Here is a 144,179-nt window from a genome sequence, read left to right as displayed (position 1 = left end):
ATAGAGTAGACACGGAGACAAGGTCCTAAGGAAAGTTTTTGAAATTTCCAATTTAGTTATGCCTGAAATCAAGCCTGCAAGTTGTTATTTTCAGGAATGTGGGTTAATATATTCCACTCTCTCCACTTAAACCTTTATTTTACTCCAGCTCTTGGGAGAGAGGGCTTCTGTCCCAAGCAATAGAAAAATTTTTACCTGTTTCTTTAAAGTACTATGAAGAGATTACAAGAAAAATGAGATGTAGGAAGAAATGAAAGAACAATGTAATGTAAATATGACAATTAAATTGCAATAAAGGCAAAAGGTTAGGAGCTAAAATTATAGGTGGTTTAAAAATAAGGATATAAACAATCAACGATTAAAAATATATCAGTAACTCCCTCTAAGAAAAAAGGGTGGCTCAGTTGGATAAGTTTCCAACTCTTGATTTCTGCTTAAGTCAAGATCTCAGGGTCATGAGATTGAGCTCCATCTTGGGATCTGGGCTTAGGGGGGAGTTTGCTTGAGATTCTCTCTCTCCTTCTTCCTTTGCTCCTTCCCCCCTCAGGCTCACGAGTGCTTTCTCTAATTAAAAAAAAATAATAAAAGAGAGAAAAGATGGACATAAAGACTAAAACCTATGATATAAAAGTTTAGAATATAAAAGTAGAGGAGAGAAAAGATTAAGAAATGAAAATTAATAAAGAAATAAAAAACAATAAAACCAAAAATCTTAAAGGTTCGCCAGGAAGAAAAAAACTGATGGGATTTCTTCCATGGGGCAAAGAGCCAAGAAAGCAGAAAGCTCTTAGCTTGAGCAGTTACCTGTAAATACATAAGGATGTCTTCTAATTACTGACACAGAGCAAAACAGTGGGGGGAAAAACCTAGCCTTCTCATCTTCGGGAAACTTGAAAAGTGTTACTCATTTCCCTCCACCAGCACACACACAATAGGTACTTGTCCAATTCTTTATTGTCTGAAATTTTGGCATATTATGCATACAGCCCATAGAGTCTAGTTATAGTCAATTAGACAATTGGCAGGAAAGGCAGGGAGTCACTGGATTCCTTTTTTCAAACAATTTCTTTTAAAGAAGAAATATATGGAGAATATGACAACAATAAAATAGCTGTAATCACTAAATAGCAATAAAACTATGATCCCATTTGAGTTTACATGAGATGGCGGATTTTAGCTTTGTGTTCAACAGTCTTTCAGTTCTTAAAATACTAGAGCAAGAAAGCAATTCTATATCCAATTTAATAAAAAATCTTTATAGTATTTTTACTTAACCAACATTTTTCAGTTGAGATTCAAATAAAAATGAATTTAGTTCAAATTGAAAAAATTTGTTGGGAAAAATATTGGTATGAATGACCTTGTTCACCTCTTAGCAAAATTAGAAATAGTGAAAAGTCAATTCTCATATCCCTGAAAACAGGAGACAAAAACCCAACTTGATGTTGAGACTGTAGAACAATATGAAATATGGAATTTCATCAGTTTCTCCCTTTTTGTATGTAATCTAGAACGTTGACAAACCATGTTCATTCATAAAAGCTATTTTTCTTTACTTGCCTATACTACCAAATTTACCATTATATTCAGTGTCAGTATTTTTTTCTTGCTTAAAGTGTTTCCTGAAATATCTTAACTATTGCTTCATTAATTTTATGAAATTTACTTGGAACACCTGTGATAGTTAACTTTTTGTATGTCAATTTGGCTAGATCATGGTACTCAGGTATTTGGCCAAACATCTATGGATGTTGCTATAAAGGTATTTTTTAGACAAGATAAATGTTTAAATTAGTAGACTTTGAGTAAAGCGGATGGCTCTCCATGATGATGGTAGGCTCATCCAATGAGTTGGAAGGTCTTAGGAAAAAAGACCGACCTCTATGAAGAAGATGTAATTTTGCCAGCAGACAGCCTTTGAACCCAAACTACAACATTAATTCTTCCCTGAGTATTCAGCCTGCCTGCCTGTCTACTCTAGAGATTTTGGACTTGCCAGCCTTACATGAACCAATTCCTTAAAATAAATCTCTCCATATAGGCACACATTCTACTTGTTCTGTTCCTCTGGAGAACCCTGGCTAATACAATATCCAAATTCTGTGAACGGCAGAGAATTGAAGAAATTTATTTTTTTTGCAATATAAAATGTACTTGGCTCAGAAAAAATATCAGTTCTGATCAATAGAGTACAATTCAAACTGTTGTCTACAGCAATGTAAATATCTTACCTCTTTCCTCCATTAAAAATTTCTTAATTGAAACACACTGGATTGACAATTTTAATTATTATGAGATCTTCATAGGTTGCTAATCTTTGGGATTCACAAAAGTGAAGTCACATCTAGTCTTCCTACCCAGCAGTCCCCCATGCTCTCTACCAAGAACTTCATATAGAAAAAATGCATAATGTTTTTCTGATAACTGCAGGCATTTCTTTAATAACATAATTATTTAAAGATTTTTTGCCATGCATTAATTTTCAGTATACTCTGTAATACTAATTCTGAAAAAATAATTATATAAAAGAGTATTTTGTTTGTTCTCTAAATATTAAAAATTCTTCCTTAAAGGAAATCTGAAAGTCAATCCTAAACTTTAAAGAGTAATAGGACAGGAATAGCTGAAACAATTTAAGAATATAAACTTGGGAGTATCTTTAGCATATATAAAGATTTTTTTACAAAGCTGCAGTAATTAATGTGGTATGGTAATTGACATGGGAATAAACCAACAGACAATATAACAGAATGGAAAGCCAGAAATATTGTCATGTGTATATATATAGATGTATGGTAAATGAAAGAGCTCAGATTATAAAGCAGAGGGGTAGATCCACAAAGCTCAAATCATAAAGGAAAATATTTTTGCCTGATAAATTGCAAAAGATTTCATAAGCAAGGTGAAAAGAAAAACAACTGACCAAGAGAAATTATTTTCAAAGCATGTAACTGAAGAATTAATACTTAGAATATGCAGAAAATTTCTGTAAATCAGTAAGGAAAAAAGAAAGCTTAGTTGGAAATGGACAGGAGATGTAAGCAAGAGATTAACAGAATTAGAAGCTCAGCAGCTAACAAGCATATGAAAAAATGCTCAAACTCACATAATCAGGAAACTGAAAATTTAAAAACGAGATTACTCAGAACGAACATTTCATACTCATTAAAAGTCTGAAAATATTCTGTCAGAAAGGATGAATACCTACGATTTCTACCGACATGGACAGAACTGGAGGGTATTATGCTAAGTGAAATAAGTCAAGCAGAGAAAGACAATTATCCTATGGTTTGACTAATATGTGGAACATAAGGGATAGTGCAGATGACCATAGTGGAAGGGAGGGAAACCTGGATGGGAAGAAATCAGAGAGGGAGACAAACCATGAGACACTCTGGACTCTGGGAAACAAAATGAGGGCTGCAGAAGTGAGGAGGATGGGGTGGGGTAACTGGGTGATGGGCATTAAGGAGGGCATGTGTGGTGATAAGCACTCGGTGTTATATGCAACTAATCAATCAATGAACAGTACATCAAAAACCAATGATGTACTATATGTTGACTAATTGAACTTAATAAAAAACATCTAAAAATATTAAGTATTATTGAGGATGAGGGGAAACAGAAACCCATACCCTGCTGATTTAGTAACAGTGACAGCTACTTGACTACATCTAGTAGAGCTGAAGATTCCTATACTCTTATATATATATGCCCTAGAGAATGCTTACAATATGCATAATGAGACATGTAAAAATGTTTTTTGGAGTATTACTTCTAATAGTCAAAATGTATATACAACATATTAGTAGAGGAGTGGATAAAAATTGTGGTATATTAAATATATAATAGCAGTTAACATGAACAAACTGTTGTGTCAATTTGAATAAATACAGAAAACATGGTACTAAATGAAAAAACAAGTTGTAGAAGGATTCATAGGCTAAAGTAATATTGAAGTAAATCTTTTAAAACATCCCACACTCATATATTACTTTGGAACAAATACACCCATAGGACAAGTATAAAAAAATGGACAGAAACAACAGAGACCATATTCGGAGCCCATGAATAAGGAAGGATGAAGAATCTGGGGAGAACGCGAGGGAGTTTTAAATAAGGCTCTAGTGTCCTTTTACTTAAAACACATCGTGGTGAAGATGAGCTAGAAGCGGCAGAGGAGGAAGGAGCGCTTGTTGGAAGCCTCACGGTCTTGGAAGAGTGGTTGCCCCATTGTCTGTCTGGCAGTGCCTTTCTCATTCTGAGCCAGGGCAGACAGTGGGGAGTGGCAAAGCACCTTTGCACCTTCTTTTCAGCCATCAGGTTTTCTGCAACCCAGTGCCAACACATTCATGGATCACCAATTACATTTCTCGATCCAATTCTAAGGATTTTACAAATAGAGGCCATTTCTCCAGATTTTGGCAATTAAGAGCCAGGTCTAGTTTTCACTGCTGTGAGTTCTCAGCACTTATTGGGGGGCTTTTTAAGCACCTGTATTAGTCAGAGTAGACTAGAATATACTGTGATAATAAATAAAAATGCAAAGCACAGTGGCTTAAACTAGCCCATGTTTCATTCTAGCTCCTGCAGTATCCAATGCAGATATTCCTGGTCAGTGGGCTTTTCTGACTGGTTCTCCAAGCAATGTACTCATGGACCTAGGCTTCTTAAGAGATGGAGAGAAAGATGGTCACAGATTGTGAAGTACGGTCAGCAGCCAGTTTTGAATGTGATTTACTTCACTGCTGGCTAACACCACCAGCCAGAACTCAATCACATAGTCCCACCTAGCCACAAGGGGTCCAGGGAATGTAGCCTTTTTCTGAGCCTCAGAGGAAAAATAAGAGTTTGGTGAATTTATAGTATTGTCCAGCCACCACATTTTGCTGAGGATGGAAGACCCTGTGACAGAATTTAAAACCATTATGTTTTGTTTATTTAACTTTTACTTTTAATTATTTACTTAGTTATCATTAATTAGGTGATAAGCCCCTGCAAACTCACTACCTTAAATATGAGCAAGGACCTTGACAAAATCCTGCAACTAACTAAATGCTCTTCCCCACCTCGATCCTGACTCCCTACACAAGATTATCACCATTCTGAAACGGTATTGATTGTTCCATTGTTTTTCTTTCTTTAAAAAAATCAACCATTCTCTTGAGGTAATTTGAGATTCACACACAGGTGGAAGTAATAACAGAGAGAGATCCTTTGTGCCATTTACCCAGATTCCCCCAATGGTTACATCCTAAAAAATTATACCACAGCATTATAACCAGGATCTTAACATTGCTACTACACTCAAGATATAAAATATTTCCATCACGGACAGGATCAGTTATGTTGCACTTCGGTAGTCACACCATTTCCCCTCTGGTCCTCAGTCCCTCCTTAGCCCTGGTATTTCCTAGATTGTTCCCCACATTTATAATTCTGTCATTTCAAGAATGTTATACAAAGAGAACCACTTCATTTTGGGCTTGGGATTTTCTTTTTTTTTTTTTTTTTTTTTTTAAAGATTTTATTTATTTATTTTACAGAGAGAAATCACAAGTAGATGGAGAGGTAGGCAGAGAGAGAGAGAGAGGGAAGCAGGCTCCCTGCTGAGCAGAGAGCCTGATGCGGGGCTCGATCCCAGGACCCTGAGATCATGACCTGAGCCGAAGGCAGCGGCTTAACCCACTGAGCCACCCAGGCGCCCCTGGGCTTGGGATTTTCTTCTCTCAGTGTAATTCTCTGAAAACTCATCCAGATTGCTGTGGATATTAATAGTTCATTCCCTTTATTTGCTCAGTGTATTTCATGGTACAGAGGTACTGCAGTTGTTTAGCCATTTCCCACCAAACGGCAACTGAATTGTTTTCAGTTTTGAGGTATACAAATAAAGTTCCTATGAATATTTGTGTATAGGTTTTTCTTCTTCTTCTTCTTCTTTTTTTTTTTTGGAACATAAATCTTCATTTCTCTAGGATAAGTGCCCAGGAGTGCAGTTGGTGAAGTTCATGTTTTAACTTTGATAGTCCTCTTGTCCTTCCACACAAACTCTAGAATAACTTTGTCTACATCTACAAAACACCTTGTTAGGATTTTGGTAGAAATTGTGTTAAACTTGTATATCAATTTGGGGGGAACTGACAGCTTTACTGTGTTGAATCTACTAATCCATGAACATGGTGTGACTCTCCTTTTATTTAAATCTTTTATTTAAATTGTGCTTTGTAGTTTATAGTACAAGTCCCGTACCTGTGTTATTAGATTTATACCTGTTTTGTACAATTTTTAATGACATATTTTTAATTTCAGTGTCCACATGTATTTATTGCTAGTGTATAGAAATTTAATTGATATTTCTGTTTATCTTATATCCTGCAACCTTCTTGAACTCACTTATTAGTCCTAGGAGGTTTTTTGTTTTTTTTGAAATTCCTTGGGATATTCTATATAGAAAATCATGTCTCTGCAATAGGGACACTTTTATATCTTCTTTTCTGATCTTTATGCTTTTATTTCATTTTCTCACATTATTGCACTGGATAGACCTTCTAGTACTATGTGGAATAAGAGTGTGAGAGTGGATACCTTTGTCTTGTTCTGAATTTAAGGTGAAAGCATCAGCCTTTCACCCTAAATATAATATTAGCTTTGGAAGGTTTTTTTTTTTTTTTAAATGCTCTTTATCAGGTTGAGGGAATTTCGTCTCTATTTTTTTTCTGAGAGGTTTTGTAATGAATGAGTATTGAATTGTCAAATGTCTTTTCTGGATCTATTGATATAATCCTGGGATTTTTCTTCTGGGAATTTGTAAGGCTCCATTTGGCGATGGCATAAAATCCTTTTTATATACTGTTGAATTCTGTTTGTTAATATTTTATTAGGGATTTTTGCATTTATGTTCATCAGGGATGTTGACCTATAGATTTCTCTTTTAATACTGTCTGTGGTTTTGGTATCAGGCTAATTCTGGCTTCATAATTGAATTGGAAAGTATCCTTTTCCTTTCTATTCCATGCCTTCTTATTAGAAGAGATTTTGTAGAACTGGTATCTAAAGTTCTGTTAATTTTGTTTTTGGGGGGGCCTACCTTTTCCCTGTTGTTTAGTTTGGTTAATTTCTGCTTATTTTATTCTACTTTTTATTTGTCATCCATTTTGCTTCCATCCACTGAGGTTTTTATTTTGTTAAAAAATTTTTTTTGAGTTCTAAAATTTCCATTAGTTCCTCTTTTTACCTTCTTTGTTGATACTATTTATTTTTTCATTGACACTGTTTCTTTTTTTTTTTTTGTGCTCATAATTGTGCACATGCATTTTATATTATGGCTATTTTAAAATGTTTATTAGATAATATTAACATTACTTTCATCTCTGTCTTTCCAACTATCTTTTAACTCAGTTTTAGATCTTCAGTGTTTTTAGTCTGACAAGTGATTTTTCAAATAAAACCTGGACATTTCGTGTATTACATTATGAGATTCTGGATTTTCTTTTAAACCTTCTGTTCTGGTATCTCTCTGGAGAATAAGGGAGGGCCCTGCCTCACTACTATCAGGTAGGTATAGAAGTCCAGGTTCCCTACCTGGTCTTTGTTGGTACCTGAGGATGTGGTTCCTCATTACTGATGGGCAGGTTTGGGAGTTCTGCCTCCTTAGTAGGCCTCCAGTGATACTTCCCTGGCAGAGAGGGTTATGAATACCACATTATTGCTCCTCATGTGTGGTCTCCACTGTAACTAGTGTCAGCCTCACTACGCTGGGTAGTGACGAAGGTACTGAATTTCCCCAGGCCTTCCTCTCATACCACCACAGTGGAGAGGAAAGACGAGCACCCTGTTACTCTCAGGTTGGAGTGAAAAAATCCAGGTTCCCCATCTTGTCTTCCCTAAACCCACAAGGGACGTTATTCTTGCATGGTGCAGATGGAAGTCCTGATTCCCTATTGGACTCTTTGACACTACCGCAATTGGTGGTTTGGAATTCTTTGTTACCGCTTGATGGGATGTGGGTGAGTGGTGGGATTGTGGTGGAAGTGTAGGTAGTTTACTCAGTCGTTGCTGGCATGGGTTGGGCCACAGTTTTCTGTGGTGTTTTGATGGAATAGAGCAGTTTTTGCCTACAGGTTTTTTTGTCTTGCTAGGCTGTCCCTTTCCTGGTTCTTTGGCCCGGAGAATAGGCTTTGTTGGGGCCTTTTGTTCTCTGCGTCCATTGGTATTTCTATGTTGCTGGATTCTTCACCTATATGTGTTGTATATATAAAGGCAAAAATAAAACCCAGAAAACTCCCCAGACTTCCGTGGGTCACAACACATCCCTAGCTTGTCTACTTTTTTCCCTCCGCTTTTCAGATCTTCTAATGATTGTCTTTTTTTTGTTGTTCTTGTTTGTTTGTTTATTAATTAAATAGAGGTATAGTTGACATATAACATTTTTCAGTTTCAGGCATACAACATAATGATTCTATATATGTATAAATGATCACAATTGTCTAGTTAATATCTGTCATCATAATAGTTGCAACACTTTTTTCTTGTGAAGACTTTTAAGATCTACTCACTTGGCAACTTTAAAATATGCAATACTGTATTAACTATCGTCACCATGTTGTACACCATGCTAAATAAGCCGACCTCAGCAACATGCACTTGAACCGCCATGGTGAGAGGCTTTTTTTTTTTTTTAAATTTCAATCTATGAACAACTATCTATCTATCTACTTATCTAATATATTTTTAAAATTTTAATTCCAGGGTGGCTAACATACCAGTTTCTTAGACCACAACATAAAAATAAACTCAAAACAGATTAAGGATCTAAATATGAAACCTGAAACCCTAAAAATCTTAGAAGAGAGCAGTAATTTCTCAGACATTGGCTGCAGCAATGTCTTTCTAGATATGTCTCCCGAGGCAAGGGAAACAAAAGCAAAATTAAACTACTGGGACTACGTTCTGCACAGCCAAGTAAACAACCAGCAAAACTAAAAGACAACCTACTCAATGGGAGAAGATATTTGCAAATGACATATCTGATAAAATATATAAAGAACTTATACAACTCAAACCCAGAAAATATAATCCAGTAAAAAGATGGGCAGAAGACACAGACATTGCACATAGGAATGACCAACTGACACAGGAAAGGATGCTCAATGTCATTCATCATCAGGAAATGAAAATGAGAACCACAATGAGATATCACTTCACACCTGCTGGAATAGGAACATTTTTGAGATGAGGCTCAGCTGCTCTGGGACTCCCACATCTTCCAGGAGAGGAAAGTAGAGGCCTTCCCGCACAGGCAGTGAAGTGGAGGTGGCTGGAAATCTTTACGTCTCTCGACTCCAGGAGGAAGAAACCATGCAAGGCTACGCTGTTTGTGCTCCTGAAAAGCACTCTCCACAGCGGAGGCGGCCGGCCCCACGGCAGACGCCCTGCTTTTTAATCCTTAAGGGCGATCCACACAGGTCCTGTGACTGGAACAAGCCGCAGCATAGAAACTGCACCGGAAGAGCTTGCCAAGTGCCGGTCCAGCAGTGAGGTGCATGAGGTGCGTGACGTGTGTGACGTGCGTGACGTGCGCACGCACTGGCCCCTAGAGTGTGTGGAGCGCGACTGCCTGTGGAAGAAGTTAGAGAGCTGCTTGTTTGCGTCCGTCGTGGCAGACCCGGCTGGGCTGGGAAAAGTGTGGTGGGATCCAGTCCAGGACTTGGGACGTGGAGACTCTCGTGGCCCCTGCCACCCCTGGCCACCGCTGCCGTGGGATTCGTGGGGCAACTGCGTGCAAAGTCCTGGCCCCATCCATCCTGCGGAGGTGAAGAAGTGCCTTTCTGCCCTGCAACCCCCCCAAAACGGGGAAAGACTTGCAAACCATTTGGATGAGTTCTGTGGCTGATTGTGCTTGAAATTCCAGCGAAAGGAGCCCTGCTCTGTACGGGGCAGTTGCTTTATCTTTACACCTCCTGGCAGCCTCTGCTGAGTTGTTACCACATTGGTCCACCGTCTTCCATCAGAAATGTTTCTGAGGTGTCTCCGGGACAGCTCTTGCAGTAGACCCTGACCTCTGTTGATCATATCTCCATTCTGAAGGGGTCAGTTGCCAGGAATACCATGACATGGCACTTTGTTTACAGAGCTACAGACTTCAAAAAACCTCCATAGCCTAGAAGTTGAGAGAGAGGCACCATGACTGCCAATGTAGTGATGAACGACAGCATCAGTCCTTTCAGTTGTCTTGTCAATCCTTAAGCTCTTCACAGCCAGCAGGAGATCGTGTCGTGCCTGCTGACAAGCCTGAGGGAGACCTCGACTCTGATCTTCATTCTTAACTTCTGTGTTGTCTCTGCAGTGGGTTACCATGGTGGCTTCTGTGTTAATTTAGCGACTGGGTGAGCGGAAGAAACTGTACGAGCAAAACTCTCTTTTGGTCTCTGGAAGAAGACACGTCTTCTTTTGCTAACTCGTTCTGTAAGTACACATGATTGAGTCTGCGAAGGGAATATTCTGATAACCCTCTGAGAACCAGCAGACGGGGAGACTACTGAGTACTGCTTTGTTGGCTGGGGTCACCAATACTCCAGGCGTATCTGGGTTGTGTGAAGTAGGTGAAGGGGGTCAAAATTACAAACTAACAGTTATAAATAAGTCATGAGAATGTAATGTTCAGCATAATGTTTGTCTTATATATTATATACGGGGTTTTTAGTTATACTTAGTGGGAGGAGTAGGGAAAAATACATCTAAGCCCCTGGAAGTGGGAGCTGCTTTCCTTTTTTGTATGGATAAATTGTATTTTTACTTTTTTTTTTTTTTAAGATGTATTTATTTGTTTTAGAGAGAGGTGCACACCTTCTTGTGTGCTCCCACCCATGGGGGGAGGGGCAGAGAGAGACTCTTCAAGCGGATTTCCTTGAGCAAGGAGCCAACTGGGACTCCATCTCACATGAGATGAGAAACTAAGAATTGGAAGCTTAAACCAGTGAGCCACCCAGGCACCCCTCTTTTTACATATTCTAATGTAGCCTTTGTTAATTTTTTTTTTCTTAGCCCAAACTCATTTATTTGGATACAAAAGTAACATTTCCCTGTAGGCTTAAGTCACACATCTCATAATCACTTATATATCCTATCATTTACTCAGCCCATAAATATGAAACTTAAGCTATACACAAGATAAACAAAGTCTCCAATTTAGCCTTTGTTAATTTTTAACTTTACAAAAAGAGTATCAGGTTCAACCTTTCTGTTTTGTCTCTTTTTTCCCTGTTATCTTATCATGCTGCATCATATATCATTGATATCATATTAATGATATTAATATCATGTTGAATTAATGTTATATTGAAAAAAGTTCTCCTTATGGCAACAAGTCCCTGTGTAGTTAATTACTTTTGCCTGCTATGTATATATAGCATGGTTCATTCATCCAAGTTACTGTGGATAGATATTTGTGATGTTTTCATGTTTTCACTATAGTGAACAATTCTAGTATGAACAGTGTTTTACGAGTGTCCTATCCTACAGAAGCTAGAGTTTCTTTTTATAAATACCTAGGAGTGGAATGCATTGCTAGACTACAGGTTATGTAAATCTTCCAACTATAGAATATAATGCTAAATTCTTTAGCAAAGTGGTTTTACTAATTTACATTCCCCCTAGCAGTGTTTTACAGATACAAGAGATGTTTACTGAGCTGAAGTTTGAAAACTCTCCCCGGCAGTAAGCTTCTGGGTGACTGTGGGGCTCTCTTCAAATTTTCTCTCTCTTTAGCATCACTTAACTGTCAATCGTTGTGTAATGACCAATATCTAAAAACTACTTTTTCGAATAGTTTGGCTTTTTTTTTTTTTTTTTTTAAGTTTCTGGCAGATGAGTTAATCTGGTCCCTAAGTCTGTCTTCCTTGAAAGTAGAAGTCTTTTAAAATCATTTAAACTCCTATTTTTCCTGTAATAATTGCCTTTTTTTAATTTATAAAATTATTTGTGTTTATTCTCTACTTTCCTTGATTAAGTTTGGCAAAGTTTAGTCAGTTTTTCCAGATAGCCATATTTTAGCATTTTATCTTTGTTGGTCTTCTCTATTCTATGTTTTCATTCATCTCTTATCTTGTATTTTCTTTAGTTTTATCCTGTTGCTCCTTTTCTGATCTCTTAAGATGGACAATTAATTCATTAATTTTGAGGCTTTCAGTTTTTTTCTGTCAATAGTCCTAAAGAGGCTATATAACTTTCCCTCTGATCACTGTTTTTCTCACATCACATGAATTTTGATATGTAACTTAAAAATTTTTTAAATCAGTTCTATCATTGAGCGCTACATCAAAAACTAATGGTATACTATATATTGGCTGATTAAAAAAAATGAGTATACTTATCATGGAGTTAGAGAGTATTATGCTAAGTGAAATAAGTCAGTCAGAGAAAGACAAATACCATATTCCACTCTCTGTGGATTTAAGAAACAAAGTGATGAACATAATAGGAAAAAAGAGACAACAGAAAACAGATTTTTAGAGAACAAACTGATGATTATCAGAAGGAGGTGGGTGGGGAGATGGGTTAAATAGGTGATGGAGATTAAGGAGAACGCTTGTGATGAGCACTGGGTATTGTATATAAGTGATGAATCACTAAATCCTGCACTATAGACCAATATTACAGTGTATGTTACCTAAATAGAATTTAATAAAAACTTGGAAGAAAAAAATAAAAAAAAAGAACTCCAATCAATAAAAATGTGTTTGAGATTATTCTGCTAAAAAAAAAATTAATAAAATAAAATTGAAAAAGTAAAAAAAAATTAATTAATCTGTTCTAGATATTTTAAAATTTCCATTAAGATCTTATTTTAACCCATGAGTCATTTATCAGGGCTTTGAAAAATAAATTTTGAATGAGTGGGAATAAAAAATTTATATTTGCATTATTAATGGCAAATTGCATACTTTTTTGGGTAAAATTGTTGAGGCCTTATGGCCTAATTCATGATAAATTTTTATAGTCATCTGTACTTAAGAATATTTTTATTCAAAGTATCAGATGTTTATTAGGTTATGTTTTTTAGTTATGTCATCCAGATCTTGTATATCTTTGTTGTTTTTTCCTCTTTGTCTTCTCAATAATTGAGAAAGCTGTGCTGAAATCCCTCACTATGATGGTAGATTTATTATGCTGTCCTTGTGATGAAGTTTTAGAATATAAGTGAGGTCCAGAGCCGAGGACCAAGAAAAAGTTCTTGAGACCTCTGTGGTGCAAAATGGTGGTTTATTAGAGCACGGGGACAGAACCCGTGGGCAGAAAGAGCCTCACCAGGGTCAGGAGGAGTGGCTCATTCTCTACCTAGAAGTTGGAAGGAGGAGGTAAAGGAAGCGGGAGGTTTCAAAGGAACTTTCATATGCTAAAGAGGACCAGCAGGATACCTGAGGCCTTGCCTTTGTCAAGTTAGGTGGTTTTCCCCTCTAGCAAGGCATTAATGGTGAGATAGTTGGGAGATTCAAGGAGGAATGTCACACTTGGCCCCCCATTGAGTGTGGGGTGGGTTTACAGGGTGTCAGCTTCTGCTTTGTCTTCAGCCATATTTCTGTTCCCTCATCACTTGCAGTTCTTATAAAATTTACTTTATATATTTTTAGGCATTTTATTAGTAACCACATCTTTAAAACTACTTTATCTTCTTGGATAATTGCATTAAGTAGTGAATTGAATTCTCTCTTTAATAATACGTTTTACTTTGATATTTATTTAATATATTGTTAGTAATAGCTGTAGCAACTTTGTTTTGGTTGTATTTGCTTTGTATTTAATTTTCTATTATTTTACTTTTAGTTTTTGTGTCTTCTTATGCTTTAGGAATATCTTTTATAAACAGCATATTTTAGATTTTATAAAATCTAAACTGACTTTATCTTTTTAAAATCCAGTTAATATTTATGCTAATTATTAATATATTTGGACCAGTCCAAAATATCTCAACTTACTTGTTTTTTTTTTCCCCCTGTAAGGGCCTATTCAGCCAGAGCGGCCCCACCTCGGTTGAACAGCCATTTTGTTGTTTATGCAGTAAAACTTAAATTGATCCTGCTCTCCCTGCTCCAGGGGAACTTACTTAAAAGCAAGTCGGAGAAACCAGTCCCAGGTAACAAAGCCCAAATACAAGGGTGGGTCAGGTCAGGTGGAAATAACAGCCTGAATGCAGGGATGAGTTGGGTCAGGTGGAGACATCCAATCAGTAGAGCGCATATACTGTCTCCCTAGCTACCAAGGAGTGTGGGCCCCCCACCTTTTGGGCGCCAATTCTGACCAAGGTGATAGGCTAGTTCAAACGTCTACTATAGGGTAAATTGTAATTCAATTGGTCACTTATGTGTGACCTAGCATGACTGTGTAGCTTTCTCTGTGTGTTACAATCTCATGGACTTTGCCCTTAAAAGCTAGTCTGTGCAGAAGAGAGGGGTCACCCTCTCTGTAAGAGGCGGGGCCACGAGCTTTCAGTTTGATTCTTGATGCTTGGCACAAAACAAAGCTTTGCTTGACCTTCAATTTGTATCAGTCTTGCTCCTTTAATCATGGACCCGTTATTGGGGGACCTTTCACCCCCCTCTATTTCTATTTCTTTTCACCCACTTCATCTCCTTCTCTCCTTTAAATTAATAGCTTTGTCTACTCAAAATACTCATCTGGGAATTGTTACTGATTCATGAGATAAAGACCTCCTGCTAGAATTTAAAATAAGCACCACTCCCTTCATTGAGAAAGTCTTTATATGTAAAAATAACATTACCTGAGCTAAGTGATTTTAGTGATGTGATTGATGCACATTTTGGTGCAAGAAAGTTGTTAAGAACTGACAAACAGTTCACAAACTGGCTAGCTTGGTGGACTAGAGGTTGCGTTCTTACACCCTTAGTGAGAACCTAACTAACTCTCGACATACTGATAACATCTAATTATTATATTATTATATTTCTTCTTTTATGTTGATAATAGATTTCTTTCCTTCCCTCTCATTAAGGTAGGAGCCAACTTTAGCATAGCAACCAAGATACTTAATCTCTTTTATTCACATAGCACTTGCAGCATTTCTTGTTTGCCCTTTTATTTAAGCATCTCCCACCCTGTTGTCATCATTTGCATCTTTGCATGGCATACCTTCTGAGGCCTTATATTCCTGAGAATGAATGTGTTTATTAAGGCTTGATTTGATTTATATTTGGGCTGGATATACAGTTCTAAATACTAAGTTCTTTTTCTTCAGTACTTTGGGAATTCTACTTCCATAGTCTTTTTTTTTTTTTTTAATGATTTTATTTATTTGACAGAAAGAGATCTCAAGTAGGCAGAGGGGCAGGCAGAGAGAGAGGGGGAAGCAGGCTCCCTGCTGAGCAGAGAGCCCGATGCGGGACTCGATCCCAGGACCCTGAGATCATGACCTGAGCCGAAGGCAGTGGCTTAACCCACTGAGCCACCCAGGTGCCCCTACTTCCACAGTCTTTACGGCCGTGTTGTTTCTGAATAATTTGATTCTAACTTCCTTAATGTAATATTTTTTTTCTTTTTGTTAACTTTAGGATTTTTTTCTTTATCTTTCTTATTCTTAATTTTTAATATAATGTGGTGTGGATTTTTCTTTCTTTCTTGCCACTGTACAGACTCTTTCCATTTTCGTCCTATTATCTTTTAAAAAATCAAGTATTTATCTGCATTGCTTCTTCAGATATTTACTCCTCTTCAATTTTTTTCTCTTTCTGTGATTTGCATTTTAGCACTTCTCTTTCTATTCCTTATGTCTATTGATTTTTTTTTATTTCTTTGCCCTTCCTTTCTGAGCAGTGTTCTTTTTGAAATGTATCATTTTTGTGTTATTTATTTCAACTATTATAATCTTGTCTTTAAAATATTTGCTTCACTCTTTAATAAATTTTTAATCCTATTGATGAATTCTTTCCTTTAAAAAGAATATTTCAGGTGCCTGGGTGGCCCAGTTGGTTGGTTAAGCTACTGCCTTTGGCTCAGGTCATGATCCTGGAGTCCCAGGATCAGTCTACTCCCCAGCTCCACGGGGAGTCTGCTTCTCACTATGACCTTCTCCCCTCTCATGTTCTTTCTCTCTCTCTCAAATGGGTAAATAAAATCTTAAGAAGAAATAAAAAAACATTTCATCAAGCTGATTTAAAGTTACTCGTGTGTGTATTTTTGCTTTACATAGAATCCGAAAAGCCAGATAGTTATAATCCTTAAATATCTTATGCTTTTGATTTATGTGCTTTGTTTTTCTTGGGGTTATTCTGTCAGCAGAGCATATAGGGGAAGGTCAGACCCCTTCCTTTGTCACCTCAGTTAGCTCAAGGAGCAGGAGTGAGGTATATGTATGAGCCCTGGCGTCCAGAGACTCAGGCAGTGAAAAACTCAGTCCATCTCTCCTTATCCTAAAAAAGGAAGGTAATGTAGGGCTTTGCCCTTGGCCCCTCAGGAAAGAGTAGCTTTAGGTGGGTGGGGATCTTCCTTAAACATAGCAACTTAACCGGAGTTGATACTTTACTTTTTGCATGGTCACAGTAGCTCCTGCCATTGATTTTCCTTTGTTTTTGAGATCACTCAGAACACATTTGAATTGCTGTAGGTGTAGAGTAGATACTCTTTATCCCAACGGAGTCTTTTCTATTTTATTCTATTTTCTATCCTCTACACTACTGAGCTGCCTCTTGTTCTCCCTGAAGCCAGTCTCTTCCTCTCACATCAGTTCAAGAAAGCCCTCTGTTTTCATCTCAGGGATTTCTCATACCTTTCTTGGTATCTTTGGTTGGTCTTGGGAGTGAGAGTTAAGAACAATTGCCTCTTCACCTTCCTAACCTAGTAGGATCTAGAAATGGATCCACCTACTCTTTGCTACTATTTTTAGGGACCATCATTCCCCCCCCTTCCCCCCACCCCCCCCCACCCCAGCACAAAGTAACCTATAGTTTTTCTTACTGTTTTATTTTTACAAAAGGTGTTTAGAATATAAGTAAAAATGTAAAATGAAAAATTTTATACTCAAACTCTTTGTGTTGTTTCTAAACTTTTGCCACATGTGCAATCACTTTTTTTTATGCTGCAGGGTTTTTTTTTTTTTTAACCATACATTACTTTGAGTGTACTTATTTTTGTTTTTCTTGTTGATTTTTATGGTTCTACAGTGTTATTTTGACATACTGCATAATATTCTTAAAAATGATATAACAAAGTTTACCAAGGCTCTCTTAGGTTTAGGTTATTTTTACTTTCCACTGTTAGAGATGAATATAACAGCTTTATAAATGCATCTTTTGTCTTTTGATTTATTGGTTTAGATTTGTTTTAAGAATGAGATTACAGGATCCATGGATATAAAAACTTTATGACTCTTGATAAGAATTACCAAATTGCCCTTCAAAGAATGATACTATTCTTTGAATGGTTTTCTATATACTTATTCTGATGTATACTTAATTGCATATGCACAAACTTGTTGTATATCACTTAAGACAAATCCTCTTCTGTCTTTTTACACTACTCTGATTACATTTTTTAAGGATACATTAAATTAAAATGGTGATAGACCATCTCCTTTTTTTTTTTAAAACCACTATTACTTCCAAATAGCCCTTTAAAGTCCTCTTAATTCTAATTCTAATTCTAATTTAAGTAATTAGGAATATAAATATAAATTAAGACAATGGGTGACATTTACTCCCTTAGATTCTAGCAATGTAGAGAACATGTATTACTTACATAGTTTGAGGTCTTAGGTGTAAAGGTACAAAATGTTTTTTGAACTCTATTTACTTCTACAAGTTGTCTGAAAGTCTGGCCTTCCCCCTCTGTTTGGAACCATCTAAGTCCTGGGAGTTTTGTGTCATGCAAGAAAGGGCTAAGGGGAGGCACCTGGGTGGCTCAGTGGGTTAAGCCGCTGCCTTCGGCTCGGGTCATGATCTCAGGGTCCTGGGATCGAGTCCCGCGTCGGGCTCTCTGCTCAGCGGGGAGCCTGCTTCCTCCTCTCTCTCTCTCTGCCTGCCTCTGCCTACTTGTGATCTCTCTGTCAAATAAATAAATAAAATCTTTAAAAAAAAAAAAGAGGGCTGAGGGGTGTAAAAAGGATAGCTGTTAGACTTGTTGCCAACCCTGATGTCTAGTGCTCAAACTAGATATAATTTGATATAGAAAATGTAAAAATGTAACATTATTTACATTTTGAAGCCTTGGTATTCATACCTGCTATTATCTTTAAACAAAAACTCTGAACACTTTGCTTAAATATATTGCTTACATCATGCTCATAATTTCAAGATTCCTGAAATGGTTATGGTTAATATGTACCAAACACTGTTTTAGATGTATATTTAATCCTTGCAGTAATTCTTGTTGCATAATAAGCAATGCCAAAATCTTGGGGGTTTACAATAATAAACATTCATTTTCTCCCTCATAGGTCTGTGGCTCAGCTGGGCTCCAAGATTACCTGGCCTTGCCTCTAGGCTGTGGGTTGAGTTCCTGTCTGCTTCTCCAGTGCCATTGGCTGTCTGGGGCATGGTCTTCTTATTACAGACAACTGAAGTGTAAGTAGGCAGGCTAAACCACACAAACACATTTAAAACTTCTGCTTGACTTACGTCTACTAAAATTCCATTGTCTCATGCAACTCACATGCCAAGTGCAGCTGCAGTAGGTTGAGATATGTATACTTTGCCCACAGTGGGAGACACTGCAAAGTCAGTGGGAAAGAGTGTAGATGTGTATGTAATCTTATTAAGGAGTGAGTGAAGAACCGAGAACAATTGTACAGATTGTCTCTTGTTAACTCATGGTCATCGCCATCCCCTATATGATATTAAAGGTGCTGATTGCATTTCATTTTAGGAGAGAAGCCTAGTGTATTAATTAGCTTGGGCTGCCATAACAAAATCTCATCGACTGGGTGGCTTAAACAACAGAAATTTCTTTCTCACAGTTGTGGAGCCTCACATTAGGGTACCAGCATGATTGGGTTCCGGTGAGTGCTCTCTGTCTGGCTTGTCACCTTCTCACTGTGCTCTCAAGTGGTGGGCAGAGGGAAGGATCCAGCTCTCCAGTGACTTCTTGTAAGAGCACATTCTGTCATGGGAGTCCACTCTGTGAGCAGGTGGGCAGGTAAAGGGCAATGGCAGACAAAGGTTTACTTTTAAGTTCTGGGCATTCTTCTATAGAATTATTTGGTACCAGCAGCTGAGATTGCCATCATCAGAGGTTTTCTGTGATTCCTTAAACCTTCTGACCTCTGAAAGCCATTGGTGGTTTTCCCTTACCTTGGATCCCCCAGAGCTTCCCTTAATTTTGTAAGCATTTGTCATATTTTATTGAATTTAAGATGCCATCACTTGTGTTGCTAAGAAAGGAAAAAGAGCTACTAATTAGATAAATTTTTTTTTATCCCTAAGCTTTTTGTTCCATATTTTTAGAAAAGGCTCTTTTAGACTTAATTAGATAGGTTTTAAAATACCCGTACATACAATTGTACATACATAAAAATGTAAATATGAGCACAATAAATCTATTCCTGAAATAACTTTATATCAAGAATTTTGCTCTTCTGAATCATTTTTTCCACTTACAGTCCTCGATGTGAGTTTTTCCCCTCATCAGGAGGCATTGGGAGAAATGGTAATGGATCATTTCTTAAGAGTACTCCATCATTACCTACTGTCTTTTCTTTCAAGCTGCTAACAAACATTCTGCTAGTTTGGCTGGAGTTGTCTTAATTTTATGTCAAATCCTGTTCCATTCACAAAGAGTACTTAAATAGTTTGTGGATTTAGTGTGTAAGGATTTTACAGTGGTTGAGTCATGCCATTGGGAATGACCCTGAGCTTCTACACTTCTCTGTGAGCTTATTCTTTATTATTCTTGATAGATATTTTTGTGATGCATCAAGAATTGATCAGTGGGTTGTATAGGATTGCTAGGGACCTGTTCCAAAGACTTTTAGCTAGCTCAGTTGGGTATCTGTCTGTTTTCTGAGCTGTGACAACTTGAGTGAAGATCTCATTTTTGTATACCATTTTGCAATTTAAAATTAAATCTAAACCTTTAGAATGTAGAACAGCAAGAGTGAAAGCTAATGTATATATGGACTTTGAGTGATAAGGATGTGTCAGTGTTGATTCATTGATTGTAATAAATATGCCACCATGGTGTGAGATATTGGTGAGGGAGGCTATGCATGTGTGTGGCAGGGAGTATATGGGAACTCTATTTTATGGGACTCTACTTTCTGCTTAGTTTTGCTGTGAACCTAAAATCATTCTAAAAAATTGAAAAAAGTCTATTAAAATATTAAATATAAAAATAATCTTGTTACTGGTAATTATTTATACCTTTACAGAGTTAGGCTACTTTTTATAACCTGTGTCATGGTGTTGTTATCTTTAGCATCTTTAGTAGTGACAATATCAGCACTGGAGTTTCTTTAGCGTTTTCTGTTTGACCAAACAAATGGTTTTATTAATTTACTCAACTGAACTGTAGGTTACTGGCAATTAAGTAGCTGCTATTCATAGTCAGCAAAAAGTTTCTGACAAATTGTTACTTAGGGACTTAAGGATAATCTTGGATGGTACATAAATTATTCACAGAAACCCCTTTTTCAGCTCTTCTGGATGACTATGCAATTTCTTCTGTGCAATTTCTTCTGTCTTGATTTTCCTCTTAGTTTGGGTTTTCCTAAAAGCAGAGCCTGAGATAAGGATGTGGGTACATAGAGAGCCTATTTAGAAAGTGTTCTCTGAGGGTGCCTGGATGACTCAGTGGGTTAAGCATCCAATTCTTAATTTTGATTCAGGTCATGATCTCAGGATTGTGAGATGAAGTCCCACTTCCAGCTCTGAGCTCAGTGGAGAATTTGCAGGAGGTTCTTTCTCCCTCTTCATCTGCCCATCCCGCTGCTTGCTCTCTCTCTAAAATAAATAAATAAATCTTTAAAAAAAGAGGCGCCTGGGTGGCTCAGTCTGTTAAGATCTGATTCTTGGTTTCAGCTCAGACTGTGATCTCAGGGTCAAGATATGGGAGCCCTGTGCTTGGGCTCACTGCTCAGCATGGAGTCTGCTTGAGCTTCTTTCTCCGTCTTCATCTCCCTCTGTCCCTCCCCTCACATGTCTATTCTCTCTCACATGTGTATTCTCTCTCTTTCTCTCAGATAAGATAAGTAAATATTAAAACAAACAAACAAACAGGGAAGTGCTCTCTGAAAGCAAGTTATCCTCTACAGCCATTAACTTCCCCTGAGAGCCATTTACTGCCTCCACACCCCAGCTGCCAGGCTTCTCCGAGGTACAAGAGCAGAGATACCTTATCGTTTTGAGTAAAGGGAAAGAACAGTGATGAAAAGTGAAAGTTGGCCACTGGGAAGCATATGCTAGTTTTGTTTTCTCCATATTACTTGCTAGTTCAAAATGCATGAAGTTGAGACATAGCATGATCTTATGACATTTATTCTCCCATCCTATTTGCATTTCTGCCTCTTTAACAACTGCTTGGGATGGATGCTATCTGTGTACCCCAAGTGTATCTACTCTGCTTTCTCTGTTTCCTTCCAAACCCCTTTCAGCTCGTAGTTGATGAATAGGTTAGCAATCTTATGTGGAAATCAGACCATAGGGAATCTGTTGACATGTGTTCATTTAACAGAGCTCGTTTATGCCTCATCACATTTTTGCACATCAGATTCTGTACTGTGGTTGCTCTGCCTAGGTGTTGCCATCCCAGGAGGCTCTGCTGAAGCAACCTGTCAGGACTGGTTTTATCCTTTACTATGTCATGGATGTGGAGAATAAACAAGAAGTCCATGCAATAGTGGCTGATTTGGGGCAGTATAGATGCATGCTTAGGAATAGCCCTCCACAGAGGCGAGTTTACCTCATACTTGAAGCAGTTGAGACAGAGGAGAGCCTTCATGGACTGGAGACTTTTGGAAAGGCCCCATGAGGGGACTGGGTCTGATTAATAAATTTGAATTGGGAGAGCAATTTTGAAAAGGGCTTTTAGGACACATTCTTTTTGGAGGCTGGACACCCCAAGCAAATGTCATTTTAAAATGTGATCTTACTCTTCTTTGATCACCAAATGTCTGAGAAGTTAGTTGAAATCTATAAACCTTAAAAGCAGGCAACTTGATTGTGGGATTGAGGTTGAGTGTGGGTTCAAATGCTGTGTTTGCCAAAAAGGTGGATGACTGACATTTAGCAGTGTCCTTGAAGAGGCTTGGTGACTTACTTGTGTATGGAAATGTCAGTTTCTGGAATGCCTGGCACTTCTGGATAAGAGCCACACATGCAGTGGAACCCATAAAGAGGAGAACCTCGTGGTTTGCTCTTTGGGGCAGCCAGACATATTTAGTTAGGTCCATACACTTGGGTTCAAGCCATTGTATCATCTGTGCTGGGGAATAGCCGGTGGGAATTGTTGCCCCTGGCTTGCTGGATGATACTGACCAACTCCTAGGTGGACTTGCACTTTGAAGAGCCATTGCACACCTCCCCAACACCTTTCATCACTAGGGAAGAGTTGTGCCATTTACTTTGGTTACATTTTACCATGGGCTATGGTGGCTTGGAGGTGGGGGCCTAAGGTGGCTGGGTGGAATATCAAACCTTCCTTTTGTTTTTTTGTTCCTTGTGAGTCTATGCTATCCCTAAACTGTCACTTGTTAGATAGGGAAGAGTTTACTTTCAGCTCTAGAGGCCTTGAATGATGTACCACAAGGACTTACAGTCACCTTTGGAAGGCATTGTACTTGGTCTCAGAGCTGGGTTCAAATCCTGATGCAGCTCCTCTGAGGAAAACCATGGGTGATTCTCTTTGAGTCTTGCTTCCTCCTTTATATGGTGGTTAATTATACTTGTTTCATAGCATCATTGGGAGATTAAATAAAATAATGATTAAAGTCCCTGGCACAGAGCTTTAGAAATGCAGTTTCCTTCTACTGTAGCCTGAATGTCAGTTGTGATTCCTGAAGCTAAAGCCTTCAAAGATTCCATTTAAATTTAAAGAAAAAATAATATATTTATGCATTATTTAAAAAAAAGAGTGAGAAAAATCTTTAGATTTAAACAGGGATTTTGAAGATAGAATTATGGTCTTATTTTCTGAATGCATTTGTTTCTAGTGACTATTTTATTCACTTTATAGAGAAAAAGTAATGTTATATAGAAGAGATAGTCTTGATATAAAGGCATGTGATGAAATGCAACTAATTAAACACATAATTTGGTATAGACTGTGTACCCAACATATTTTGGCACATAAAATATTTACTCTGATAGACTGAAGCTGTTATTTTGAACTGGGTCTCAGTTGTTATTGAGACTGAGTGTTTTTAATCTAGCAAACGATAATGACTTTATCACTTCTGACTTTGTGTGTCTGGTTTAGTCGGGAATGAGATTTTATTGCTGTGCTTTCAGCTTTCGCTAAGAGTGCTTGATAGACTATCACTGCTAAATTCTGTTTTTGAGAAGAACATTAAATACTTGTTAATTTATATTTATATTCAAAACTTTAAATCTGTGCTAAACATAAGTAAGTCTCCTAATTATGAATTTCCCTCCTATTTTCAGTTTTATGTGAAAGCTAGGAACTTAAACAGCACAAAAAGTAGATCAGCTCAAAGTTTCTTTCAAAATTCTTTGCTATTTTGGTCTCTGTCTTTCCTGCTTTGTGATTCATTTGTATTAGAAAAAAGGGATAGTCTTGGTCATGTTCTAAATAGGTATATTTTGAGGACCCCCCCCAAACCTGTGCTATAAGAAAGCATTGTGAGTTTCAGTTTTAAGTTTTTACTTAGTATGTTTAAATTTACTTCTAGAGATGCAAGTTCTACTGTAGTCTAACTTTAGTTTCCTTCGCTAAGTCTCAGGTGATGCTGAGGCCGCTGGTCTGAGGAGCCCACTGAGTAGAAAGAGCTCAGTGTGCACATTTGAAAATCTGACTGTTTGGGTTCGAGCACTTGCTGTACTCTTTATTATCCCTATGACCTTGTGTAGGGTGTTTAGCTGCTCTGTGTCTCTATTTTTGGCATCTGTCAACATGGGAGTGATTAAAATGGCATTTGGCTCTAAGAGTTCATTTTAAGAATAACTGATAGAGCCCACATAAAGTATTTAACATCTAATAGCAAAGTGATAACTACTAATAAATTTTAATATATTTTATCTGGTGAAAATACCTTTCAGAAAATTGGAAGGGGAGAGGGGGAGTCCTAATATTTATTTATTTTTGCTTGAGAAATATTTCATTGCAACTCAGTGACCAGTTGTCCCATTTTTCCCAGAACCAGTTTTTCAGTGGTTTTAATCCTGAAAGTCTCTTGTCCTGGGAAACCCTTCATTTCTGAGCAATTAGTAGAGTTGGTCACCCTTATATTTATGGGTTTAGGGTGAAGTCTCTATTCAAATCTGCCTTTGAGTAACTTCATAGTCCTTTGATGCTTCATTACATCTGTTGTACAATCAAATGTTGTTGCTGTATTCTTATGTAGTCTTTCAAAATGTCTATCAGAAGCCTATTTGGTTTAGAATAAGATAAAAGAATACAAGATATTCAACCTTCACAAAGTTCATAAAAAGCAGGTAAGAAGGGATATACTGGACATGCAAGAATCATGAGGCTGCCTGCCCTGATCTAAGGTCTGAGGAAAGATGACTCATCTCAAGGACTTTTTCATCTTAAAGTCTGCGTTTTGTAGACTAAATAAAATGGACAGTTGGATTAAGATGGGGGCTCAGTGGCAGACTATATAATTCTAGTAAACGATAAGAGTTTGTGGAAGGAAGAGGATAGGAGTTTGTGGAAGGAGTTCTAGGGAAAATCTGATTTTATTACTTTTTTCTTTTTGACCCTTTTCTTTCTAGTCTTCTGCCAAAACGACCAGACAGGTATTCCTTACCTATCTTCATTTCTCTGCCTTTGTAAAAAATTAATTGAAGTGGACACAAGTGAACTTTGTCAAGTGGCAACATCAAGGGATTCCCGAACATAAGAAAGTCGTCATATTATCCCGTTACCCTGTCTAAGCTTTTTATGTGACAGTCAGAGAACTGTATCAGCTGGAATCCTTGCTTTAGTCTTCATGAAACAAATGTTCTTAGCTCCAAAAATACTTCTACAAATACTTCTCACAGAATTTGCTCAATTTTACTATTAAGAAAGCTACTGCTCATTGCCAAAGGAATTCTTACAATAGTTTCCAAACAAGAGTTTCCTTAGTTGGATATAACCCTAGTGAACCTGGCCCTCAGGGGAAGTCACATTTTTTTGTTCTAAAAATGGACTTGGATATGACATTTAACATAAAAACCAAAAACTCTAAAAATTCAAGGCATTGATATAAAATAAAGATATAAATAATACAAAATAAGTTAATGCTAGTTATCTTAAAATATATAGAATCAACAAAATTTTAAAGTAGGGACCCTTTGTTATACTTTTTATTTATGTATATTTGTAAACTGTTTTAATGTGTAATGGATTTGAAATGTGTATGTTCAAATGCTTGGTTTTGCTATTTACAAACATTTTTATAGAAGGTAAGAATTTAAATGGAACTATCCCAGTTTCATCTATTTGATCTGCCTACAATTTTAATTGAAGATAAAACCTGTGAGTAGGTTACTTTTGCAAATAAACTGCACATTTCAATAAAGATCACTAAAGTTATTGAAAAAAACCTCAATCATTGAAAAATAGAAAGAAAATTTAGAACTATTCTTTATCAGTGGTTCTCAAAGTGTGGCTTCTGGACCAGCAATATCAGCATTACTTGAGAACTTGTTAAAAATGAAAATTGTTGTGTTCCACTGGAGACCTACTGTTTCAGAAACTGGTGGAGGGCCCACCTGTCTGTACTCTAATCTTCCTTAGGTGATTCCCGTACATGTTCAGGTGTGAGAATCTCTGGTCTAAACCCTCCAGAAGAGTGTCTAATGGGTCATTATACCTTTAGCAAGATTTGAGTACTAGAATGTAAATTGATGACTCAGAAATTAGATAACCTCTTTTTCTCTTTGCCTTTGAGAAAAGTGATGACTGTTGGACAGTGTGGTGTAGTGAAGTGAATTTGAATTTTGAAGTGTGAAGATTTGGTTTCAGTTTGCAACTTTATATATGCAAATCACTGAAGAAGTTTCTAATATATAAAATGGTGATAATGATAGCCTCCCCACAACTCAGTCTCATAGAGTTGCTATGATCAAATGCAGACATGCATGTGAGGGCAATTTTTAAATTATCCAATGCTGTGCAAATGTTACTTTTCATATGATCATTACTGCCAGTATGATTACAGTTCTCAAAACTTACCCTTCTCACCTTCCCTGTCTTTGCCCCATTAAAATTTAATTACCTCTTGAAACTTAAGTTTTACAAAGCAGAGATTAAAAAAAAAAAAGAAGAAGAAATTGGAGACTTTTTAAACAAGAGAAAACCCAGAGTTCTTACAATTTCTTTTATATATGAAATGATGCTTGCAGATTTTTTTCTTTGTTTCATGAATAGTCTTTTAAGCATTTAATCCACAATGTAAAATGAATCAGTGGCACACTTCAGTGATACCATAGCAATAATAATGCATTTGGAACATTAAGTGTCAGATTTCCCTCACATATTTTAAAAATTGTTTCACATTTTTTTTCTGGTTTAACCTCTCTTGACACCAGTGAACTTAAGGCTTGTAATTGAAGGATAAGTGAACAAAAAAGCAGTTCAAGTGATAATATATCCATTTCAATTCCTGTTTTCTGGACGGAGACCTTTTATGCTAAGTTCATCTGAGAATAAATTTTTATGACAAAATTATAACCCTTAGATCGATGTTACTCACGCAGGCTGAGATCTGTCCTGATATAATGGATTTTGTGACAGTGAAATGCAAGAGAGTCTCCCAAAAGCTTTGCCTAAGAAATTTCTGACAGTAGCCTGTATGCTACCAAAATTTTCAAGATGCTATTATGACTCATTTCTACTCATTACAGAAAAATGGCTTGGTATTTTAATCATGAACATACAGTTGTGTCAAAGAGGAAAAAGAAGTGTAAAGACATAATCTTTGAAATATTGCAATGTATTCATATTAGCTGCACCATTAGTAGATGTTGTTGCTTTTACTGTTTCTTAAAAATATTTTTTAAAAAATATTTATTTATTTGAGAGAGAGAGGGAATTAACAAGGGTGGGGGCAGAAGGAGAGGGAGAGTGTTTTAAGCATACTTCGTGGAGAGTGTGGAGTCCAACGCAGGGCTCAATCTCATGACCCTGAGATCATGACCTGAGTCATAACCTAAAGTGGGGTGCTTGAACCGACTGGACCACCAGCCTGCCCTTATTGTGGTTTTTAATTTGGAAGCTTGCATATATTTGTTACTCCTAATTTGACTTCCAGTCATAATTTTCTGCATGTCACTAGTTGAATGAATAGAGGTGTCTTCTGTAATTAGAGGTAATCTGAATTTAAGTTATTTCCTGTAAGTTCTTTCTTCCCTAAGTGATACTGCTTCTTCTTCCATTTCAGTAGGTTCACTTTTTTCAGGGATAATATGTAAAGATGCCTCAAAATATTATAACACATGCAGTTGAAAATTTCACAGCAGCTGTAAGGGCTGCATAGTTTTTTCTTTTCTTCTCCTCAGTTTTATTCAGTTATAATAATATAAACATTGTGTAAGTTTAAGGTGTACACCCTGCCTGTTTGATACATGTATATATTGTGAAATGATGACCACAATAGGGTTAACACCTCTGTCACCTCACCTAACTACCATTTGTGTGTGTGTGTGTGTGTATGTGTGTGTGTGTGGTGAGAACATTTAAAATTTATTCTCTTAGTAACTTCCATGTATATGATACAGTGTTGTTAACTGTTGTCATCATGCTCTATATCAGAGCCCCAGAATTTATTCATCTTTCAGCTGGAAGTTTGTACCTTTTGATGAACATTTCCCTGTTTCCCCATCCTCAGCCTGGTAGCCACTATTCTGCTGTTTCTGAGAGTTTGACTTTTTTAGATTCCACATATAAGTATTATCATACAGTATTTGTCTTTTACTGTCTGTCTTATTTCACTTAGCATAATGCCCTCAAGGATCATCTGGGTTTTCATAATAGTGATTGCCTTCTTTCTCAAGGCTGAGTGATAGCCTAGTGTATATGTATGTATGTATGTGAATACCATTACAATGACATTCATGTTACATATAAACATGCAGGTTTCACACACATATTTTTATTATACACATACCCACATTATATGTATCTCACATCTTCTTTATCTTTTCCTCCATAGATGGATACTTAGGTTGTTTCCATGTCTTAGCTATTGTGAATAATGCTGCAGTGAACATGGGACTACAGATACCTCTTTGAGATCTTGATTTCATTTTGCTTAGATATATACCAAGAAGTGGGATTACTGGATCATATGGCAGCTCTATTTTTATTTTTTTGAGGACTCTGTATTATTACAGTGGCTGTACCAATTTCTATGAGTAGTGCCCAAGGATTCCCTTTTTTCCAAATCTTCGCCAACCCTTGTTATCTCTTGTTCTTTTGACAGGTGTGAAGTGATAGGTCACTGTGGCTTCAGTTTGCATTTCCCTGATAATTGGTGGTACTGAGCATCTTTTCATGTACTAATTAGCCATTTGTATGTCTTTGGAAAATGTTCAGGTTCTCAGTCTAATTGGATTGCCTTTTTTTTTTTTTTTTTGCTATTGATTATGAGTTCCTTATATATTTGGTTGTTAACCCCTTACCAAAGAGGTGGTTTGTAAATGTTTTCTCCCATTCCATCGGTTGTCTTTTCATTTTGTTGATTATTCCTTTGCCTCTACCTACGGGATTTCTAGTTTGATGTAGTTCTACTTATTTATTTTGCTTTTGTTGCTGTGCTTTTGGTGTCATATCCAAAAAATCATTGCTAAGACCAATGTCAGGGAGACTTTACCCTATGTTTTCTTCCAGGAGTTTTATGGTTGCAGGTCTTACATTTAAGTCTTTAAGCCATTTTGAATTAAATGGTTTCCATTTGCATGGAATAACTTTTTCCATTCCTTCACTCTGAACCTCTGTGTGTCCTTAAACCTGAGATGAGTCTCTTATTAGCAGCATATGATTAATTTTTTTTCTGTTCTTTGTCTTTTGATTGGAGACTTTATTTACACTTAGAGTAATTTTTGATAGGTAAGTATTTACTGATGCCATCTTACTGGTTTTTTGGCTTTATTATGGTTCCCTTGTTCCTTTCTTCCTCTCTTGCTGTTTTCCTTTGCAAATTCATGATTTTCCAGAGTGGTATGCCTTGGTTCTTTCTCTTTATCTTTCATGTATACGGAAAGATTTTTGCTTTGTGGTTACTGGGAAGATTACATAAAATATCTTATAGATGTAACAGTCTCTTTTACAGTGATAACAATGTATATTCAATAGCACATAAAAACTCTACTCCCTTTCTCCCCATCTTATATGATTTTGATGTCATAATTTGCCTCTTTTTATATTGTATATTCATTAACAAATTACTATAGCTGTAGTTATTTTTAATACTTTTGTCTTTAACCTTTTTAAAAAAAAACTCGAGTTAAGTGGTTAATATAACACCATTTCAGAGTATTATGAATTTGATTATATACTTACTTTTACCAGTGTGTTGTATATTTTTACATGTTTTCATGTTACTGATAGAGTCCTTTCATTTCAACTTCAAGGACTCCTTTAGCATTTCTTATAAGGCAGATCTAGTGGTGATGAACTCTCTCAGCTTTTGTTTTTCTGGGGAAATTTTGATCTCTTCTTCATTTTTGAGGGAAAACTTAATGGGACAAAGTCGGTTGGCGTTGTTTTCTTTCAGCACTCTGAATATATCATCCTATTTGCTCCTGGTCTATAAGTTTTCTCTGGATAAATCTTCTGATAGACTTATGGGGATTTCCTTATAAATGATAAACTTCTTTCTTTTTGCTATTTTTTTTGGTTCTGTGTTTGTCTTTGATTTTTGCCAGTTTTATTATAATGTGTTTTGGGGAATATCTTTAGAATTTAATTTATTTGGGGACCTATGAGCTTCATGAACTTGAATGGGCAAATCTCTCCCCATATTTGGGATGTTCTCAGATTGTTTCTTTAAATAAGCTTTCTGCCTCTTTCTCCCTTTCCTTTTCTGCTACTCCAGTAATTTGCAAGTTGCTTCTCTTGATGGTATCCCACAATTCACATTGGCTTTCTTCACTCTTTTCATTCATTAAAAAAATCTTTTTCCTCTGGATAGATGATTTCAAAGTTCCTGTCTTTATTTCATGGATTTTTTTCTTCTGCTTGGTCTGTTCTATTGATGCTCTCTATTGCATTTTTCGTTTGCTTTGTTGTTTTCTCCCACTCCAGAATTTCTTTTAGGTTTTGTTTTTATGATATCTATTTCTTCGTTAAACTTCTCATTTTGTTCATGTAGTGTTTTCCTGTTTTTTCTTTCTTTTTTTTTTAAGGGGATTATCTTTCTGCATTTTATTGTAGCTCATTGAGCTTCCTTAAAATAGCTATTTTGAATTATCTGGTAAATTGCAGGTCTCCATGTCTTTGGGGTCAGTTATTGGAAAATATAGTTACTAATAACTTTGGTGCTGTTCTGTTTGATTTTTTCATGTTCCTTGAAATCTTATGTTGCTGTCTTCACATTTGAAGTAGCAATTACTTCCTCTAGTCTCTGTTGACCTTGGAGAAGAAATACCTTCTTTCTGTCTTGCTAGGGATTCTGAGGTTTTTTTCAGACCTCCTATGGATTTGCCTGTTCCGCACTTCTTGCTCCCTCTAGTGGCAGAATTCTTAAGCTTGTACGCGTTGTCTTGATTTTGTGGGTTGAGCTGTGCCACCCTGCAGGAGAGGTGATGTGGGTAAAGGTAAAACTGTTCCTCTTACCCTCTCCAATGTGTCCTGACTGAAATGTGTTTGCTCCACTTATATGCTGGAACTTCTCCACTAGGTCCCTGGACTTCCAAATAACAAGTAACTTGGCAGGCTTTAATAATTTTGTTAAATTTTAGGATATTTAATTTTCTTGATTCTGGTAATTGGAAATGTAATAGGTATTTTATATATTTCTTTGAATATTGCTAAACAAACAAAAATTCATAGTAACAAACAACACAAAAGAAGCAAATTACTACACAAACTGACTTTCCTCAGTTGAAGTTAATACTTACTTTGATGTATGCAAATATTTTTTCAAATTATGTTGGATTTTGTTTTCTATTGTTCTTAATATTTGCATTTGAGGATCAGTGACGTTTAGACTGTAAAAATTTGTTGAAATCTATTTGCATACAGGAAAATGTACATACGCACATACGCATGTCACTTTGCTTCCCATGGTAGCAGGGCCTTGGGGAAGAACCACATTTGAGAGCAGCAGTTGTGCCATTGTTTTTGTGCCACCCAAACACCTATCTCAAATAGAAACCACCTAACCCAGGTCTCTTTAAGATAAGTGTGCTTTGTCCCAAATACAAACAAAATGGAAATTAGTGGCTTACCTTGGTGAGCATTTATTATTTCAAATACTAACAAATATCTAGAAGATAAGCAAGGCAGGCAAAGGGTGATTGTGTCTTACTGGGTATCAGAATTCTCATCCGAACTTTCTGATTTCTAGTCCCATAATTTTATATAACATAGCATTACTCTCCAAGGATTTCCACACAGGATGTCTAGAACTGTTATGCTAATTTTCATGAGCATAGGCTTCTACTGTCATGTTTTTGCTTCAGTTCTTGAGAGCAGTTTATGGTTCAAGATGATTGCTTAGTATCAGTCAGCACAATTGTATTTCAATCTGAAAGAAAGAGGGATGGAGAAGAAGGACCAAAGTATATATACCAGAGGTCTTTGAAGTTAGCTGCTTAGACTTTGCCACATGATGTTTGTTCTTCCAACTTACTGGCCAGAACAGTTCAAGAGCCATCTCATTTTGAAAGGGAAGTTTTGAATTTAAGATTTAGTTTGAGTGACTGTGTGCCAGTTCAGAATTAGGAGACCTATTACTACGGAAGAAGGAAGAATAGATTTTAGAGGACAACTGGAAGTTTTTAAAGTCAGGCAGTTTCTGGACCCCATTGTTTCTTATAGATGCTCAAATAAATGAGTGTTCAACTAAGATTGCTTACTGCTGCTGCTTTGTATGATTTGTATCTTGGGAAACCAATATCAGTTTAATATCACCACATTTCACTGCAGATTTTTGGAATCAATACATATTCTATATTAACAGTAGGAGATTATAGTACTGAGAGAACCATGCGGTGGAATCAAGAAGAGTCGTCTGTCCATGATCTTTTCCCATGTTCAGGAAAGCCCAACATCCATCCATTTGGAATGACCAAATTCATTTAAATTCTTTTATGAGAACAAGGTGCTGGGGGAGAGTCTGACCACAGAGAGAACTTGTGTATTCTCAGTGATCTAAGTTTCTCTGGGATTAATTTTTTTTTTAATCCAAAGAAAATCAGGCATAGATGTTTGCTTTAAATGAAAAACAGAAACTCTTGTCAATAAACCTAAAGTTTATTTAGCCAGTGAACACTTACATAGTTATAGAAGATATACATTGTGTAAGATGTGGGGAGGGAACCTCTGATACAACATTTTAAAAGCAGTTTGGAGTCATAAGTCCACTGGAAACTCATTTATTTACATTAGTGAAAATAATCCGTGAGATGCTTCCTTTCCTCATATAATGGAGATGTAGGTCTTAGCCACTAGACCAATGCCATTAAATAATAAATTTTCAAAATACTAAACAGTGTCTCTTGAGTTAAAACTAGAAAAGGAATGAAGATTTAGAAGACTTTCTTGGTGAGACATATTGTCAGGAATTTCGTAAGATAGCTCAACTTGTAATTTGGGTATAAAATCCTTTTACTGATAAATAAGAAATGACAAGAGAAGAATTACAGCACTGACTACTCAAACTTTTCCATAAATAAAATGATGTTTTAGTGTTTAAAATTTTAATATATGTTTCTTCACATATTTTTACAATTCATATGAAGTCAAAGAAGCAAATACTCTGAGATATCATGCAAAAGATATTAATTACCATAAAGAATGGTCTTATTAGGATTTTTTATTTTTAGCCACTCAAGTAATTTTTCTCTGATTGAGAAAAGAAATTTTAAACTACATAATAACTGAAATAAAATGGTATATAAAACTTTTGTGTCTTTTATAATCTAAATAATGAATGAACACACAAGTCAACAGTTGGGATTATCTATTTTACCTCCTCCATCTAAAGACCCACTGGAATTAGAACTATTTATGTAAATTTTAAGTTTAAAATTTCTCTTGGTCTTTTCTCAGTTGAGTAAGTGTTTGAATGAGTGAATAGTTGCCATATGGTAAGTTTGATGGAATGAATTTACATTCCCATTTTCTGAGCCAGTTTTGAATATTAATTATTTAGGTATAGATATTATGTTTTATAATAAGAGGCAATATAATCTCACAAGTACCGTTTTGCCTTTTACTTTCTTGACTCTTGTCACCTTTCCCCACATACCTGTAAAGCAATTTTGTTAGTTTATATTGGTTTCCTCTAGAAAATTTTGCACAGGAAACTTTTACCTACATCATAACTATCAGAAATATTCACCACATTGTAGATTTGATGGCATTCTTTCTTTTTAGGACCTCCTACAGGATTAATGAAGAATGTCCCAGATTATCTGTATACCTGGTTTCTCAGGATCATGGAGGATCTTCAAAAATTTTGTTCAGTGTTATGAGAAGTCAGTTTATAGGAAGTCAATGAACTCTTTACTTGTCCCTCACGTTCTAGAATGTAGATACTGCTGTAGTCATATGATGAGGTATTGAAAAGTCATGGTGCTGGAGGCAGGATAGGGGAGATATTTTGTAACTCTATCTTAAAACAATAGGACTATAAGCAATATAAAATTTGAAGTTACTCTGATTGTCCTTGCTCAACATGACTTTTTCTCTTACATTTGTACTACATTTCCAGACTTTATTTCCCATCCATTATGAGGGCAGGGCTCACATCTGACCAGACTGTCTTGGCTGTGTCAGTAACTACCAAGAAATGTTTTGGCAGGTAGTTTCCTTGGATTATGACAGGATAAATTAAACTATTTTGAATTTAATGTATGTCATGTTGAAGAGAACAATTAAGAGATTAATTGTTTGAAGCACTGAGATTTATCTCTATATGAACCACTTTATTTTCTGTTAGGACATCCTTTTGCTATTGCAAAGATATAAACAATGTCTCCTATTAAAAAGAAATATATATGCAGGCAAAGTATGTCTTTGAATCGAAGATACTATTTCTTATTAACAGACTGCATGAGACACATTAATGCTTGATTATTAATGCTAATAGAGAAATGTAGAGAGTATATAAAAAACAGAAGATGCATTTTGGAATACAGTTTATTTTATTATATAAGTACATGAAATGATGAAGCCATATGGAAAATCTGATTCTGGAGAAACTTAAGGCTCTCATTTCTTTTCTGTGACAAACTATATATCATGTTTTGAAATACTCAAAATATACTTTTTGCTGGGTTTGAACTTCATTTGGAGCAAAGAAAGGAAGTTCAAAGCTTTCACTTAAAGCTATTTGTTAAGATGCTATTAAGAGTAAATAAAAGCAAAAAGAAATAACATAGGATTTAAGTGAGCAAGAGAGGGACCTATTCACGTAATGTGGAACCTTATATTTCAGGATAATTGAAGATTGACTTTCTGGTAAAAGGCACAAAAAAGGATTAATTGGCTCATTCCAAACTGAAGCCACTTCTTTAGGAAGTATGCTTGAGGATATACTTGGCAATAAATTTAACAGCTAGCAAGGTCTCTTTACAGGTTGGCTTTATCAGAGACTCTGGAAGGAGAAAACCAAATTTGCCTTTATCTCGGAGTTCAAAGGCGAATGTGTATTTGATGCCCAGGTTGTAAGCCCAGTCTAAAGAAGAACCTGATGTCGGGTCTGTAAAACATAAGCAATAAATATTTAATTAGTAAGAAATGCTAATGTTTTTCTTGAAATGGAAATTCACTGGTGTAAAATTAGCAGTAAAAAATAATTATGTGTACGGTTAATTGCAGTAATGGATAGCAGTAGTGTTCTACATAGTATTAAGTGTTACAGTAAAATATAATCATGATTTTGGGATCCACCACACATTTTAAATATGTGCTGCATTTTCAAAATCACATTTTGCTTGGGTCAGTACTATAAACTGATTTTGTTTCCTGGGCACACAGTGTTGCAGATGGAGGTGGTCTGGGCAAGGGCAAGCAGCTGTGGAAACCAACTGAGGAGGGGCCTCTGGTCAGTGAAAACTCAGCATACAAGCTAGATAAAAGTATTCTTTCTAATACTTCAGGTCTCTTTCTATTCATGTTGCTTGGATAAACAATTTTTATAGTTAAAAAACCAAGAAAGCTTAAATCAGTTATTTTAAGGATGTATTTAATCCCTTAACCCAACTTTTCAATGTCAGTATTTATGAGATCTTACTAAGAATGTCATTTGCAAATCTAAACAGACATCTATAAATTATGTACATGTAAGGTTTATACAAGTGCCTATATACTATAAATGCATTTATGTATATTTTGCTTTGCATAATAAGGAAACTACTTTCTTGTACATAGAATCATTTATGTTGTAGGACGGATAAAGAGTTTAACTAATAGTAATGTTTTAGGTTTGAATGATAAAAATTCAAAGCTGTGATGAAGAAAAGAGGGAAGAAATATTTTGGTAGAAAGAAGTTTGGGTCTTAAACTATTCAACAAATATTTATTAAAGCTTTAATATGAGGGTGCCTGGGTGGCTCAGTGGATTAAGCCTCTGCCTTCTGCTCAGGTCATGGTCTCAGGGTCCTGGGATCAAGCCCTGTATTAGGCGCTCTGCTCAGCAGGAGGCTGCTTCCCCTGCCCCCTGCTCTGGCACCCCCCCCCCGCCCCCGGCCTCTCTGCATACTTGTGATCTCTCTGTCAAATAAATAAATAAAATCTTTAAAAAAAAGGTTTTATATGCACAGTGCACTTTTCTTGGCACTGTTGGAGGGTGGCTGTGCAGGGTACAAAGATAAAGATGATATTGGTGTCTTTGGGAACTTACTGTTCAGGGGAGATAAGTCAAAGATGCAAATCAATAGAGATAGGGCAGAATATGTAAGTACCATAAGGAAGGTGCAATCTCTTATGAAGATTAAAAAAAAATATGTATGTCTGTTGAGGAGGATGACATTTCATGCTCAATGCCTGTTAAATACCGCCTTCATGATGGAGAGCCTTGGAAGGTATTTTTCTAGATGGAAATGGAAGAAGGGCATTCTGGTCAGTGAGCTACAAAGACAGAAAAGCATGGAGGCCTTTTCAGGGACCACTGGATGCAGCTGGACTAGAACAAATGGTGCAGTGAGAGTTTGTGGGCAAAGTTCAGAAAACCTGATAAATCAGGACAGGTGTTTTGTTTGGGAGGCAATAAAAGTTATTTTAGTGCTGCACTTAGGACAGGTAACTTGGACTAGAAAGAGTAGAGACCAGTGAGGAGGTATTGCGAAAGGAAAACGTGAACTTGTGTAGAGTTGCTGCACCAGGAATAGTGCTGAGGGTTTTATGTCAAAAACACTGGAATGGAAGAGTCATAAAATCTGATAAAAATGATGGAGATTTCAGTCTGAGATTTCAGAATTAATACAAATAGGAACTCAGGATAGTGATGGGGAAAAGAGAGGATAAAGGAGGAAAGACAAAAGGATGTTTAGCATCAACCACATTTAAGAAGGAGCTTGCAAAAATGAATTTTGCAGGTATTGGCAGAAACATTATAGGTGAAATTGGCTTGAGCACATTCAGGATCATTATGTTTTCTTGGTGGATTGATCCTTTTATCTTTATTAATGTCTCTCTTTGTTTCTAGCAAATTTCTTTGGTCTGAAATTTATTTGATATTTAAATATTAGATGAATATCATATTAATATGGCCACTTCTCCTTTGATTAACTTTTGTATGGCATATCTCTTTTAGGCATTTCAATTTCAACCCATCTATGTTATGTTTAAAATGAGTTTATCGTACACAGTGTATTGTTCAATTGCATTTTTTTAAATCCACCTGCCAATCTGTCTTTATTTAATATCTTTAGGTAAATTATTGCTATGACTTAAATCTGCCATCTTATTGTTTGATTTTTATTTGTTCCATATGTTTTTCATTCTTTTATTTACTTTTTCTGGATAAATGAACATTTTAAGGATTCCATTTTGATGTATTTATTTTTATTTTTTAGATTTTATTTATTTATTTGACACACGGAGAGAGAGAGCATAAGCAGGTGGAACTGCAGGGGGAACAGGAGAAGCAGGCTTCCCTACTCAGCAGGGAGCTGGACATGGGACTCGATCTCTTGATCCTGGGATCATGACCTGAACCGACTGAGCCACCCAGGCGCCCCCATTTTGATGTATTTATAATAAAGTTTTTTAAGTCTATGACTTCGTGTAGTTTTTAGTGGTTGCTCCAGGTATTACAATATACATATTTTACAATATACATAATTTACTATCATCTGCTGATATCAGTGTTTTACCACATCAAGTGACATATAGAAATCTTACTTGCATTTAGGTTCTTTTTATTTCCTACTTTTTAAACCTAATCGTCTTGAGTACTTCTGTACATGCACTAAGGATCACATCAATTATATTTTGTGGTTCCACCATCATGAAGACATAGTTGTTCATTCACTCATTCATTCATTAATTCATTCTTGCTTCATTTCTACCACTTTTAAGGCTTTTTCTGTTACATTTCTTTGTTATTTGGGGAGTCTTCTTTAACCATTTTTAAAGGGTAGGTCTTTGGGTGATTAATTCTCTTAGTTTTCCTTTGTCTGAGAAGGTCTTCATTTCCTCTTTGCTTCTGAAGGATATTTTTGCTGAATATAGAATTAAGGGTTGATAGTTATTTTCTTTTAGCACTTGAAAAATATTGTTATTTCCTTTTGGTTTTCCGTGGTTTCAATGGAAAAATCTATCCTTTGAATTCTTTTTTCCCCTCTAGATTGTTACTGTCTGGTTGCTTTTGAGAGTATTTTCTTTGTCTCTTGTTTTCAAAATTTTAATTATGAGGTACTCAGTGTGAATTTCTTTGAGTTTATCCTATTTGGCATTCACTTAGCTTTTTGGTATGTTGGTGTATGTTTTCAGTCTTTTATTTTTTTTTCACATATTTTTTCCATTCTCACTCTCCTTCTCCTCTTCTGAGACTTTGATGATATGAATGTTGGCTCTTTTATTACTACATCTCACGTCCCTGAAATTTTGCTTATCTTTTTTTTCCAATTTGTTTTCTCTCTTCAGTTTGCCTGAATTCTTATTCTGCCTTTAAGTTAATTGATTCTTCTCTCCATATATTCATTCTGCTATTGAATCCTTCCAGTGAGTTTTTAAGAATTTAAGTTACTGTATTTTCTAGGTCTGTGATTTCCATTTGGTTCCTTTTATATCTTGCCTTTTTTCAGTGAGATTTTCTGGGATGTTTCAAGGCTATCTAATTACTTGTTGAAGCATTTTTATGATTGCGACTTCAAAATTCTTATCAGATAATTCTAACATGTAAATAACCTCAGTATTGGCATCTTTTGGTTGTCTTTTCTCATTCATGCTGTGATCATCTTCATTTTTGCTATGACAAGTAATTTTTCCTTGTATCCTGGACATTTTGTCCATTTTGTTAAATTTTAAATCTTAACTGAAAGCTATTTTAGCAGTCATCCTTCCTGTTTAGATTTAGCATGAGACCCTCATCTTCTTTTGAGCCTTGTTCCATTGTTCCAATGACAATATGGTGTTTAAAATCTCTGCATGACAGGGCACCTGGGTGGCTCAGTGGGTTAAAGCTTCTGCCTTCAGTTCAGCTCATGATCCCAGTATCCTGGAATATAGCCCTGTGGGCTCTCTGCTCAGCGGGGAGCCTGCTTCCTTCTCTATCTCTGACTACTTGCGATCTCTGTCTGTCAAATAAATAAAATCTTAAAAAAAATATCTCTGCATGCCTATTTTGGACTGATTGGTTCCCCTAGTGCAAATGGTTTCCCATTGATTGCTGTAGTTAACTACTACATGGGTGGAAGGTGATCCCCCTAGCTTGGCCACCTGGTGCCTCTAGGTGGTGAGTGAGGGTTCTACCCTGAAGGATAGAGAGCCCTTCCCTGATGAGGAAGAAGCAAGAAAGAGGAGGAGGGAACTGAAAAGAGAACCGTGTGTGGTATATGTGTAGTGTACCTGGTTTTGTGTTTTGTGGTTTGTTTTTGTTTTTGTTTTTGTTTTTTAAATGTCTACTTCTAGAGGTAGTCAGCAGAGAAAGAGTAGAAAAGAACATGGTAGAGGCAATCCAAGAGAGTTTATTTGTTATTTTCTTAAAGATTTTATTTATTTATTTGACACAGAGAGAGATCACAAGTAGGCAGAGAGGCAGGCAGTTGAGGGGGAGGGGAAGCAGGCTCCCTGCTGAGCAGAGAGTCCAATGTGGGGCTTGATCCCAAGACCTTGAGACCATGACCTGAGCCAAAAGCAGAGGCTTAATCCACTGAACCACCCAGGCACTCAAGAGAGTTCATTGTTTAAGGAAAGCAAAGGAATGGCAGGAAGAAGGGATATCGCCAGGGTCCAGTGTTGTAGGGAGATTGTGGAATGTGTGAGCTAAGTGTATTAGTATTAGTGATCAGGAAGACTGTCATTTTTAGCTAGAATTGGGTTTAAGTTCATTAGAAAAAGGCACATAAAAGTAAGAATTTGATAGCAATAAAGGTTAAGGTAAGTAGGAATTATATCTTATATGGTGATTTAGAGTCTACTAGGCATTTTAATAAACTTGGCCAATTTCTAGCTGTACTAGTTCCCCGTTTGCAGTTAAGTAAACTATTGTGATTTAAAAGAGTTAAAGAGTATGGCTGTATCACTTTGACAGATTTGCTTTATGTGAAGCTTCTCGTTAAAATTAATAGTGGTTATTGAGAATATATGTAATTTGTGATTCTTCATAATTGTGTGATGTTATTGAGTGTAATACTTTTTTTTAAGATTTTATTTATTTATTTGACAGAGAGAGACACAGTGAGAGAGGGAACAGAAGCAGAGGGAGTGGGAGAAGGAGAAGCAGGTTTCCTGGGAGCCCATTGCAGGGCTCCATCCCAGGACCCTGAGATCATGACCTGAGCCAAAGGCAGCCGCTTAATGACTGAGCCACCCAGGCGCCCCTACATTTTCTTTCTTGATACCACTTTTTGTATCTTCAAAACCTTAACTTTGCAAACAAAAACTATATAAGGCATAAAATAAATGCAAAACTGAAAGCTTTTTACTTGTAAGAATACATGTTTATAGAACTTTTTTGAACATGATACTTAGCTTTTTGTTTATCTACAGCTAAACCTACTAAAATATTTGTGTGTGTATGTATATATATTTATTTAATTTTTTAAAAAGATTTTATTTATTTATTTGACAGACAGAGACCACAAGTAGGCAGAGAGGCCGGCAGAGAGAGAGAGGGGGAGGCAGGCTCCCTGCTGAGCAGAGAGCCTGATGCAGGACTTGATCCCAGGATCCTGAGATCATGACCTGGGCCAAAGGCAGAGGCTTAACCCAGTGAGCCATCCAGGTGCCCCGTATATATTTATAAGATATAATAGCCACTTGCTAAATGCCAGGCACCCTTTTAGTGCTTCACGTATGTTAACTCATTTCACAAATTCCTATCACAATCTTAAGATTTAAGTACCAGTTGCTTGTGTTTTTTTTTAAAGATTTTATTTATTTATTTATTTGACAGACCGATCACAAGTAGGCAGAGAGGCAGGCAGAGAGAGAGGAGGAAGCAGGCTCCCTACCGAGCAGAGAGCCTGATGCGGAGCTCGATCCCAGGACCCTGGGATCATGACCTGAGCCAAAGTCAGAGGCTTTAACCCACTGAGCCACCCAGGTGCCCCCCAGTTGCTTGTTTTACAGAAGAGGAAATTTAGGCTCACAGGGATTGAACAGTTTGCTCAAAAACATTAGCTAGTAAAGGTTGAGTCAGGAATCAAACCCAAGCTGCATGTCTTTAGAGTTTGTGCTATTAACCATTTTACTATACTACCTACTGTATGTCAGTCTATAGTCCTCCCAATAAAAACTCTTCTTTGAGTTCTACAAGATAACTTTTTGTTGTTGACATCATTTTCTTAATATATTGTCATTGAAAAAAATTCTGTGCCTTTCAAGGCATGTTAGGTGCAAGAAACTTACTGTAATACAATCAAAACAAGTAAAAATAAAACTAAACCAAACTGGGAATCTGGCTTCAGTCCACAGGAATCTACATAACATAATGCTGGTGGCTTAACATTTGTTTTTCAAAAAAAGTATTATTGACATGCATTAAACATAATAACCGGCACTTTTATGTCAATACTAAGTGAAATTTCTTTTTGAGGCAAGAGCTAAGCTAGAGGTATGTGGGCATAAATTGAAATATTTTCTTTGCATTTTTATTGCTCCTTAATATAATCTCAGCTTGAATGTCTTAGTAGATAGAGATTGGGTGTTGTGAGCTACAAATGTGAGGTCTTGATTTTTTCTTTTTCAAAATGTGGAAGTGGTACAGAGTGTGGAAAACAGTACGGGGTTGAGATATAGGAGCAGATCTAGCAATTTGGTGTGTAGGGAAGGCAACAAGAAAGGCACATTGAAATTAACTATTTAATTTATGATGTGACACAAGGTGGATGATATTGATGATGCAAGCTATCTGTCCCTATCAATTCAGTGAACTGTTCTTTCTAAGTAGGTACTATGTTCTGTTATTTCTAAGATAATAAAGGATTGGATAGGTCACCAGTATACAAATGTAAACATTTCACAACCTGTTACATCAGTTTTTGTGTCATCTAAATATTGTTGCTTTGTGGCAGAGTAGTTGGTATACCTTTTGACTTTGGTCTGGAACTCTAATCTTTGTTTCTATTTTGCCCCAAATTGATAAAATCCTTCTTTATATTATTTTTATAGTCTATGAAAGAGGGATTAAGTTTAGACCACTGGTTCTCAATCCTAGTTTCATCTTTTTTTTTTTTTTTAAGATTTTATTTATTTGACACAGAGAGAGAGAGACAGTAAGAGAGGGAATACTGGTAGGGTAAGTGGGAGAGGGAGAAGCAGGCTTCCTGTGCGGCGCTTGATGTGGGGCTTGATCCCAGGACCGCAGGATTATGACCTGATCAAAAGGCAGATGCTTAATGACTAAGCCACCTGCGTGCCCTCAAACCTAGTTTCATCTTTGAATCACTTTGGGCATTTTAAAAAAAATGCAGGTGACTGGCCCACACCACAAACTAATGAAATCAGAATTTCTGGGGGTGGGGTCTAATCATCCACATATTTTAAAAGCTCAGATGATTCTGATGGTAAGTCAGGATTGAGAACCTTGAATTAGATCATCTCCTAGATTTCCTCCTGGTTTCAAATTTTATGATTTTTACTTATTGGCTATATTTGCTTCTTAGGTTCAAATTGCAAACTTATTTTTTCTGGAGGTGAGAGCTCTCTCCGTAATTTGGGTTTAAAAATGTTTCTTAGCCCTTTTCTTTGGTTTCCATCAAATTAAAGAGAGAAAACCACTAGCAAATGCTATCAATGCTTTCCCTGAGTCCTGGGACTTTTTAAAGTGACAACCAGGGTGTTGGAATGACTAAATTTAATTGTGGGGTGCCTGTATTTTCTGTTCTTGCCAAGTTAACACTTTGTTACCCTCCGCTTCTCATGAATGGTTGATTAATTCAATCAGGTACTTTATTAAATAAGTCACTCCTAAAAAATTTAAACAAGCTGCTATAGCCCTATATGGAAGAGGCAATTTTTTCTAAATCTGCATTTCTTTAAAAAATCTTTTAATATAACTAAAAAAATTTAAGATACTGTTACACAGTTGTACAGAATGTAATTCCTCTTCACCTTATCCTCCCATTTTGAAAGTGATACGTGATGACTTGGAGCCATGGTATTTTTGCCTGTCTTTCTCCTAGTTAGAATATAACTCCTTGAGAACAGTTTTTTTTTTTTTTTTTGAGAACAGTTATTTTATCTTAATTCTTCTAACCTACCTCTCAAAGCTCCAAAGTTCTGGGCTGTGAAAGAGACATTCCATAAATTCTTACTCATTAAATTGACTGATACAATGCCATGCATAGCTTTAGTGTGCTCAAAATTTGCATATATATGTAAATGTACATTACATATATATGTGTGGAAAGTGTAGGAGCAATAATCCTTTGATGTTCTAGTTGCCACTTGCAAAGTGTGCTCCTGTTTGGAACCCTTTGTTCTTTGCTGTCAAGAAAGAACATCTAGCTTGTCTGGTACTGCAATTCTCAATATTTTCTAAGTAGGCTGCTATTTTAAACTGATGTTCTAGTTTTTCCTATCATTCTTTGCCCACTTTTGGTCCACCTTTTCATCCACTCGTATGTGTAATTAATCGCTAGCATGGCTATGTTGCAACAAGAGATTTGAATTGATATTGGTGAATGATTGTGTCACTGTACTTTCTCCTCAGCCTTTTAATAATGACTAGTTGATAGGTGATTCCTGATGAATGTTCTCTGGGAATGGGACTTGTCTGGTTTTTTGATCATTTTTCTAATTCCACCAAAGGAGCTTCCAATGTGATAGCATAGCAATTAGCAATTATTGAGGGTATAGACCTTAATTCCTAGATTATACTTTTAGCTTGGGTTGGGGAAGTATTTTATAAGGTGTGGCCAGGTAGAATTACTGCAAAGAGTCCATGGATTCACACATACGTATTTCTTTTCTTCAATCCATGAATTTAAAAAGGGTAATGGAAACAAGTATATGTGTTTGGTGGTGGTGGGTTGCTCATGAAATGTTTAAAGGTTACACCTAGGTGTCTGTGTCAGTTAAGCATCTGCCTTTGGCTCAAGTCATGATCCCAGAGTCCTGGGATCTAGCCCCAAGTCAGGTTCCCTGCTCAGCGGGGAATCTGCTTCTCCCCCTGGCCCCACCCGACTCATACTCTCTTTCTCTCTCTCTCACACACTTTCTCTATCTCAAATGAATAAATAAATAAATAAAACCTTTTAGAAATGTTTAAAGGTTAAACAGCAGTCTTCATACTAAAAATATTGGATGTCCTGGCTCTGAAGAGTGATGCAGGCTAAATCGAGTTCAGTCTTGTGGTTTCAATCCACATTCATTCTTTTTGGATCAGTCAGGGTGCTATTTTAATAGAGCAGGTTTATGGGAATTCTGCTATTGTTCCATGCCTTGCACTGTGCTAGGTATTTTATGATCTGAGAAGAGATCTGAAGTGTAATCCTTGCTTTTGAGGAATTAAGTTTTGTTAGGAAGTTAAGGATTTGTAAGCAGTTCTTTGGGAATTTTCCATTCTTCAGTTCTAAGAATTGAAGCTGCAAAATGATTTGGAGAAAAGGCAATTTTTACTGAAGTGTTTGCAAACTAAGATCAGTGGGATCTTGCTATAAGAGAACAAATGATTTTATTTCCCAAGGCCTAAATTAATGGTCTTCGGTGAAAAATCGAATGAATTTCTTTTCATTTCTTAAAAATAGAAAAACCTAGTTATTTTAGCTAAAGAAACCAAATGAGAAAGCATTATATGTAGTGGCCAAGATCATGGTTTTTGGTTTTGAAACCTGGGACTAAATCTCAATTTAGCCATTTGTAAGTACAGCCTACCTCATAGGATGTTCTGATGATTAATGAGATTGTGAAATCAAGGGCCAAGCACAGTGCCTGACTTGTCAGAAATCTGTCAGTAATTAAAAAAATGCACAAAGACAAAGAAGTCTAAAAATAGTGAAGAGTAAGAAGTGGTACTTAGACACTAAAACAAAAGCAACAGCACTAGAATCTTTATATTATCTTTCTTAATCCACCATACACATTTCAGTTTAATACCATAGAAAGAGGCTGATGAGAAGGACAAGAAACTGGTTTTACATGATCAAAGTGGCTGAAACTTGGTCGGCCCATTTTCCTATCAGGAGCTGGGGAAGACTGTCCAGTTAAACAACAACAACAACAACGACAAAAATTATAGAGTGTGCTTCAACTAATTCTCATTAGTTCCTATGAGGATAAATGTTGGTGGGGAACGGGAGGGTGGTTTAATTCTAAACCAAAACTTCATCTTGACTTAACCATTTCTACTGACCTTATAACCTTGTATAATTTGTTTCTAGAAAAATCTTATCCCCTAAAAGGGCAAAATGTATCCCCTAGTTTCACATGAAATTCAGAATCATCCATTAAAACTGAAGTTTAAATTAACAATTCTAGATATTCTAATCTTAATTTACAAATGCTAAAATTTCTTTAATATTTATAAAAAGAATTAGTGAAAATAACACAGTAAATAATAGGAAAAACTTACAGATTGTTGATGCTATTGGGCCATAGATGTAGCGGGTTTCATATTGAGTTGCTAGAACATCAGTGCCGATTTTTGCAACTTTGGCCTGGAGAAAAAGGAAGTTAGAGTCGGAATGATAGAAAACTATGTAAACAGTATTAATTTGTTTGGGAATCAAAAAAAGTAAATTTTACTGGTTATTTGACAACTGAAGATAAAAATAAAATCAACAGTTAAATTAGGAATTTATTTTTGGTAAGATATATTGTTATTGTGAAGAATTCTAAATGTGAAATCAGTTATATATAGTAATGTCATATCTCATTTTAGATTTCTATCCTTTCTTTTCTCTCTTCTTTTTCCCTCCCTCTTTGCCCCCCCACCCCCCGCCTTCCCTGCTTTCTTCCTTTTGTCTTTCCTTCTAAAAGTAGAAAGAAGGATTCTTTCTACTTCTTCTCATATACTTTCTGGCTGCAGATACTTGTCTCTTCCAAAGTCAGTTTCTTCTGTTTCTGCTTCCTTTGTTTTTATGGGAGCCATATTGCCAATGGACATTTTCCACACTGAATTTTAGCATGCTGAGGGAAGAAATGTGGTTGACTCTTCTTTAAAATAGTTGTTAAATTAGAGTTTCTCTTCCAACATGAATGCATTTCATGACCTTTAATATATATTAGTGTTTCATGCTATGAGAATGATTATTGGAATGAATTTTAATGGAATGTAGTCACTAACATATTACTACCCTCAATGAAGATTTTTACTTTGTATGTGTAATATATATAACCAAAAGATAAGTTTTTTCTTAATTAATTTAGTTGCTGTTTAAGAACTCTTTACTCAGAATGGTTTGTTGTGTGTATTTGTATTTTTAATCCATAATACCATTTTCCTAAGGGCAGACTGAAATTGCATTGCTGTAGATTTTCATGAACTAATCAGACTCATGGGTTCAGAATCTCAACTATATTGGCTAAATAAATGACTTTGGGCCACATATTGCTTGTATATTTTCTTTGTTGTATATATACAGATGGTTTTAATGACTGGTTCAAATCTCCGCAGCAACTGAAATTAAATGCTGTTGTGCTGAATACAATGGATGGAAATCAAAATGACAATAGTGACTTCTTTTTATTTTTAAAAATATGAGGCAGTATTGGAGCCATAGCTTTTACTGAATGTTGTTCTATTTGTCAGCCCTGCTTGGGATCTGGGACACTGAACTTTATCTGCTTTATTTCTTTTCTTTACAGCAAAAAATACCACTTTTTATGGATATTCACACTACAGGTTCTTGTCATGCACTGGAACCCATATGCATAGGTTTTATTTGTTTTAAGCCAACATGATCAAATTAGTTTTCATACAAAGGGAAAGGATGCATAGTGGATCTTCGTTCCTGAAAGACAGTATGTTCTCAGTGAGGAAACTTCACAAATATTCATAATGTTCTTTCTTTGGGTAGTAACAGAATTAATATTATTTCCAAGTTGACTAGGAGGATTAAAAATATAATGGATCTTCTTAAATATGGCATTTTAGGGACAGAAATAGACATCTTTGCTGTTCTATTAGACTTTTGGTGCTTGTGGTTTTATAATTTGTCCATGGTAAATGTTTATATAACAATCTGAGTAGTAATGGAATTCTGGTCTGGATGGCCTAGACATTTTTCTCCACTGGCTTAATCTTAGAATCACATTGAAAGATTTTGTCTCTATCTTTTTATCACATGAAAGATTAATCTAGGAATTATGACTTTTAACTCTAAAGTAAACTTTAAGATAAACTCTATTAGTTTTTTCCTTTGGTATTAAAATGTGAAATTCTTTCAATTCATGCAGTTGTTCATAGAGAAGAGTTGTTTGTGAAAGTCAGTGGCAATGTCTGTCAGTGAGTAACTGTAGGTTTTTTTTTTTTTCTACATACCAGGACCTTGTGGTTAGCTGGCAGTTTTGATGTATATCCATAGGGAAACAGTAGCATCTGGGAATAGGAGTGGAAGGTGATATAGGCCTTGATTGATTTCAGGTGGCTTCGAATGAAATCAGTGACAGCCTTGGTCTCTTTCTCGGACTCTGGTTCTGGGCCTCCATAGGTATTCATACATGGATTCTTGGTATTCGGAAAAGCTGCAGTGGACATGAGTGGATGAGATCACAGTCTGCTTCCCCTCAGAAAAGCTCCTGCCTCTTCTGATATGGACACACAAAATGTTTTAGACATTTTCATCTCCCAGGTTTATAGGCTACCTCAATGTCTCTGGTGTCATAGTCTTTGCAGACCAACTTTGTACACACAACTCAGAATGTGACAGACTCAGTCCACTGGAGTATTCTTAGCCTTGTTTATTTTGCCTCTGTTTCCCAAGATTATAAGAATAGTACACCAGAAGCAGCCCAGAGCCTGGAGCCGGATAGAACCCAGTTCCAGTTCAGAACCCAGTTCCACTCCAACTTGTTGGGGGACTGGTATGAATTACCTTTTTGGAGTTTTGAGTTTCTTCAACCCATTTCATCAGGCAGCTCTTATTTATGATAATAGCAGCTATCCCTAATTACTGTGGTAGAATAAAATTAAAAGCTAAGGTGGTATTTTCAACCAAGTTAGGTAAAGAAAAAATTTACAAATAGGGGTAGTGGTAATTTCTCCTTGAATGTATGTAATGATGAAGTCAGATTTTTGTAACAACTACAGTGTTATTTGATATAGCAGGCTTCTGCTTATCATTGCATTTCTATTAAACCTTTCAGGTATTTTGACCCAGCTGTTTCTTTTCACTAAACATCTGAAGAACTATCTGTATGCTGGTATTAACCACTGGTATTTCTCAGCTGTTATCAGATCAGAAGAGGAGGGACCTGAGACCTCTCTTCAGATTCTGAATTTTTGTGCATCTGGATTGTGCCCGAGTTTTAGCAAGCTAGATATATTAAGTAAGAGATGGTTTGATAAACACCACCACCCTGCACTTCCTCCCATATGACAAAACATTCATAATATTTCTAAAGTAGGGATGATTATCTTTTATTTTTTAGATTATAAAATTAACACTCAGGGGATACATATTTTACTGAAATAAGTCAGTGGTTTAACTGAATTTGCTGTGTGAACACTTTTTTTTTTTTAAAAGATTTTATGTATTTATTTATTTGACAGATCACAGGTAGGCAGAGAGGCAGGTGGAGAGAGAGGGAGGAAGCAGGCTCCCTGCCAAGCCGAGAGCCCGATGTGGGGCTCGATCCCGGGATCCTGGGATCATGATCTGAACCAAGGCAAAGGCTTTAATCCACTGAGCCACCCAGGTGCCCCTGAACACTCTTTTATAGCTGTTTTCCTTGAGATCAAGTGTACTACTTACAGTTCCATGAGACATTAAAATTCCTGTTGAGGTCAGTGCCGATGCATTTGGAGTTTTGGTTCTTGGAACGGTTTTTTCTCCACATGCGGTTCTGCAGGATTGAATGATTTAAGTGTTTATACTAGATCAGTTTACATTTTTCAATTTCATTTCATTTCAGAGGATCATTTCAGACCCTCTGTGCAGGTGTCCACAGCATTATTTGAAATCTGCCTAGTTAACCTGAGGCTCCTTTTTATGAAGAAAAATACATTGTTTTCCTGTAATTTATAATGTTTTCAGAAACATTGTTTTTTTTAAATTACTGTTCTAAGGCCTTGATAAAATAATTTAATTAACTTTAAGAACTGTTGATTAGTTCTTGGTACTAGAAAGTGATGAATAATGTTCTGAAATTACCTGTAATTTAAATTTTAACTTCATTACATCCTTCACCGTTTATAGATTTTGGGTATTAAACAGGCCAAATTGTGACTGTTGGAGCATAATTTTCAGAAAGAACTGAATGTGATAGTATCTGTCTGAATATTCAGTATTAATGTTATTTAGCAAAAATAGGTCAGTAAGGGATCTAGTTAAGGGACAGATAGATAACTGTGTCACTCTTTTATATATTTGTTTATTTTGATACATTTATTCCACATCAGATTCTGTTACAGATAGACTGGAATACAGTGCCTTTTGCTTTGAGATCAGTGTTCACAATGTCTTTAATTGACTTTTATTTTTTAGGTAGAATGTGCTTTTTCCATATCATATAACATACATTTCTTTTATAATTATTGCTCTTTTTCTTTTTATTCATTACTAGCTTCAGCAGCAGAAATTTCATATTATTTCAAGGACACCTATGTAACCAGGAAATCATGCTTGCCTTAGTCTGAAATTGAGATTCTTTAAAATTACATTTTTCTGAATTAGAATTAACTGGTTATTGAAACCTTAAACTTAATGCATAACAAACAGTGTGCATTAAAGTCAGTAAATACTATATTGTCCAAATGCAAACAAGAGATTATGGTCTCTTACCTGTGTCCATGACCAAATATATCCATCAACATTGAATACAGGAAGAACATAAAAATTCATTCGGTCCAGGAGTTTGGTCATAATTTTATTTTTTCCATAAGTTTTGGCTGCCTGTAAGAATAGGAAAAAATTAAGCTATTGGTGGAAAGTTCACCACTATGTGGAAAGCTGTGGCTATAATAGTAATAACTACCACCGCTTTGGCCATTTGCCCAGTGTTACATGATTTCAAACATATTTCCTCCAAATAGCATAAAAATAAGTGACCCATATAAAAGTTACTTATTCAGACTAGTGAAAATAATTGAACTGACCATTCTTTAAAGATCATTTAATTGTCAAGACTGTAGCATTCCACGTATAGTATGCAAGATATATTATATAGGAAGAACAGAGCCAAGTCAAAAATTAGACATACACCTTGATTTAAATAGATTCTACCCCTCACATCCTTTAGGTAAATAAAGATTGAGTTTGTAAGCATAGAAATATATAAATATTGGAGATGATTTATAAATTAATTATAAATAGGATTAAAGAAAAATGCTCTATTAATAAAAAAAACTCAAGCATTTAGATTGACCAATCAACTCCTTTTCTCCCAACAGATTGATATTTCTGGAATTATCTGTACTTCCTATGGCTGCCTAAAATCTCTCTCATTCTTGGAAAATGTCTTCCAGGTACATTTGTTCCAGAGCCAGGGCATTTCTTGTAGCCCTGTCACATGTATTCCTTTATAGGTTGAGTAAGGGGAACTCTTGGCCCTCAGCTGGAAGAGCTAAAACAACTGCAGGGATAAATCAGTTCTACTGGCAGATTCATTCCTAGTTAAAGCATCCATGCCCAGAGAGCCATTGTCATGCGTATCACATCAGCATGTTGTTTGCAAAAGCTGGCATGAAAGAGAAAGTTAAAAGATGGTAAGAATCAGAATAGAACAGAATGAGAGGAACAACTCATAAGCTGGATTTACCTTTAAAAAGGATGAGTTGTTTTTCCCTTGGAAAGGGAATTAAGTATGAAAATTCCAAGTGTGTGATTGACCAGTTAAAGATCTGAACAGGAACTCGGTCTGTGCTTTGAGCTCATGGAAGAAAGGCTAAGATTATAGGTTGTAATATGAAGGTAGCTTCAGATTGTCTGTACTTCAGTATAGGAGAAACCATATCATAACCTCAAAAAATTCTTTTAGTTTTGTAAACTGTCAGCTGAAATTCAAGAAGTTTGAAGGAAGGTGTCAATTTTATAAAAACCCCAACAATGAGTAAAATCCAGAGCATTTATTTCCTGACAGCTCCGAATGTGAACCCTTCCAGTTAAGTGGAATTGCACTCATTTGGAAAGGGGTGTTGCCACACAGTGAAGGGCTGGAGATTTGACAATCAAAGGAGAATTGGATGAGTGTTCCGATTCACTTACCTGATAGACAAACCACTGGCAGAATGCTGGGGAGATCCATTCTCGTGCATGAATGCCACAATCCATAAAAATAGCCTTTCTTCTTTCATCCCTTTTCCCAATCTATTTAAAAATAAACTTGAGATATTATTTTGTCACACATTGATCCTTTGTTGTCCAGTAACCCCTATGCTCAAAGCAATTCTTTTCCCTGTCTTCTGTTGAATAACTGCATATGCACATATTGTTCTCAGGGAGGACGATGGCACATATCCTTAAATGTCTATACATAATTCATAATCTATCACATAGTCTATTTTTTCAAAAAATTTTCCTAGTATCAGAGTTGCTTTTAGGGTTTTTAAAAAATCATAGTATATTGTTTTTCTTATTTTATTGTTAACATCCTTCGGTCTGAGAAATAAATTATGTGTTGTTTCTGTTTCTGCCATTTCCTTTTGTTTTTCTGGCTTCATAAATGGGACATTAAGCTTTGGGTGGAAAAGATTTTATAGTTGTGTTTGCAGCGGGGAGGAGGAACAATGGCTGGATATTTGAAGAACTATCATTTTGAGGAGAATTTAGATTTGTTTTATTTGGGTACTTAATAAATGGATGGCAATTCAGGGTAAGGAAGGACTTCTCAGTTATTAAGGGCATGTTTCAGGGAAGAGTGTCTTTGGATGTAGAAAATCCAGCAGCAGCTGAACGGTAATTGTCAGCTCCATTATAGAAGGGAATTCCCTGTCAACATAGGGTTGAAATGCCTTACATACTGTTCCAGGATCCTGTGATTCTGTGATACTTAAACTTCTCTTTTCTTCATGACATTTAATCACCAGCTTCACTGAATTTTAATGGATGGAAAACTTTTATCTACCAGGGACATGATAAACTCTTCTAATAAAGATATGGGATAAGATATTTGTCTGAGTTTGTCCATTGTGGCCCACAAATGGTTTATTCAGGGACTTTATTGGTACTACCTAAAACCGCCTATCACTTCTATATGTTCTTCAAAAAAATATAAATTTTTTTTTTAAGATTTTGTTTATTTATTTGACAGACAGAGATCACCAGTAGACAGAGAAGCAAGCAGAGAGAGAGAGAGAGAGAGAGAGAGAGAGAGGAGGAAGCAGGCTCCCTGTGGAGCAGAGAGCCCGATGCGGGGCTTGATCCCAGGACCCTGAGATCATGACCTGAGCTGAAGGCAGAGGCTTTAATCCACTGAGCCACCAGGTGCCCCCCAAAAATACAAAATTTTTATTGCCTCAGAATTCACTAGTTGGGTCACAAAGTAACTTTTAAGTTAATATTTTCCCAAAATAATAAGAATCAGTAGTTCTTGAATTATTTTTACCTTGAGAACATACAGTGGATTATCTTCAACAGTGGTTCCAATTTTAATACGAGAGACCATTTCAGGATGCTTATGCACCATTTTTTCAGTCCAAGCAATAATCTTGAGAACAAAACCAATTTTGAGGAATTAGAATAAAAAAAAAACCAGCTAAAAAAAACTAAATGAGAACAAATGTTAAGGGTTATAGTTTTTTCGTTTTGTTTTGTTTTGTTTTTTGAAAAAAAAATTTTTTTGAAGTATACTGTACCTTGTCCCAGTTATTGTATTTTGCATAACTGTGCCTGCCTGGGATATCTTCTTTAACATCAAACTGTTTCTCAATCTCCTCTTGCAGATCATGAATCAAGATTCTGTTTGACAGGGGAATGATAAAATACACATTTATTGGAGGAAAAAAAACTCAGTTATCTCTCATTTACAGAAATTTTCTCTTCCTTCTTCTCTATCTTAGATCAAGTTTGCCCTGTTTCTTCATTATTCTCTAACCATCTCTTTTAGATATGTCATGTGTCTGGCTTCAGAACTTTCCATTTGGGGCGCCTGGGTGGCTCAGTCGTTGAGTGTCTGCCTTTAGCTCAGGTCATGATCCCATGGTCCTGGGATCAAGCCCCTCCCCTCAGAGCAAGGAGCCTGCTTTTCTCTCTCCCACTCCCTCTGCTGTGTTCCCTGTCTCCCTCTGTCTCTCTCTGTCAAATAAATAAATAAAATCTTTTTTTTTTTTTTTAAACTTCCCATTTATCTAGAGCTGAATTGTTCAGTGTGGTCGTCTAACCACACATTACTATGGAGCATTTAGAATAGGGGTTGTCCAAAAAAGAGGTTGCTGTTATGTCAGATGTACACTACATTATGAAGACTTTTTATAAAAAATTATGTAAAACATCTCACTAATGAGTTTTATATTCATTATGTGTTGAAATAATATTTTGAAGTAATAATATTCGGTTATACTATATTGCTAAATGTAATTTGCCTGTTGCTTTTTAACTTTTTTAATGTGGCTACTAGAATGTTTAAAATTGCACATAGGAAAAAAAAATTGCACATAGGGCTTGCATAATACTACTGTTGCTCAGCATTGATCCTATAGTCGTTCTCCAGCATTCTTCAAACATATACACAATCACATACACGCAACACAGGTAATAGTGGATATTCTTAGGCACAAATTTACTGACCATCTCATATCACTTGATACTTAGAGAGGTGGGAGACACTTGAATAACTGTCATAGTAAGTACTTACTTATTATGTCCCAGTCATTGCTCTAAACCTTATGTATATTATGTACATTATGTACCTTATGTACATTAACTCTTCAATTGTCACATGAAATTATTATCCTCATTTTATAGATGAGAAAACTGAGACACAAAGTGTTTAAATAACAGAGCTAGCAAATAGTTTGATTTGGAGAGGGTGAGATAAGAGACAGGAAGAATTGTTGGAAGCTAATTGGGGACCCAGAACTCTTATACCTCAACCCTCTTCTCTATTTTTATCTCTATTCCTGAGTTATCTTATCTCATTTCATTGAATTCCATGGCTGTTATGGTTGCCAACATTTGTATTTCCAGTTCTGGACTCTCTCCTGAACCTCCCATGCTTCTAGCTCTTCCCCTACTTCTCCCATACCTTGTTCATCCAGCTGCCTACCTGACATTTTCACTTGAACATCCATTGTTTCTTATGGGTCAGGTCCTGCTTTACATACATTGTTTTGTTTTTATCTTATTAATATTAGCACCATTTTACAGATGGGGACATTGTTGCTTAGAAAGCTTAAATACCCATAATTTGTGTATGTTGGGGTTGGGAGTTTGAATGCAACTTTGCTTGACTTTAAGATTTATGGTTCAGAAATGCTATTCCATTTCATATGTACTCAAATATTTTTGTATGTTTTGTCTGTTTGGGGATTTTCTTTTGTGCTCCACTGGCCTGTTTTCCTACTGTTACGTAAGAACCAAACCATATTTAATTATAGTTTTAATATTGAATTTTAATGTTTAATGTAGTGTCTGTCTTCTTATTCTTGTTTCCAGGTTTTCCTGTTATTAATAAATATTTGGTCAGAATCATTTTAGAAGTGATTAGAATTATTAGAAAAATATAGGCTTTTCATTAGAACTCTATTAAATTAGAAATAAATTTGAGAAGAACCTTATTTTTTTTTGAGAAGAACCTTATTAATTATGGACCATAATAAAACTGTCTTCTTGATTCTTCAGTAAAATTTTGTATATTTTGTTTATTCATGTATTTTTATTAGTCTTGTGAGTGGCTTTTTTTCTTACTAACCATTTGAACTAGCTATTCATATAATTAAAAAAACTTACTGCTTTAGTTATACTTATCTGTTAGCCACCTTATTAGTTAAAAATGATCTTTTCACTTCTGAGAATTTTTTAGCTATGGCTTTAGGGTTTTTTTTTTAGGGGTTTGGGGTAGTTATTTCTTCTTTTTTATTAATTATTTTTATTAACATTTAATGTATTTTTTGCCCCAGGGATACAGGTTTGTGAATCATCAGGCTTACAACTTCACAGCACTCACCCTATCACTTACCCTCCCCAATATCCATAACCCAACCACCCTCTCCTGCCTCCCCTCCCTGGCAACCCTCATTTTGTTTTGTAAGATTAAGAGTCTCTTATGATTTTTCTCCCTTCTGATCCCATCTTGTTTCATTTTTTCCTTCACTACCCTCCAAATCTCCCACCCTGCCTCTCAAATTTCTTATATCAGGGAGATCATATGATAATCGTCTTTCTCTGATTAACTTATTTTGCACAGCACAATGCCCTCTAATTCCATCCACATCGTTGCAAATGGCAAGATTTCATTTTTTTGATGGCTGCATAGTATTCCATTATGTATGTATATATATATAGATAGATATCTATCTATCTATATATATTACATCTTCTTTATCCATTCATTTGTTGAGGTAGTTATTTCTTTTGTAAAAAATAATACTTTCTACTTTTTTTATTCCAATAACCATTTTTTCCCCTTGCTTTATTGCGTTGGTTAAACCTCCTGAACAATGGAAAGTAGTAATGGTGAAAGAGGGCATTCTATTTTTTTCCTGCTTTTAACAAGAAAACCAGTCTTTCACCACTACATATAATGTTGATTGCCTTTTGAGATTAATATAGTGGTATTTTTCCATATGATCAAATTATTATTGTCTGTTGATGTATAGTTGCATTGAATTTTAGTTTTAGATTCCTTAGTATGTTAAATGTAATGTTGTAATCATCAGAGATTAACAAACACCCTCACAAAAAGCTTCATTCATCTTATTTTAGATGTAATTATAGAAAGCTTATTTGATCTATAAGGAGTACATTGGACATAGGTAAAATAACTTGTAGAAAGCAGCATGCTATCATTAGGAGATAGCTAATAGCAAAAAGAGGAAAATAAACTATGTCAACAGAAGGGTTTAGCAAACACAGGGATCACTTGGTGTAAATCCAAATGACCTAACATATTTTAATAATGTGAATAGCTCTTAAGGATGTCATTCTTTTAAAGCACAGTGTGAAAATACCTGTTAGTAATGGTAATTCCTCAACCAAATTAAACTGTAGTATTTACTGTACCTTGTTTTTCAGGATAGAGAGTGATGGCTTATAATAGAAATATTTCATGAAATATTTAAAATCAAGAATTGTTTTAAGTTGTACTTGAATAGTTTCCTTATTTGGATTATCATAGTTCCAAATGACTTCTTATAAAAAAAGGCGTTACTATTGTTTATGAAATGCGTATGTATTTTCCTTCTGTTAGCAGTAAGTCCTATGTAGGAAGATACTATTTTTAAACATGCATTCTAATAATTTAGGATAGTATCATGTGCTCTTTCACCTCCATGAGCCCAACCATAAAAGGAAGTAGTGACCTGATGAAAAGAGGCTCTGTGGTCATTCTTGGATTCCAACCCCATTTTGGCTTAATACTTTATGTGATCTTCGGTGGGTTAACCCTCTCTCTCAGCCTCAGTTTACTCGCTTTTACAATGGAACCAAACATATCAGCCAGGAGTGTGGTGAGGATGAAATGATTTGAAATGTGGGAAGTGATTAGCAAGCCACAGGTATCCAATGAAGCTCATATGACAGTGAAGTTGAGTCACAAAATTGACAACCACTTCACAGACTTAACATGTCTTTAACCGGGCTTTGGTGGTATGTAGTTGTTTGACTCTGCTACCTTCAGTTTCTTAACGATAATGAACTGTGACACTGTAGCATCTACTCCACTTGTCGGTTTTTTCTTGCTGATTGACTGATCTGAGTTTGGAGACAGACGATAAATGAGGTATACTTCTAATTAGAGTTTATTTAGCACATGACACCAAGTACTACTCATGAATATTGATTCCCATTAACATTACTGACAAACACATTATTATGCACATTATATCTAATTCACTGTATGCTTGGCTTTTTGACTTATGATGAACCTGGGATTTCTCAGAAGAAAAATTATGACACCAGATTAGGAATCAACTGTGACATGTTGCCCTAAAACTCATGAAGCCTGAGAGGGTTAGAAATTATATTTTGGGTGGTCACTATAGACATAATGAATTCCTTTAATTAATTGTCCTAAGTTCTAAAAAGGATATGAGGCTTTTGCTCTACCTGCATTTATAGAAGTAGAGGAACCAAGCAAAAGAGAAATTTTATGGTCCCAGAGGTTGATTCATAACATAAAGCAGTATTAATTAGTCACAGGAAGCTCATATCTAAGAATATTTTTAGACTTACGCATATCAATTTAGCTCTTGTGGTAACAGCAGCAAAAGAAAATCATGTGAGCTAAAATACGACCTTTCCATTAAGCAGCTGCATGAGGACATCAGAATGGTGCCAGATTGTTGCTTATAGGGACTAGAGATTAAGCCTAAGGCTGGAAATTAAGAACTAGGGCCAGATGTTATTTTCATGAGCCCCTCCACTAACCAGAAGTTAGGCTTAAGCAGATGAAACCAAATTACTTTTTCCCAAATATTATTTTAGCTCTCCAAGATTTGCTTAATTTGTTGAAGAAATTCCTAAATGTAGATGAAAGGATAGATAATTATCATTGAGGATTTAATGATATAAATGACTAATGTTTGTTGAACCTTTCTTATTGCCAGGCATTCAGCACAGCCTGGTATTTATTATTTGATCTTCACATCATCTTTAATATTTGATTTGATCTTCACATCACCACTATGATGTGATGATTTTATTATTTGATCTTCACATTGTCACTATTAATTGGGTACCATTATCACCCCCAAAGGTTAGGTAGAGGTTTCCAAAGTTGACACAACTGTTAAAATGCAGATGTTGGGATTTGAACTTAGAGGGGTCTGATTTCAGTATTCCAGCCGTGAGCCATTATACAACGATGCTCCCAATGACAAGGAGTGAAATCTCTGGGAATTGCCCTCAGACCTGTAGTCTTCTTAGACTACTGAGTATTGTGCAAAGTTCTCCCCGTTGACCAGCTCTCCTAGAAGACTGTGTCACAAGCTCAGGAAGTAGGTAAGAAGCTCAGAGAAGAGACAAGATGAGTTCTTTTTTTGTCAATTTCAGGGCTCCCTCCATCTGTTGCTTTTTAAAGAGTAACAAAGAAATGGAGAATGGTATGCCAATGTATGTGACAGCCATAGGCTGTGTGTGTGTGTGTGTGTGTGTGTGTGTGAGATAGGGAAGCATGTTTTAGGGATGCGAAGTCCTTTTTATGGTGTCTTATAATCTAGAGGTCTGGATTGCCTCCCCTCTTATATGGCCACATTCCAGCAGGATAGGGGCTACTCAAAAAGTGTGAGTTCAGGTTTCCACAAGATCCCATTTGTCTGAAATTACTCCCTAACTGGGTTACCATGTATTCAACTTGGCATTAACTGACATGGACTTCCCAACATTTGTGGCACACCTCTGTGTTGGATAATAAACTTTAAGGCACTAATTTACTCACTAGGAGGGAAAGGGAGCATCTAGTGATAGCCCCTAGTTATCCTCTGTTGTAGAGTGTGTATGTGTGAATGTATGTGTGTGCACTCATATAAATACATGTATAAGTGGTCTTTCCCTCACTTGCATTAGTAAAGGAGAGGAACCAGGCAAAGGATGATTTTATTGTCCCAGCCAATCCTCATGAAACCTCTATTTTAGAGATGAAGAAAATGAGGTGAAGAGAAGTTAAGTAAATTATCATTGTTTAAATAACTAACATGTAGTTTAGATGGGACTGGACCCAGGCAGCCTCACTGAGAATCCACATTCTTATTTACTGCTTATTTACTTTATTTTAATTTAATTTAATTTTAATTTTCTTATTTACTTTACTGCTTTCCACCATGACCAACATCTCTTTGCAGTTTGTAGCAGGTATCAACATACATGTTTCATTCTTGGGCAAGTAATATATAAAAATGTAGAGCAAAAGGAAAAATGGGACAAGACATTAGGATGATTTATTTGAAATACTTATCTGATAGAACTGTGTATACATTTGGAGTATTAAATTGTGTCTGATCTTTATTAGGTAATTGGATATTAATATGAAGTGTCAGTAAGTCAGTTTGATATAGATTGGTCAGTTTGATATAGATTTCTTTTGCATTTCCCACATAATCTTATGTGCATCTTATTAAGATTTCACTTAATTTTTAAAAAAAGATTTATTTATTTATTTGACAGAGATCACAAGTAGGCAGAGAGGCAGCCAGAGCGAAATGGGGCAGGATGGGGGAAGCAGGCTCCCTGCTGAGCAGAGAGCCCGATGTAGGGCTTGATCCCAGGACCCTGGGATCTTGATTTGAGCCAAAGGCAGAGGTTTTAACCCACTGAGACACCCAGGCACCCCAAGATTTCACTTATTGTATAATTTGTTTTGCTTTATTTGTGTTGTACCATTTATATTAGTAGTTGCTTTCTGAATTACCTTTCATTAATAATTGCTTATTTTCTAATTTTAACTTTTGATCAAAGAAAAGATAATCTAAAATGTGTAAAAAAATTGGTAAAAGCACTGGGGTTTTTAACTACTGAATCTAAATATGGTGTCTGCTCCTATAGAATCAGTCCAATAGATCTACTTTTCTTTCTTTCTTTCTTTCTTTCTTTCTTTCTTTCTTTCTTTCTTTCTTTCTTTTTTTCTTTCCTTCCTTCCTTCTTTCTTTCTCTCTCTTTCTTTCTTTCTTGATTTTATTTGTTTATTTGACAGAGAGAGTACGAGCAGGGGAAATGGCAGGGAGAGGAAGAAGCAGACTCCCCACAGAGCAAGGGGAGCCCGATGTGGGACTCAGTGCCAGGACCCCAGGATCATGACCTGAGTCGAAGGCAGTCACTTAACTAACTGAGCCACCCAGGTGGCCCTTAGGTGTGCTTTTTTTAGAAGTTTATTTACAAGTCTGTTCAAGTTTGTTGGTATATAGGTATTATTTGTTTCTTAGACTTGGTCTTTTATGATTTTGTAAAAGTGTAAATAAAAATGGAGCAAACATGCTATATATATATACTTTTAAAGATTGTATTTATTTGACAGAGGGACACAGTGAGAGAGGAAACACCAGCAGGGGGAGTGGGAGAGGGAGAAGCAGGCTTCAGGCCCAAGCAGGGAGTCCCAGGCAGGGCTCCATCCCAAGACCCTGGGATCATGACCTGAGCCAAAGGCAGACACCCAATGACTGAGCCACCCAGATGCCCCTCAAACATGCTACTTTAAAATTAAATCTGGGGCACCTGGGTGGCTCAGTGGGTTAAGCCTCTGCCTTCAGCTCAGGTCATGATCTCAGGATCCTGGGATTGAGCCCTGCATTGGGCTCTCTGCTCAGCGGGGAGCCTGCTTCCTCTCTCTCTGCCTGCCTTTCTGCCTACTTATGATCTCTCTCTCTCTGTCAAATAAATAAATAAAACAAATGAAATAAGATCTGTCTTGGTAATTTAATTTTCCAAAACTTAAAAAAAGTCACACACAGATACTTTAAATAATGGTTTATATGCGCTGTCTAATGAAGGATATCTAAGTAAATTGTTGTGTCAAACCAGCTTCTTTTTTTTTTTTTTCAAACCATCTTTTTTTTTTTTTTTTAAAGATTTTATTTATTTATTTGACAGAGCGAGATCACAAGCAGGCAGAGAGGCAGGCAGAGAGAGAGGAGGAAGCAGGCTCCCCGCTGAGCAGAGAGCCCGATGTGGGCCTCGATCCCAGGACCCTGAGATCATGACCTGAGCCGAAGGCAGCAGCTTAACCACTGAGCCACCCAGGCGCCCTCAAACCATCTTCTTAATGTGGTATTTTTCAGACTGGTGCCTGGGTCCACCAGATGTTTCTGTTCTTAGAACACTTTTCTGTTACTGACTGACACCAAGTAACACATATAATTAATATGCAAATAAAATTATCTATATAATTAGTACTTGGAGAGAAGATTTAAATAGTCCTTATCTGCACAGTTCACTTTACATATTTATATTTCTGAGGAAGGTAACTATCTAATTATATGGCTTTCCCACAACTGTGGCTAATTTGGACCAATTTCTGGAAATCATGTCCTAATTAGATAAAACTAATTTTTATTGGTAGCTTAACACTTTGGTTCTTGATGTAGGTAGCAAGGAAGTATTTTGGCATAAGACAAAGTGAAAAACACACTGTATTTGTGAGAATCTGGATTTAGACCTCTGCTTGAGTCAGAATTGTTTCAGCCTAAGGGAGACATAGAGGTCCAAAGAGGAGAGAGAGGCGCTACCTGCCTAGCTATCTTCTGTCACCACGATCTGTTCTATTGTCCAAACTCATGCCAAGCAACTAGCTTTTTGTCTATATTACTAGGATATTACAGAAAACTTAATACTTTATTTTTCTGTTGCTCTTCAAATTAAACAAAAGTGACCTGCTAAAATAAATAAATAAAAAAATAAATTTATTTTAGCTTGGGCTGGATACATTTTAAGAATTAGTTGATCACAGGAATTTGGGTCAGGTCTATGCTAATGAAGTAAAATGAAGTGTATAATAATTGAGGCACATATTTAAGAAGACTGGCTGTGAAGTGAATCTAGAGACACAGGCACCGGAGAATATACAGGGGGGAGGAATGATTTCTTTTAGATGAAAGAATCAAGACCATCTGAACCTTAGTGTAAGTAGAGAGTCTCTAATATACTACTAGTTTCTGAGATCTTCTAATATACTACTAGACTCTAATATACTATTAGTTTCTGAGGTACGTTTATAAAGTGTCTTTCTAATTCTAATTTTAATGGTACAATTTATAAGAACATAGAAAAGCACATATTGATATACTAATTAGAAAGGGTTAAATGCTGATAGAAATTAATTCTGAATATGTGCTCCTCAATTATTAATTTTTACATTTGTTTCACTACCCTCTTGAAACAACAGGGAAAACAAAGACAGTTGTTAACAAAAATCACAAATAAAGCCTGCTACTTTTTAAGCCATTAAGCCATGAACAAGAATTTTTTTACTTGTCTTATATTTATCTTCCCTTAATTTCAAAAGAGTTTATATTTATTAAGGATATTGTGGCAATAAGAACACAAGCAAGCTGTGGTAAGCAGCAGTAAATCCTGCTCTGCCAAATAACATATTTTTCAGCCAGAATAAGAAGGCTTCTTTAGTTACAGCTCCATGTTGGGTAGCAGAGGCATGAAATAGCAAGTCAAAAAGAAAGAGATAGTGATTTGAATGGTGAGGGTCTCAGTGAAGGGAATTACTGGGATGACAAGGGCTGATAGAGTTAAAACAGGACCCCTCAGCCCATCAAACACATTTTGTTTTCTAGTCTGTGTGAATTTGTGAAATTCATCACTGGGCTCCCTTGTTCAGTGCCCCAGGGCCCAGACTGTGCATGGTCAATGGTTGGTGGGCAATGAATTCTAATTTTCCCTCATTTCTCTATGGGAGCACAATGATTCATTTCTGCATCTTTAGTCATTTAGAATTCACTCCTGTTGGATTTAAATCTTACTCTGTTGCATTGCTTTTGCTTTCTCTGAGGTAGAATTTCTTTCATAAAGAATTATTTATTATATATCTTATATTCCCATATCTCTGACTCAGTTATTTGGGTCTCTTTTTATGTAGCAGGAGAATTAAAATTCTCAAGAATTGGTGCTGGTGGTCACCAGTAGTGCTTGAGCTCTGTGTTGATTACCTTTCAGAGGCAATGAGTGTGGCTAAACCATTCATGCCTGCACAGATGCACAATGTCCTTAGTAGGAGCTGAATTTTGGAGAGGGCAGACATAGATAATTGCCCTGCTTGCAGATCAAAGCAAAAAAAGATGGAAGTTGAGTGGTCATGTTTGATCTCATTACCTCTGTAAGCAGGCCTCAATAGTATGTGCAGAAGTAACTGTAAATTTTTATCTCACAGAGTTTTCATTTTTTTGTCCCAATTAAAAAAGTAGCCCTTCCTTCTCAATTTCAAGATACTCCAAACTTTGCGTGTCTAACGCATTTGAATATTTCATAGGACTTACTCATAGTGCATTTTATTTTGATCCAAGGCAGACTGGATGGCGTGGAATTCCTTTTCACTAACTCGGAAGTCTATTGTCATGTTAGCAGCTATGTGGTAGATAGCATCTGGATACCAGAAGTCAAGCTGTAGAGAAGAGTTCAACGTTAGTCACAGTAATTTGTTCACCCAACACATATTTTTTAAGTAATGCATGTGTCATACACTACAAAAGGAATCTGGGCTAAGGTATGGACCCTTCTCTTAGTAAGCTTAAGAGAGTGTGCAAATACACTATTGAATATCAGGGAGTGGGAGAGCTTGTACTGATCATTTGCACTGATTACTTTTTCAGGATACAGATAGTATCTATAAATGCAAAAAAAAGAGAGTAGTTTTTGCTTAATCTGTTTGTTTCTACCATCTTGGGGTTGAGTGGGGTTGTTTCACAGTTTATTTAATCATAGAATCTGTCTCTAAGTGGGAATATAGATTAAAATATGGCTCCTTCAACCCTGCCCCTGAGTCAGGCCTCAAAACCAGTTGCCCCCATAAACTCTGGAATTCCTGCAAGTTTTGTGTCTAACAGAAGGCATATTAATCTCCAGCTCTGTTATATCCATATGCCCTTGGGCAATACTAAAACTCCTTGAGTTTCAGTCCTTTTCTGTAAAGGAATAGGGTTAAGAGAACTCCATTTGGAGTCCTCTGTAAAGATTATGAAATGGATGTGAACTCTGGGACCTGCAGACATTTAACAGCTGCTGATTCCCTTTTCTTTTTCTTCCTCTAGCTGAGAATTTCAGAAATTTGGTGAATTGGTCCAAAAGGATAGCATTCAGGTTAAAATAACTTTTCGAAGATTCCAATTCTTATTGTTCTTCAAAATCCTACTCCATCATGAAATCAACTGAAGTACAATTCCCCAACTTGGGAAGTGTGAAGGAAATGCTCAATTCCTACCCACCATTCCAAGCTTGTAGACATGTCTAAGTCCACCTGAGTATTTTGTAGTTGAATCCCACTCTACCTCTAGGTCAGTCTGTTATACCCTAATATGAGGCTGCTATGAACCAACAAGTATTTATTAGTTTATTTTGATGAGAAGCCTGCAGCATAAATTGGACGCATGAGAGATGTAGTATGATTGAAAGGAGTTTTGGTGCTCATGGAACTTGAACAGTGAGAAAGAGGGTGGAGGAGTGGGAGACCGTAGAGATCGGCAATTTGGCAGCTCATGAAGGATTTCAAATGTCACACCAGTACCAATAGAAAGTGCTTCTATAGTGCTTATTATGACCAGGCATCCTTCTTAGTGTCACCAGATTATTAGCTTACTTAGTCTTTATAACAACCTTAAGAAGTAGGTATGATTATTATCCTTACTTTACAGAGGCGGAAACAGATCACGAGAAGTTAATTAAGTAACTTTCCTAAGGCCACAGAACTTGTGTAGAGCTAGTACTTGAAATTTTGAAGACTGTGCTCTTTCCCATACCAGGCTGCCTCTCACTAAAAATCTTCAAATGGAGGAATACAATGATCAAGCTTTAGAGCAGTCAGGCTGGGGTGCAGATGTGGCTTTTTAGGAGGCAGTACTAGAACCTGAACCCTGGATAAGGGGCTATTGAAATAGTCCGGTTAAAAGGTGGGGCAGACATAAATTTGGCAGTGACAAGGAGGGAATGAAAAGGAAAGTATGGATTTGAAAAACATTTGGGAAATTAGAAGAGCATAACTTTTGATTAGTTTGATGTGGTGATTGAGGGGGCTGTGACTAGAATAAATCTCAGATTTAGTTCTGGATTTAAGTATCACCTTGGTCATTTAATTTACTGTCTTTGAATTTCAGTTCTTTTGTCTTAAGTGGGTTTAATTATGCCACTGACCCAAAATCTGTTGGAGAGTTTGAAATGATACATAGAAGGTGACTTGCGCTGTGTGCTTTGTATATGGGAGCCTCTGAATAAATGAGAAAATGATTTTAAAAGAATGATCAAACTTTTCAAGAGTTTCCTTTTAATATGGGTCTACGTTTGGGAACGGTCACATCTTGGTATTATAAACCATTACTTTGATGTTACCAGTTAACCAATACCTTGATGTTACATAATTTTAAGAGAAACTATGCCACTGGTGGATATCAGAGTGGGAGAGAGGAGAATGGAGCAAGGGACTAGCAGGGAGGGGGAAAGAGGCCCTCAGAAAGATGTCAAGAATGCCTGCCTCCTTATTTCACAGTTTCACCTAGAAAAAGCTTTTGTTTGCCAAAGCTTTTGGGAGAGAAAAACAGGAGTGGTAATTTTGGGGAAAAAATAAACAAAAACAAGGAAAGCACTATAGTGGTGATTGGCTGAATTATCTAAGTACCTTCTGCCACTTTCCCCTTCTTTGCCTTTGGAAGCTCTGTGTGCATTAAAAATAAAATACAAAAGAGGCAGCTTTTAGAAAACAGGAAGAAAAGATAAAACAACCCTCTAAATGCTTTACCTGGTTGGTTTTGGCTAAGTCCTTTATGATATTTGCTTGTTTTTCATCCTGGGGCTTCACGCGGAGCACCTTCTCCCTTTAAGAATGTAAAAAGATGAAACGTGAACTGTAAAGAAGCATTCCTTTATCCTCTTCCTGTATAGAGACTGGAATGCAGGGCAGTTAGGTTTACCTGTCAAAGCGGACAGGAGCAATTGCTAGGGTGGTAGCGATCAAACACAAAGGCAGGATGAACCGCATGGTTCTTCTTTGACCGCCCCAAGATCCTCTACCAGTTTTATGCCTCGGGTCTTATCTGGAGGAGCAGCTGATTTCCTCTGAGGGTTCTGGTGGATGAAATGTTTTTCTAATTGGGGAGGGAGGGGTAGGATGACAACACGAACACCAAATGCCCATTTGGTGGCAGAGGCAACGTCACGCTACCCTTTTGGGATTGGGAATTACCCGTATTACAGGTGGCAGGCAAATTCATTTTTTAGGAAATAACTTGTCCAAGATAGCAGAGCTATTATGTTCACAGAGTTGAGATTTGAGCCCAGTTCTTTGTTTTGACATACAGCTTTTCCGTGATGGAAAACATCACTTCAAATTTGCACTTGGAACCTAAGATGAATTTGGGTATCTGGCTTCAGAACCTTGGTGGGTGGTCCTTTATAACATAAAATGTGTTTTTGAAGCTACATTGTAACTTGGTAAGTTATAAAATATTTTGAATATACTAAAAATACTATAATCTCAAAAATGTTGATGTGTTCACTATCTGTATTTTGTGCTCTTGCCATATTTTCTCCGTACCTCTCTGTGAAGAAGTAATGGTTACAGAAAGAGCTAAAGCAATAAAATCCCCACTCCTTTCTCCTTCTCCTCCCTCTGTTCTCAGAGATAATCCCTGTATCTAAAGAACTTGAGGACTCCTAGAAGGCACCATTATATGGTTGCTCAAGTGTTTGTTCCTTGGCTGCTTTCTTTAGGGTCTGTACAATAAATGCTTTCAGAAAGTTGAATTAATGAAAGTCATTTATAGACCATTCTAAATAGTCTCTTGAGGGATCTTTAACTTTGAACATGGGTTATTTGGGAGAAGTCATCACCTCTGCTCAGTAGAATTAAGGTAACCTAACGGAGTGAGTAAACTTAGCTAATTAGATTAACTTACTAGACTTTCTTTTTAAAAGCTACTTCTTCACATTGACAAATGTATATAGATCGTCCTATAGGAAACTTCTCAGAGTCATGGTTATATAGTTTTATTATCAAAATAATAGTGTTGGGGAGATGCCCATGTTGCATGTACAGCAGCAATAGCTTCATTCCTCTCTCTCTGATAGGTGTGGATTAGAACATATCCCCAGGAGGCTCTCCTTGCCCCAACCTTGAAGGTAAGGGAGAGGTGGGTTTTACAAACGCCTTCACGTTTTTGACACTGGACAAGCTCATCAACACTAGAAATACCCAAAGCAAATATTTGCTCCATTGCTTCTGAGGATGTATTTGGTAGGGGTACAGAAGAAAAGGAAGAGCTTGACGTTACAGTGAGAAACACATAACCTTAGAGTGGCTCCTTCACCCTGAGTGAGCTGCTTAGTCATTTTTGTTTCCTCATCTGTAAAATGGAGATGCAAATGGACTCTGTCAAGTGGTGTGAGCGGTAAATGAGATAGCATATGTGAAGGACTTGGTGGATGGTAGGCGCTAAAACATATGCTTGTGCCCTCTGAGCACTTGTTAAGGTTGCCAGGTTCTGTGAACAGACTTATAGTTGACCACTGTCAGCTGGGTTATCAGCATGTATCATGTGGTAGATTAAAGCCATGGCTGCAGTGGTGCCTGGGTGTCTTAGTAGGTTAAGCGTCTGCCTTCGATTCACGTCATGATCCCAGAGTCCTGGGATTGAATACAGCATCCCACTCCCTGCGTAGTGTGAAGTCTGCTTCTCCCTCTTGGAGAAGTAGTGTAGTTAGATGTAGCTCTTCTCCACTCATGCACCCATTCTCTCTCTCTTTGTCTGATGAAGAAATAAATAAAGCGGTGGCTGTTTCCTTTAGGGGTGAAATATCTTTCTGTATTTGTTTTAATGTGGACTACTTCAGGAAAAATTTTTTGTTAGGGCTTTTCTTTTTGGAGTTTTATATTCTGATTCCTCAAGTAATGAATGCCTACTAGAAATAGTTTAGCAGAAACAGAAAATTTGAAAGAATAAAATAGAAATCACTTTTGATTCTAACATTCTTTTAAGTTTTCTGAAAGCCTTTTTCTGTACGACTAGTATTAAAACTGTGGAGAAGGCTTGTATATCTGTTTTTCAGGTCAAGTATGAAGGACACTTCTGCTTTATTTGGGAATCTATGTAAATGTGTGAAGGATTCTACTATCTCTTAGGATAAGACTCTGATTATAAATAATCTTGGACTTAATATCTGTACGTATTTCAGTTCCCTGTTTCTAAAACAGGATATTGGCATGTGATGCTTTTAAGACTTCCCACTATTCCCCAGTTTACTTAGCCTTTGAAGAACAGATACAATAGATAGATTTCAAGAGTATTCTGGAGCTTTTCCTCAGAACAAGTGATTTCTTGTAGTTATAATTCTGAATAATCTTATATTATTGCATCAAAATTTATAAAAGATCTTGGCATTATGTGTAGAATAAGATAATAGCTATTGGACAGCATATTTTAGGATTGACTTTGTAAGGTGGTATGATGTTTCATAGGTCAAATTAAAAAGAAATTTAAAGTTGAATGGCTCACTCAACAGTAATTTTCCATCCTTCTGGATCTCTATACTCCTAGGATTTTTGTAGTAGTATATATCTCGCCACAGTTTAAAATACTTGCTTTAGGGGCATCTGGGCGGCTCAGTTGGTTGCGTGTCTGCCTTTGGCTAAGGTCGTGATCTCAGGGTCCTGGGATCAAGCACCGCATTGTGTTCCCTGCTCTCTGTGGAGCCTGCTTCTCTTTCCCTCTGCCCCTCCCCTTCTGCTCATGCTATCTCTCTCTCTCTCTCACTTTCTCTCTCTCAAATAAATAAATAAAATCTTAAGAAAAATAAGATACTGTTTTATTTTTGAAGCTATATTTTTATGCATATTTTCAAACATTATCACTATAAAAGAGATATCCTAGAAAATGAAAATTCTCTTGTGATTTTACTAGACTCTTTCAGATACTTCTCCATCTTCAAATCCAATAAGCTTCTGAAATACCTTTAGATATCTCAGAAAGGGTATGTTGAAAGAAAAATTTGTTGCCTTTAGTTGTGGATATTGGATTCTTAACATTGAAATGAAGCTGCCCTGCAAAATCCTGCAGGAAACTTGTCTTCATTATTTGAAGGAAAGGTAGCATTTCTAGACAGAGTTGTGCGTGTGTGGTTCAGGCAGTGTCAGAGCTGGCTAGAGTGGGGGGAAGTGACTATCTGCTCAAATGAGATGACCTAAGAGGATCATCAAGACCCCATTTGGCCCCCAAATAACCTCATTAGCTGTCATGGTTCCTTCTGTTTTTCCTCTGTGCCTGAAATTTTCTTTGAGCAATTCATATAGGTTAGCTAGCAAAAACAGGTGAATACATGGGATGTTATTCTAGATGTGAAGAATCTACTCCCATATTCCAGACTGGAAAACCAGTCTTGCTATGTTATAACAACACTGTTTGAGATAGGAAAAATTCAGGGAGCCATTTCTGTACTGTTGGCTAATTACCATTTGGGGAGATAAGGGCTTGGGACTGAGGAAAGGCTCAGAGCCTGTCCTGGGATCTCAATGTGGGGGTAATTTAAAGGAGGGACTTAAAGGGAGGTGCTCTTACAGTCAGAGGCTCTTGGGTGGGCAGGGCTGGGAAGGAAATCTTTGCAGTCCCTGGTCCACTTGTAGGAGGTCATATGGTATTACTGCACTGGGAAGGACTAAAGCAGACATGTCTTTTTGTTTTAGCTCAGTTTAGCTTAGGCAAGTGGCACTCCTAACCAGCTTGCTGTTGACTTTCAGTCGGCCAGAGATACAGCAAAAATTTTTCTGGTGTAAGAAATCTTGGATACAAGGGATTTTAAATGAGAATATTTACATACTTACTTTCCTGGTCCTTACCTTTAAAAAAAAAATTCTTTGGAATTTTAGAACATTTCCAATTTCTAATTTAAAGTGCTCAATTTAGAGACATAGTTCTTTATGGTTGACACACACGACTTTTGAACTTTGGGTCACATACAACATTTCTTAGAGGTCAGTGTTATCTGCTAGAGGTTGAATATGGGAGTGTCTTGTGGAACTATCTATGGATTGAATGATATACATCCAGCAAGATAACTTCACTCAGGTAACTCTGGTTGAGTTAGCTCTCCAATTCCCAACATGGATATAAATTTAAATAACACAGGAAAAGATAATTTAACTAAATTACATGTTTTTTCTCTTGTGATCAGTACTGCTTGAGAATTCATGGGAGTTTCTTTTTTTTTTTTTTTTCACCTAAGTGTCTGTGTATCTATTTAAATGTACTAAATTTTGTCAATTTGTTTGACAAATTGTAGCAGCTGTACTGCTACCATCTAGTGGACAATTAATGCAATTAATCATTCTTTGGCTTGACAGCTTCTGAACTACTGTGGCTTCAAAGGATTCTTCTTTTGTTGTTGTTGTTGTTGTTTCATTTCATTTTATTTTTTCATCACAAAGTATTCTTCTTTTGAATAGAACACGATCATAGATATTTTAACATGTTTTGCTCGATATGGAATCCTGTTTTCCTTGGATCCACATAGAAAACAACGAGTTCGTATTAAAGTAAATAGAACAGTAAAGTAGATTTTAAGTTAAGAGATGCTCCTGAACTGCAACTAAATACCTATTATTATATTTTAAAATTTGAACTTTGCATAATACTCTCTGACATTAGCATGTTCAATTCTAATTCTGGGAAACTTCAAGTCATGGAGTAATTTTTGCCTCTTTTGTTTAAGACCAAACACCCTCTTGTTTTACCTCCCATCTGCTTTGTATCACTCTCCTTAACAAATCTCCTTGTTAACACCCTTCTGACACCCTCTTGTTTTACTTAAGTCTGCTTTCCATCTTAGCTGGTTGACGTTTTAAAAACTCTGATCATGTCATTTGCAACTGAATGTTTTCCATGGCTTCCCAGTATTCTTAGACCAATGTTCCAAACCCTTAAGCCCTAAACTCTATTTAATAATCCCTCCTTCCCTCCTCAGCCCCAGTACATGCCCTTCTTCCCTCTGGCTTTCTTCTTAAGGTTTCTGCATCTTCACAGGGCTTGGCAGGGGCACTCTCTTCATCCGGATCATTGTGATTCTTTCTTCAGGTTCCAGCATTCTCTGAGAGAACCTTCTCTTCCATATCAGGGAGGTAGACTGAGTATATGTTCTTTTTACGTAATTTGTCTAACACTTACTTGCTTAATGTAAATTAAATCATGAATTACTAAATAATTTGTGAAATATCTAATTATTTATTTCATGTCTGTCTTCCCAAATGTTCATTGAAGGCAAGAACGCTCTTTCTTTTTCATTGTTCTGTCTCTAATTGCTTAACAAAGTGTTTGACATGTAGTCGACAGTTCATAAAATAAATGAGCTGAGAAGAGAGCTAAAGCAAGATGGGAAGATGCGGTCTTTTCCCCTGAATTTCCCTGTATATATCTTCTTCCTCATAAGCCCCCATTATAACTGTACATCTCTAGACTCTGTCAGTGTTGGCAAATACCCTGAGGACTTTAACTCCTATATAGTTGATCCGCATCATTACCTGTGGATGGCTTGCTTAGTCACTGGTTCACATCATTTTTTCCCCCAAAGAAGTAGACAGTCTGTCAGGTTTCTAATTATAATGATTCCTTTTTATTATGATCAGTATTAAAAGATCCGAGTAGTTTAATAGACTAGAGGCTTAAAAGAAAGATTGGGATCTAGAAAATATCCAGGCAGACAAAAATAAGAATTCAGGATAGGAAAGAGACAAAGAGTGAGCACTTTGAAATAAGGCTGTCAGCATTCTCTGCTAGTACAGATGTCCCAGGACATATCTGGCAAGGTACTTGATGGCCAGCATCGTCTCCTCACAGGTTGGCCGAATCTGGGATTCAGGGAGGGCAAAGCCATATCTGCCTTTGTCCCGGAGTTCAAAGGTAAAGGAATATTTGATACCTTGGTCATAAGCCCAGTCATCAGAGCCCCCAGCAGCAGGATCTGAAATATGCAAAGAGCAGATAAAAACAAACAACCCCCCCCAAACTTTAAATCCAGGAAGGAAATTAAAAAAAAAAAAAGAAGAAGAAAACCAGCTTTCTTTTATAGTTACAACTGTTTCACTGGGCAAAATAGTATAGGTAGGCCAATTTTCTGGAAAACTGGATTATAAAAGATACAGGGCCTGTTTTAAAAAATCAGTCCAATCTTAACCTCTAAGCCTAATTAGTGGGAATGATGTATTTCATATGCAGGAAGTATGTAATTTATAATAAAATATAAACTTCTCACTGTGCTTGTATGCTGTGGTAAACTATATCATATGTAATTTGTTTACAAAATAGAGATAATTTCTTAGGAAAGAATGTTTGTTTCCTAGGAAAATATGGAGAGCCACATGATGACTGATGATAGGAGAGAGCTCCAAACCCCAAGGAAACACTGCTGACTGATGAAATCAGAGCCTCTTGAGGGCAAGGCTGGGCCTTTGTTTGTGTTTCCTCAGGGCCTAGCAGATGGTCTGGCCGAGGTTAGGCATTTGTTCAGTTCTTCATTTGGTAGCAGTTACCAAGTCACTGCCTTGTAGATTTTGTATCTCTTCAGTCACTAGGTCATTTGTTTGTTTATTCATTAATTCATTCTTTCATCTCTTTGTTCAGTCAACAGCCGTACAGCCCTCACTGAGCAGTAGGCCATGGGCTCTCCTCTGGAGATGCCAGAATAAAGGAAAGACGTGACTTAATGCCCTTCAATGGTTTACAGTATGAGAAAAGAACCCTCACTGAACTACTCTGCATAAAACATGTAAGAAGTTCACAGTATATGAATAGATGGGCTACTTCTGTTAGAACCCCCTTTGGAAAACACTGTACCCTGTACGATTCAGAGCAGGTTAAAAAAGGATAAGACTATAGAAAACTGTATTTTACATAAAACAAAACAAAACAAAACAGAACTCAGGACTGGAGCCTCTCCAGCTGCATGGAGGGCCCTGTGATGACAGGACTGGGTCTTTTCCCTTGTATTTCTAGTCCTTTCAGATCTGGGGCAAAAAGAAATCATGCAAAGGCAAAGGAAAATATAAGTAGAAATTTAAAATGGGGCCTGCAGGGTGTGCCTTCCCAGTGAAATTTAAACTCCGCAGCATCTAAGTGAAATCTGGGGTCTAGCCCCTATCTAACTCTCTTGCCACTTGCTCCAACACACTGAGTGACTGGTCAGAGGGGCTGACATCTACCACTGGAAAGTGGCTTGAGCCTGAATCAGCCCTTGCGTCTGCAATCTGTTTAGTCAGGAAAACACTCCTTCTTATGCTTTCTTCAGCAATTGTCCTTCCAGGTAAAGCGGCTATGTCATTATCCTGGGCAGTCATCCCTGATGCTGTGGGATGGGCTGTGTTGGTGCTGGAGTATGTTCTTTCCCTGTGCATCTTTTGTCATAACATCCAGCACCCTATGTTTAGTTTTCCTCTGCCCTTTTTGAAGACTGTACTAGTTCCCCAACGTCCCTTTCTCCTTTTCTCTGCCTTCCCTCCATCCTCCTTTCCTTTCTTTCCTAGCACCTCCTGAGGACCTGGAACATAGCAGTGGCTGCTCAATGGATATTTACTAGGCGCAAGTGTTTTCATGGTTTGGAGGGGATACTTTTTCTGAACAGAAAACTGATGACATATATAAAAAATTCACTGTGGCAAAAATTCATGTGGCAAAAGCCACGTGCTTTAAATGATCTGAAAGGAAAGGGTCTGGGAATCATTTGTTGCCTTTTTAGGCATGTGGTCTCTTTGCACAGTTCTAAAGCCAAGACTCACAGATTGTTGTAGCTCCTGGGCCATATGTGTACTTGGTGCCATGCAGGGTGGCAAGTTCTTTTATGGTGGCTTTAGCCAGGGCATTCTGCAAAAGAACCAGCAGCAGTTCGTGAGTAAATAAATAAAAGCACACACTGACAAACAGACAAACAACTGTACATTATTTTTAAGACATTGAAGAGGTATAAGACACAATTTGAGTTAGTTTTAATCCTGCTCAGTGTCCATCCAATTTTTCTCGCTAACCTGATTATATGATCCAAGTAATTCTTGTGAAAATATGTCTTCCCTAATGCCCTCTCCAGGCACTCACTCTGAGCTTCCCTCTGAATGTGTGTCATATTGTGGCAATACCATTTACTGGCCTCTGAGTTTTCAGTGACTTTTTCTGTCTTTTATCTCCATGTCTTCAGGGCCCTGGTCAAGGCTTACCACTTGGTGGTTGTCCAGGAACTATTTGTTGGAACTCTGAAGATCATTAGCATATTACCCTCTTATTTGAGCATTAGGTCTTTAAATTCATTGTAAATGTTGCAGTAAAGTATGGGTCTTAGCAGTAACTTCTGTTTTAGTCAGAGGACAGTCTTTTACTTTCTTTCTTTCTTTTTTTTTTTTTTTAAGATTTTATTTATTTATTTGACAGACATCCCAAGCAGGCAGAGAGGCAGGCAGAGAGAGGGGAAGGGAAGCAGGCTCCCTGCTGAGCCAAGAGCCCAGTGCGGGGGGGGGGGGGGGGGGCTGGATCCCAGAACCCTGGCATTATGACCTGAGCTGAAGGCAGAGGCTTTAACACACTGAGCCACCCGGGTGCCCCGACTTTCTTTTCTTTTTTATTTACATAGAACTTAGTGTGTCTTTTTTCCCAGGTATTCTTCCTTAGGCTTGTTAAACATTTTTTTTTTTTTTAAACCTTAGCTTAAGCTAGAGAAATGAGACTATAGCAATCTGTAACTGTCCCAGATATCACATTCATTGATTTAGTAAAATGTCAGTGTTTATTAAGAATTAGTTTATGTGTAAGGATTAGTTTGGCAAATCTATAGTGTCTCTGGAGCTTGTAAGAGAAAAGCAGGAGACAAGAAGGTCTTTGTGTTTGTACAAAGAGGTTGTCTACCTAATACAGGTAAACAAAAATCAAACGCATACAAAGTAAATCCCAACAAAAAAAAACATAAACTACCTGGAAATGTGGCAAATTATAAAGCCAGGACAGGATAGAATTATATGAGCTGGGGCAGGAGCATTAAAAATCACACATACGAATGATGGGATACTTAATACAGTGTTCACTGCCAACATAGAAATACTTAGGAATTGGCAGTTCCAGGGATCAGGGTGTTCCATCTTGGAAGATTTTTAGACTGAAGAATTAGACAACATCTACTCTTTTCAAAATGAAGAACATTTGAATTCCAGAATTTAAAAAAAAAGCAGCAAGTATTAGCTTATGTGTATTTTTTTTTTAAAGAAGTGGATTCATTTTCTCAAAAGACCCATTGCTTTTCTGCCTCAATGCCCCCCAACTCTTCAAGTGCAAGGGCTCTGTGCCCCCAGCCTCCCTATGCTGTAAACTTACCAGCATCCACTGACATACTGCATATTTAAATGAAATCACTCAAAAAGTAAGGCCTGACTTGGCTGTCTTGGGAATACAGATTTGAAAATCTGATTGTTTACTACAGGAGAATTAGCCATAATTCATTCTGGTTATGAAACTAGCTATATTTCATATTTTGGCATCATAATTATGTCTTGTACATATGCTTGGAAAGCAGTGAGGTTGGTGATGAAATCAAAATACTCCTCATTTTACAAAGTAGCAACTTCCCTTAGTCCTTGTTATAATATGAAAACCAGTTTAGTAGTGTCCTATGTCAGATTGACAAGGTCATGTCTATAAAATTTCAAAGTTCCACCTCCTTAATTGTTAGTGCTGCACCAACTGAGTGATAAATTAGAAAATTTAAAAAGAATTATAAAACATAATTCATGATTTTCTGGTCTGGTCCACTGAAATGGTATAATCTGTTTCTTGCAACTAATTTATTCTCAGAGCTTTGAAACACTAACTTGAAAATTTTAGGGTTTTACTTCCCTTTTTTCCAATCTGGTAAACTAATACATGCTTTCTATTACTGCGTAGGATCTTTACTGTTGTGATCTAAATGTATAGTTCCTGTTGTTTAATCTTGTTTTAACCAACACACTAGAGCTAAGTCTTCTCTTTACCCTTTAGTATAGGGCATATTGCAGATTGAAATGAGAATAATTAACAGTTGCACAGTGCTCAGAATAGATATAAAATCATCATGTGGAAATGTGAAATGTGGTGAGGTGCTAATATTTTTGGTAAGTAAATAGTACATTTTCTACTGTTCTACAATTTCTTTAACTTGCCATTCATCTGAGGACACCTGTAGTTATTTTTCTGTAAGGCAGAACCTCTAATTCTAAAGAACTCTGATTCCTTTGCTAGTTACCATTCTGAAGCTTTTCCTCTGTTCTGGTTTCCCTCCTCCCCATTTAAGTCTTGAATGATTACTTCTAGTTAGAAATACAATTCTATTAAGTTCCAGGGACCTAAGCTAAAGCGTTATGACTATGGTTAGCAGTACTGTACTATATACTTAAAGGTTGCTTTGAGAGTAGAGCTTTAATGTTGTCACCGTTACAAAACAACAAAACAGCAACAACAACAAAATGATAGTTGTGTGAGATAAAGGACATGTTACTAATGTGGTGAATATTTCCCTATATCTATGTGCATCAAATCATCACATTGTACCTCTTAAACTCACACAGTGTTATAAGTCAATTATAGCTCAATAAAGCTGAGAAAAAAGTAGTGTGATTCTGTAGGATTAGTGCTAAACATGAAGTTACGAAGACTAGAGAAGACTTAAAATAAGAAGATCATTGAAGTTATCCATTAACTTCAAGTTTCAGCTTCAAAAACTTCAAGTCTCTTAATATGTTTATTGATATGATGTAATATATGAGTTATTGACAAAACTGAAGGGGTCTACTTGTGATCTGTTACCTCATTTAACTTACCAATTTATCATTTTAGTCATAACTACCATTAGGACCACACAAAAATGTTCTTCCTCAAAGTGAGAATTATGGTTTTCTAAGACTTCCTAGGCATCTTCTTAAGAAGTTGTTCTGCCTTTGGTGCTGACTGAAATATTTAAGATTGATATCAGTTTAAAAAGGATGTTAACATGTTTCTGTCACGGTGCACATTGCAGGAACGCTTAGTTTGTGTCCGCCTTTGCTTTCCTTGTTCTCAGTTGCTCTGTCCTCTTGATGTCTACCTCATCACTCATCTTCTGAGTATCGTTTCATCACCACATCTTTCAGTGGCTTTCTCACCTTCTCTTGAAGTCCCAACTTCCTTTCTTAGCCTAAAGGGTGTGAGGTAGCCCCTTCTTTCTCTTTCAGTCTCCGTCACTAGCTGTGCACTCCGTGTTCCTTTGGAGCTAGGTTTCCCTGAACTTCTTCCCCATACACCTCTTCCTGACTCTCCTTACCTCCTCACTTTGGATATCCTTCTCCCTTTGTTGGAATCCTCTTCTCATCTTTGTTCACTTGGAGAACTACTGTTGTTTGTCCACATTCAGTTTTAGTGTCATCTTGTTAGTGAAGCTGCCTCTGAATCTCTTAGGGAGCAACGATTCCCCCTCCTTAGTGAAGGCTAATACCATATCAGAGTTCCTGTCACTGTATTGTATAAGGAGTTGTTTTTGCATCTATTTTGCATCACCTCCCAGGTAAGCTCCTTATAGGAAGGGGTTCTTGGCTATTTATTTTATATTCTCAACAGATTATATAGCATCTAGCACATGGTTGGGTGATTGAGTCTTATCCTAGAGCTGGGGCATTACAGATGAGCCCGGTTTGGGTGTGTGTGCAGGACACCGAGCCCTGTAAAGGCTGTGACATATGTGAGTGGAGATAGGGGATGTTTGTGGGGAGGGCATAGTACCATGTAGTGATGGTTGATGGGTTGCCACATTTACACAATGACTTCTGCTATGCATTTTACTTATTTCCATTAATTTAAAAAAAAATGAAGTCTGTGGACCCTTTCTCTCTGCCCCTCTGGGGCCAAGAGACCAAAAAAAAAAAAAAAATCAGAACAGACATTAATTGACCAAAATATCATATTTTAAATTCCAATGATCTTAACAAAAATCCCTGGAATCAGTGTGGGTCTTTTCTTTTGAAGAGTTCAAATACTTTCACAAATGTTACTCATTTATCTTTCTAACACTATCTGTCCACATTTCATCAGCATAGAATTTTCTTGCAGAATGGAATGCCACGTGGGGCAGCATGCTCAGTGGGAATGTTCCAACCAAGCTGGGTGACTGACCCCAGCCAGGAATGGTAAAAGAGAGATAATTCCTGTATTTGCTAAAACGTTAGAGTGGTAACTCCTTTCCCTTGTGCATTTCTGTAAAAAGGGACTAAGACAGCTGACGAAAGATCCGCAGAAGCAATAGCACATCAGAAAGTGTGATCCACATCTTGAAACTCCAATTAAAGACACTTTCTTTACAACCTGTCATTTGAGGGACATCTTACATCCTTGCTCAATGGGTTCAAAATAAGAACTAACATTTACATAAAACCTTAGACTTTACAAAGAGCTCTTGATAAGAGCTAGATATTTTTATCCCCATTTTACGGATAAAAGAACTGAAACTCAGAGAGGATAAAAGAACTTTCCCAAGGGCATGCAGCCCCATAAGTGGCTGACTTGAGCTAGGTTCTTCTTGCTTTAAATTCTGTGCTCTTTTTCACTTCTCCTTGTGGCCTTGGAATACTTCAAAAGAAGTGTTGCTGGAGCTGGTTTTACCAATTGTAAAGAACAGAAGGAAGCTAAATATAAATCAGCCTCAGAGAAAACTTTGCTTTCAGTCAAGGCCAAACATGGCCAGCCTTTATTAATCCTTAGATATGAGTTTCCTACCATGTCTTATGCATGTTCTCTTTTGTCACCTGTTTTCTTAAAAAGAGGCCTTGGTCATAGAGCAAAAGACAGAGAGAGTCTAAAATGTCACATCTAACTCAAAGCCCAAGAGACAAAAGACCAACTAGTGTAATGTTTCCCAGGCTCTGAGCTCCAGGAGGCTGGTAAGATGAATAAGGCGAAGGTGTTCTTTTCCTCTGACCTGCCTTCCCAGGTAACATGTGATCAGGAAGCCCCTGTCTCATGGCTGTGCTCATGGTCCTCATTGCAAGCCAGTGTCATGGGAGGTGGGGGCTGCCTCTTCTAATCTTCCACTGGTCCGTTATTACAGTACAAGAAAACAAAAGTTCCAAACTGACTATGGGTATAAACCAGTTTGAAGAAAAATTTCCCCAGAACTTTGTTTCTAACTTGAAGTTCTGAGTTTAATTATTCCTCTGGGCGAATACATGTGATAATGAAAGCATCAAAATAATCTTTAACTGCGGTTTCCTTCCTTCTGTCCTATGATAATGGGTAACGTATACCAAGGGACCAATGAGGAATTTAACTTTTATAATTTTGATGCTAGAGGAGAAACCCGCAAGGCCTACAAGCAAGCGCTGAGGAGAAAGCCTTTGGGATTTGAAAAAACAAATATGTTTCTGAGAAAAACAGGAGGGTAAACAAGCGCAGGCTCTGGTTGCAAAGCCTGAGATTAGAGAAAGGCAAGGAGTTAGCGAAAGGTTTGGCTTGGGAGAGCAGAGCCTGCCCATCTTGGCAGAGCCCCTGGGGGGTGTGGGAATGCTTTCACTGATGTAAAGCAATTTTTTTCTTTGGCTGATCTGCCTGCATATTTTTAAGCTCTTTAAAATTCAAGGAAAATGTGAAACGTGAGTCAGCTGAAGTTGCAAAGTCTAGAGCATGTGTGTGTGTGTGTGTGTGTGTGTGTGTGTGTGTAGGTGAGCCGTGTAGATGAGCACCTAGCGTAAGTGGTACTTCTTCCAAATAAATATTAAAAAATACATGTTGTATAATGGGAATGTACTGGGTCTCTGGCACTTCAGATTTGCAGAACACTGTAAGCTGTTTGCGAGGAGGGTGAAAGCCAGGGGACTTTAGCCAGGAATGTGACTCTGTTCTTATCTTAGCATAAAGCAGGGTTTCTCAACCTTGGCGTTCCTGACATGTGTGCTGGAGAATTCTTTGTTGTGGGGGCTGTCCTGTGCATTGTAGAATGTTTATCAGAATCCCCTGGCTTCTACCCATTAGATGCCTATAGTACTCCCACAGTTACAACAACCAAAAATGTCTCCCCAGCATTGCCAAATATCTCCTAGGAGGTAGGGGAGGGGACAGAATTAGCTTGAAAGAAATCAGATAAAAGACATAATTCTGGTAAACATGAATGTATTTTGGAGAAAGAATTAAAAAGAAAGACAACTCGTTTTGAAGGTGCTTTGAATGCCTGTCTTTTTTGCTGATGATAGTACAAGTGTCTCTTAAATACTGCTGCTAGCTCAATGCTGCTAAAATATCCCTCTACTAGCAGGATTGCCAATCTTTGCCAAAAATACAGCATGCCCAGTTAAATGTAAATTTCAGATCGACAGTGAATACTTTTTCAGTATAAATCTGTAATATTTGGACAATACTTATACTATTATTATATTGTTTATCTGAAGTTCACATCTAACTGGGAGCCCTGTATTTGACTTGGCAATCCTATTTACCAAGTTACTGGCTCTAGGGTCTGCTGTGACACAGGACTCATTAAGACATTTAAGTCTCGGGTAATGTCATTATCTCACTTTCCTCTTCCTTCACAAGAACACTGGAAACAGGTTGATTTTTCTTCTCTCCTCATTTTTCAAACTTATTGCTGGCCATTTGTTGGCTCTTTTCTCTGCCTAAAATGCACTCTTCTGTCCTTTGTTGCCCAAATCCTGCCCATCCTTCAAGACCCAGAATAAATGGGGTTTTTCTCCTCTCCATAACCTTCACTGACCAGCCTCATTACATATTACCATTTTCCTGCCCTAAATTCCTATTACCGTGCTTAGTTTGAAACTCCAAATTTTGTACTTCTCTTATATGGTTTTTGATATATGAGTCTTACAATTTCAGTAAGATCCTACATTCTTAATAGCAAAAACCATGTTTTATGCTGAGTACTTAATAGGTACTCAGTGAAATTTCTGATAATTGTCTGATGAACTCTGTTCTGACCAGGCCTCTGTAGGAATATCTTAATAGGCCAAGAAGTCTTTTAAAATGTATAGTGATAAATCAACAACAGTTTCTCTAATTAAATAAATTCTGCAGTTGTCATTTGATTTTTTTTAATATTATAAGTGAAATTTAAAAATTCTGAGAAGATAACGGATGTGGATATTTTGTGCCTCAGGTCCTGTCTTCCTTAGGTTCTGGTAGCCTGCTTGATGGGGGGGTTATGGATTTGTTATTGTTATTAGGCAGGGCCATGGGGACAGCTGTGATAGGGTGTGCGCATGGCCCTGCAATTATCCACCTTCTAATCACAACATTTGTTCTCTCTGATTTTTATGTTTATCTCTAATCATGGTCTTGCTTTATGCTCAGTACTTGGGTGGAACAGTAGATTTCTATCTTGGTGGCTCATTAACTCACATTTTAATTAAGAGGGAGGTGCCACTGTACTGGAAGGTGTTAGAGTTTAGAAGTGGATTCTTATCTTTTGGTCAAGGTTAATAATTTTTCAGAAAGATTGTCATTTTTCTCCTGGTTAGTGAATATATGCCCTTGAAAGCATAGGACCCAAATCATAAAGACTGGGTCCTGGGAATTTAGGTGTCCCAGCTGACCACTGCAAATCCTTAGCAATGTCCAGGGACAGAGGTAATAAGGTATTTGTGGGATGACAGACTATTTGATGGATGTTCTGTAAAACAGCTACATGGGGTACCCATGGCCATACAAATATGTGTGGGTATCTTTGGAAATTGGGTCAGTCTAGGAAATTCTTCAGGATCCAATAAGTCTAGGCCCAAGGCTGCCTGTTTTACTGTATTGGCTTAGCCAAGCCTTCATTGCTTCAGCTAGAAAATGAGAAAGCAGAACCAGAGAAATTCAAAGATTTCAGCTGTATGCCCTGGATCAGCACCTTTGTGGAGTGCATATCAACTTCCAGTTTGTTCAGTCTAGGGAATGGGTCAAGATACTTGGTTGACCAGTTATTAATTTACATTCCTGCTTTTGGACTTAGAAATGGTATTATGATAAATAGTAATAATAAGTAACAGTGACACATGTGCCTTTTTGGGGTGGGTAGGCAGACCAAAGATTTGGAGCTTCTTCTATGCTCAATAAATGCAAAGATATGGATAGGTTTGGGAACATTTTCAGTTAAGTCTTCTTAATAAAAAGAGAACTACTCTCACAATAAAGAGGTCATACAATTCAATATTTCATTATCCTTCAGAATTTTGAAAATGTAAAGTATATTATTCTCGTGGATCTTAAAGCTTCCTTTAAAGATAGTGATAGCTTCCTATTGAAGAAGTTAACACTGAGGAACTGGAAGGTGTATGAAGCCATTGGAAGCTCACAGTATACTTTGTATTTTTTCTTTAAATAATATAGTATGTGTAAAAGCAGTTAGCAAACTGAAAAGCATTATATATGTAAGATATTTTTATGATCTCTCATTCTTTTTACTGATCTGCTGTAGAGATATTTTTGGTAGCTTTCTTTGTAATCCATGCTGTCACTTCTATTCTTTTACCTCATTGGTCTTTTGCATTCTCATCTCTGCCTTTCTTCCCTCTGAAGGTTGTCTCATGATGTGAATAATCAGGCAATCTACATACAAGATCTTTCAGAAATGAAGCCACATACATTTTTATCATGACTCAGATATCAGAGATTTCTGTGTATGTCCTAAATTTGGGCTGAGAATGTTACTAGAAGTAAATAATTATTTCCTTTTGTTGGGAGTCATAGTCTCCTTGAAGCATTTTTTTTTTTTTGCTACAGATATAATCTTACAAATTTCGTAAGTGTAAAGATAAATAAGAATCATATCTATATCTATACACTGAATTCTAGGTAAGACAATACTTTAAGAAATTCTGAGTTATCCATAATGTGATGTGCCAAGAAGGCATCTTATAAATCTTTTCCTACCTTTAGTTTTCTACAGCAGGGTCACATTTTTTTAGCTGAAAATTCATATAGAAGCATTAGATTTGGATGGAACATTTATCATGCCTAGATCAAGACTTTTGCCTTTTTTCTTAATATTCTCATTGCAAATAAAAACCATGAAAAAGCCAATATTTTGCTTTATGAGAGATTCAGATTCTCATTTGGCTATGTATATATTATATACATATAATATATATATACACACACACATATATTTATACTCATTAACACTACAGTTATGAGTTCTACCATATGTGCTTAGGAAGTAAGTGAATTGGAATTATGCAAAATAAGAAAAAGATTGAAAGGATCTCTAGTTTTTCAAAAGATTTAAGTTGCTTTGGGGTATTGAACTAAATTCAGATTCCCAATGAATTTACTAATCAAATTAACATTCATTTAAATATTTCTTCTAAGATGCTAGGCAAAAGATTAGTCATAGAAAAAAATTATTAGAAATTAAAATAACTTTAAAATCAATTAATGTGATATAAGTGCAATTAAATTTTATAGTTTAGCCACCTCTCTTATCATGCTTAGAAAGTATAAGAAGTAGCATGTACTTCTTGAATTTATTAGTTTTGTGAATACGTAATTAAACTTCCAAGATAAGATTATTTTATGGTTTGTGCTTTTGTTGAGAATAGATTATGAATATTTTATTGTGATATAATTCTGTTTATTCCACTTCTTTGTTAATTAGAATTAACTTATTCCCCAAATAGGAAAAGGTATTAAAACTTTGTGAAACAGCTCATTTCCAGAGAACACTTTGTTTTTCTGTAAGCATTTGTCTTTTAGAATTTGTGTTTAAAACTAGCTATATTAAGCAAAACTGGATATATTATTGTTACACTTAATATGGTTTATAATTTTAGTTTTAATATTTTACTTATTAACTCATTAGTGCTTAGTTATTATGGCTTTGTCTTTTTCTTTTCTGATGTGGTACAATTTAAATATTCACTTGAATAAAGCAAACAACATAACTCCACCTTCTCTCCTCTGGGACTGAAATCTGGGATTGAAATGAGGAGCTGACCACACCCATTTCTGGGATAGCAGGACTGTGAGCACCCACTGGGAACATTTAACAGATGGAGCATAACTGGAAAACTGAAATAGTTAAAGGTTCCAACTAATGATGTTTTCCTTTTTTTTTCTTTTGGCTCTGGATAAGGAAAATGGGAAGCTTTATGAAAATAACATTATTATTATTATTGTCATTTTTAACCCAGTGAGCCACCCAGGTGCCCCTATTATTGTCATTTTTAATGAGGAGGACCTGGCCAAGTGTTAGCTATCAATTTTCTAAGAGGCTAAGTTATTTTTCTGTTTTACTCTTAACAAAATATTTATAGCATTACATGTTTTATTTGGTTTCTGAAGGACTAAAAGTACAAAACAACAGTTTCCAGTTGTTAAAGTTACTGGGTCTTCAAATTTATGCATTTAGGTAAGCCAAATATCTATGTCATTGTCTAAATGGAGCACTTTCTTTTCTTTTTTTCTTTCTTTCTTTCTTTTTTTTTTTTTTGGCATAACTCAAATGCTTTAAATCTTACATTTATTCTTTTAGATCACTGGTCCCAACTTCTGGCAGCCAGATGTTTCATAAGTAAGAAAAAAAATATTGTGTGAAGGGTTCAAAACTTCTGGTTTAAAAAAATTATACATTGATATGTGATATTTGTTAATGTGAATGTTATAAAACTCTTATTTAACTTTTCATGTGGTTATATCATGATTCTGTGACAAGATTGCTAGTTTTTTGAGTCATGGCTACTTAAATTTTTTTACATTGCTTCCTGTATCTAGTAAGGATCCAGTCATACCATTTGTTCATTGACTGCTAAATTTCTGTGTCTCGCCTAATCAAATAGTGAAATAATTTTAGGATCTTATCAACCAAATGTGCCAGGTTCCTAATTACATCTGCCATGCTTCTGCCTATGTCAAATCCAGCTCAAGGCAACTTGACAAAATTGACTTTCTAATTGTGTGTGAGACAGAACTACTTTGTTGATTATCCCAGATGCATCTGAAATCATCATGTGAGTTAGTATTGTGGTGAAGCCAGGGTAAGTGTACCTATTGTCATTTTGAAGACTAAACCAGTTTAACCTGTTGGGAACTGTTTCCTGTATCAAAATCCTATCTCTTTTAGCTAATTTATCTAGCCAATTCTGGATTCCTTGTAAATCTGTAGTAATTTTTTTTTTTTTTTTGCTCCTGCTATCAGTAATTAATAATGGAATCTTTAGAAATTGTTCTTAGAATTTTTTCTCAGGAATAGGATTTAAGAAAATCTTAGTAGTGAAATACCATATTTACTACCATGACTACTTACCAACTCAGCGTTGTTCTCTGCGAGCTTATAATCGTAGGAGTAAGGGTAGAGCATCATTTGGGAGTATGAATGGATTGTCAGATATGCTTTGATGGAAGAGAGGTTGCTGCGGATGAAATTAGCCAGGGCCTTGGTCTCTTTTTCAGACTCTGCAGCAGGTCCACAGTAAGTTTCATCACAGGGGCTTCGAGAAGCTCCGATTTCTAGAAAAACAGGTTGTTAATGGAATGGTCATCTATGGAAGTTACCACAAGGCATGTTTCAAACTTTCAAATTAGAAAGTTAAAAATAAGCTATTTTTACACGGATCCTTATGATAATGTATGTATATATGTATATAATACAGCATGTATGCATTACTCACAAGATTAGGGGTGGTATGTTTTTAAGCTTATGGGGTAAAAGTTGCATGTGAAATCACCAGTGTGTCCCTGTGTAATAATATACAATGAGATCAATATAGTGTAAAAAAATTAATAATTAGGGGACAAACTAATATCCATGAGAAATTTCCTTATTACTCTAATCATTCTCTGAGAGTTGAATCACAAAATTAGAATTATATCACAATTTTATTTAAATAATTATTTAATGACTGTGTCCTCTAGATTATATATCTCGAAGTAGTAGGATTACGTCTGGATTCTCAGTCTTGTGTTTCCAGCATCTAACATAGCTGGGAATGCAGTAGAGCACACAATATGTTTTTTTGAATGAATAAATAAACCGTTTATTGTCTGTGCTTTCAGAAAGTTAGAATTCTAAAATATAAAATTTTATATTTTTTCTTGTTTTAGACATTGTTGTGTTTTCTTGTATTATTTTTCCTTCTGTGCTTTTTCAACAGATGCTTGCAAAATGGTGATCCCGATACTTACTGCACCAACCAGCATCAAAATTTCTGTTGGGGTCTGTGCCAATGCAGGTAGTTCCAGCCTGGGTGGAACGGGTCTTTCTCCACATTCGGTTCTGAAAGTGGATTATGTGGTTAGGCCAAGTATAACAGAAAGTGGGTTGGTTTTAATTTCATCATCCCCTTTCAGTATTGGCTCATATACCTTGGTCCAGGTGTAGACGTAGCCGTCAATATTGACCACAGGCAAGACATAAAAGTCTAACTTGTCGAGAAGTTCTGTCATGTGGATTTCTTGTCCATAGGTGCGGATAGCCTAAGTATGAATTAGGAAGAGAATTTCATGGAAAAATAGAATACGTGATGCTACTAAAATTTACATAGACTGGGTGAAAATTGACTTTTGTAATGGAAGCCATGTCTCTTTGAGGTAGACATTATTAATATTTAAAAGGCAGTTAGTAAAATATTACCCATAATTTTGGTTAAAATAGTTGTTTTTAATTCTTCTCTGTTTCCAGGATATTCTTTTATATCCATATATAACTCACATAATTATTTCACTTTTTACTTTAAAGATGAACAAAAGATTTAATAACATTATAGACTTTTAAGAAACATACATTTGTTTACTTATTTTGCAATAATTTTTTTTCAGAGTGAGTAGGATGTGAGGGTAAGACCTATACTTAGTAAGTAAAGAATGTCTATGGATGGCTGTGCATGTGTCTAATTTCATCTAGAAATTTATTTAAAGTTGTGAAACCTCCTGTAGATGGTTGCACTAGAGAGTGTGTCCAATAAGAAAAAAGAATGAGAAGACCTCCCATTATGAAGTGAGCTCACACTAATGGATTTTGGGTGGCTCTCACCAAGGCTCCAGGCTGAATAATGATGAAAGTATCCTTTTTACTCCTCTATACTGAGTAAGAGTTAAGAGACTAGTTCTCCTTGCTAAGTGATGATTTCTAAGTGATCTCTCTATGAATGAAGGACTTCTTTATGAATGAAGGACTTCATGCTCATTTATTATGTTCTCTTAGTCATAGTTCCCCAGCCCCAGGATCATATTAAACTTAAATTCAACTCTTTCCCAGGCTTTCTTGAATAGACTTTAAAATATTTAAGGCTTCTGTGTATTAATAGTTATTATATACTTTTTGTGACTCTATACATTGTATTTATTATAATAGCACACGATAAAATAAGTGATTTTTAGGCTGGAGGAGTTATAGAACCACATTCTTTTAGTGAACCACATTCTTTTAATCTTGGAGATAACCAAAGTAGTGATAAAATTTCTTCATTCTAGAGGGCAGATGGTGAGATATCCATTGAAGTTAAATGGTTCTAATTGGACACATAACATGTCTAAAAACCAAGACTGTGACAAATAGATACAGAAATATTTCACACAAAAGACAGTATATTGTATATAGTAATATTCTTAATTTTAAAAGTACTTCAATATTTTAAACTTCTAATTTTGAAGTAATTTTAGACTTAGAGAAGTGTCGCAAATAGTTCCCATATACCCATCACTCAGCTTCCCCTAATGTTTTCATCTTACTTAACCATGGTACATTGATCAAAGTGAAGGAATTAACATTAATACAATAATAAAGTTAAACTATAGGTTTTATTTAGAGTTAACCAATTTTTTATTTTTTAATTATTTTTTTAGTATGTTGTTAGTCAACATATAGTAGTACGTCATTAGTTTTTGATGTTGTATTCCAAGATTCACTGTTTACATATAACACCAATTTTTCCACTCTTGCCTTTTTCTTTTTCTTTTTTTAAATTTTATTTTTTTATTTGACAGAGAGATAGCTAGTTACACAGGGAACACAAGCCAGGGGAGAGGGAGAAGTAGGAGAAGCAGGCTTCTCACCAAGCAGGGAGTCCGATGTGGGACTCGATCCCAGGACCCTGGGATCAGTGAGCTGAGCCAAAGGCAGATGCCCAACGACTGAGACACCCAGGCATCCCTATTATCCATTTTATGGTCTAGGATCCAATATACAAACAATCCCAATTGCACTGGTTATCATGTTTCCTCAGTCTCCTCTTATCTGTGAGTTCTCAGTCTTTACTTGTCTCTTATGTCTTTGACACAGTTGAAGAATTCTGGTCCAGTTACTTTGCAGAAGGTCCCTCAATTTAGGTTTGTCTCTCTCTCTCTCTCTCTCTCTCTCTATATATATATATATATATATATATATATTTATGATTAGAGGAAGGTTATGAATTTTGAGGAAGAATACCATACAGATGATGTGTCTTTTCAGTACATAATATCAGGGGGTACATGATACTGATTTTGTCTTAATGCTGGTGATATTACTGGTGATATTAACCTTGATCACTTGGTTAAGTAATTTCTGCTAAGTTTCTCTACTGTAAACTATGCCTTTGTAATGTAATACATATTTTTTGGGGGATACTTTGAGATAGGAATTATCCTATTTGTCTTTAAACATTTACTCACTGGGGCACCTGGGTGGCTCAGTGGGTTAAGCCGCTGCCTTCGGCTCAGGTCATGATCTCAGGGTCCTGGGATCGAGCCCCACATCGGACTCTCTGCTCAGAGGGAGCCTGCTTCCTCCTCTCTCGCTGCTTGCCTCTCTGCCTGCTTGTGACCTCTCTCTGTCAAATAAATAAAATCTTAAAAAAAATTTACTCACTAATTTACATATGTACATAGGTTTTTGTGAAATGATTATTACTGCGGTGTTCTAATGATAGTTTTCTATTTTGTTCATTCTTTGTGCATCTATTAGTTAAAATTCTTCTTTAAGAAGGAGTTGTTCCTTCTCTCCTCTTTATTTATTGAATAATTTATCTATATTAGAATGGGCTCATAGATGTTTAAAAACTTCAATTAAAGGGTTTTCACATATATCTTATCATTAGAATTATGAGGAATGAAAAACAGTATCATTTATAGTGGGATTGCCAGTGAAGTATATAATGATTATTGTTCAGGAGATAATAATAAACTTAGTGGCTTATCCACAATCTTTAATTTTTAAATGGCCTATGTATTATACTACTGGTTGGTCTCTCTACCAAAGGTGGGTGAGAAAGTTCAGATGAGTCAAATATAAATAAATACAATTTAACAGCTGTTTTAAAATCTTATCTTATAAAGATTTCTTGGTGAAAGTTGAAACTACTACCCAAAAATGGGAACTTGGAATTACGAAGTTTTTCTGTTATTATTCTCTCTTATTATAGGTAGATTATAAGAAATTGATTTAAATAAACAAAATACTTTCTACTTTTCTTCACCAAAAATGATTCTACATACTGACCTCTCTCACAAACCATTGGCAAAATGCAGGAGAAATCCATTCTCTGGCATGGAAACCACAGTCCATGAAAATGGCAGGCTTATTTGGTCCAGCTTTGCCAACCTATTGCAAACAAAAAAAGGGAAATTGTGATTCATCACAGTCAGGGGTTAACATTCACTACCTGTCTGGGCTTTGGATTCAACAGGTGAAACTTGACAGCAGCAAAAGATATATCCCATGATTAAATTAAAACATAATACTAGCACAGTATGTTCTTGCCTCTAGATACAGTGTTTGAGCTTACATGGCTGTTTATTATTTTTATTAAGCTTGACAAGCTCATATTTTCAGAAGATGCTGATTACCCTGCTTAATTGTACTCACGTGGAGGTTATTTTCAGCTGCTATTATTAGGTGACATGACCAAGACAACTGGATGAGTAATTAGAAGTAATGATGATTGTTGCTAATCTTCTAAGAGTTTTCCTTCTCTCCTACTTGCTCCTTGTCTTTTTATTTTCTTCATTAGAATTACATGACAAAAATGGCATTAGAGAATGACAGAAGCAAATCATTGATAACGCTCTGTAATGTTGTCTGATAGACGTGAAGTTTATGAATCTCTAACAAATGGATTTGCAAACAACATCTGGGAGAGAAGAATTTCATCGAGGTAGGTAATCATTTACATTGCTTACAGGAATGTGGTTAAATTTATAGGACTTCTTGTATTTTATTGCATTTTCCTTTTGAATAAATCAAAATAATGATTTAAAAATCCACATATGATAAAAGAAGCTGGGGAATCTGTTTGACTCCCTGGGGCATATAGGCAGGGAAAGAGTTATAGCAATGTTTGGGATGAGCATGTCTGTGAAACAGATGTTAATGTGTTAGAATTCATTGATTTAAAGCCCTCAGATATGGGAAGGTCAAGGGTAAAAATGGGTACCTTGAGGAGGTACATAGTGCGTCCTTCAAATGTGGTTCCAATGGCTCTGCGAGAGATGAGGCCTGGATTCTCACTGGTGACTTGTTGAGTCCAAGCCTCTATCTACCAATGCAAACATTTGTAGATTAATGTGCCATTCTTAGTCCAGTTCCCATAACAATGTCTGTCTAAATCATGTGCACATCATACCGTTTCCCATTTGTTGTACTTCTCATAACTGTGTCCAGTTGAACGGACCTGGCTGTCAAATTGACCTTCCAGCACAGATCTCAGGTTGCTTATCAATACCCTGCAATAAACCAAAGGATGTGCTCCTGTGAACATAAGAGTATTTCCCAGTGAACATGCAAAAAAGCAGAGTTGCTGCCTTAGTAAATTGTGCAGTACATTCTCCATGGATTACTTGTGTCCTCTGAGTGTTCCTGATACCCTTCAACCTGAGCTGCTCATCACAAAAAGTGAATATATCACTGAAGACTGCAAGCAAGGCAGACCCTCTCTCAGCCCAAACTTGACATATGTAAGTGTCCTTGGACTGTAAATTCAGAAAATGGTTTCTTCTGGAACCTGGAGCATTCTGGAACAGCCTTGGGCTGCCACCCAAAAGTATGCAATTGAGTCCTATCTGTGGACTTTTTTCCTTGGGACTTTCCTAGTTTTAGCACTAAAAGTCCAATGTCCCAGGAACAAGTACATCCCAGGTAAACTGGGACAGTTGGTCACTTGAGGGCCTTTCTCTAGGTTCTTTTTTTTTTTTTGTTTGTTTGTTTTTAAAGATTTTATCTATTTATTTGACAGAGAGAGATCACAAGTAGGCAGAGAGGCAGGCAGAGAGAGAGGAGGAAGCAGACTCCCTGCTGAGCAGAGAGCCCGATGCAGAACTCGATCCCAAGACCCTGAGATCATGACCCGAGCCGAAGGCAGCGGCTCAACCCACTGAGCCACCCAGGCGCTCCCTTTCTCTAGGTTTTGAGAAAAATATCTTGAAAGGTAGAAATTTAGAAATATTAATAAGCTAAATATTTATTAGGCAAAAAATGCTGGGTTAAAGAACTAGTTTTTGCTTGTTTGTCTTTTGGCTGGTTTAAAGTAACCAAAGAATGGTTCTAAAGCAAGGTAGTATGAAAATTGGTGACAGAACTTTGAGGCCTGTGTATTTCTATAAGGGATTGTTTAGGTGAAAGTTTCTATTATAAAAGGCAGGCTGGAATGTGTGGATGTGTGTGACTTCATTTGTCTTTGCTGCTGCTGAGAGGAAAGTATGTTCTGAAAGGACAAAATTTTGTGACCATTAATGTTCTTGATCACAACATTGTGAATATTATGGACAGAAGCTAGTTTGCAGAAGCTTCTATTATCCACAGTCAAGCCTTGAAATGTTTTTATCTGACACAGAGAGAATTGCAGCCACACATCAAAAAGTGTACTTCTCCTGTGGCTGCCCCAAGGGCATTCTGATGAAGTATGTCAGGGACGTCCTCTGAACCTTCCTCCTGGTCTCTTCTTCATTTGGTTAACTTAGGAATGAACTTGTGTCTGTTTGTGGAAAATGCAGTAAATTAATACTAAATGATATTTTCTTCCTGGCAAGTGGCAAATACTGTCTTAAGGTCTTAACTATCTTAAGATGGTATATAAAAAAAAAAAAAGGGGGGAAAGGAGCGGATTTTATGATTTAGCTTGTGGAAAGAAAATTTCTCCTTGAGCAGCCATTAATACTCTGTTAGTGTATTAGTTTTTATGGCTGCTATAAATTACCACAAATATGGTGATGTAAAACAACATGAATTTATGATTTTGCAGTTCTGTAGGTTAGAAGTCCAACACAGGTCTCAGTGGGCTAAAATCAAAGCGTCAACAATGGTGTGCTTTTATCTAGAAGCTCTAGGGAAGAATCTGATTCCCTGCCCTTTCCAGCTTCTAGAAGCTGCCCACATTCCTTGGTTCTTTGCCCTTCTCTTTTAACTTTGAACCCAGCAATGACAGCTCAAGTCTTTTGGATGTCACATCACTCTGACCCCATCTTCTGCCTCCCTCTACCACTTATAAGAACCCTGTGATCATGTTGGACCTTTCTGGACAATGTAGAATAATCTGCCTATTTTAAGTTCAGCTGCTCAACAACCTTAGTTCCATCTACAAACCTAACTCCTCTTCGGCATGGAATGTGATACATTCAGGTGTTCTGGGGATTAGGATATAGACATTTGGGGCAGGACCACCATTCTGCCTGCTTCAGTTAGGCATTGTTACTATAACAATGATTATAATAAGTGCTATAATTATATTCAATACCCAAGTTGGATTGTTAGGGGATAGGACAGAAGTAGAAGGAATCCAGAATTAGAATCAAAAGGTCAGAGGTCATGGTTTTGCCTAACTTATAAATTGGCTTCAGAAAAATCATTTAATCTCTGGGCCTTACTTTTATAATTTTTAGAATGGGGCATTTGATTGGCTGACGTTAAATGTCCTTTTCATTTCTAAAATGCAGTGACTTGACTCAAATCTGTAGGCCTTGGTCATAGTTGTCTTTCAAGGTTTATGAAAAAAAATTTAAACTGAAATTTCTCGTTACCATAAACTTCAAAAATTCCAGGAAACACCTAAAATAGATAGTTTAGGAAAATGATTTTCAAATACAACACTTATAAAAAGTAAAAACAAAAAAACAAAACCAAAGCAAAACAAGCAAAACAAAAACCTTTGAAACAAAAAAATCGACTGGCCAAAATATTAAAGAAAACAACTATATACCGAAATCATCAGTTTGAAAGAACAAATGCAGTATAACAAGGTTGAACTTTTCTGGCTGAATGGCAAAACTAAAACTCCAAGAGGCAATGGTAAATGACATCTACTTGAACAATCACTTGAACAAGATTTTTCATTGTCAATGAGTGAGTACAATATCATCTAGGACATTTTGATTGTTAGTGGTGCCCAGAGAAAAGAAATAATCACTTAAATGCTCCCAGGCATTCCACAGCCTCAACTGGATCTAAGACCATAACCATAGGAAGCTCTGCTCTATCAGGAACCGGCTGAGTAGAGGGGGCAATAGACCTTTCACAAAATATTGCTATCCTTTCTCTGCACCTAATCCTCAAATTCACATTATTTAGGAGAATCAGTGACTATGTAGGGATTAGTGTTTTATTTGGTAGTTAGATGAGGCATTCTGTTAGAGTCATTACTATGTTAACTATTAAATCTTTACATTAATAATTAGGGCAAAGAAGCATTAAAAAAAAAACCAGGCAAACATCCTGTTAAATTTAAGTTGACACCCAGGAGTATAAGTACCCTCTAGTAAGTTGCAAAAGAGCATCAAAATGAGGTTGAAATGTGGTGCCTACTTTTGCCTGAAGGCAGGGGATTGACCTCAAATGATCCTTTCCAGCCTTGTGATTATTTGATTTTATTAGATTTAAGACAAAGCACTACTTAAGCTATATTACAAATATTATTACTAAATAATGAGCTTCTATTCTAGGAGATTAAAACAATGCCTCTTGGGGCGCCTGGGTAGCTCAGTCGTTAAGCATCTGCCTTTGGCTCGGGTCATGGTCTCGGGGTCCTGGGATCGAGCCCTGCATCAGGGCTCCTTGCTCAGCGGGAAGCCTGCTTCTCCCTCTCCCTCTGTCTGCTTACTTGTAATCTCTATCTCTCTGTCAAATAAATGAATAAAATCTTTAAAAAAGAACAACAACAACAAAAATGCCTCTTAATGTAATAGAGACTGCATTACAGCTCCAAAATAGAGGCGTGTACACTGTTTATACTTTCATATGTTCCTTTTATAGTGCTATCCAACTTCTTTTCTATAAACATGCAGGCAAATTAGATAACAGGGACTCCCAAAAAATCAAGGAACAGAATATCTGAGAAAAGGAGGCATGACTCCCTTTTTTCCCCCTTATACATTCTTGAAAAATGAGTATTTGGTTAGTTCCTCTACTACAGGCCCATTGCTAGTGAAGAACATTGTTATGTACCCATTGCTATCCAAGGACATGTTCCTGTCTTAATCTGAAATACACAGAAAAATAATATTATAGGAAGTTATATTAGTAACAGTCTCTCCCGGGATTGGATGGGGGCAAAGACAACATTCCTGTAATTTGTAGGAAGGTATTCTGTGAAAGCCTGCCCACCAAAAAGTCTGTTAACGGCTTCAAAACAGTAAGTTGGAGATTTGCACCATCCATTTCCTAGTCTTTCTGTATCTAAGGGTGCAGCATAAACATAAAAATACAGTTATTATTCTTGGTGCACACTTTCTGAATTTTTTCCCATGGCAACTCAGAAATTGGTTAAAGCTTCCAAAGTGATAACAAGTCTTGGTGAAGAGGGATGCAACCATGGAAAAATCTGCAAAGCTATTTTGGTGGAACTTGTGCAGTAGTAGATGGTTCCTGTTGGATATAAACATGATTACAAACTCTTGCCAGCAAGAACCTGTCTAAATACAAATTAGTTACCATATGAGATAATAATGGGATGCACAGGGACTGCTTACAGTCCCAGCTAGGATATTGCTGGTGTGCTCCTCCAGCAATAAAGTCTCTAGGGACTTATAATTATTTAATATTTAGAAAATTGTATGCTACATGTGTGCTAAGCAGTGAACAGAGAAGCAAAAATTAACAAGAGTTTAGCTCTTGGGGAATTTCCAATGTTCTACATGAGATAACATTCATATCCAATTCCCAAAAAGTTTATCCACTAAAAAAGGATATAAATTTTCCATCTGATAAAGGGAGATTGATATGCAATTAGAAGCCATATTGCTACTTTGTGATATAGGTAGAATTAGGATGTCATTTAGGTAGCTAGGGTTAGCTTACGGTGTCTGATCTTCCTTTTGTTTTTCTCAAAGAATTATAAAGAAACTGGCGGAGGGGTGGGAGGTTGGGGTACCAGGTGGTGGGTATTATAGAGGGCAAGGCTTGCATGGAGCACTGGGTGTGGTGAAAAAATAATGAATACTGTTTTTCTGAAAATAAATAAATTGGAAAAAAAATATTTTAAAAAAATTACCAAAGGCTAGGATTTTAAAAGTTCTTCCTAGTGTAATAAGAAGAGCAAAAAGTCACAGACATGAATCTTAATCAAATTTTGAAACTTAACTGTGTTATATCTTTGTTTTAAAAAGACAGTCCATTCTTGAGGTCACATTTTGACACTTCTCTTAGGTAGAAGCAGATAGCTAAGCTATATGAAGCCTGATAATGGGGTTAAGCAAAACAATTTCTCTTGACCTTTAAGAAATATTTCATTTCTCTCTTAGTATAATAGTAAACCATAACAATAGTAATGCCAGTAGCAATTTATTTACATATTGTTTTAGTTCATCTTCACAGTCCTTTGAAAGAGGTATTATATCTTCATATTATGGATAAGGAAATTGAAGTTCAGAAAAATTAAGTAAATTATCTAAGGTTACACATTTAGGAAGTTGTAGAGTTAGGACTTGAATCTGTTTTTTTGTTTTGTTTTGTTTTGTTTTTCCTAGAGCATTTACTTGTTATGTTATATTGTACCACTTCTGATGAGATGCAGACTTTATAGGTAATAATTCTGACATCTTCACTAGCATAAATACTATTTGATATTTTTAAGATGTGAAAAACAAGAGAAAGTTTCCGTTAAAAAATTTTAAGTTACATTTACTCAAAATTAATGAAGACTTGAGCTTGTGGTGGGGTATTGCTGGATAAACATTTGAGTGTTCAGGACTGGAGCTTGATACTGCCTCTTTGCTTCTTACTGATCCACTCCCTGGAGGAAGAACTGTTTTGAACAAAAGACCTCATTTCTTTCTTCTCTCTAGTGCAGATTCCTCCAGGTTAGCGTGGTCTCTCCCAGTTCTAAGCTTACCATATTGTCAGTTCTCTGCCTAGAGTATAATTTTTTCCTTTTCTTTGGCTAACTTTGGCTCATCTCAGTTCTCAGGTGAAGACTCATTTCCTCTAGTGGCCTTTGATTCCCAGAGCTGCTCAATTCCCCTGTATCTCTAGTACTTCATTGTTCTTAACATCTGTTACACAATTCTGAAATTCTTTGTTTAAAGTTAAATTCTCTGTTTTCCTCTGAAGGGGTTAGGGCCATATCTATCCTTTATGGTGCTTGGTACAGGTAGGCACTTACTGTCTGTTTGTTGATCAACAATGGACAACTGCTTCTACTTAGGAAGACACTTGCATCTAAAAAGGCTTACATGGCCCAGTGTGGTATTTGGGGAGAGGAGACATGTGATGATCAGCTTAGCTAACTCTGTTCTAGGCCTCTGGGGAATCACTTTCTTTTTTTTTTTTTTTTCTTCGTACTTTTCTCTATGACTTCTATTATTAGAAATAGTGGTGGGGGCTGTGGAGGATAAAAGGACAGAGAACCATTCAGTCTGACCCTAATCTTGTCCTTAATCTAAAGGAGTATGAGGAAGAAAAACAAAACTGGAGGTATCACATTTCTGGATTTCAAGTTATATTACTAAGCAGTAGTAATTAAAACAGTATAGTACTGGCATAAAAATAGACACATAGATCAATGGATTATAACAGAAAACCTAGAAATAAACCCACAATTATATGATCAGTAATATTTACAAAAGAGGAATGGATATATAATGGGGAAAAGTCTGTTCAACAAATGCTATTGGGAAAACTGGACAGCTAATGCAAAAGCATGAAACTGGCTCACTTTCTTTCACCATCCACAAGAATAAACTCAAAGTGGATTAAAGATCAAAAGCATAAAAACTCTAGAAGAGAGAGTATAGGCAGTAGTCTCTCTGACATCAGATGTAGCAATATTTTTCTAGCTATGTCTCCTGAGGCAGGGGAAATAAAGACAAAAATAAACTATTGGGACTATATCAAAATCAAAAGTTTCTGCACAGTGAAGGAAATAATTAACAAAACTAAAAGGCAGCCTATGAAATCAGAGAAAATATTTGAAAATAACATATCTGATAAATGGTTAGTATCCAAAATATATAAAGAGCTCTGATACAACCGAATATTGAAAAAAGCAAATAATCCAATTTTAGATGAGCAAAAGAAATGAACAGACATTTCTCCAAAGAAACTATGTAGATGGACAACAGACATATGAAAAAATGCTCAACATCACTCATCAGGGAAATGCAATCAAAACTACAATGAGATATCACATCACATCTATGAGAATGGTGAAAATCAAAAACATAAGAAACAATAAGTGTTTGTGAGGATGTGGAGAAAAAGGAACCTACTTGCACCATTGGTAGGAATGCAAATTGGTGCAGCCATTGTGGAAAAAGTATAGAGGTTCCTCAAAAAATTAAAAATAGAACTACTCTGTGATCCAGGAAGTATATTTACCCCCCAAATGCAAAAACACTAGTTCAAAGGGATACATGTATGTTTACTTTTATTGTGACATTATTTAAAGTAGTCAGATTATGGAAGCACCCCAAGTGTCCTTCAATAGGTGAATGGATATAGAAGATGTGGCATATATACACATGGAATATTAGTCTCAAAAAAGAATGGAATCTTGCCATTTGCAACAACATGGATAGAGCTTGAGAATGTAATGCTAAGCGAAGTAAGTCAGAGAAAGACAAATACTCTATGTGGAATTTAAGAAACAAAACAAACAAAGGAAAAAAAAAGAGTAGATAGACAAACCAAAAAACAGACTCTTAATTATAGAGAACAAACTGATGGTTACCAGAGGGAGGATAGGTCGGGGAGTGGAGGAAATAGAGGATGGAGATTAAAGAGTATACTTATTATGAGGAAAAAAACAATCAAATGATAAGAAAATGTATGAGTGGTTAAGTTGAAATAAATATTGATTGAGTCTGGTATGCATACACAAAAAGTAAGGAGCCTCAGGAGTCCTTAAAGCTCCTAATAGGTCTGGTTGCTCAGTTGGAAGGAAGACTTGATATTATTTGGGACTAAAACTGTGTCTAGCTGATAACAGTGTTCATTGGTTTGGCCTATAGTCTATATATAACCATTTAGCAGGTCAGATATCTTGCTGAATTGGGGTTTAGGAGTCAAAACCATTATTTTAAAAAATTGGAATAAGAACTAAACAAAATATCTACCAGGCTTAAAGTCTTATAATTTGGAATCTAGGACCAGTTTTGCCATCAGCTATTTGTGGGGCCTCAGGGAAGCCATGGTCTTGGTCTTACTTTTACTTTCCCGGGGTTATTCAGAGGCTCAGATGAAAGCATACATAGGAGAGAATTTCAATAGCTATAAAACATAAACTTACTCATATTGTAGTTCATTCTGCTCCAGAAAATCTTCCACAGTGAAAATATCTTCTGCTTTTACACGGAAGTCAACTGTACTGTGAGGTTTGATTTGTGTGACAGAATCCGGTTTCCAGAAGTCAATCTGAATAAGGAGAAAAATATATTATGTTTGACAACTATAATTCAATGATAGTGAATTCAGTGATAGTGAATTATCATCAGCAAGCACACTCTTACTCTACTTCATTGAGCTATTTTCAAACTCAAATTATCCATGAAATCTCTTAAAAATATCTCCTTGAGTGAACAAGAGTTGGGACCAAGCGGTATGTCAATAAAAATGTTTACATGTATATACATATATATACTGATTATCATCAAGCATGAAGAACATATAATTATTTCCCATAATGCTAGTTAATTTCCCATAATACCAGTATTTTATAATGGCTCTTATTCTATTTATTGATTTTCTGGAGCAATTGCTTATTGTGATAGTAGTGTTTGTGATAATGGATAAATGTTCTGAATGAATGATGATGAATTAACTACAGCCACAAAATTTAATAGAAAGAAATTGAGCTTTCCTTTTTACTTTTTAAATGATTTATTTTATTAATTTGTACTTGGAACTCAGCACTCACAGTAATGTGCAGAACCAGGATCTACATCTCTGACCTGTGGAGGATATATTGGAAAGGAAAGTACATCTTTCTCCAGTGGTCATCTTGTCGTCATGGCCAGAAACAAAATACTCTCAAAGATCCAGACATTTTCATTTGTTCAGTTATTCATCAGCTTTTACTAAGGACCTACTATGTGCTAGGCTTTGTGCCTGAGACTAGGAGTACACTAGTGAGCAAATCAAACATAGCTTCTGTTCTTATGGGGGAGATTTTGGAGAAAATTATGCACAAAAATAACAGAATAACATATTTGATAATTCTAATGTTTTTCTTTGTGGATGTGTGGTTTCAAATCTCCTTTTTTCATGGAAAAACATTAACCAAGGATGTGTTGTCTCTCTCAGGTTCCTGTTTTCTTGTTTCTTCTTTGAGCAGAGGAAAGTGAGCTTGAGATGAGCCTGACAATGGGTCTTTCTCTGCCTCTGTTTCTCACCCAATCCCTGTAGGTATTTATGAGCTGGTCTCAGGCTGGAGGTAATATTTAGGACCATTGCTTGGAAATTTAGAAGCGAGTTTTGACAATACTTAGAGGTCATTTAATAGAAACTAATAGGTAAGATATTAAGATGATTCAATTTCAGATACACTTTCCTGTGGAGAATCCAATAATCTATGTCTTGTCCTGGTAATCTTAAGACCACTGTAGATGTCTAGTGGGTGCTGAGTCATGAGTCAGGGCTGTAGAGTGTATAAGGGCAGTATGAGGCAGGGACATTGGGACAATATCAGAAGGGATTCCAGAAGGAAAATATGAGCGTGGTTGTCACTAAGGTGTTGAAAGGTGACAGTATTGATGATTTGATAAGGATTGGCTACACAATGTGATCTAGTGAGTCAAAGATGAGAGGATAAAGATGAAAGGTTAAAAGAAAGTAGGGGAAGTACAAAGACATGCCATGGTAAGAACAGAAAAAGCTAGGGGCTGGTGATGAATTCTAGTTAGCCAACATTGTAAAGAGAAGGACACTGAAGACAAGCATATTATGGAAGAAAGCATATTTTTAAAAGTTAACTGAATTTGTGTTTCTAATAAATGCTTATCATTCCAAGATGAGATGGGACAGGGATGTATATCTTTATTATAGACACAGAGGTTTAGAATTGGTAGAGCACATAAAGCCCTCCAGGCATCTGTAGGCAACTTGACTGAGGTGCACCCATACATAATGCGGGGACCTTTCAGCATACTCAGGGAACTCCCCACTGCCAAGATCTGCATCTCTGTGTTTGAAAGCTCTTTCCCCTAGAACTGGAAAAAAACAAGCTAACAGCTCGTAGCAAGCAGGGGATGGCAAAAACCCCCCAAACAAACAAAACTCTTTCCAGAGACGTGCTCAACCAGTGACCCTGGAAAATAGATGTCTAAATACTCCAATTCCCTTGCTTCTCAGGTGGGATAAATAATTCTAAGGTGTATGATTTGCACACCCATTCCTTGAGTTCTCTGTTGGATTAAGCTCTAGTCATACTCTGTGCTGTCTTAATAGTATCCCTTTTGTTAGCTGCCTTCCCTTCTCTACATCACTTCTCACTCCTCGACCAGTATTCCCTATATTTCCCAAACAAAATCTTTGGCCTGAAATCTTTGTCTAAGATTCTGTTTTGAAGAATCTATATTAAGATACTACCTTTTCATATACAGCAGCATATACCTGCATACCGTCTTGGTGATGGTTTTAATACAATCTTGAGTACATTTAGTATCACTTCGGAATAGCCTAATTGCTTTATGAATGGGTTTTCTTTGCTATATTAAGTTGAAAGTTACCTTTCCTAATGTCTTACTTCTTGCTCATTGGTCTTGGTTCTCCTAATTATTGGGAGATTGATCTCTTTCTTTCTATATATTTATCTGCATATCTACATATGCATATCTCTATATATGTACAGAGAGAGAAGAGGGAGAAAGAAGAGAGAGATACACGCAGAGAGAAAGACTTTTAAGATTCTGTAAGGAGAATGATGGATTCTTTAAAATGGGGTAGATAAATCTCATGAAAATGTTCGACAGAAAACTTGCAGACCTAACCTGAGGTACCTTAAGATTTCATTTTGACATGGAGAAGATTGATCAACATATATACCAAAATCCAACAGTATGAAGTTTTCCAAGTGTGATGCAGACTTACTATACTGAAGTTAATTCCCAGTCCTTCTTAGGAGAAATGGAGCCAAAAATCAGGAGCAACTCTATAGCCTCATAGATGTTCACCAATACATGAAGTATGGATACAAATAATAAACTCAAAATGTTATCACAAGGAAGTAAATATACATTTCAGTAATTATCAAGACCTTGTGAATGAGATCTATATCTGAAATATGGAAATAGAGCAAAAGATGATATGAGATATGGAGAATTGAATTATGTGTTAATAATTTATAAAATGGAGGTTATAAAATTATAATTCTAGGAAGCTGAGTTACAAAAAATCATAAAGAGCATTTGTTGGAAGGTAATGGGATATCTAACGTGATAATACTGTGGGAATGTCAATTTAATCAGCCAGCTGGCTAATAACTGAAGAGCCTTTTTTAATATATTAAGAGACCAGCACAAAGGCAAGATAAAGTAGTGTATCCACTATACATTCTTTTAGGGCTTAGAAGAAAATAAATATTGGTATCAGGAGTCTTTGATTCTTTATAAATTTATATAAATTTGTTTCTTCACATTGCACTTGATTCTAAGTTGAACATCTGATGGACTTTTCATTTATATAATGGAATTTTCTTTTCCTCTTGGAAGAAAAAGTGACTTCTAATTGAGGCTCAGTTCCAGAGAGCAGGGAAGAACTTAGTAGAAAAATATAGTGGGGGTAATGGGAACCCTGGAAGACTGGAATGATGTTACTTTGGCCATAGATGAACTTGCACCTTATCATAGAGAAACAGGGTTCAAGAAAGCATAGAGAAAAGAGAATAGGTTTTGTGGTTAATGTCTCCAATAAAGGAACAAGTGCAACTCTGATTGCAAAGAGATGAAATAAAACCCTTACTGTATAATTACAGATGAAAAGGGGAGGCTACCAGAGTCCCATGTGGTCACAGCTCTCCTGTACATTCACCTTATAAAAGGATATGTTCAAAAGCTGGGAGGAAGGACACATGGCCAAGGATGAATACAAAGACTAGATGCCCTTGTCATGATCTTATCAGGAAGGCTACAGTCCAGACTATGCTGCACTTGCAAGATTGCTGAGGAGAATAAAAATCTTTTCATTCATGTTGGAAATAAAATGAATAAAGAAAAAACATGCAGTCCCATTGCTTGGAGCTAAAGCTTGATGTTTGCAGCTGGGAGAGAGAAGTCACTTTATTTAACTATTGTTTGACTTTTGTCTTTTCTCAGGGGGTATACTATTTCTTGTTTCTTCTATTTCTGGAGAGGTAAAATTGCCATAAGTAAAAAAATTTTCACATGTTAGGATTTTTAGCAGAAACACCTTCTTTGGAAAGAGAATATTGAGGCCTAAGATAGATGATGAGAGAAAGGATTATACTGGCCATGTAAATTGCATTCAAGATTCCAGTTCTAAAGATGGTAATAATAACAAATACTTCTATAGATATCATTATATAAGTTCTTTCTAAGTGATTTAAAGATTTAGAGGACTTAATGTAAGTCCTTTAAATCTCACAACAATCCTATAAGGTAAATACTAGTATTCTCATTTGACAAAATAGAAAGTTGAGACCCAGAGAGGTGTCCAAGGTCCAGCTAGCAAGTGGTAGACCCAGGAATTGAAATCAGGAGTCTGAGTCCAGGTTCTCTGCTCTCGACTATTTTAAAATGCTGAATCTTAGGTAACTAAAAAAATAACAGCATGTGTGATTGCAGAATTTCTCAGCACCCTTGGAGGAATCAGAGCTTGAAGGAATCACTAAACAGTGGAGGGGGTAAATCTTGGATTTCAGAAATAGGAAAACAGGTGAATTCCAGAAGCAGGAGCTCCTTGGGGCCTGGTGTGGATTCTGGCAAAGCTGCAGAGTAAACTGGAAGTAGATGGATTTTGAATGTTCAGAAAAGGAAGCTATGATCCCTAGGAGCCAACATGGTTTAAAGCAAGAGTGAGTCAGGCCTAATGAACTTCATTTTATTATTGAAAAAGACCACTATCCTGATGTAATGCTGAATCTGGATCTTAGCAAAACATTTGACCAAGTCTCTGCATTTATATTCTTTATAAGCTGGAAAATACAATGTTAGCTACAGCTAACAGTAATGTGGATACTTGAGCAAACTTACCTGAGGATGGTTGGTTAATGCATCACTTTCAGTACTTAACACATTGGAAACTCATGATAAGTATGTATTGAATGAATAAGCCATGAAGGAGGCCTCTAATTCTGTGGTGACCCCTCATTGACTTAATATTTTTATCAGTGACAAAGATAAAAGTTGGAAAGTCATGCTTGTCAAACTTCTGGTAATATAAAGTTAGGGGGAAGAATTATTTCCCTGGGTGACTTATTTCATTATAAAAATGATCTCAACATGCTGAAAACAGGATATAAAGACACATTTAACAGGGTAAATCCAAAATCCTGCATTTAGGTTAAAAAATAAATTAGGCAAGAAGAAGTAATATCTTGTTTGAAGGTGATTCATGTGAAAAAAAGAATAACCTAATGGTTTCAATTGGCCAATATATTTGTTATAACCTAAGATTATTCTGTAAACTGTTCAAGATGTTGAAAAGAATCTCAGGCCCCCTTAATAAATGTCCATTTTACAGATGAAGACAGACAATGGTCCTGCAGTATGTATTAATCAGAGCATAGCTAGGGGTCCATTGTCAATTCTGAAAGCTACATTTTAAAAAAGAAATATAGACAGAAAGATTGAGCTATATCCAGAGGTGACCAGAATGATCAGGTGTCTGTAAACCCATGCTAAGAGAAATTATAAAAGGCCTAGAATAAATAAATTTTAGAGGGTGAAGGGCCATCTGTACCCCAAAGTTTATAGCAGCAATGGCCACAGTCGCCAAACTGGAAAGAACCAAGATGCCCCTCGACGAATGAATGGATAAGGAAGATGTGGTCCGTATACACTGTGGAGTATTATGCCTCCATCAGAAAGGATGAATACCCAACTTTTGTAGCAACATGGACGGGACTGGAAGACATTATGCTGAGTGACATAAGTCAAGCAGAGAGAGTCAGTTATCATATGGTTTCACTTATTTGTGGAGCATAACACATAACATGGAGGACATGGGGGGGATGTAGAGGAGAAGGGAGTTGAGGGAAATTGGAAGGGGAGATGAACCATGAGAGACTATGGGCTCTGAAAAACAATCTGAGGGTTTTGAAGGGGCGGGGAGTGGGAGGTTGGGGGAGCCAGGTGGTGGGTATTGTGGAGGGCATGTATTGCATGGAGCACTGGGTGTGGTACATAAACAATAAATTCTGTTACACTGAAAAGAAATAAATTAAAAATAAAATAAAATAAATTTTAGAGGGTGAGACACAGTATTTGGCTCAGCTAGGTCCAATGGGCTAGAGTTGGAGAAGGTAGCTTTTAGCTTCATATAACAATTGGAATGACTTGTAAGGCAAATGGGCTACTTTGAAAGCAGTATTCCTGCTATCCCTGGAGGTGCTCAAGCAGGTGTTATTGGAACTAGAAACCAGGGATGATATTTCTATGGAGGAAATTCCAGGTTTGAGTTGGAATAAATGACTTTATTTTCTTTAAATTCTAAACTTTTGAATTTCAGATTATGATACTGTATCTTCTTTTTTTCTCCCCATACCTTAAAAGCTTAAAGAAAAAACCTATAAAAAGGTAGATAGATAGATATAGATATAGATATAGATATAGATATAGATATAAATAGGAGATGGATATTTAGGGGATAGCAAATTATTTTGGTTTATATTTCATGAGGAAACAGGTTTGGCCCAAGTGAACAATTTGTGGTCAGCAATAGCTTCCTGCTAAATGCATATGTAATTAAAAATATCAGTTCTCACCCCATATACAAATCCCATATACAGTGGATTTTTTAAAAATTAGCATAGAGATTTTGGTTTATTGAAAGTAAAAACAAATATGGAAATCATTCATGGCTTTTACCTCCTTTGCCCCCCCCACCCCTTCATGTCATATCGTTAAGAGGGCCTGAATCAAGGTCATGAAAACTCAAGCTGTTTGATTTGGAATGAAAGAAAATCAAAGGGAACAGATGATACATGGGATGTGGAAATGAATTTCAAGTTGGACAGAAGCCCAGTTTTTCAGTAATATCCAAGTTGATCATTTTTCACTTTTGCCTTAGAAGGGAAGTGACTGTACATTAGATGTACTGTGACCTTTGTGACAGTTCCATCTCATCCAGTTGTCATGTCCTGTCAGCTCCTTAAAATGTTTTCATGGATTTATAATACTGTAGGGCCATGGCAATCTAATTTAGGCAGAAAAGAAGGTATTGTGGCATTAAATGTTTTTCAAGTTATTTCTTGCTGTGGTTAATATTTTAGTCATTCTTCCTTTGATGGAATCACAGTGCATTCTAAGATTTTAAAGTAAGTGTAAAGCAAACCTGTACTACAGGATCACTACTTACCTGGGTGGTGCTGGCCAACTTACGGAGTAAGTTGATGTGATTTTCATCTTCAACATTGACCCGGAACACCTTCTCACTGAATGGTGAGATAGCAGAAGAAGACAAAATTTAAAATTGGGTAGTGCATTCAAATTTTTTGGGATAGCAAGGAAGAGGACTTAATCTTTTAAGGAGTTGCTTACTTACCCTTCAAAGTGCTCACCAGAATGGTGAGAAGATGCTAGGGCCAGAGTCACAAGAAGCAAGAATGTCAGCATTGTGACTGACTAGATCCTTTGGGTGTGTTTTACCTGCTTTTATAGTCCAAGGTGTTCTTTGTTTTCTTCTTCTGATTGCAGATAGGCACTATCAAATTTTGATTAATGGTTTTCCTAGTATTATTGCCTTGGTAGCTGTGTAAAGTCAGAGAGGATATCTCTCTCAACACCTGTGGATACAGAGCAAATAATCTCAAGTTCAACCCATCTAGTTTAGATGTCAGACCTTGAATAGTTGGGAGCTAAATGAGTTTTAAATAAAATACATTTTTTAGTCATTTTTTTGTAGTATTTTTTTTCATTTTGAATTGAGAATAACATACAATGATTTAAGTGTAATAGTTGATGACTTTTGACAAATGCATACATTCATGTAACAAAGATCCCAGTGAAGGTATAGAACATTTTCATCACCCTAAGAAGTTCTTTTGAGCACCATTCCAGTCTCTTTCTGTATTCCCCTCAGGAAATCAGTATTTGGATCTCTAGCTTCATATATTAGTTTTGCCTGTACTTCAGGCAAAACTTCATGTAAATAAGGTCATACCATAAATATTCCTTTGTGTATGGATTCTTTCATTCAAGGTACTGTTTTTATGATATATTAGTATTTTTGTTTGCATTATTAACTTGTTCTTTAATATTAAGTAATGTTTTATTGTATGAATATACCACAATTTGTTTATCCATTTTCCTGTTGATGGATATTTGTGTTGTTTCCAATTTGGTGTTACTATGAATAGAGCTGCAGTAAACATTTTTGTACAGACTTTTTGTTGGCATGTTTTCACTTTGGGGGAGTAAATATCTTTAGAGTGGAATTGCTAAATATTAATGTAGGTGAGGGTTTAACATTATAAGAATCTGTCATACATTTTTCCATAGTAGTTGTTCCATTTTAGGCTTCTATCAGTGTCCAGTGGTTATTCCATTTTAAGATTCTACCAGTGTCCAGTAGCTCTCCATTTTCTCTAGGATTTTGGTATTTTTAGTCTTTAATTTTGACAATTCTGGAGAGTATGCTGTGTTATCTAATTGTGCTTTTAATTTTTATTTCCCTGGTACTAATGATGTTGAATATTTTTTCATATATATAGGACCATTTGTAAATCTTTTTTTGTGAAGGATCTGTTGAAGTTATTTGCCTTTTTAAAGAAATTTGTTATTTGGCTTTATTATTGCATTGTAGCAGTTTTTTATATATTCTGGATACAAGTCCTTTATTAGAAATGTATATCACGAATATTTCTACTCAGTAAGTAAGTTTTATTTTCATTTTCTCAATTTTATCTTTTGATGAGCAGAAGTTTTAAATTTTGATGAAGTTTCAGTTTATCCATGTTTTTTCTTTATAGTTCATGCCTTTTACATTCTTTCCAAGCAATCTTTCCTATCCCAAGTTCTCAAACGTATTTGCTTACATTTTCTTATGAAGAGCTTTGTCATTTGGGTCTTATGTATGGTATAAGGTAGGGATCAACAAAATTTAATTAATTAATTTATTTATATTTTATTTATTTATTTGACAGAGAGAGAGCATGCAAGTAGTCAGAGTGGCAGACAGAAGGAGAGGGAGAAGCAGGCTCTCAGCTGAGCAGAGAGCCTGATACAGGGCTCGATCCCAGGACCCCAGGGTCATTACCTGAGCTGAAGGCAGCCACTTAACCGACCGAGTCACCCAGGTACCCTGATCAACAAAACTTTTAATATATGGATATCCAGTAGATCCAGTACTATATACAGAGCAGACTTCTTTACCCATTTAATTAACTTTGGTTTCTATGTCAAAAGTTATTTGGCTATATATATGTGGTGTAATTTTGGACTTTCTATTATGTCCCATTGAACTATTTGTCTAGTTTTATACAATTATTACAGTGTCTTGATTACTTTACTTTATAGTAAGACTTAAGGTCAAATAATATGTAAATCCCACAACTTCATTCTTTTCCAAGTTTGATTCCAAATACTTTACCTTTCTATTTATATTTTAGTATTAACTTATCAATTTCAATGAAAAATCTTGCTGGAATTTTGATTGCGATTGCACTGAATCTATAGATCAATTTGGGGAGAACTGATGTAATTATAATATTTAGTCTTCAGCTCTTACATATGTCATCTCCATATATTAATCTGGGTCTTTGTCAAAAAGTGGAAGGGTCTGGGTTTTTATCCTACTTACAAGATACAAAGTTATCCTGTTCCAGTTTCACAGAGCTGGCAGAAGATGTGAAACTTCTGGGTCAGAAGCAAAGGGCTTTATTATGTATGGTCTAGCAGACAGCATAGACTTTGTGTGTCAGTCCTTTAATTTCCCTGTCCTATGGGGGATGATGTAAAGGCGTTCCAGCTAGATACTGAGTGCAGAGGTTTGTGTCACAGTTGAGGTATACTGAGTTTAGGAAACTCAATCTCATGAGGCAGCTGCTTACAAATCTGCTCAACTTTTGTCTTACAGGAGACATTAGCTTTATTGTCCTATAGGGCAAACAGAACTTCCCTTTGCCCCAAAAGGAGATGTTTTCTTTTTTTTTATTTTATTAATTTTTTTTATTAAAGATTTTTATTTATTTATTTGCCAGAGAGAGAGGGAGGGAGAGAGAGCGAGCAAGCACAGGCAGACAAAGAGGCAGGCAGAGGCAGAGGGAGAAGCAGGCTCCCTGCCGAGCAAGGAGCCCGATGTGGGACTCGATCCCAGGACTCTGGGACCATGACCTGAGCCGAAGGCAGCTGCTTAACCAACTGAGCCACCCAGGTCCCAAAGGGAGATGTTTTCTAAACTCTTTGCTATATAAACATTTTTAGAAAAGATAGTCCAGAATAAAATCTGTCATAGGATGTGCTGAAAGAGAGGGATCCATGGAGAATTTTCTCAACGATACCTACCCTTTTTTATATGCTCTTGACTTCTGGTGAATTTTCTCATGAGTATGGTGCTCTGTTGGTCACTCTGATTAATCTTACTGACAGGGGCTAGGATCAAATTCATTCATTTTTATCTAGTGTTGTATTTAATTAAGTTTAGTATCAATAGGACTCTAAGAAGCATGATGAAACTAATCTGTAACATTGACCTCAGCCATTCCTCTCTAGGGTACCATACCCAACTAGCTGAAGATTCCATAAACTATCAATATCTGCTTTAGAGAAACAGGTAGCTTTCTTCTTCAATTTCGGTATTGACGGTTTCACTTTCCCTGAGACAATAATACAGTTACAACAGGATCTATTAGCTACTGTACAAACTCTACCATGGCCTTCAAGGAGAGAGTCTATGGCAATTCTATCATGCATAACAACGCTGGTCTAAACTAGCTGAATGAAAGATAAAACTCATTATTCATGCAGCTGGAGTGCTCAGCGATGGTGCTGGCTTCACAAGTTCAGTTGATGATGTTTATATTTTTACAAATATATATACACATATACATATATACACATATTTATATATGCATACATACATATATACACATAAATATATACATATAATATATATATGTATGTGTGTGTGTATATATCTATTGGAAAACTAATTTCTTCTCAAAAATTTAACCCAGATCTTCAGTTAAATCCTAGTGGACTGACTTCTCTATCCTTGAGGCAATTCTATAGTCAGGATGGTGAGATGTTCAGAGGCCAAGCCTAAGTCATTTGACCACCCCCTGGAACCTTAGTATACACCTCATGCAAAATATCTAATATAGCTATTACTGTTGATACTGTTACCCTTCCCAGGATGATCTTAAGCAGTCAGTCAAGGTCAAGATCTTAGGTCAGTGCCCTAGATTCTCAAGAGACTGGGAAAGTGGGATTTCAAATTTTAACTTAAATAATGGGAGCCTTGTATTGCTCTTTAGCTAGAACATTCTCCAAACTTAGAGCAGGGGTTCAGATCTGGCCAGTTAAAAAGAATGACAAATATACACTAAAGGGGATAAATCATTTGTGGATGACGTGTGATCTTGGGACTTAAACATAATAAACAGTTTTTTTAGTTGAGGCTTTGTGAATGCAAGAGGAGGACAATTAGGATTTTCAGTTAGTAATTAAAATTTGTTCTTGTTAGTTGTAATAATTTTTCCATAGATATTGAAATTTCTGCTTCCCATCACATGTTTATATATTTAAATTCTTCTTTTTTATGTACAGCTTGGTGATTAATAAGCCCAGAGGCACCTTTGTGTCTGTTTGTGTTTCATGTAACAGCATGAGATTGTGGAGAGTCTGTAAACTGCCCCATGGTGTTATAATTCATCCTATATGATGTCTCAGTTTTTGGAAAAACATTTCTCCAAACACCTTCCATGGTGTTAAATAAGAAAGGGTTCTGAAGTCAAATGTGTTTGCTTTACACTAAAACAAACAAGCTCCTTTAGGGGGGCTTTTTAGAGTCTAAAGACTCTTAAAATATGTATGGTAAATCATCAAAAAGGGACCCTGACAGCATTTCCCAAATATATCTCACAGTAGAGTGCCAGGTTGGTTAAGTCTAGGTAAAATTAGAAGACTTAGGACCATTGCTACATTCAGTATTTTTGGCTGTGAAACATATTTCTTCAAAAGCATCAATTATGTGATTTTGGGAACACATTTTGGGAAACTCTAGACTGAGTTCATAAATGGAGTCACATTAACTTAAAATTTGGTTCTGTACATTCTTGGTCTGTTTTGTTCAAGGCTGAAGAGTTTATTATGACTTCAATGTTCAGGTCACTGGGTTAAGTGCTGTGGAGTACTCAGAGATGAAAAGAGCTTGATTTCTGCTCTTCAGGCCCTGCTGTGCCAGGCATGGAAGTGGTTAGGTACAAATATTAAAGGAATAGTTTTCTTGACATCTTCCTTCTTTATTTTGAAGTGTGGATTTAATAATTGGGTCAATTGGTGATTCTGAGTAAACCATTCTCTCAACTTGCAAGCTATATTGAATGAGTGGGTGAGGGCTCTTCTTCACTGTTAAAGGACTGAATGATCTATGGGAAGAGAGATGAATTAGGGAATGTATAATTTCTCTTATGTCAGAGAAAACAGTTTTAACTGACTTTTTAAAGTCTTAAAAGTACTTTATACATGTATTTGCATTTGTTGATATTAAACAGGAGAAATTTTATATAAAAACTATCTTTTTCAGAAATCTTGTATTATCATCATCATCATAGTCATCATTATCATCATATTCTATCATCATTGCTAGACCATGAAAGGTCTATGAGAGGAGAACTTTGGTGCTTTGATTCTGATGTTACAAACACAGCTCCTAAATGGGGAATTATTTCCAGGAAGAGTTAGCTTTTGTTTTTGTGTGCATCTAATTAAGACAACTAATTAGTTTAGTCAATTCAGGGAAAATTCTGCTAAAATCCTTATCTTAACTGAACTGTCTGGTTGTTTGTGAGGCAGCCAGAATTTCCCTGTAACTTGATGGGTATAACTGATTGATGACCCGATCTGTTGGTATTGCTCCAAGGAGGGCAAAAACAACCAAAAATGTTATCCAGGTGCACCAATGGCCTGTTAGCTTTGTGTAATTATATTTAATATTCCAATAAACTGTTTTTTTAATGGATATGAAGAGGGAGGCTAGTAAACATTTTCTTGGCAGGCTTTTCTCTCTGAGATCTGATGATGCATATATATATATATATATATATATATATCATTAATGGGAATAGTCTGCATATCTTTGGGGGGAATGCTGTTTATTGTTGAATTGCAGACCAGAATTTTTGAAAACTGGAAGATAAACTGGGCTACTTCATCCCATAAATCTTACCACCTGACTCATCAATTTGAAGTTCCTTATTGAAATAAGGAAAACATCTTTAATCAAGCAAATATTTGGAAACTGCAAACATATCTCTATTTGGAATTTGGGAGATAATTAAAATGGACAGGTTATGATTGATTAACTCTTGAAGAATGGGCTAGTTCAAAGGCAGTTGCTTTTCTGTCTATCCTTATATCAACACTCCATCAACAGAAATTAAGGAAACAGCATAACTAGGCTCCAGCTCCTTGCTGAGGGCAATTAATCAGGACAGAAGAGGGGGGAGGTAAATTGGAATGGTGCCAAATAAATCAACCTGTTTTTGCACCTACATTTATCTTTGTTAATTCTTATAGGCCATCTTAATATTTTGATATTTGTATATTAGGTTATGGATTTTAAGAAGAAATTCCAAGGTATTTCTAATTATTAAATGAATAAATAAAATGTTATATTTACATATTAATGTCTTTATTTTATTGAAAACAAACTTGTGGGAAGATGTACATTTCTACCTTTAATTCAAATACACGAAATATTTGTTTTATGCTGTTTGTAAGATAATGGGGAATTATCTTTATTCTTAATATGCTGTGACATAACATGAAAGTCCCTTAAAGCCTTTTGAGGGAAGGGCAGGGTTTTAATAAATAAAATGTTAATAATATGAAATGCTGTATGGGTAGAGAAATAAAAGCATACAATCAATTCAAAAAAGAAAATGTCAGTATTTTCTGACAACCTGTTTAATATTTACCTGATATTCGAAGATATGAATCTTCGAAAAGGTCTGTGTTCTACTTTGCATGGCTCCAGTTCAATTTCAATTTATTCTTAAAATTAGTTTGGAAGGGCAACCTCCAGGCACACAGATAATGCAGCTGATGCTATCATTTGGCAGTCTGGTTCTAACTACCAGATTGTTTTTTCTGTTCCCAGACTCTAACTCATTGAGACTCTTACGTTGCTATTATATTACTTGAGGTCATTTGATAGGCTAACCCTAGGATGATTAGTCTGGTTGATATTTGAGGGTAACAGGTTGACAACAGATTCTCCTGGAGTTATTAGAAAAAGTTGACATTTAAGTGCTGTAAGATAATCAGTACGATGGATATTTGCACTTGAGTTTTCCCATTAGGAGGGATATATGTTTTATGCTGGAATGTTCTACAGTCCCTTAGAAGAACTAAATACCTTATCACTGTACTTTTAAAATAATAAAATCCTTCCAAAGAATTTTGAGAATTAAATACCTAAATTGACAACTTAATTGAGATTAAAAAAAAAAAAAAGATTCAGACTCTTTGATTGCTGTTTCCTTTTACCTCAAAAGTTTTTGTCTCCAAATACAAGGAGGGTTGAGGTTGCTTCACAATTAATGACCTAATTTTGTAACACTGCGTGCTGTTTCCCAACATTGATCTGACTTGGAGGCAAGTCTGTTAAACATGATGTCAGCAGGAGTTATTTTGACAGCTGCCAGAAGCAGTAACATAAGGCTTAAGAAGTTCTCATTTTAGAATGTGGTAGCCTAGATTATTGGTCTGTATGCATACTAATAGGCAATCAAAGATGGTAGTGCAGTGTTCAAGAGAAGAACCCACAAGGAAAAGTGATCACATTAATAATAAAAAAAAAAACCCAAAAAACCAAAACATCAGTTTTCTCAGGAAACATTGCAAAGTAAGGATGAAACACAAGAAATGCCCCTGCTAATTTCAAATTAGTCCAGCAGAATCAAAAGCACATTCTTCCTTTTGATGACGTCTGGTATTGCTCTATTGCCATGAGTAGTGGTTCCAAACTACATGAAATGGCATCCCTGACACATGGAATATTGGTTGTTGACAGGTTCCCCGTAATCTGAGGAGAGTGCCTCTGTGGATAGGATATAGTTTTCATTTTTGAGGATTGATGATCCAGCATCAGATTATATGATAAACTTTCTCAAACCATGGTCTTATGTTTTCTAACAGTGTTAGAAAACACTCAGTGTCTGCATTTCAGAATGGTAACACAAGGATAAATCAAATAGCAAATTAAATTTAGGTATGCCATCTGCTGCCTTTGTTTTATGAATTCCAGCCCATAGGACATTGACTGGGCATGAATGTATAAGTCATTGTCTTTTATTGTTGGACTTACTACAAATATTGGACAAATGTTCATCCATGCTGTCAGTCTTCTTGGAAAGAGTAAAATTCAGCAAAAGTGAATTTTTTTTTTAGTTGTTGTGAGTTTTTTGTTTTAATAAAAATGAACCACAGCAGAAGAAAAACCAGCATGTATTCGTTCTCTGAGAGCAACATCTCAGCGGGCTTTAGGAACTCATCCACAAGGGGTAAATTGTCTAGTGCATAATTGTAAGCAGAACTGTAAAAAGCCATATTAGGCTTCCATGATTTTATTCTCTTCTTCTGGTAAAAGGTCATTACTTCTCCCTGGGCCCCTAATGGTTAAGCCCTTTACAACCTTTTCATTTCCAAGAAAGTTCTTGATTTCTTTTGATGCCATGTCTTATGCCATGTCTTTACTTCATAGTGGTTTCTGTAAGACATTATATCTTTCCAATGTTTCTGAGGAACTTTTTTTTTTTTTTAAGATTTTATTTTATTTATTTGAGAGAGAGAGACAGTGAGAGAGAGCATGAGCGAGGAGAAGGTCAGAGGGAGAAGCAGACTCCCCATGGAGCTGGGAGCCTGATGTGGGACTCGATCCCGGGACTCCAGGATCACGCCCTGAGCCGGAGGCAGTCGTTTAACCAACTGCGCCACCCAGGCGTCCCTCTGAGGAACTTTTATTCCTTTAAAACTTTAATTTTAAAAATTCTCTGCTTTTGGAGGCACAGTAGATAGATTTTCCTTGAAGGGTTTAATGTAGAGTGTGAATTTATAGACATGGAATTACATTTTGGTGCTATCATTTAGAAGCATTTTATACTTTTGATATCTATTGCTAGTCTTGTTCTTTAGCAGCATTTGCTGAGTTGCAGTGGTTACCAGGACCAGTAAGAGCTGCTTTTCAAGGACTTTCATAGATTTTTAGCTAACTGTAAAATGAGTTCTCTATTTCTGAGGATAATAAAAGTCTTAATGATATGTGCATCCAACAGATGGGACAGAGGGCTATTTTGGCAGTGGGCAGTTGAAATCTGCCCTCAGTTCTTTGTATAAGGCTCTCACTAACGTCAATAAAAGGTAATTTTCACACACAATTTAATTCAGAGTATAAAATGTGGGGAAGAGTAGCTGGTTTAAGTCCAATGGGCATAAGGGTAGCATTTGGTAAAAGTTTTGTTTGATGGCAAATTTTAACTGATAGACAAGTTGATCAAGAGATATACAGGACCAGGTCACAAATTGTGGACAATGGCAGGGCTTCAGAGGCAGAGCGAGGACACAGCTGAAGTAATTTATCCCCAACATCTCTGGCATAAGCCTTAATGATGAAAAAAAAAAAAAAAGAAGAAGAAGAAACAAAAACCTCTTTCTCTCTGTTTGTTCCTGGTTTTCTTCCCTTTTCACTCTCTCAGTTATACATGTTTTTTAAACCATGTATCTGCTCATGTTTCTACTTAGTATATTACCCAACAAACAAAATGTTTACATGAATCAGTACAACAGTGTGGGTGCATCATGATGTACATTAGGCAGATCCAGAATATACACTCCAGCTATGTAGGGTCAGCTGTGTGGCACAGACCACCTGATATGAAAGAGGGACTCCATATATATTCTTCCTGGTTATGGTGAGGGGATTTCATGTTAAATGCAGGTAAAGTTTAAATGAGGCCAACAAATAATCTGGAGACAGAGTCATAAATGAAAATTATGCATAGAAATCATTAGTAACTCCTTTTTCTTATCTTACTAAATGATTTGTTAATTATTTATTCATATTAATAGCTTACATGTATTTTGGGAATAATATTTAAAAAGTCAACAATGTTTTTAACGTGCATTATTTTATCTGATGGCTGGTGATCTCTGTGGTATAAATGTATGCATGACAGATATGCAGAACAGGCTTATATTCTGGCTCATTTATTGTTTAGTCTTTGAAGGCAGGTACTGTAATTCTATACACCAAGAATACATGTTAAATCGAAATGACTTTATAGTCTTGGAATTAGAATATTTTGTTAGACTACTGCAGGTTTTCTCAGTCTTATCACTTTTGACATTTTGGACTGGATAATTCTCTGTTGTGCAGGCTGTTATGTGCATTGTCGGATGTTTAGTACTGTTTCCTGATAGTACCATTTAGATGCCAGCAGTAATTTCCCTTACTCCCTCTGAGTTGTGAAACCAAAAATGTCTTTAGACATGGCCTAATGTCTCCTCAGGTATAAGTTTCTCCTATTGAGAACCCTGGCCTACTGATAGGATTAGCTTGTTTCCAAATATAGCTAAGGCTTCCTTGAACTTTAGTAAGATTGTAGACACAGATGGAAAGACAAATCAGGAAAAAAAGTTGTATGTGTAGGATGTTTAGATTAGACATTAATCATGACTTTTTGATGGCACCATTGGCATAATAAGACCCTATTAAAGCATTAATTAACCAGACAGTATCAGCAACAATGAGGTACTTACATGCTAGCATGAAAACTATCCTTGCTCCAATAGATTATTCTTTGGAACTGTGCAGAAAAGTGAGAGAAGTTGGCAGCCTTGTAGATGGCTTCAGTTTTGTGAGATGAAATGGAATAACTTTACCCAGTGTAAAAGAAATCCTTAAGAATTGCTTAAAGAATGGAAGTTGAGATGTGACAAGTTGCCTGCAAAGAAGGCAGCAGATACTGAGTGGGAGGCTTTACTTGAATGGAAATATTTTGATTTAATTTTTCATACTTCATTCCTTCTTAACATCTACAAGTGCTTCCAGTCCCTCAAGGAAATTGAGTTCTTTGCATAGTCCAGCTGAGCCTAGAGGCTGTGACCATAGTAAGTAGACTGGATACTTCTTACTATTCCTTATTTTTCTTGGGCTCAATTCCTTCTACCCTTTCTAAGTGAAGATGAGCAGGGACAGGAACAACTAGGATCTGTGTACTTATATATACTTCCTTTCTATTGTTTAGTTATGATACTATCTCCCAAAATTGAGGTGAGGAGGATGGACCTATTTCTTGCAATTCTTGTCAATTTATGATTCAAGTAAATATTTTTCCGTTGTCCTTGACATTTTCCCATAGACTGTAGAACATTCTTGACTTTGGCTTGCTTAATACTATTAGTTAAAATCTGTATGAGCACCAGAAATTCTTCCTTATTTATTTACTTTTTTCCCCATCCTTAACATACATTTTTAAAAGAAAACTATTTAGAATTTTAAAGAGCTAACGTAATTTGCTAATTTATGAGTTATAGAATTCTCTTTTTTTTCGAGGGTTTTTCCTCTTAACTTTTTATTTAAATTCTAGTTAGTTAACATACAGTATAATATTAGTCTCAGGTATACAGTTTAGTGATTCAACAGATCCATACAATTCCTGGTGCTCATCCCAGGTGCACTCCTTAATCTCCATCACCTATTTAACCCATCCTTCCACCTACCTCCCTTTTGGTAACCATAAGTTTGTTCTCTAGAGATTTGCCTCTTGATTTGCCTCTCTCTTTCTTTCCCCTATGATTGTTTATTTTGTTTCTTAAGTTCCACATATGAGTGAAATCAAGTGGTATTTGTCTTTCTCTGACTTATTTCACTTAGCATAATGCTCTCTACCTCCATTCATGTCATTGCAAATGGCAAGATTTCATTGTTTTATATGGCTGAGCAATATTCCATTGCATATATATATATACCACATCTTTATTCATTCATCAGTTGATGGACATTTGGGCTCTTTCCATAATTTTGCTATTGTTGATTTTGCTGCTATAAACATCGGGGTGCATGTATGCCTTCAAATCAGTATTTTTGTATCCTTTGACTGAATACCTAGTAGTGAAATTACTCCATCACAGCGTAGTTCTACTTTTAACTTCTTGAGGAACCTAAATACAGTTTTCCAGAGTGGATGTACCAGTTTGCATTCCACCAACAGTGAAAGAGGGTTCTCTTTCTCCCCATCCTCACCAACACCGGTTGTTTCCTGTGTTGTTAAATTTAGTCATTCTGACTGGTGTGAGGTGAGTATAGTTTTGATTTGTATTTTCCTGATGGTGAGTGATATTGATCATGTTTTCCTGTGTCTGTTGGCCATCTGTATGTAGAAGCAAAGATTTGAGAGTCAAAGAGTCTTGAAGATGGAAGAAGGAGTCACAAGTCAAGAAACACAAGTGGTCACTAGAAGCTAGAAAAAAGAGGGAACTAGATTCTCACCTAGATCCTCCAAAAGGAAGAGAGCCTTGTTAACACTTTGGTTTTTAGCCCAGAAGGAGTAATTGTGGACTTGACACTCAGAAGTATAAGATCATAAATTTACGTTTTTTTTTATAGTACTCATAATTACTCATTTATTAGCATAAAGTGTATTATTTGCCCCAGAGGTACAAGTCTGTGAATCATCAGGCTAACACATTTCACAGCATTCACCATAGCACATAACCTCCCTAATGTCCATCACCAAGCCACCCTATCTCTACTCCCCCACCCCCCAGCAACCCTCAGTTTGTTTCATGAGGTTAAGAGTCTCTTATGATTTGTCTCCCTCCCTATGCCATCTTGTTTTATTTTTTCCCTCCTACCTCCCACTGGCCACTCAAATTCGTCATATGAGAAAGATCATATGATAATTGTCTTTCTCTGATTGACTTATAAATATACAACATATTCTTTATCCATTCATCTGTTGATAGACATCTAGGCTCTTTCCATAGTATGGCTGTTGTGGACATTGCTCCTATAAACATTAGGGTGCATGTGCCTCTTCGGATCACTACAATTGTATCTTTAGGGTAAATATCCAGTAGTGCAATTGCTGGGTTGTAGGGTAACTCTCTTTTCAACTTTCTGAGGGACCTCCATACATTTTTCCAGAGTGGCTGCACCAGCTTGCATTCCCAACAACAGTGTAGGAGGGTTCACCTTTCTCTGCATCCTCGCCAGCATCTGTCATTTCCTGACTGGTTAATTTTAGCCATTCTGACTGGTGTGAGGTGGAATCTCATTGTGGTTTTGATTTGTATTTCCCTGATACCAAGTGATGTAGAGTACATTTTCATATGTCTGTTGGCCATCTGGATGTCTTCTTTGCAGAAATATCTGTTCATGTTGTCTGCTCATTTCTTGGTCAGGTTATTGGTTAGTTGGGTGTTGAGTTTGATAAGTTCTTTATAGATTTTGGATACTAGTTCTTTAACTGATACGTCATTTGCAAATATCTTCTCCCATTCTGTCAGTTGTCTTTTGGTTTTGTTGACTGATTCCTTTGCTGTGCAAAAGCTTTTGATCTTAACAAAGACCCAAGAGTTCATTTTTGCCCCTGCTTCCCTTGCTTTTGGTGATATTTCCAGGAAGAAGTTGCTGCGGCTGAGGTCGAAGAGGTTGCTGCCTGTGTTCTCCCCAAGGATTTTGATGGATTCCTTTCTCACATTGAGGTCCTTCATCCATTTTGAGTCTGTTTTCATGTGTGGTGTAAGGAAATGGTCCAGCTTCATTCTTCCTCATGTGGCTGTACAGTTTTCCCAAACCATTTGTTGAAGAGACTGTCTTTTTTCCACTGGATGTTCTTTCCTGCTTTGTCGAAGATTAGTTGACCATAGAGTTGAGCATCTATTTCCAGGCTCTCTATTCTGTTCCATTGATCTATGTGTCTGTATTTGATCCAGTACCATACTGTCTTGATGATGACAGTTTTGTAACAGAGCTTGAAGTCTGGAATTGTGATGCTGCCAACTTTGGTTTTCTTTTTCAACATTCCTTTGTTGAAGGAATTTGGGGTCTCTTCTGGCTCCATATAAATTTTAGGATTATCTGTTCCATTTCTTTGAAAAAAAGGGATGGGGTTTTGATAGGGATTGCATTAAATGTGTAGATTGCTTTAGGTAGCATAGACATTTTCACAATATTTGTTCTTCCAATCCATGAGCATGGAACGTTTTTCCATTTCTTTGTGTCTTCCTCAATTTCTTTCTTGAGTACTTTATAGTTTTCTGAGTACGGATTCTTTGCCTCTTTGGTTAGGTTTATTCCTAAGTATCTTATGGTTTTGGGTGCAATTGTAAATGGGACTGACTCCTTAATTTCTCTTTCTTCTGTCTTGCTGTTGGTGTATAGAAAGAAATGCAACTGGTTTTTCTGCATTGATTTTGTATCCTGACACTTTATTGAATTCCTGTACAAGTTCTAGCACTTTTGGAGTGGAGTCCTTTGGGTTTTCCACATAAAGTATCATATCATCTGCAAAGAATGAGAGTTTGACTTCTTCTTTGCCAGTTCGGATGCCTTTTATTTCTTTTTGTTGTCTGATTGCTGAGGCTAGAATTCTAGACTGTGATGAATAGCAGTGGTGATAGTGGACAGCCCTGCTGTGTTCCTGACCTTAGGGGAAAGCTCTCAGTTTTCCCCCATTGGTTTCCCTGTGATATTTGCGGTAGGTTTTTCACAGATGGCTTTGATGATGTTGAGGTATGTACCCTCTATCCCTACACTGTGAAGAGTTTTGATCAAGAAAGGATGCTGTACTTTGTCAAATGCTTTTCCAGCATCTATTGAGAATATCAGATGGTTCTTGTTCTTTCTTTTATTAATGTATTGTAACACATTGATTGATTTGTGGTTGTTGAACCAACCCTGCAGCCCTGGAATAAATCCCACGTGGTCGTGGTGAATAATCCTTTTAATGTACTGTTGGATCCTACTGGCTAGTATTTTAGTGAGAATTTTTGCATCCATGTTCATCAGGAGTATTGGTCTGTAATTCTCCTTTTTGATAGGGTCTTTGTCTGGTTCTGGGATGAAGGTAACACTGGCCTCATAAAATGAGTTTGGACGTTTTCCTTCCATTTCTATTTTTTGGAACACTTTCAGGAGAATAGGTATTAATTCTTCTTTAAATGTTTGGTAGCATTCCCCTGGGAAGCTGTCTGGCCCTGGGCTCTTGTTTGTTGGGAGATTTTTGATAACTGCTTCTGTTTCCTTGCTGTTTATGGGTCTGTTCAGGTTTTCTATTTCTTCCTGGTTCAGTTGTGGTAGTTTATATGCCTCTAGGAATGCATCCATTTTCTTCCAGATTGTCGGATTTGCTGGGTGTATAGTTGCTCATAATATGTGCTTATAGTTGTTTGTATTTCTTTGGTGTTGGTTGTGATCTCTCCTCTTTCATTCATAGTTTTATTAATTTGGGTCCTTTCTCTTTTCTTTTTGGTAAGTCTGGCCAGGGGTTTATCAATATTACTAATTCTTCCAAAGAACCAGCTCCTAGTTCCAATGATGTGTTCTGCTGTCCTTTTGGTTTCTATTTCATTGATTTCTGCTCTGATCTTTTTTACTTCTCTTCTCCCACTGGGTTTAGGCTCTCTTTGCTGTTCTTTCTCCAGCTCCTTTAGGTGTACAGTTAGGTTGTGTATTTGAGACCGCTCTTGTTTCTTGAGACAGGCTTGTATAGCTAGTATATATATTGAAAGTATATTGCTATATACTTTCCTCTGAGGACCATCTTTGCTGTGTTCCAACAACAGTTGTGCTTCCATTTTCATTTGTTTCCATGAATTTTTGTAAAATTCTTCCTTAATTTCCTGGTTGACCCATTCATTCTTTAGTAGGATGCTCTTTAGCCACCCTGCATTTGAGTTCTTTCCAACTTTCCTCTTGTGATTGACTTCTAGTTTCAAAGCACTGTGCTCCAAAAATTTGCAGGGAATGATCCCAATCTTTTGGTACCAGTTGGTACCTGATTTGGGACCCAGGATGTGATCTATTCTGGAGAGTGTTCCATGTGCACTGGAGAAGAATGTGTATTCTGTTGCTTTGGGATGGAATGTTCTGAATATACCTGTGAAGTCCATCGGGTCCAGTGTGTCATTTAAGACACTTTATTTCCTTGTTGATATTTTGCTTAGATGACCTGTCCATTTCAGTGAGGGGAGTGTTAGAGTTCCCTACTATTACTGTATTATTGTTGATGTATTTCTTTGAGTTTGTTATTAATTGGCTTCTATAATTGGCTGCTCCCATGTGAGGGGCATAGACATTTAAAATTGCTAGATCTTTTCGCTGGATAGGCCCTTTAAGTACGATATAGGTCCTTCCTCTTCTCTTATTATGGTCTTTGGTTTAAAATCTAATTTTCCCAATATAAGGATTGCCACCCCAGCTTTCTTTTGATGTCCATTAGCATGGTAAATGGTTTTCCACCTCCTCACTTTAAATCTGGAGGTGTCTTTCGGTCTAAAATGAGTTTCTTGTAGACAGCATATCGATGGGTCTTGTTTTTTTATCCATTCTGATTCCTTCTGTCTTTTGATTGGGGCATTTAGCCCATTTACATTCAGGGTAACTATTGAGAGATATGAATTTAGTGCCATTGTATTGCCTGTAAAGTGTCTGTTACTGTATATTGTCTCTGTTCCTTTCTGGTCTGTTACTTTTAGGCTCTCCTTTGCTTAGAGGACCCCTTTCAATGTTTCCTGTAGGGCTGGTTTAGTGTTTGCAAATTCTTTTAGTTTTGTTTGTCCTGGAAGCTTTTCATTCTCCTTCTATTTTCAATGACAGCCTAGATGGATATAGTATTCTTGGCTGCATATTTTTCTCATTTTGTGCCCTGAATATAGCATGCCAGTCCTTTCTGGCCTGCCAGGTCTCTGTGGATAGGTCTGCCTCCAGTCAAATGTTTCTACTGTTGTATGTTACAGATCTCTTATCCTGAGCTGCTTTCAGTATTTTTGTTTTGTCACTGGGACTTGGAAGTTTTGCTATTAGATGATGGGGTCTGGACCTATTTTTACTGATTTTGAGGTGAGTTCTCTGTGCCTCCTGGGTTTTTTTTTTTTCCAGTTTATTTATTTTCAGAAAAACAGTATTCATTATTTTCACCACACCCAGTGCTCCATGCAAGCCGTGCCCTCTATAATACCCACCACCTGGTACCCCAACCTCCCAGCCCCCGCCACTTCAAACCCCTCAGACTGTTTTTCAGAGTCCATAGTCTCTCATGGTTCACCTCCCCTTCCAATTTACCCAAATTCCCTACTCCTCTCTAACGCCCCTTGTCCTCCATGCTATTTGTTATGCTCCACAAATAAGTGAAACCATATGATAATTGACTCTCTCTGCTTGACTTATTTCACTCAGCATAATCTCTTCCAGTCCCGTCCATGTTGCTACAAAAGTTGGGTATTCATCCTTTCTGATGGAGGCATAATACTCCATAGTGTATATGGACCACATCTTCCTTATCCATTCATCCGTTGAAGGGCATCTTGGTTCTTTCCATAGTTTGGCGACTGTGGCCATTGCTGCTATAAACATTGGGGTACAGATGGCCCTTCTTTTCACGACATCTGTATCTTTGGGGTAAATACCCAGGAGTGCAATTGCAGGGTCATAGGGAAGCTCTATTTGCCTGTTTCCTTTCCCAAATTAGGGAGGTTCTCTGCTATAATTTGCACCAGTACACTTTCTGACCCTCATCCTCTTTCTTCTTTGTCTTGATCCCAGTTATTCTAATATTGTTTCATCTTGTGGTATCACTTATCTCTCAAATTCTCCCGTCCTGATCCAGTAGTTTTCAGTCTCTCTCTTGCTCAGCTTCTTTATTCTCCATCATTTGGTCTTCTACATAACTAATTCTCTCTTCTGCCTCATTTATCATAGCAGTCAGAGCCTCCATTTTTTAGTGCACCTCTTTTATAGCTTTTTTGATTTCAACTTCGTTAGATTTTATTTCTCCAGAAACGCATTCTCTATTATGTTATATGCTTTTTTTCACGCCCAGCTAGTATCTTTTTAATCATCATTCTGAATTCTAGTTCTGACATCTTACTGATGTCCATATTGATTAGGTCCCTCGCCATTGGTAGTGCTTCCTGTTTTCTTGTTTGTTTTGTTTTGTTTTTGTGATCAGTTTTTCCACCTTGTCATTTTATCCAGATAAGAATAGATGAATGAGAAAACAAAATACTAAAAGAGTAGCATCGACCCCAAAAATATATGCACTAATCTAAATAGAAGAGACCCATAAAGGGGGGAGAAGATAGGGAGGAAAAAAGAGAAAAAATATATATGTTTGTATTTGTGTGTGTGTGTGTGTGTGTGTGTGTGTGTCTATATTTTAGACTGGTGAATAGAACAGAACCACACACTTGATTTTGGGTGTATTTTGGTCTGTTAGAGAAACTACCTCCCAAATTTTTAAAGAAAACCTTACATATATACAAAATAAAGGTAAATATGAAGAAGGGGTGGAATATGACTGTATAAATGAAAATTTTAAAAGATTCTAAAACAGGAATTGATAAAATATGTAGTTGGTTGAAAAAGGAAAAACAAAAAAAAAAAAAAAAGAGGAGAGAATATGATCATGTTGGAGACTACATCAAAGCCATGCATTAGATTTGGGATATATTTTGACTTTTTAGAAGAACCTGTATCCCAAAATTTTAAAGAAAAAAAAACCCTGTATATATGCAAAAAATAAGGTTAAATACAATGAAGGGATAAATATGACTATAAGAATGAAAATTTAAGAAGATTTTTAAGAAGGTATTAAAAAGATAAAAGAGTTAAAAACATTAAAATAGGAAAGAGAATATTTTTAAAATATAGAATAAGAAAAAAATAAAGTTAAAAAAATTTAACTTTGAAATACTAATGGATCATGGGAAAAAAGCCATGAATTCTGTTTTGCTTTTCCCTGCCTCTGGAGTTCTGTAGTTCTCATTGATCAGTAAACTTGGTCTTGGCTGGATGTTCTTGCTGATTTTCTGGGAGAGGAGCCTGTTGCAGTGATTCTCAAATATTTTTTCCTGAGGCGGAATTGTACCACCCTTGCCAAGGACCAGACTAAGCAATCTGCTGGGATTTGGTCTTGGACGCATTAGTTCCCTGAAAACTTTCTATACAGCTTTGGAGGTTGAGAAGGAAAATGGAGACCTCCCAATCTCCCACCTTGTAGAAGCCAAGAGCTCAGGGCCACACTCCTCAATGCACCCTCAGAGGAAAGCCATTAATGCCTTCCATCTCCCTGGTCTCCAGCCACACTCTACGATCACCCAGCTTGTGACCAAGCATTTCTACCTCTGGCGCATGGCCGCGTTTGGAGTCTCCAAACCCAGCTGATTCCTGTAGTGTGCTCCTAAGCTGCTCCTCCCAAAGGAGGGAAGTGAGTCTCCCTGGATATGCTGCTTATTGGGTCCCTGCTGGAAGAACAGTGGCCTGTGCCAGGGATCACGGTTTAAGGTAATCCTGAGCTGAGAGCCCACTCCTCGGCTCTGTGTCTACAGCTGACTTCTCCACTTCAATACCTGGCAGCTCTGCTGCACTCAGACACCCTGGGTCTTTTTGTGACCCTGCAGGTCCTGAGACCATACTGTCCCTACCAGGCAACCACCCCAGCTTAGCCTCTGGAGTGAGGTCCCTCAGCGGAGCCGACTTCTAAAAGTTCCGATTTTGTGCTCCACTGCTCTACTGCTTCCTGGGAGCCAGCCCCTTCCGCCACGGTCTGTCTCATGAATGTTGCCTCAGATTCACGTCTCCACATGTCCTACCTTGCAGAAAGTGGTTGCTTTTCTGTCCTAGAATTGCTGCTCTTCTTCTCTTCTCTCTCCTGTCGAATTTGTAGCTGTTCAGAATGGTTTGATAACTATCTAGTTGAACTCTTGGGACCCAATGATATTTAGGTCTCCTACTCCTCTGCCATCTTGCTGCTCCCCCCGTGTCATAGAATTCTTAAAAATGTATAGCTGCTCACTAAGTGATTTTAAAAGAGAGTAGTTTCAAGACTTAAGTGAATGGTACATTTTCATTTGAAATGAGACTGTGCTTTAGTGAGAGTTTGAATGTGGATGCCAAAGTATATTTCAGAGGTAGGAGATTATAAATAATTGTTGAAATCCTGCTTAACTGTTCAGATATTTTTGATAATAGAGTTGTTTCAAATTGGCTTTGGTCATTCCAGATGCCATAGTTGTCCAAACAGACCAAGCATTTTCAAACATCCACATCTCTGTTCATGCTCTGCCAGCTGTTTGAAATACTTTCCTTTCCAAGTCCAGCTAGGGAAATCCTTCACCTCCTTACATTAATTCATTGAACTCAGAGCACAGTGTTTCCTGCAGCCTGCCCCCCCAATCCAATTTTAATATGTCTCAATTAGCTGTGGTTCTTAAAATGAGTACCATGTCATAATTGAATTGGTGACTTTTTTCTTAATAGTATGTAAAATAATGGTTTATTTTATAAATGATGGTGATTTAGGTTGATGAAATACAGTACATGAATGTAAACTGCCAGTGTGTTATCCAAATGGGAATGTGCAATAAGCATTTAGAAATGATGAGGTCTCTGGAGAGGTGAAGTGCAAAATACATTGACACATCTCAACATACCCCCAAATCTCAATGCATTATAGCATCAACCCTGAGGCCCAAACTACTAAGAGTTCATGTGAACCAATAATTGATGATGAAGTAAATTAACAAAGATGGGTAACTATCACCAAAATTCAATTTCAGAACCTATTACCCCAGATAAATCTCTCAGGCCCCTTTGAAGACTACCCTTGCTCCCACCCTCAAGTTCTAGGTAATTACTGATATACTTTCTCTTATGTTTTTATTTTCTGGGTATTTCAAACAAGTGGAATAATAGAAAATGGGTTTTTTGCACCTGGCTTCTTTCAACTAGCATAATGTTTTTGAGGTTCATCTATATTGTAACATCTATCAGTAGTTTGTAACCTTTTTTTGCTGAATAATATTTCATTGTCTGGGGGGGCCACATTTTGTTTACCCATTCACTAGTTTGTGGGCAGTTGGAATGTTTCTACTTTTTGGTTATTAATTATGAATATGCTACTAAGAACTTGCACATTTAAATCTTTGTGTGATATTTGTTTCCATTTTTCTTGGGTAGAGACAGAATAATTTCTTGATCAAACTATGGATTTTTGTCTCAAAACATCTTTGAAATTTTCTTTTTTACTTGGGGTTGTATTGAGACCTTGAGTTATATACCTAAAAATTAAAATACTAATGAGTATGTGAATATGAGAACTGCAGCTAAAAGGCTGTTAAAATCTACTTGGCATCTGGTACAATTTACTGTCATTCACTGGTAACTACCTCCAGTATTCCTGTCTGGAATAAAAATGACATATACATTATATTTACTACTTTGCTAATACCATCAAAAAGCCTAGCAATTGTCATTTCCAGACTGTCTGCTGTGAGGTGATGTAGCAATCTAGTTCTTTAAAACTGTGTCTTTGAATGTATCATTTCATTTCCTCCTTTTTTGTCCTTTTATGGTTGAAGGGCATTTCACATTTGAAAACTGATATTTAGATTGATTCTTAAAGGGACCAGGAGGAAAAAAATAATTTGTTTTAAAACCTTTCTAAATCCAGAAAATAAGATAGTAGAGAATTTTCTCCATCTTGATTTGCTCTGTTTCCTGTCCTCTTACACGACAGAGCAATGTAGAGCCTAATTTTACATTTGCACATTCTTGACAGCATCAATAGGGAAAAATGTTATGATGACGACTATTAAAATAATATTAACAACAACACTTCTCAGGACATTTCTGCTATAAATTGGTAGTGATTGATTAAAATTCAGAATATGGTATTCATTCATCCATTACTAAACTAGCCTTTTATTATTTCCAAAGATATTTATGTAGCATCTTCCATGTACAAGGCACTAAGCTAGGTACCTAGATGACAAATGTGAATAGCAGTTTAAATTGTATATGGTAAAGAAAGAAGCTGTTTAGTATGATTTTCCCAACTAATTTAAAGAAACTTAATTTTGCTTAGGAGAAGAAATTTGCAACTTTTGGTTACTTGATTTAAAGATCTTTGGGGCTTCCCTTTGCCTCTTTGGTGGAATACCTTGGTGGGCATTTTTCCTGAATAACCTGTGGGTTTGGTATTTAACAGCTTCTAAGGCCAGGAAAAAACACAATTGAGAACAAGAAGAATTATTTTCTAAGGTGAAAGGTCCAGGACCTCCAAGATGAGCTCTTTTGAACCCTACATCTCTTGTTGAAACCTAAAGAAAAAGATAAAAATATTGCTCAAAAATAAAAATATGAGGTTAATTACAAATACTTCATACAGAGTAAAAAATATTGTACTGTGTCCCACATATTTAAAATTCTTGCACATTTTCTCACACCATTGATATTGTACAAGATGTTTAGTGTTTGCTTGGGTTGGATGTGACATGAAAGATCTTGAGTTAAAAATGACTACTTGCTTGGGTACCAGATTCCCAGATGGAGCATAACTTAATTTTTAAATTCAGACTTTGCTGAATCACAACAAGCACTCATCAGGTGACATCTATGAAGTGAAATTTCTTATAAATCAGAAAAAATGCTAGTCTAAATGTTGAGAAGAAAGCCTAGAAACTAATGATGCTATCATCTAAAAGCAAAGCCATTTTCAACATAGGTACATATCAAGTTATGCTTCAGACTTCTAATTTAAAGGGGTATGGAGTTGTCCAGTCACCTTACAAAGACAATCATACCATAGTGCATGATCAATATTTTCTACAGTGTGAATATACATAATCCTGGTTAAGCCACACCAAGATCACTCTTGTTTTCTCCTAGACTTTTCTTATGTAGTATTAACAAACATCGAGTTCCATATTGTGATTCTCTGACCTATAATAAGAAATATATATTTGGCCTTTGTTCTTATTCCTGGCACAGAACTTCTAAACCCTTGGAATTTCCTAAATGGTAAGAGTGATAAAGATGTCTTGATAGCCAAAACAAGCCCCTTTCAACCAAATCTTAGTTTAGGCTAATGAGGTGACTTTTGGAATGCACCTAAGAATCCGGGTGGGTTGCCAGGGCCTTGGTTAGGGGGTTGGAACTTTCAGTTCCACCTCCCTCACTTCCTTGGAGGGGAGAGGAGGTGGAGGTTGAATCAATCTCCAGTGGCCAATGATTTAATCAGTCATGCGTATGTAATGAAACCTCCATAAAACCCCAAAAAGTTAAGGTTTGGAGAGCTTCTGGGTTGGTGTACACATGGAGATTCAGGGACAATGGCCTGCCCAGAGATCATGGAAGCTCTGAGCCCCTTCCCACTTACCTGGGTCTATGCATCCCTACCATCTGGCTGTTCCTGAGTTACATCCTTTTGTAACAAACTGGTAATTGAATATGTATAATGTTTCTCTGAGTTCTGTGAGCCACTCTAGCAAATTAGTGGAACCCAAGGAGGGGGGACTTTGGGAGCCTCTGGTCTATAGCCAGTCGACCAGAAGCACAAGTGACAACCTGGACTTAGAACTGGTGTGGGGACAGTCTTGTGGGACTGAGCCCTTAACCTAACCATTAGCCCTTGGACAGTTTTGGGATCTGATACTGTCTCCAGGTAGTGTCAGAATTGAGTTAAATGACACCTGGCTGGTGTCACAGAATATTGCTTGGGTGGTGTTAACAACATTGACAAACCCACACACACATGCACATACACAGACACACACACATCAGAAATATCAACTAATGCGAAATTAGTAAATTCATTTTAAAGATTCATTGTCAGTGTAACTTTTAAATAGAAAAAGTTTCATTTGGTACGCAAATATTAGAATGGAAATACAGCTGTTATGTTCATCATTTTCTGGGATTAGGATCAGAGAGATCTGAGTTCCATCAATACACCTCCACAACTGCAGGCCCACTGGAAGAAATGGGGGTTTTGAATACCAGAGGAAACAGGCCCTAAGAAACACTCAGCCTCCTGTTTTCTCCTGGTGCTATGCATATGCTGATGGTGGCCAGGTGGAGGATTTGGCTAGCCCAACTAATTGCTTCTATCTGGAGGAATAAGCAAATAGTGCAGTAATAGTGTACTACCCCTAGATACAAATTAAACCACACTAAAGTGCACTTAGAAGAAATTAACAAAGCTCCAGAATGGAAAGTGACTTTAAAAAATTCATTCTCTTTTTATTTCAATTTTACGATTAATGGGAAATGAATAAATGAAAAGACCAAGAAGAGAGAGGAAATAGTAAGGGATTATTACCACAACAAAAAGTCTTTATAGATACTATGTTTGAATGGGCTGAATAAAGGAGATGGAATTTTAATCATTTCCCTAGTTTTAAAGATTACTATTACTTTAAAAATTATTAGTTTGGCAATCCTCAGGCTAAACCAATATACTTTGTATTTCAAACTATAGAAATCACAAAATTTTATTTATTCTAATAGAAACAATGGTATAGCTGTTCTCTGTCCAGGTGGATGTGATGTGTGTGTGTGTGTGTGTGTGTGTGTTGTCTCAAGGCAGGTGATACAGAGTAAGAGGTGCTTACACTTGAAGTTAAAATCCTATTTCTATCAACTTTGATGTGTGAAAAATGGCACCCATTGGCACACCACTGGTGTGTATTTCACCAAATATAAGGGGAACAGAATAGATTTCTATATAGGGAAAAAGGCATTCCCCATTACACCAAACTCAGTTCTGTTTCCTTCTCCAAGTTTGGAAATATTATCTGGTCAGTTGAGTGGGTCAGCTAAAGATTATCGCTGAATTATTCACTGAGAACCTACTCTGTGCCAGATGCAGAACTAACAACCTAAAGTGGATTGTTTATATTGATTTTCATAATTTCTCTTTGAATTATCTCTATATTATACTTGAAGAAACTGGGACTTAGGAAAAAGTAACTGTCTAAGGTCACACAACTGGTTAGGAGCCAAGACTGGAATCAGAGATACCATGTCTATTTGTACTTGAGACAACAAGCAGGGAGAGTTATGTAGTCTGGAAAGGGATGAGTCATATGAGAAAGAAGTGTGCAAATTTAGATGTGACTTTGACAGACGCTTCTACCTGCCTCCTGGTTGGCTCTTCTTCATGAGGAATTATGAATAAAACAATGTAGAAAGCTTCCTGTCAGAGAATTGAAGTAATTTTAATAGTTCTCATTTTCTTCCGCTAAACGGCATGGTATTAAGTGCTTTTCCCCAATTGGCATTCTTATAAATTATTATTATTTCTTCAGTTTTCTACCCAGGTGGCTGAGTTTTTTTGTTGCAAAATTAGTTCAGATGGTCTTACACAAAATTACATGAAATGTTGTTACACGTGCTTTATTGAAATGAAATATTTAACATTTAGTGAATTCCCTTGCCTCATTGGTAAGTCTAATCTATTCAGTATAATTTAAAAATAAATTTCATTCATGAGCCTCTTGTTTTCCTATTGCTTCCACATTTATTCAGTATTTTTTTTAGCTACTTATTGGGGGATTTAATGGTTTTCTGGATTACCCAGCAGTGGTCCAGAATGGCGACCAGAAAATTCAGTGGCCTCTGAGAGAATAAGCTTTTAAGATGATTCTAGAATGGGATGGGAATTGTGCGCATGAAGTATGATTACATTTTTGAGTGCCAACAGTGTATGGTTGTGTGTTTGAGGTGAATAATAATTTTAAGTGTTTAAACTTCCTTACAGTCTTTTTGGCTGTCTAGAAATATTTTTATTTTGGTTAGTACAAATTTCTATTATGATATGGGATTAACTAATGAAATCTTAATTTCTATTGGAAGAATTTGATATTTAAGTGTTAAAAAATTGTACCTGTAAACATTCTACTTTGGAGATTGGTTAACTTTACTGATCATATATTGACTAAAGTAAGCAAATAATTCCCCTCTTTCTTTCTGAGCAGTAGATGCTGCTTTCTTTTTTTTACTTATGACAAAGAGGCCTGGCCTGCAGCAAGCTGCATCCATCTCATACACTGGCTGCATGTCATAGTGCATTTCCCTTTTTGCCCAAACTTCATCTGTTTGTCATGAACAGACCAATTCAAGGGTCGCTCCTGGTGATTATGTGCTGAGTGTACTGAGAAGTGGATTATAGAAAATGAGAACAGAAAAAAAAGTGAAGGAACAAGGAGGAATTAGGAAAGGCAAATAAAGGGGAGAAATAGGAACTGCAAGAAAAAGGGACAGAGAAGGGGAATGAGATTCAGGACAAGTCCGGGGAAAGAAAGGGATAGAAAGAAGCAGAGAAGACTCTTCTTTACTTTTCTTCTTCTAAGGCAGGATTCTCAACCTGGGATCCATGGAAGAAATTCAAGGGGTCCATGAGTTGGTATTAAAAAAAAATTACATCCTTGTTTTCTCGCACTTCTAACGAAATTTGGCATTTCCCTCAACTGTGAATATAGGCCACAAATCACTGTAGTATTAGCAACATTGATGGTCTCGTCTTTATAGAAATAACAAATATTTTCATATCATAATGAAGTTATTATAAATATCTTAAAATATCACTTATACTCTTTTTTTTAAAAGATTTATTTATTTATTTGACAGACAGAAATCACAAGGAGGCAGAGAGGCAGACAGAGAGAGGAGGAAGCAAGCTCCCCGCTGAGCAGAGAGCCTGATGTGGGGCTCGATCGCAGGACCCTGGGATCATGACCTGAGCGGAAGGCAGAGGCTTCAACCCACTGAGCCACCCAGGCGCCCCGATATCACTTACACTCTTAACTACTTGGAAATTACGGTCGTTACTAGATTTGCCACTAAATCTTTTTTAATGCTTTAATTAAAAAGCACATTTACTGTATCATACATTTGGTTTTAAATATTTTGTAACTGTATTTCAATATAATCAGTTTCCTTTTCAATCCTATGCATTTTATGTATTTAAAAATATTTTGAGAAAGTTTCTGTAGGCAGCACTAGATCCTAAAGGGGTCTGTGGCACAAAAAAGGTTAAGAAACTGCTGGACAGCAGAGCTTCCCACATGAATAGTGTATAATGTGTTTGAGATATTTATTTATGCTCTCAGTCTCCAGCATCCCAGAGCCTTAAACAGCCTTGGCTGTGCAAACATTAACTTTATTTATATTATCATATGAGAAAGGTCGGGGAGCACTGATCTAAGTCACTTGGGATTTCACTCTTTTAATACTCAGGTTCTCCGGGGCGCCTGAGTGGCTCAGGGGTTAAGCCGCTGCCTTCGGCTCAGGTCATGATCTCAGGGTCCTGGGATTGAGTCCCGCATCAGGCTCTCTGCTCAGCGGGGAGCCTGCTTCCTCCTCTCTCTCTGCCTGCCTCTCTGCCTACTTGTAATCTCTCTCTGTCAAATAAATAAATAAAATCTTAAAAAAAAAAAAAAACAACTCAGGTTCTCCAAAGACATCTCACTTGTTCAAATTATATCATCATGGTGCTGGTATGGGTTACTATTGAGCACAGACAGCCAGTTATCAATGTAATCTATGTATCTCATAGAGCATAATGCTAACAGTGTCTTTAAACATAGGTAGTTATAAAAGGGGTAATTTCTTATCATTGCTCAAAAATTTTTGTGAGAGGTTTGACGGGTGACTTTCTCTTCATGTAGTTATTTTCCGTCTTTTTATGTAATATGTAAGGTCAAATTTTAAGAAATCCACAGTCACACTTCATATGTCATTTGTTTGTCTTTAGTATATAATATATTTGCAGACAGTGTCTCCTTAATTTTTGAATAATGAAATTGTAGTTGTTAATGAATTGTAGTTGATTGGATTGCTGGGTCTTTTTATGGGCTCGTGAATTTTTCACTGTATCACTTGGTGTCCTGGTCCCCAACTTTGCAGTAAAAAGCTTTAAAGAAGATGGAATCTTTTCTCTTCTACCAACAATGATAGTCCAAGGACTGCACTGAAAGTGTCACACTCAGATGAGCAGTACTGAAGTATAGAACAAGATCACTAACTGGCCATCGATGACATATCTTGTTTCTCTGTATCTAGGAGACTGAAAATCATTCGGTTTTCTTTATCTAGGCCACAGCTGTCTTGGGCCCGATTCCAATCATTTTGATCTGGTGAGGATTCTTGTTGGCAACATAAATGCAGTTGAAGAGAGGCTGTAATGACATGGTAGTGACAGCTGAAATGCATTTCCTCATTTTGATCTACGTGAATGTTCTCAGTAGTATTACTAGAGACCATATGCCTATTCCTCTCACATATCTAGGAGATTTTCTTTTAAAGGAACCAAAAGTTTTTTTTTTTTCCCATTAAACTCTGGACAAAGAGCAGTTATGAGCCAGAGTTGGTTAATTCATCAAATTATAAAGTATAAAAATCAGTAAATAGAAAAATGCAAAGTACCCCTCTCCGCTTCCCCTCCCCCATCTCCAAGGAATTAATTTATCAGGAGAGAGAGCATCACAGCAGATTTGTTAGCCTAATTATGATGTATTTTCTTTAAACCAGTTTGTATGCAATAATTGATCAAGTCTTCATAACAGTCTTCCCAGAACAATTCATTAGTTCAGTAAAACAATGTGAATAATAGTTGGAACACACTTGCCTCATAATCATTTTGCTAGGGGGAAAAAAAAACCCACAACAGCTGTAGTTCAGTGTAGATAGCCATCAGAAACAGTTGATTTATCAAAATGAATTGATCTTGGCAGTTTCCATTCTGGGGCTTAGATAGAGCAGCACAATTAGAGTTCAGTGCTGCTCACATAGCCAGAACAAAGTAATGTTGGCTCATTTTCCACTAACATTATGGGTTACACCATAGATTGAAAATTCAGAATTTATCCAGCTGTACAGATTAAACCGCAGAACTAAGTGATCAATAAATGGAGTAAAAGCATTTCCTGTTCTCACTCCATAGGAAAATGGCAGGTCAACACCTTTTTTCAAACCTGGACCCACTACCACATCCCAAAGCACAGAGCATCAACAGTAATATAGCACATTCGGCATACTGGAAAATCAATGGGCCTAGAGAGTTAAAGCTAAACTTGTGTAATTACTTCCTGCAACATTCCTCCCCCACTCCCCTACCCGGAAATAGATTATTACTCTGACTCTCCATAGGATAGGGTTGTGCTTTGGGAAACCTTCAGTCAATTAGTGCATATAATCCTGATTTTTAACCATAGATCATAGCCCTATACAGTTGCATGCATCTATAACTTGTCTTTTTCCAATCCACATTCTCTCTCTTCTTAAAAACTATGGCTTGATTCATTTGGTTTAGCAGCTGCCTCCTTATAGCACTTGCCTCCCAGATACACAGATTACATTGATAACCGGCCATCTGTGCTCAACAGTCACCCACACCAGCTCCAAATCTTTTTGGCTTCTAGTTCCAAGCTGTCAGTGGGATACTTGACCCTCAGGTACTGGGAAGCAGTCAGAGATGCAAAGAGCTTTGGATTACACACAAGGGATGCAGAGCTGAATGACTCCATGAAAGTGGCCTATTTGGGAGTGTGACACTCCCCCCCGCCATTAAATGCAGATAGATTCAGCAAATATTTAAAACTTATTTTCATATTACCTACCTTGACTTGCCTGAGAGGAAGTGGATTTTCCAGGCCAATGCCCATTTTTTGTTGCCACTAAGCTTTTAAGATCCAAATCAGGCTCTCACTCACACTGCCAGGAAGCATGCTCAATTGAATATATTATCTGCTTCTAACATTTCCTTATTCTGGAGACTTTGTGGTCTGCCTAACTATGTTGTCTTGGGCGCCATGTCTGTTCTGTGGGGACCAATTGGGGAACTTGCTCAGCGAACTTGCTCACATGCTAGGAAAGTCATAGTCACAGGGCTAAGGGAAAACAAACAAAACTCCGAAGTTTCACTGTGAAAAGTCTGTGGCTTGCTGCTGAAGGCAGGAGTGAAAGGGCCATGGCTGGATTATGGATAATCCATGGCTAATAATCCATGGCAGGATTATTAGAGGATGGTGTGACTGAAGGGAATTCCTCGAAGGTCCAAGTCTGTTCAGTAGCCCTAGGCCCTGCCTTGACATCATTCTACTCCCTGTTAAGCAGCATTAACTCCCAAGAGCTGCCAAGTTCTTATGATCGAATGTATTCATGAACCACAGTGCAATGGAAAAAAGTTAGTATCTGGGATGAAGAGAGTAAAGACTAGAAATTTGATTTGTATGCTTTTACTTTGTTTTCTGTGAGAACTAGCCATTATCCCACTTTTGTGCAAAAGACAGACTGATTAAACAAATGATTATGAGAACTAAGAACCTAGGATTGGGGTCTTGGCTTGCCTCCAGAGCTAATCTGGGTTATCAACCTCCTCTTTATCTATGTTCTTAGCATGAGATACATAGGAATTGATAATTACTTAGCAAGGATGAGTTCCTCTCTTTACCGGGTCTTCAGATTATGTGATTTCAGGATATTTTGAGCATTTTCACCAAATCCCTTGCAGTTAACTATTGATTAATTGCTGATTGATTCCCTCTACTCATGCCTTCCCCAAATTAAACTGTCCTCGTGGATCTTATTTTCCACATATTTAAGGTCATCAGTAGTGCCCACTAGAGGAAGGCCAGAGGGGAGATAGCATGGCTTGGGGACAGGGCATTGAGCTGGGGGCAAGGTGCAGTGGGTAGCTGTGTGATGCTGGACAAGGCACTTAACATTTCTGAACCCAGTGCACTATTCTGAAAAGTGAGAGGGTTCCTTTGACAATAAGATCCTATAGTGACCCTTAGAAAAATCAAGCAATGCCAGAAGCTTCCAAGCACATATAACAGGTCTACATTAGTGTTTGTAAATATAAACTATATGTGTTGGTACCAACATATTATAAATAGAAAATAAGTAGTATATTTTGGCATATACTTAAAAAGTCAGTTTACTTCCTTTCATAACCTTTCCTGTTCCATTTCACTTTATAGTTTTGCTGTTCCTTGGGAATCTTGGGGATATTATTTAATATTATCAAGAATGGGACATAATTAAATGGCCATTTTATGGTATAGTTAGTTGTCTTTAGCAGTTTATGAGAAGGGCCATTCCTGGTGATGTGCTTCTTGTGTTGCCTTCTTGCCCGTGTCCAGGGCTTCTCCTCATCTCATCTGTTGCCTTCTTCCTAGAGCCCAATGTCAGAGGAATGCACACTTAAGAAGGCTCTGTCAGGAAAACTTGTGGTGACCCTGGAAATGCTACTTAACCTTTCCATGGATAAGCATCCAAACTACAACCCCAAAATGACAGAAGCTGCCTCTTTCACAAATTTAGTTGGTATGACTAAGAAAAGAGACCATAAAACACTGAAAATCCAAAGTGCTGCAGTCTAGTAATGTTAAGAATTCACCAGCTCACACCAGGCAGTCATCACCATACCCTTAAATCCAATTGCTTAGCAGAAGTCCAGGTCATTTCTGACTGGAAATGGCAAAAACATGAATGACAAAAGTTTTCACTAGTATTAGATAATTGTTAACAGGGGAACTATGGATATTCTGAAGTTCCTGTGAGGTATATCAGCGCTATAAGAAAGTGTTTTTCCTCGGCTCACAGTGAGGTCCCAAAGACTGTTAGTGTGGCTTCTTTCACCTGTACTAATTTCACAGAAGTCTCTTTGTAACAAGTTTTTTTTCTTCTTTTTTTTTTCTTTTTTCTTTTTTTAAAGAGAAGAAAACAGATTTTGCTAAGTTATGTAACAGCCACAATAAGGTTTTCTTTTGTATGGAAGACATTGCCAATCAGCCCTACATGGTTTATGTAATTTGAGAATACAGTTTTAAAAATCGTATAACAAGTGGCAGTACTTAAGATTAGTACAGAGGCCATTTACCTTTTTATTACATGTTTTATTAGCACTTAGCAGATTACTTTGCTATAAAAATTATCATAAGAAGGTGACATTGTACTCCTAAGTTTTAGGAGAGAAAGTTGTGGAAAGTTTTCTGCAGAGTGTTGCTGATCAGAAGTGATCTGGGAGAAGCTACCTAAAGAAAAATTAAGAGAGGATTCCTCTGGGAAGGTGGTGATTGTGGGAAGGCCAAAAGGAGTATGTTTATAATGGGGTGTAGGAAAAAGTAGGAGACCAGTGTAGAAAGAGGGAACAGCATATACAAAGGCCTCAGATAAGAAAGAGGTTGGCATGTTCTGGGAGCTGGTCTAATAGTATGGCTGGGACACCATGAACAGGATGGAGCATGACAAAGTGGAATTTAAGACATGCACAGTTAAACATTTAAAAAAAATAGTTTGTAACATAAAACCTTAGTTTACTTGTTCATGAATTAAAAGTTACTCTGTCTATAATGAAATTGTCTATATATATTTTAGCACAGTTATTCCATTTCTAAGGATTTTAAGGGCATGATTTTGTATATATACATACACACATATGTATACACATGCAAACACATATATAGTATTCTATCCAAGGATGCTTATGATGGCATAACTAACTTTTATTTTTTAAATAAAAAATGAATAAAAAATAAAACTCAGTTTCTATGGCTTTATTCTTTCTATAAGATTGATCATGTTTTCTGTTACTCATTTTTTTCCTCTACTAATTTGAAAGTTTTTCATTCTTGTTCTACTTTGTTACCTTTTAATATTTATGTGCCTTTTTAAATTCCAAAAAGTACATCCTCTTCTGAGCCAATATCAAATCCTTAACTCTAAAAACCGCCCCCATTTTCTTTGTTTTGTCCTATATTTTAGTCCCCTTATTTTAAAATCATTTCTATTCTAGGTTCCAAATGATTAATTCACTATTAGCTGCACCTGTTCTACTGCTTAACATTTCTTTTTTTTTTTTAAGGTTGATTTATTTACTTGAGAGAGAGAGAGAACAAGCGTGGGAGGGAACAGCGGAAGGAGAGGGAGAGAGAATCCCAAGTGGACTCCATGCTGAGTGTGAAGTCCAACATGGAGCTCGATCTCAGGACTCTGAGATCACTATATGAGCCAAAATCAAGAGTCAGATGCTTAACCGACTATGCCACCCAGGTGCCCCTAACATTTCAATTTTTTAAATGAATAATTTTAACCTAGAGAAAACTTATAAGAATAGGATAAAGAACTTTTTTTCATGATACATTTAAGAGTAAGTGATGCCCTGTCACTTAGGATTATTTCAGTTTGTAATTCTTACAAACAAGGAAATTCTGCTTTAAAATCCAAAGGAACCATCAAAATCAGGAAATTAACATAGATACATAAGTACCATCTAATCAGATTCCATTCTAGTTTTGTCAGTTATCTCAGTAATGCCTTTTGTAGCAAAGGATCAAGCCGGGAATCATGCACTGCATATAGTTTTCAGATCTCTTTAGTCTTCCTGAGTCTGGAACAGTTCCTCAGTCTTCCGTGACTTTCATGTTGAAATTTTTGAAGATTATAGCCCAGTTATTTTGTGTGATGTCCTTCAGTTTTTATCATGGCTAGACTCCCATAATATATTTTGATAGGAATATCACAGAAGTCATATCATATTCTTCTCGTTCTCATTTTTATTTTTTAAATTTTATTTTTTTGTGAGGAAAAAAAAGGCTTTATTGATAAATAGGTTAGAGGGAAATAAATAGAGTGACAGCTTGTTGGGAGTAAAACTTTGGAGGATCTCCATGTTTTCACCCCAGCTATAGCTTTCAGCCTCCACCTTCCTACACGCCAGTTTGGACAATGAGGCCTTGGTTGGCATGTGCAGCCTCCTCCGGCCCTTGGGGACCTCTGTTTTCCTGGCTTTCTAATTAATTTGTAATTAGTAAAGGTTTTGTGGAGAAATACTTTGAAGCTATGTAAGTATCCCAGTGTTCATTAAACTTTCACCAAGTAGCTTTAGCCGCTGATGTTTCTTGGCTGAGTTAATTGTTACTCTAATGGCTGTGAAACTGTGATTTGCTGATTTGTTTATTCTACTTCTGTTTATTCACTGGAAGTCTACTGTAGTGAAAAGTTTTCTTTTTTTTCCACAGTTAGATATTCTCTTATTTGTATCAACATGGACTCATAAATTCTTTTATTCAATGTATTATAATCCCCTACAATAATGATTTATTTTGATGCTCAAATTATCGAAAATTTGGCTAGGAGTATCATGCACACTGGTGTCTGTGTCTTTGATACTTCCCCATGATTCTTTGAGCATTTTCTTACTTTCTATCCTAAAGATATTCTAGGATCATCTTATACTTTTTTTGCTGCAGCCCAGAAAGCAGACATTTTCTAAGGAACCCCGGTTCCTTTCAGTGGAGAGTGGTTATGTAGAAACTAAGATCTCAGTATTAAGTGTAATCATTGCCATTATTTTGAAGTTCTCTCACATTCTCTCTCTTTCTGTCTCTCTCTCCATATACATAAATATATAAACATACTTCAATATTTACTTCCCAAACTTTCTATATTGACATTGAGTTTCACTGGTACCTTCATTTCCAATACATTCTGTTTTTTTCTCTTTCCATGTTTGCCATTACTCTCTCCAATAGTGAAGAAACTGACTCTCATTATCACCAATATACTTATTTATTGCACCAGTCTTACCTTTACATTTTCCTGAAAGTGATTCATTTTCAACTTTAATCTACATGCATGGCTGGCTTCCTTGTAGCTTTCTGAGGCGGGCAAGCAGAACTTGGAGAATAGAAAGCACAGCATTTAGGGCTCCTCGTTTTACACAAAGTTTAGTTCTGACTCTTGTGGGTATGACTTCTTTTTTCCTACCTCCTGACATGTTAAATTCCAGCCTCTAGCCCCTGTGGCCTGTATCTGATTCTTGTACCCCGGTGAGTGATTTCATCTCCTTTTTGTCCTTATGACTTTTAGTTTTCTCTTTGATTCTGGCCCCCAGGAATTCCCTTATCTTATACAGTTGGTTATATATTAAAATAGTTTCATTTTGATTTTTTGTTACATATTAGTGTATATTTAAATATTTTGACCAGGGAAGTCTGTATTGTTTCTGTTAATGAAAAATTATAAGTGGCTAAAGTAGAGTGCTGAAATAAATTATAATGTAAGATGGAATAATTTTTAACTATTATAAATAATATAGTTGAAATCTAAGAAGATAGGAAATGCTTATAATAGTAGGTTAAGAAGCATGATATGAAATTATGGGATGTTAATTATGTAAAACAATAAAAATGACATGTAAGAAAAATATAAGAACATACTAGAATGTGAAGAGTAAACCTTCTGGTTTGTAGGATCATTATTGAATTAACTTTATTTTCTGTAGAGGTAGCAGAATAATAACTTTGACAAACATTCCTAAAAATTCCATAGAATTCCTCAAAAATTAATAACAATACCAATGGTACTTTATGACTTCAGTGGGGGCTAATTATCTGGATATTGGTTGAAATAAAATACTTTGTTGAGGACTAGGGAAAACTAAGCAATTAAAATTGTGATTTGAATAAGGTGAGAGGGAGCTCAGCAAGATGGTGGAGTAGGGAACCTAAATTTCAGCTGGTCCCAGGAATTCTGCTAGAGAGCTATCAAACCATTCTGAACACCTACAAACTCAACAGGAGATCAAAGAAAAGAATAGCAGCAATTCTATGAAGGGAAAAGCAACCACTCTCCAGAAACGTGGATGTGTGGAGAAGTAAATCTGAGGTGATATTTGGCAAGATAGACTGTGGGGGATGGCGGGGGGAGAGGGAGCCTCTGTCAGCTGGCTACTGGCAAGAGGTAGAGCAGTGGATCACAAAATCAGAACTTTTAAAAGTCGGCTCCGTGGAGGGACATTACTCCAATGGCTAAGCAGGGGGTGGAACCCTTGCTGGAACAGTGTGATCTCAGGGCCTTTGGGGGTCACAGAAAGACCCCAGGTACTCAGACGGTACCCGAGTGTGGTAGAGCTCACACATATCAGAGCAGGGATGCTGGCTTCAGAGACGGAGCCAAGGAGTGGGCTCTCAGCTCTGAGTCATCATAAAGTGTGATCTGAGGCACAACTGGGCTACTACTCTTTGAGCAGGGACCCCACAAGTGACAGATCTGGGGAGACTCCACCCCCTTCCTCCACTGGGAGGAGTGGCAGAAGCACGCTACAGGGATCTGCTGAATTTGGAAATTCCAAATGGGGCTGTGTGCCAGAGATAGAAACACGCTGTCACAGGCCAGGTGAGCACAGAGCATGGCTGGATACCAGGGAGACAGGAGTGATTGGACTGCTTTTCTCTGAGGGCATGCTGAGGAGAGGGGCCCGAGCTCTCAGCTATTCTGTGTTGGAGCTATCGTCTTCATTCTCATCCTCCAAAGCTGTACAGAAAGCTTTCTGGGAACAAAATCTTGTGGGAACAAACCAGAGCAAATTATTTAGCCTGGCCCCTGGCATGGGCAGTGCAATTCTGCCTGAGGCAGAGAGAATTGAGATTCCTGGCAGTAGGTCCCTCTGCCAGAAGATCAGCAAGAATATCCAGCTAAGACCAAGTTTACTGATCAATGAGAATGGCAAAACACCAGTGATAGGGAGTACAGCCTGTAGAATTCATGGCTTTTCCCCCATAATTCTTTAAGTCCTTCAAAGTAAATTTTTAAAATTTTCTTTATTTTTTGTTTTTTTTTTAAATTCTTCTTCTTTCTTATTTTATTTTTTAATTTTTTTTTTTTTAAAGATTTTATTTATTTATTTGAGAGAGACAGTGAGAGAGAGCATGAGCGAGGAGAAGGTCAGAGAGCAAAGCAGACTCCCCATGGAGCTGGGAGCCTGATGTGGGACTCGATCCCGGGACTCCAGGATCACACCCTGAGCCGAAGGCAGTCGTCCAACCAACTGCGCCACCCAGGCATCCCTATTTTTTAATTTTTAAATATTTTTTATTTTATTGTTTTTTAAAGATTTTATTTATTTATTTAAAAGAGAGAGAGAGATCACAAGTAGGCAGTGTGGCAGGCAGAGAGAGTGGGGGAAGCAGGCTCGCTGCAGAGCAGAGAGCCTGACACGGGACTTGATCCCAGTACCCTGAGATCATGACCTGAGCTGAAGGCAGACTTTAGCCCATGGAGCCACCTAGGCACCCATCTTCTTTCCTATTTTAACCATCTTCTCAAATATTTTTAAAAATCTTTTTTTAAAATATTTTATTTATTTATTTGACAGAGATCACAAGTAGGAAGAAAGGCAGGCAGAGAGAGAGGAAGGGAAGCAGGCTCCCTACTGAGCAAAGAGCCTGATGTGGGACTCTGGGATCATGACCTGAGCCGAAGGCAGAGGCTTTAACCCACTGAGTCACCCAGGCGCCCCTAAAAATTTTTAAATTTTTATTTTTACAGTCATATTCTATCCCTTCATTGTATTTAATCTTAATACACACACACACACACACACACACAAGTTTTTATTTTTATTAAATTTTGGGATGCAGTTCTTCAAAAGACCAAAATATACCCTATATCTAGTGTAAGACTCTGTTGGATTCTCCCGCTGATCACATTCTCTCCTTTTTCTTTTTAAATTTTCTTCTTTCTTTTTTCAACCAACTTTTTATCTTATGAATTCCTTTTTAAAAATCTTTTATTATTTTCATTTTTACAGTCATAGTCCATCCCTTTATCATATTTACCCTTATTTTTTGAATATGTATGTTTTTCTTTCTTAACAATTTTGGGAGACAGTTTATTCTAAGAGACCAACATACACCCAAAATCTAGTGTGTGACTCTGTTCTGTTCACCAACCTGATCATATTTTTTTTTACCCTACTTCCCCGTTCTCTCAACATTTTAGGTCACTTCTGATTGGGTTACTGTATATTTTTCTAGGCTTCTTGTTACTCTTTTAGCATTTTGTTTTCTCATTCATTTATTCTTTACACAAAGTGATAAAATGGAAAAAACTCAAATAAAAGAACAAGGGGCAGTACAAACTGCAGGGACCTAATCAATATGGACATCAGTAGTGATGATGAACATTTTTTCATGTGTCTGATAACCATTTGTATGTCTTCATTGGAGAAGTGTCTGTTCATATCTTCTGCCCATTTTTTGATATGATTGTCTGTTTTGTGTGTGTTGAGTTTGAGGAGTTCATTATAGATCCTAGATATCAACCTTTTGTCTGTACTGTCATTTGCAAATATCATCTTCCATTCCGTGGGTTGCCTTTGTTTTGTTGACCGTTTCCTTGGCTGTGCAGAAGCTTTTGATTTTGATGAAGTCCCAAAAGTTCATCTTTGCTTTTGTTTCCTTTGCCTTTGGAGACATATCTTGAAAGAAGTTGCTGTGGCTGATATCGAAGAGATTACTGCCTATGTTCTCCTCTAGGATTCTGATGGATTCCTGTCTCACATTGAGGTCTTTTATCCATTTTGAATTTATCAAAAAATGGGCAGAAGATGTGGACAGACACTTCTCCAATGAAGACATACAAATGGCTATCAGACACATGAAAAAATGTTTGTCATCACTAGCCATCAGGGAGATTCAAATTAAAACCACATTGAGATATCACCTTACACCAGTTAGAGGCCAAAAT

At 36.7% G+C, this 144,179-nt stretch overlaps 2 protein-coding genes and 1 long non-coding RNA gene across 4 annotated transcripts; 1 reads left to right on the top strand and 2 right to left on the bottom strand.

Moving 5' to 3' along the window:
* Positions 1 to 31,751: 31,751 nt before the first annotated feature.
* On the bottom strand, positions 31,752 to 65,946 carry CPA3 (carboxypeptidase A3). Of its 2 annotated transcripts, none has more exons than XM_044251564.1 (11): positions 65,816 to 65,946; positions 65,644 to 65,719; positions 63,176 to 63,300; positions 52,901 to 53,003; positions 52,651 to 52,752; positions 51,312 to 51,413; positions 49,890 to 50,000; positions 48,861 to 48,951; positions 47,429 to 47,631; positions 45,518 to 45,602; positions 31,752 to 31,855 (listed from the first exon to the last, which is right to left on the bottom strand). In XM_044251564.1, exons 1-11 carry the CDS (start codon positions 65,881 to 65,883, stop codon positions 31,851 to 31,853), a joined length of 1,071 nt encoding a protein of 356 aa, XP_044107499.1. In that variant the 5' UTR covers positions 65,884 to 65,946; the 3' UTR covers positions 31,752 to 31,850. The 2 variants fall into 2 exon arrangements, with proteins under 2 accessions (XP_044107499.1, XP_044107498.1); XM_044251563.1 differs by lacking the exon at positions 31,752 to 31,855 and adding an exon at positions 34,460 to 35,035.
* Positions 65,947 to 71,524: 5,578 nt separating this feature from the next.
* On the bottom strand, positions 71,525 to 106,092 carry CPB1 (carboxypeptidase B1). The gene is made up of 11 exons (XM_044255075.1): positions 105,963 to 106,092; positions 105,777 to 105,852; positions 98,533 to 98,657; positions 90,445 to 90,544; positions 90,256 to 90,357; positions 89,322 to 89,423; positions 86,210 to 86,320; positions 86,030 to 86,120; positions 85,152 to 85,354; positions 73,660 to 73,744; positions 71,525 to 71,849 (listed from the first exon to the last, which is right to left on the bottom strand). The coding sequence occupies exons 1-11, from the start codon at positions 106,031 to 106,033 to the stop codon at positions 71,662 to 71,664; spliced, it is 1,254 nt and encodes a 417-aa protein (XP_044111010.1). The 5' UTR covers positions 106,034 to 106,092; the 3' UTR covers positions 71,525 to 71,661.
* Positions 84,083 to 89,949, top strand: LOC122910444. Its single transcript, XR_006385224.1, has 3 exons — positions 84,083 to 84,257; positions 85,999 to 86,076; positions 89,908 to 89,949. It is a non-coding gene; the product is annotated as an uncharacterized LOC122910444 (long non-coding RNA).
* Positions 106,093 to 144,179: the final 38,087 nt, after the last annotated feature.

The sequence above is a fragment of the Neovison vison genome, chromosome 6 (genome assembly GCF_020171115.1).
Source record: "Neovison vison isolate M4711 chromosome 6, ASM_NN_V1, whole genome shotgun sequence".
Lineage (NCBI taxonomy): Eukaryota > Metazoa > Chordata > Mammalia > Carnivora > Mustelidae > Neogale > Neogale vison.
This window is presented reverse-complemented; position numbering and strand designations above follow the sequence as displayed.

Coding starts and splice junctions, on each gene's coding strand:
- CPB1 (XM_044255075.1), bottom strand. CDS start 106,033: ATGCTGACATTCTTGCTTCTTGTGACTCTGGCCCTAGCATCTTCTCAC. Junction 90,358..90,444: donor AGTACAACAAATGGGAAACG/GTATGATGTGCA, acceptor TTGCATTGGTAG/ATAGAGGCTTGGACTCAACA. Junction 71,850..73,659: donor CCCAGGAGCTACAACAATCT/GTGAGTCTTGGC, acceptor TGCATATTTCAG/ATCCTGCTGCTGGGGGCTCT.
- CPA3 (XM_044251563.1), bottom strand. CDS start 65,883: ATGCGGTTCATCCTGCCTTTGTGTTTGATCGCTACCACCCTAGCAATT. Junction 53,004..63,175: donor CAAAATAAAATGCACTATGA/GTAAGTCCTATG, acceptor CCTGTCAAACAG/AATCTTGATTCATGATCTGC. Junction 52,753..52,900: donor AATACAATAACTGGGACAAG/GTACAGTATACT, acceptor TTTGTTCTCAAG/ATTATTGCTTGGACTGAAAA.